Source organism: Echiichthys vipera (assembly GCF_963691815.1).
Source record: "Echiichthys vipera genome assembly, chromosome: 11".
Taxonomy (NCBI): Eukaryota; Metazoa; Chordata; class Actinopteri; order Perciformes; family Trachinidae; genus Echiichthys; species Echiichthys vipera.
The window spans coordinates 11,490,474-11,634,652 of record NC_139836.1 but is presented as its reverse complement, the minus strand read 5'-3'; the positions used below and the strand labels follow the sequence as shown (position 1 = coordinate 11,634,652).

At 40.4% G+C, this 144,179-nt stretch overlaps 2 protein-coding genes across 3 annotated transcripts; one reads left to right on the top strand and one right to left on the bottom strand.

Annotated features, from left to right (window-relative positions):
- The first annotated feature begins 86,126 nt into the window (after nucleotides 1-86,126).
- On the top strand, nucleotides 86,127-139,344 carry LOC310954094 (phosphofurin acidic cluster sorting protein 2). Its single transcript, XM_083923395.1, has 24 exons — nucleotides 86,127-86,421; nucleotides 107,711-107,798; nucleotides 115,760-115,849; nucleotides 117,352-117,477; nucleotides 119,237-119,399; nucleotides 120,532-120,623; nucleotides 121,360-121,440; nucleotides 121,796-121,855; nucleotides 123,920-124,071; nucleotides 124,880-124,973; nucleotides 125,953-126,036; nucleotides 127,235-127,362; nucleotides 127,577-127,709; nucleotides 127,809-127,913; nucleotides 128,088-128,194; nucleotides 129,490-129,644; nucleotides 129,738-129,848; nucleotides 131,246-131,348; nucleotides 134,486-134,528; nucleotides 134,631-134,673; nucleotides 134,912-135,050; nucleotides 135,176-135,399; nucleotides 136,275-136,388; nucleotides 136,578-139,344. Exons 1-24 carry the CDS (start codon nucleotides 86,210-86,212, stop codon nucleotides 136,691-136,693), a joined length of 2,763 nt encoding a protein of 920 aa, XP_083779521.1. The 5' UTR covers nucleotides 86,127-86,209; the 3' UTR covers nucleotides 136,694-139,344.
- On the bottom strand, nucleotides 139,337-143,956 carry mrpl2 (mitochondrial ribosomal protein L2). 2 transcript variants are annotated; one of them, XM_083923396.1, is made up of 8 exons: nucleotides 143,879-143,956; nucleotides 143,423-143,509; nucleotides 143,158-143,326; nucleotides 142,240-142,381; nucleotides 142,044-142,159; nucleotides 141,837-141,947; nucleotides 139,784-139,857; nucleotides 139,337-139,697 (listed from the first exon to the last, which is right to left on the bottom strand). In XM_083923396.1, the coding sequence occupies exons 2-8, from the start codon at nucleotides 143,492-143,494 to the stop codon at nucleotides 139,488-139,490; spliced, it is 894 nt and encodes a 297-aa protein (XP_083779522.1). In that variant the 5' UTR covers nucleotides 143,495-143,509; nucleotides 143,879-143,956; the 3' UTR covers nucleotides 139,337-139,487. The 2 variants fall into 2 exon arrangements, with proteins under 2 accessions (XP_083779522.1, XP_083779523.1); XM_083923397.1 differs by having other exon boundaries at nucleotides 143,423-143,535; nucleotides 143,879-143,914.
- Between the last annotated feature and the right edge of the window lie 223 nt (nucleotides 143,957-144,179).

Sequence of the window (144,179 nt, the reverse complement as noted above, 5' to 3'; positions counted from 1 at the left end):
TCTGCCTCTGTGCACCTCTCAGCCCTCTCTGCGAAGTCAGAGAGATGCGTTCAGACACTCTCCAGGGATAAGCTCTCTTGCAGCTTCCCTCCTCTTCCTTCTCCCTCTTCTGCTCAAGTAAAGGCACTTGCTGTGTGGAGGTGACGCTCAGCAGACCACAGCTGCAGAGAGAGGGAGAGAGAAAAGAGGTAGAGAGAGAGACAGAACACTTTTCCAGGGGGTGGAGAAAGGCGGGGAGAGGGGGGAGGGAGGACGAGCCAGCCTTTTGCAGCTTAGCTGAATGCACAACTTCCCTCTCACCCTTTTTCCCCCCCTCTCACATCCCTCTCTTTTTTCACATTGTGTCCTGTGCTGATATCCTATTTTCTCGGGCTGTTTCTTCTTTGGCTCCCAGAAAGAGCCCCTGTTTCCTGCTTCTTTGAGAAGCCCATTAAGACACTGTACATTTTCTCCTCTTTAACTGGTTTGAGGTGCAGATATGAAAAGTGATCCAAAGAGTTTATATGGGAGGGGAGAGAGGAGAGGAGATGCTCTTCACTATGGGATGTAAAAAGCCAGCTTCTCAGCAGGCTGTGTGTCTGCAGTCTGGGGAGACATGAAGGGGGGTGCAGTGGCTCCTCCTGACAGAGAGCCTTTCTATTGATCCACTAACAGAGTAGTGAATCAGGTGCCTGAGATGGGGCCGGACACCAAAAGAGATGAGGGGCAAGGGGAGATGGGGAGGTAGATGTCGGGGGAGCAAATGAGAAAAAAAACAGGATTAAGGTCTGAGTGACATGATGAGAAGAGAAAAAAAGAGAGCAGGTAATGTGCGTGGGGACTAAATGTCAAGGGAACATTTTTATTCCTCTGAGGTGTAATATTGCCTGGACCGGCAGACAATACATAAAAAAAATGTACTAAGGTGGGGAAAGGTTGGTGTGTTTTCTCTGTCATGCAGTATGCTAACAACACTAGCTATGTTTATCCAGCTGGGCCAATTAGCAATAATCCTTCCTCAGAGGAACTCAACGGGTTCATTACTACAGTATGAAGCCATTAACTGCTCATTTCATGAATTACAGTTGAGGAGTCAAAAGTATTGGTTTTCTATGCAGTGTGGCTGCACTTTTCATCCAATTGTGTAATGACAACTAAACATAATTGCAATAAATCATGTAGATTTTACAGTCTTGAATGGATCTGGTTACAGATTTACCAGCTGTGGATCAACTGACAGCCACCATCATGGCTGTTTGGGATTTCAATCATGTCTTTGTCATGGCAGCATATGGAGGCTTCATGTCTCTCAAGCAAAAAAAGCCATTTGCCAAGCTGCTTTCTTGTGGACTATTTCCTCTGGATTTATCAGCCACAATTGAGCCTGTAAGGAGGAGTGATGAGTTAGATCCTCTTTTGCAAAAAGTCCACAACATTTATTTTATGTTTTGTTATAAAACACATGAATACCAACTGCTGCTTAAATATTACTGCACCGCATATAACAGATTGTAAGAGAAGGTGGCCCTGGTGGTTAGAAAACTCATTGTGTAATGAAAGGTCACAGGTCTGATCCCTGTGACAGGCTGCTTACCCATTAACAGCCATGTGTCCTTGAGCAAGACTCTAAACTGCTACATGGCTGCTCACTCATTTGCTCAAAGTCACTCTAGGTAACAGTGTTAGCTAAATGGCTGAATTGTAAATGTTAATGAGTGGCTGGCTCACCTGTAACACAAGGGAACAGTCCTGTGATCTCAATAGTTTCACTCCTCCCGAAAATCAGTTTGAGAGATGATACTGTACAACACCTCTATCATCCACTTTGTTATTCCTCCTACCTCTCATCCACTAATCTATAATTTATATCTTCATTTACATGCCTTTTGTAATACACAACGGAGTCCAGAACTATGATAACCTTGCCATTAAAAATGACAGTTAATCTGGACTTTTATTCACACCTGCTGAATATCTTCATTTATACATGCTCAGCATTTCACCTTTTGTCTTCCTTCACCCTGTGTTTATTATTCATGAGTGTCGAGGAAATTACATCATCGTCTCTTATGTCTTTTTAAGATGGAGCGGATTTATGCACAGGTTTATGGTTAATTACAGTTAGTGTGTGTCAAAGTTCTCAGTCCTGAATAATGTAATTATGCTATTACACCAACACAGGACTATATTTTATGATTTATGAGATTTTAGCCAACAACAGTGCATCTAGGAGTCCTGTCTGTCCTCCTCTGTCCTCTCTGCTTCTTCAATCAGGCTGTGCTCAGAATCCCACAACGGACTGTCCTTGACTGCTGGACAACACATTGCCTCATTACGGTAACGCACCAGGCAGGCTAACACACAAAACTGATACCAGATAATTATGACACCAACTCCATTCTCTAAAAATATATAGCCATGGAGTGGCTACGCTGTGACCTTCTCATCCTGGCTTCATACGCTCACATTACAGGGCGTTCCCAAGTGATATTGTTAGTGCGGCTGTCGCAAAGATAACCAGATAGAGATCACTTTCCATTTTCCTAAGAGCTAACGTTACCAGCAACACAGGGCACACTGCATTTTTTTTTTCAAACAAACTGCACAACAGAGACGGTGATAAAATATTTTCTGTGTTTGATTTTTATATGAACAAGTGGATTGAGCTAGTCAGGCTAGCTATCCAGTCACTGGATCCATCAGTTAGTTGTTCACTGGCGCTGCCAAGTTGGCAATGGCCAGAGCCACCCACATTAAACTTAATTTTGGCTCTTCAGAAACCTATGGGTGATGTCACAGAGACTATGTCCATGTTTTATACAGTCTACAGTACCGGCACAGTGAAGTATGATGCAGAAAAACACGTGAATTCCGATATGACCATTGTCACAGCAGTCGCATGGCCAGTTATCAGATATCAGATTCAGGACCACATATGAAAGAAATCTGATGTCTGTGTCCACACAACTCAGATCTGTGTCTTGTTAGAGCAAAAAAAAATCTAATTGTTGCTTTTTAAATAAAATGTTCAGTTCATCTCTTTGCCTTTAAATTAGGTATTTGCCTTTATGCAAAAATTTGAGCATGCTTTCTCAGAGCATAACCCACTCCATTTTCAAAAATGTTCCCTTGACAACCAAGAGCAGCAGCTTGAGAAACATGGTTTCTCATCTTGCCAGAAAAGGTATCATGGAAGAAATTCAACAAAGCAAGCTGCACCTTGAACGTGATAATGTGTTAAATGTGTTTTCTCAAACATTTCCACAGGAGTAAAAACAAATGACACCTTGCCATCTTAGTAAGATTACTAGGCTTTCAACTTCAAATGCAGTTTCTTCTTTTGGCTGATTGCAACTGCTGGTTCAATCAGAAGCCTATTGTTCCTGTTCCCTTTTTACTGATGTTTACAAAGCTATGTTTGGACTATGTCTGTCTAATAAAATCACAGTATGCCCATTTGATGATTGGGGTTCTTGTGTAACCTTTAAAGACCATCACACCATTTCCCTAACACAATCCATGTTTACTGTGTTAATGTTCCACCGGAACAAAACCGTGGGGAGATATTAATGTGCACCTACGTGCTGCAGATAGTGCCATAATTGCAAGGGCATGAATCACTAAATGAATAGGCTGTTTAGAATTACTTAAAGAGATAATTTGCCGATTGCAATCCAGGTCTGTGTCACAGCAATATGGGCATTGTGTTCAGATGAAAAGTGTAGCCTGTTTGCATGTTGTATATTTTTCTGCAAATTTTAATGTAGAGTGGACAATTACTAGTATACATTTATTTCCCTTTTCTCCACAATGGGTGTCTGTTTACATATATTTTGGAGTGGTCATTTATGCTGAAAATATGTCTTGCTCAGTATCTGAACATAATGTGTGCAGATGCCATATACAGCTGAAAAAGGAAAAATAAGTTAGTCTATGAAAATATATATGTTGTTGATGAAAACAAAAAATTAAAGTTATCATCTATTTAATTGCCTTTTAAGTTACTATCTATCAAAGAATAAGTTAAAACATTGGTGACTGATCAAATGACCCTATAATGAAAGCACGAGTATTCCAATATATGTGTCTGTGGCGACATTGGATGGATGTAAATAAGCCCCCATGTTAGTGACGCTGCTGAAAGCGGTTGGTCTGTCTGCCCAGATTGTAACTAACGGTTATCCTGTGTTCACTTGTATTTGGAAATCAGGAACTTCTGAGTCAGGCTTTTAGTGTGTGTGTGTGTGTGTGTGTGTGTGTGTGTGTGTGTGTGTGTGTGTGTGTGTGTGTGTGTGTGTGTGTGTGTGTGTGTGTGTGTGTGTGTGTGTGTGTGTGTATTTAAATTAGGATCACAAAAGAACAAAATAGCCTGCAATTAAATCTTAATGCCAAAGATGCCGCTAAAAACAAGATATATCTCAATTCTTATGGAGTACAAGTTTAAGCGAAAATTTTGTAGTAAATTATTTCTTTAAGAGTTAAGAGTGAAGGCCACATGAAACCCAATAAAAATGCCTGACAAGACACAGAATGTAGGTGAAATGTTTCTTTGTCATCGTTCTGCAGAGAGATGAGTGTTAGGCGAAGAATCAGTGTCACAACATTCAACGTGTCAGGATTTGCAGGTGTTAGCAGAAAAAAAAACAACAAAGAGATTGGACACAAACATGGATTAATTGCTTGGGTTTGTCAGTTGGGATTCAATGTCAGCAAGTTGCAAAAAGATTGGGGAATTTACATCACCAAAGACAATTTGTACATGAAGCATAACAGTGGAAATAGGACACATAAATCACATTAGCTGTAACCCTGAGTCTGCCATCGATTACCTACAGGAAAACAAATGGGGGCGTTAAGGCTTCCCATCCTTAAACATCCCCATCAGGGTTATAACCACTAAATGGGAAACATGAAGTGGACAGGCTAAGCTGCTCCCAATGGGGCTATTATAACAGGGATAGGAGGGGAGGGGAGGGCATGGGGGATGCTACCCTCCACCTCTGCTAGAGGAGGGGCAGGTTATTTCAGCCCCTATAGCTATGATTAACTGTCGATAACAAGGAAGGGAAACATGTGGATGCTCCTTATATACAGTATTTAATATGACATCAGGTCAAATATGAGACAAAGGCTCACCAACAGCTTTTACAGAGGATTGATGACTTCAAAGCAGACCTGTATCTAACAGTATTTGCATTTGATTGATCTTGTTCAGAGTCCCATATGGGTGGGGTGTGAAAACAGAGGAAGAGAATGATTGCCAAATTATTACTAAAATCTGGAAATCAACGGAGAGACAACTTGATATACATTCATGCATTATGACTTAAAGATGCCCTCTTATGCTAGAGCCTCAAACTTGTACTTTAGTCCAATAATTGAGTAACCTCTGGTTAACAGGTTTGTTAATTTAATAAGGATGGTTTTTCGACAAGGTTGTTGCACTTTGTGTTGGCCTATCACTTACTTTTAGCTGTAGTGTTTTACAATACAGATTAATGGGATGCTCATATTTTTCCGGCCCCCCATTTTGGATCATTTCCAAATTAATTGAATAGCCCTGGTTAACATGATTTGAGCTTTAAAAAAAAACATTATATTTCGCAACACCCGTGCAGCACCTCTGTGTGGCAGGCTCTGTCTGAGCTTCCCCCCACCCCCGTGCTCTGATTGGTCGGCTGGTCTGCTCTGCTGTGATTGAACTGTTTATGCTGTGTACCGGGAAATGTTGTGCCCCTCACGATATACAGAATCAGTTACCTCAGCAGCTGAAAACACCGTCTATATGGAAGTTAGCCACGTTAGCTGCGCAACATGCTTTAACAGGTTACCTTCCAAAATCAACACCAAAAAAGCATATAAGTGGCCGAACTTACTGCTTACAGTTTGAGCCTGAGTGTAGCAGCATGACCTATAGGGAAGTCAGGATTCTTCTACGTAGACAAGTTCCGGAAATCCAAGAAATCACTAATGACAACCAATAACCTAGCATTCAGAGCTGAGCACAGCCGACCCAGACCGTTGGCAGGGCTCATGTCTCAATGCAAGTACTTCATTATTTGACTCTTTGGTATTATTTAACATGACTATAAAACATTATAACTACATCAATAGGTCAGAAAAGACGGAAAAGCATGATAGGTCCTCTTTAACAAACGTATTTCACAAAAGCAAACACTAAAAATCATCTGCAAAAACATATAACATTTAAAGTTTTAGTGATGTGATGTTCTTGCATCTCTCCAAATACTAAAATACTAAAAAACACAATGAGTGACAAAGCTTATGATCACTGCTCATGAGCACAGATATGTTTTTATATTGGTCTCCGCTAGGTATAAGGGGGTGGTATTATCATGGCTTATAATACAGTTTTGTCTGAAACGCAGCTTTACACATATAAATAATGTTTCCAACTGCAGCCTGTTCAGCACAAAGAACCCCAGACAAAGAAAAAGTGTGATAGGTTTTCCTTTCTTTGCAACTTCCTGAAAAGTAAACTTGAACAGTGATTGGTCTTTCTATAGAAGGTGTGGCATTGTTTAACTGAATATGAAGGCGACTTGGATAAGGTCATATGAAATCTAAATCCCCCAAGGTCTTAGACTGAAGTCTGAAGAAGAGTGTTACTTGAATCATTTAGGCCAGAAATAATATTCAACCGCATCATGGTACAGAAACATGTAGAAGAACAGGCTATAGAGATAATAAAGATGTATTTTATTATTTTATTATTGCAGTATACCCTATAACAGCTGTGCAGTGCAATGCCAAATATATATATATATATATATATATATATATATATATATATATATATATATATATATATATATATACAGTAAATATGGCCAAAAAACCAAAGGCGAGTTCTGCAGCGATCACCATGGGGGCTACATTATTGTTGTTGTCGCTCAAACGTTTCCACAGCAACAAGTGGAACAGACTGGAGGTGCATCTATCATCAGCTTATTTGCAGTCTCTCGCCCTCGCAGATTTGAGGTGATGACAGTGAACACGTCACAGTACGACTGTGGGGGCTCAGTCCGCAGGGAGGACATTCGGATTCAGCCTTAACTCTTTCCCACATTGTCGATGAACTTGAGTCCCCTGAAGGAGAGCTAATCAATCCAATTTTCATATCTCTACTGCATTTGAAAAACACTGAAAGAGAACTGAAAGCTTTTGACTTATGACCAGTTTTTATAATCTAAATATTGTATCAATTGTTGTCATTGTGCGACAATGGAACTATAGTCAGTGGATTTGATTTTCTTGTCTTTCAAATACATGAACCAGACGTGACCATGGAACAGACGGGTGGTTCCGGTACCGTGTAGTTCCGAGTGGGATCTTTGTACAAATTACATGGATAACTGGATGGATGTAATGTAGCGATACTACTATGAATTTCATGTTTCATTTCATAAGAAATTTGAATATAAGTTATCTGTTGTTGCAGTGTTGCTATATGGCAAAAAAAAATCCTCAAAAATGTAATACGTTAATTCAATGTACTCTCATCAACGGGAGGATATGGTATGAAAAGTTATATACAAAAATTCAAATGATATCTTACGAAACAACAAATGGAAGTGGGTCGCGACGGTTGCTTTTGGTGTCAGTTAAGTTTAGGAACCAAAACTACTGTTATGTGACCAGTTTTAGGCTACAAAAGGTGACGATTAGGGTTAGGCATCAAAACGACTTGGTTAGGATTAGGAAAAGGTTGTGGTTTGGCTTAGTACGTCCGGGAGATGAACAGCAACAGGAGATGAACCCCAGTCGCCCGGGTAAAAGTCCTGTGTTTTGGGACCTGTCCACCACCACAACCTTCCTCCTTTAGCAGAGATTTGCTGTCTTATACTACGTGCCCTGCTTTTAATGTAAAATACAACCAATAAATATGTGCAAATTCTTTCCAATGATGGTATAATAATGTGTGCAGTAGAAGGTTAATAATTTAGGCATTATAGAATTTATGTCTGGTTCACTGAACGTTTATTCCCTTCACACTTTATATCAGCAAATTTTATTGAAACTGATAATAATAAATGGCTTCCTTGTAATAGTAGAAGTGAGGTTCATAGAAATTCTCAAGTCTAGAACTGATATGCCAGCATGCAAAATAATATTGTTATAATGATGCTTTGTCATTTTCATTTTGAGAACAAAATGTTATATGCTGCCATTCACTGACTCATAGCAACACTATCCACTGCTGAGCAACTGAAAATGCAAGGAGGCGAGCTGGGGGGATGAGAGGATTTGGAAATCCCGATGGGTGGTGAGATCTGGGGCAAAAACAGACCAGAAAGTGGGTTTCAAAAGACAGAAATCCCTGCACTTGATGCAATAATTGTCGTAGTGTACAACCTACAGCACATACCATATTTTATGGTAAAAATGCGCCATTTTACAACCTTCTTCAAAATATGAATTTGTAGTATTTTAACTATTATTGGTGCTTTTAAACTTATGACCTTCACTCTTGTCCCAGTGGATATTTCCTTCATTTACAGTAAATACTGAGATAATAGTGGCAGTGGAGTTAGTGTCACTCTGTGATGCTGGCATGTGTTTTGATGAGCTAATTAGCAGCAAATGTTCCTAAAAGGCTTTCTGTTAACCTGTCTACTCTCCGTCATTATGTGGAATATATTTTGAAAGCCACAGTGAATGCTGTTGAGTGACTAAAAACAAAACAGATTATAACAGAAAATAGAGCGGTCGAGGTTCTTAGTCAATATTAATGACTGCGACTATTTTGATAAAAGGGGTGAGGTTACAGGTTTCCTTATAGAATATGTGTATTCTCATGAGTAAAACATTGGGTTGTGCTACATGAAAATGGGGGTGTGATTTGTTTACAGCCTTATTAGACTTGAAATCATTGAAGAATTTGTGCCTTGTGCGAGCCTCTCTGTGGTTTCCTCACTCTGATTAATTGAATGCAGAGTAACTGTGATGTGGCCATTTACCCATAAAGAATATTTGCATGCTCCCTTGAGGTTGCATGTGTACACAAAAACGCATGGTATTAATTAGACTGTCCACAATCATAACCAATAGAGAAGAAAAAATCTTCCATGTGTGTTGCCTCTTTGTCAAGGTTATTTTGCATGTTGCACTGTTGGTTAAATGTTATTTTTTATGCATGAGCTCTGAGCTAACAACCATTAAATTCAATACAAGCACTTTAGATCAAAAAAATCTAGTTAAAAAAGGATCAAGAACTTTAACAATTGACTAACACAAAACTAAAAGTCTGTGAACAATAGGACAATGCTATCGTCACAGAAAACAGCACCACAGGACATTGAAGTTACGTGTTTCTTCCCTTTCAAAGCACTGAGCTAGGTTGCCTGTGGATCCACATGTGCATTTTCAGTGTCAAGTTTCCCAGCTCTCCTCACAGGGGACCTGGCTAATTTGGGGAGGTAGTTTATAAATGGCAGAATATAGCTCCAGCTCACCTTTCTTCCTGAGGATAACTGCTTAGTTAGCTTAATGAGGCAGAGGTGTGTGTGCCTTTGTGTATGTTCGTTTGTTTGTTTGTTTGCTGAGAGTAGAGGGTTTAAACATGACGAGATAAACTTTGCTGAGTCCACTGGGTAAACTTTATCTTGCATGTTGGTATTGAAGTATTATCAACTGTTATGTGGCAGTATGGGCCTTTAAATTGAATTCCATTGCTAGGCAACAGCCTTGGTCCTTGGTAGCTTCCTGTCAGCTGATGTCATTCACATTCATTGCAACAGGAATCAAACTTATGTGTTTATGTTTACAACTTTGAAAAGGTCTATAGTCTCCACATCTGTGTAATGAGTACAATAGCCATTTAAACAACACTGGTGGTGGACTTGAACAAGCTTTTTCTAATATATGAATTTTGAGCAATAACTCACCTTATCTGGGAGCAAAACATGTTAGTAGTATGTAACGTTCTCCAGAGCTCTTACAGGACGCAGCTCTTGGTAAATGGCTGCATTAATGTTGCACCATGACTGACAGTGGCCATTAATCACTCAGTGTGTGGAGGATGGGTTTGTTTTATAATAATTGTAGCTTTTAATACATGCATTCCAAAATCCATGCACAGCAGTAATGAGCTGAGGTAGATGAGGAACATTAGCAAGGTCGTAAATCAAATCTGACTGACTGGACATAGAGAAATCTGTTGACCATCGAGGTTATCAAGTTTTATGGAGTTTCTACAAATCACAGAACAGTATTATGAAACTTTTCTGGCACCTTAGTAAGTGCTCATACACATACTTTCATGCAGGAGACATTCTGTGTCCCATTCTGTGTGAAAGTGAAAGGTCATTACATAATGATTAAAATAATAATACTTACTTTAACCCAAACCACAATATTTTCCTAAACTTAACCATGTAGTTTTGAAGCCACACTGAAGGAATAATTTTTGTTTGAATTCACACAACTGACTGAATGACTGGCAGTCAAGGCCATTTAAAAGTCAATGGCTGCACTTTGGGGTATGACACATGCACAATGGAACTGTTCTGAGGCTCTGGTTCTGTTAAGAACAGAAATGGAAAAAAACAAGAATCAGAGTGAAATCAATGAACCAGAAGAACTGCAGGAGAAGCAAAGCTTGAGACTCAAGAAGTGAAGACGAGATGCAGAAGCTATAGGGCAAATCACATGTTTGAGTCTGTCTTCCAGAGTGCTTCCAGCTGAGCCCCTGGATGAGTCAACTGACATGACAGACTTGGAAAATTAGCTTCAGGTGGACTTCCTCCAAAAAGAACTGGAGGAAGCCAGAGGTCAGCTTAAGGAGACAGCCTTCAAGAAAATGAGCAGTTTAAAATGTTGAAAGATGAAAAAAGAAGCCATTGAGCAGGAGTTGGAGAACATGAAGCTCCTGAAGCCTGCAAAGAAGGCTGACCGCATATCAGCTGGAGGACTGGATGAACAGACAACGTCGGCCTTGAGCTGGCCTCCAAAATCAAATCAGAGGAGGAGGCCAATCAGGCACTGGAGAAGACGGTGGAGATTCTCCAACAGATGATGCTCCAAACGTCCAAGGTGATCATGGAGGACAATCACCCGAGGGAGAAAGCACAGGACATCAGAGAGGCTGACGCTCAAGACACGGTTCTTGAAACTCAGAAAAATCATTCTTCTTGTAGGAGATTTAAGAAGTTAGTCACTCCAAAACACCTCTGTAAATACAAGACACAGAACCAGGAGTGAAACATTAATACAGACACACACAAGCATGCACGCACACACATATACACACACACACACACACACACACACACACACACACACACATACACACACAGTAGCTCCTGTAACAGGCAGCAGTGCAGCACAGAGGTTTAGTGTTTGATCGTCAGCAAGCTGGTTTCTGCCCGTCAGGATTGAACATTCTCACTGTGTCTGCGTGGGTTTTTTCCCGTGGTTCCGGTTTCCTCCCACTAATTAAAATATAAATAATAATCCAGATGTTGATGTAGCATATTATATGTTCAACTTATTTATAAATGTATATAGATATACAGGTCAGGTTAAGGCTCATACTAACAGATTAAAATGTGGTTTTACAGCTCATGCAAGGAAACTTTAAGGTTTAGCTCTAATATTGGTACAGAGTGTGCTGTAATGGAGAGGAATCGTGCGTTGTATTTGATGTTTTATGGCTTGCCACTGAAACTCACCCTGGTCTGCTGTGCGTGCCTTCTCAAAGTTAGAAACAATCAGTGTTGTTAGCTGGGGTCAGGCAATGGCAACCGGGAGGCCAGCTCAGAGCATCAGCAGACATCCAATGACTGTACCCACCAGGAACTGCATTTATTAAGAATTTATTATGTATTTTTTTTTAGCAGGAAAAACGTTGGTCTTGATTCAGTTAAAAACAAAATCCATGCTCATATTTATTTTGAAATTATTCATTTTATTTTTGTCTTCCTTTTATTTATTCAATACAGGAAAATAATACACATAAGGGCAATATGATGATGACCATATTACCTCACAAAAAGAATAGAAAAATATTAGAAAGACAAAGGTAAATGTACGCCCCTAACTACGCAAAACTTTAAGCTTTAATACCATTTTAAAATCCACCCCCTGTACAGTTTATCTTGAAAGGAAAATTAGTCATAGAGAAGAAGAACCAAGCTGTAAACATGTTTATTTTAAGTTGGGCATTTTAACATGGGACTCTATGGGGATTTGCTCTGTTTTGGAGCTAGCCTCAAGCAGCCACTTGATGAACGGCAGTTTTTTGCACTCCCGCATTGGGTTCATTTCTTAGACCCGGAGGTTTCCGCCTGTGTAACACATAAAGATATCTTGTACTGCAGTATAGTTAAGTATTGATAGAAATATGAGAAGCACAAAATATGATAGGATAAGACATTTAGTTTCACTTTTAATGTTGCAAGAGAGAACAGTTATATTTGGCAAACATGACCATATCTCAGGTAACATTAGCCGGAGTTGGTGGGATTGTAAACTTTCCCAAATTTATAGCTGAAGTTGGTAAATCTCTGAAAATATTCTTTTTTTTCACATTTTCAGAAATTGACACTATATCCTAACCTCAGTATGAGACAGACAATCTGTGAAGTCATACTGACTTAAGATTTAACAAAGACCATGAGAAAGCTACTGTATATTACCTTCACAAAGTATGAAAATCAACTTTTTTTTTCTTTTTTTAACATGACCATAGGCACACAAAGTAATTACAGTGACTACAGTAAAGCACAATCCATTCCTTACACATTTTCTCTTGTGGTTTTGGTTGTGTACATTATCTCTGAAGCTGAGATCAACCCACCATCTGCTGGGACATGGTAGTGTTCGCTGTTTGGAGATGAACCCTGGTTCAACAAGCAACTTGATTTAGGTGGACTAAATTGAATTTAAAGGGGCATTAGGTAACCTGTGATGGTAATCAATATTGACTGGAGTCTGTCTTATGTTTTTAATTAAAACAAAGTAGTCATATTTTCATAATAAAAAATAACATAGCTAACTAGGGCAGAAATGCAACAGAAACACAGCGATGAGATAATATACCATGCAAAATACTGTAGAAATATTTCTCTTTCATGTGCTTTTTTGGCTCAAGAATAAAATGTGCTCCCTAGCTCGTACTGTAGCACCATCCTCCATCGTTAAGCAGGGGAAGATGCAAGATGGTGGTGGTGGTGGGGTAGCAAAGAGATTGGGAGTGCTTTGAAATTCCAATGGGCAGGAAGATTTGGTTCGAAAACAGAGTAGTCAGTGAGTCTTCAAAAAATGTGTGTTCCAGCGAGGGAGGAGGGTGAGAGGGAATAAGAGAGAGAGAGGTATGTTCCAAAATGGAGTGAGGGTTAACAGCCTCAGCATCTACAATTAGCAGATCTATACGATGCTGGTCAGGTTAGCTCAGAGTTACAGATGTTACGTAACAACCTTTTCAGACCCATGTGGATGTATTATGGTCAACTGGAAATAATACTTTCACTTTGAATTTGTTTCTGTCAGTGAAATGGGATCACACTAAGATACAGCAAAAATGAGCACTGTCCCAATAGGGATTCACAAGTCAACCATCTAATTTGGCAATGACGTACTCATGTGGCATGGATCACTTTCTCAGTGAAAATGTGCCACCGCTACTCAAAACAATGTTTTTGGGTCAATCAGCACCCACAGTTCTGTGAGAGGCAGAGGGACGCCACCCAAAAGCAAGAGCAGTCGGAGGGGTCCATAAACATAACCAGTGTGTTTTTTGGCTAAGATGCCGCACCAGGGCTTATTTAAATGAATTGAAAATGAGATGGAAGCTGTGCCAATGCAGCGATTTCAACCACCCATCACAATCTCCATTGTCTCGTGCCAGAGACATTTGGTGCTGGCTCGATAAGGGGAAATGAGATAGATACACATGAAACAAAAGAGGAAGGACCAGCAGGACTGAGAGGTAGTGTTTTAGGAGAAACCTGCTTTGAGTAAGGTGTTTAAACTAAATGCTCAACATTTCGGCTTAAGATGTTTTGCTTTTTTTGCAAGGGAATGGTGCTATTGTTTCCACATTTTTGTGCATGGGAATTTGCAATAGGCATTTAGTCCTGCTTCATAAGAGGAGGGGCGGCGGAGATACAAAGGAGAAGCCAGTCACCAGAGCAGTATTTGAACACCTCGTTTTAGCCCAAAAGATGCAGAGGGGAGGGAGAGTGGAATTGTAAAGGAGGTCTGCCCTACATTTTTGAGTTTCTAATGCTTAACATGATGCCGAGGGGGAGCCCAGGCTAGTCTGCCCTGCAGTTAATACAGACACCGCTTCCTTTTTTCATGATTCCCCCAGCTCCAAAAATCATTTCAGTCTCATTTCATGAGATATCATGACTTTGCTTCAGTATTTCACTCAAAAATAGAGGCATCTAAGCGTGTCCTCAATCCAAGACTCCCGAGGACACGGCTCTTTTTCACTGACACTTTGTATTGGCTTTTTTTGTTGCATCAACTGGTCTGAAGGGAAAGATCCATGCACCCCACACTGCAGACGGTGGACTGGCTAGACTCCCCAGCTTTCAAATATTGTTCAATGACTGAGTTGTTAGAGAAGTCAGCATGAAAAGCCCTTTCCTCTGCCATCATCCAGGCTCATAGAAAGAGAGTATAGAGAGGTGTGTGTCTACTACTGATGCAGACAGGGAGAGAACTGAATACATGTATTCAGAGATTTGTTTTTCTCTGTGCACAAAGCAATGAGTCCGAAATAGCTTTGAGACACTGTATATTTTAGATTAAACTGAGTGTTTCTGAGTGTCACATATATAATCTACAACAAGAGATTTACAGGTGTCTCATATAAGATGTGCAGTTTGACATCCACTTTAGCACTTATGTTATAAATTACAGAGACAGCTCGATGTGTTAGCAGCAGCCTTAATTAGTTTGGCACTTGTGTCATTTGAAGACTAACATTCTCATTGTTCCTTGAGTGAGGGAGGAGTGATAAAGAGACTGAAATTTTGGAGTCAAAAACTTGAGAGGCCTTCTTGTTATGCATGATCTATAATGGGGCCACCTCTGCTCTAAAGAACTCCTCCTGCCAAGAGTAAATGTGCATTAAGCCTATCTAAATCATGCAACTTCAGAGTGGCTTTAAGCACTCCCTCACCATCTGCTAATTCTCTAAGTGTTGGATGAGGGGACCAACACCATTAAACCTGGTGTATGTAATATAGTAGTGTTTTATTTCACCCAATTAAACACAAAACTGATTGCGACTCTACATATCCACTCACATATTTTGATAATCTTGGGTTTTGATTTTTGGATTTTTAAAAAGGGAGATGAGCTGAGGGTAATAAGTTAAATAAGGTTCTGTCTCGTCTGCCTTCCAATGAAAGTGTGGTGCCCTATCTCCTCCCTTGCACCTTTTCAATTCATTATAACAAGCTCAGGAGTAGTTCAACAAGCACAGATCCATCCACTTCTTCAAATTAACATCCAGCGTTTGTCCTCCACAGTTCTTTGACCACCATCAGAGGAAATTATATGCTAACTTCATCAGGTTACCAACCATGGCCCACAATGAGGATATCAGTATTTACATAATGAGCTACGGTTCTGGTGCTACTGTTTGGAAGAGTGCTGCCCAAGATAAACATACGCCTTTTTCAGATGATTTTAAAATACAATACTATCCTTTTGGGGAACTGCTTCTCTGTCACATCTTAAACTGAACTGTGGTGTATCTTGAGTAACAAGAATATGATTTGCAGGGAAATTGTCTTGCTTGATAAATTACACCAACGATTTCATGTCCAACACTTAAGGTGTGGTTTAATGCCCACAAATGACCAGTGTTACATCTCTCTTAAAAAGAAATTAGGTTTTCATATTGTAATAGCAGGTGTAGTTGATACATGTTAAGCTTACTATATATATATATATATATATATATATATATATATATATATATATATATATATATATATAATAAAATCTATCCCCAGAAACACTTTTCAGCTATCATAACAGACTATGCAGGGTTTCTCCCAGGAAACTGGTTAGCAGAGGTTGTGGACAGTTCCGTCCTTATATAACCAAAGTGAGAGCTGTTTATGTATACTCAGCATAAATTCAAGCATGTTTTCAGTGGTTGTTGCCTTCCATCAGGGTTGTAGCTTGTCTCCGATACTGTTCGTGATTTTTATGGACAGGATCTCAAGGTGCAGCTGGGGGGAGGAGAGTTTCTGGTTTGGGGACCTTAGATTTGCATGTTGATCTGCTCTTTGCAGATGATTGCAGTTCTGTTGGCTTCATCAAGGTGTGACCTCCAGCTCTCACAGGGGCGTTTTGCAGTCGGGAAAAGAGTCAACAATTCAGGAGATGGGTCTCTGCCAGTTAACAGTGGATTGATCTCCCCAGGTTGGGAGTAAGTACCTGCCCCAAGCGTAATAGTTCTAGTATCTCTGGGATTTGTTCACGAGTGTGGGTAAAATGGAACGTAGTGATTTTTGTGCTACATCAGCAGTGATGCAGTCGTTGTACAGGACCGTTGTGGTGAAGAGGGAGATGAGCCAGAAGGCAAAACTCTTGATTTTCCAGTCCCTTTACATTCCGACCCTCACCTATAATCGTGACAAAAAGAACGAGATTGCGGGTACAAGTGGTTGTTGTCTGAACCAAACCACATAGTTTTGTGTGAATTTACAATGTTAACAATGTGTTTCCTGTGTTTAAAACAGTGACCGGGAGCATCATGCGTTTGACGCACAGGGCTACCGAGGGCGTTGACAAGTGACACCATAGTGTCACAAAATGGCAGTATGTGGCAATTTGGGATGAGGATAAGGTGGGTCGCCGAGGCATGTGATCAGGATGTTTTCTGGGCATCTCCTTTTAAAGGGCTTTCAGAGTTTGTTCAACATGTGGTAAGAAACCGTTAACCATGTGACCCGGCCCCGGTTAAGCAGAAAAAAATGGATAGATGGATGGAAGGTTGTGGACATTAATGTCCACTTGGTTAATATGAATATTATACATATAAATATATATGGTTGACCAAGAAAATCCTTGGTCAGGGGCTGCCCTAATGAATTTTAAAATAACTTCAGCTGGATGCTGACACCATTGAGTACAGTAGTCAGTGTCCATGTGTCCAGCAGCTGGTGATTATCAATCGTCAGCCTGGTGACTGCCAACAGAGTTTATCATCGTAGATCCCCATCTGAATGACTGATTTTGCCATTTTCCACTTAGGGCTTTCTTTTTTCATGTGACCTTCTGCTCTGATGAATCACTGAAAAGTGAGCGTATACAATGTCATCAATCATGCAATCAATTACTTGATCAGCTGAATCAGTCAGATGGTGTCTAAATCATTTCAGTTTCTAGATGACAGTTTCACTCATGAAATATATACTCATTCAAGCTCCATAGAGAAAAGCGGTGTGTTGTTATTTGATAAGAACAAACAGCTTATGTATATTAATATTAATATGAATGCTAATGCTAATACTCATCACTGTCATCACCCTTGTTTAATTAAAATGTCTTCTTTAGTGTTTGGAGGATCAGACAGTGTGGTTTCCCTTCAGAAGTCAGACATCGAGTATTTGAATGACAATAATTATGCAGCATTTATGTGAGTGGCCTGCCAGAATTAATCCTCACTTTTCCAGCGCTATAAATGCAGAGTCAGATTAAGGCCAGACACATTTCCATAGATGGGGGCTAAAATTTACTCTGTTCACTGACAATCAATGTAAGGAGGTAAGTAATTCATGGGAGTACATCCAATTTGGCGTAACTTGTAGGAAATTGCAGCATGCTCATCTGAAGTGGTCCTCCTTATCAACACTGGCAACGAATAATAGAAAATGACTTATTTGATTAACACTGCATAGATTATTGTTCAACGTGTCCCATTGAGTAGAATCTGCACTTAAGAAATATGAAAACAATTTACTGCACGTCTGACTCATGCATTAGCAATTAGATAAAAACATAAAACATAAACATCAGCAATACTTCTCAGTAAAGGGCAATTAATCAAGCAGTCATTGAGATCAGCATAACCTAAATGAATATTGATAAAAGTGCATATTTAAAAAGGAGCTGTCGAGGGGAAGGTAAGACTGAATAAAAATTCTACCTGGAATCACTGGGGCATAGCGTGAAGTCAAGATCAAGGGAAGAGCATTTATAATCCAAAGAGCATCCAGCCACTGGACAGCGAGGTCGAGGAAGGCATGGCGGGCGTCCTTCCCCCAGAGCCCCCGCAGTCTCAGGCTCTTTACTCCATCTCTGTTTTTAGCATGGAGATGTCAGCCACTGTGGAATCAATTTCTCCACTGCCGCTTCAGGTCCATCTACATTTTCCAATTCATTTATACTCATTACCAGGAAATAGCCAGAGGCAGAAGCAATTTAAGCACCTGTAATATAAGGCCCTCAAAATCATTTCTTGTCACACTATTTTGGTTTTGAATTGATGTCATCAGCAAACATCGGAAATGGAACATTTAAGATTGTTATGGTCACAAGCAAACAATGAGTAGTAGCAAGTCATGAATAATGATCCTGTATAATCCCTACTGTTATTCACCAAATTCAAGGGCTTTCATTTTGAAAAGTGCCATAATTAAAAATGCTTTTGTCCTAAACAACTACTGTAAAACTTCAAAATGCACATCTTTATCTGAACATGGAAATGACAGATATGCATATGAATGCACAGATGAATGATCAGGGTTAGGATTAGTATTCCAAGTACTGTGAGTCTATGAGTAAAGGGATTCCAGTAATCAGATTATGTTAGGAATTGTGGCACCTTTGTTTGAATAAAATAAAACAGAATTTACACAGACTGAGATGAATACCCATTGTGAGGCAGGTGATGATAATTGTGCTGCTTTCAGGAGAGTAAACCTGACAAATAACTAAAATGTCTGAAAAGTTGCCATTTGCAAGCCAAACAGCAAATATGCAGTATGTTTTCTCTGCGTATGGAAAGGCAGTCTGAGCATTGTGCTTGAATTCCTTCGAGATAAAGTGGTCTTATCTTTGACCCGGGTCTACATCATCTGAGACTGCTTAATAGAAAGCTGCTAAAACTCGCCTCTGGTAAGATGCAAGGAGAAATGTGCAGCACAATATCCTTGTTTACTACATTGTCCTTGTGGGTTGTTGCTCAAAGATGTTTATGTTTTTATGTTGAATGAATGAATGAATGATGACAGATGACATGTCCAAAAGTACAGCCCTAAAGCAAGACTATGAAACTTTTTTTAGAAACAAAAGTATGAATTCATAACCTATGACCTTTCTTATTTTTTCTATAGTTTTATACATTCAGGCATAGGCACCTGAGCCATGGAGCAAGCGGAACAATCGATCCCCGTTATTCAATTAGGGGAGCAGCGTTAAAGATTTGCTTCCCCAGTTTTTGTCTTTTTAAAAATAAACGTATCATCATACAGTCACCGCAATCGGGGGATTATATTTAAGCAGTCAATAACAAGGATCAGCAATTGACAAAAGCAATTACCAAACTACACTGGAGATCAAAATTAGAGAACAAAGTATTAATATTCGATTTATTTTGAAATACTTCAACTTCAACAAAGTTTAAAGTTCAGTTTGTTTGGGTCTGATGGGAAACATTATGTTCCGCGTCAAACTGGGGAAAGACTGAAAGAGGAGTAACCGTGCATTCACACCAAAAGCGATGGAGGCGATTAAATCGCCCAGAACGCGAGTATAGCGTTGCATGCTTACATTTGTCAGATTTTTGATCATCGCTTCATTCGCGTCTATCGCATGTAGCAGCCGAGGCGGCTAGCTTCAGCTTAAGCTAACCCCCGGCTCAGCCTACTCTGCTGTTATGCTAAATGGGAGTTATGCTAGTGCTAACCAGGGGTCTGAATGCTTCTAAAAAAGAACAGAAATGAGCTCTCAGAGGAAGTGTGTGGCTCTTAAAAGAGCCGTTGTGTTGTAGTGAGATCAGGCCGTCAGTGATTTAACCTTCGTAGCTGTACTGGCTGCGGTAGATCAGACCGGGATAGTTATATCTATTATATTATGTCCATATGAACAGTCTGGTTTGCCCCAAGGACTGCGACAATAGCGGCTTTTGGTGAGCCCGGTGAGCCCCTGGATGTTTCACGGAAAACTTTGATGACACTTACCGCAATCTCAACGCTGATTGGCTGTGGGCACAGCTTTACGCGATGTCGCTTGAAAAGTTCAAATTTTTCAACTTTCAGCGACACACGCGGTGAGGCGATAGACGCGATAGACGCGATAGACGCGATATACGCGATAGACGCTTCATCGCATCGTTCTTATCGTTCAGAATGCGTCGCCTGAAGCGACATTGCGTGTCATCGCATCCATCACTTTTGGTGTGAATGCACAGTTAGTGTCAGAGTCCAGATATAAACCTCATAGAGAATCTCTGGAAAATCCTTAGTAACAAAGTAATGGCTAAGAAACCCACTACAGTTACCGAACTATGGAAAAGAATGCAAGAAGAATGGACCAAGATCAAACCAGAGCAGTGTGAGAAACTAGTGATGTCCTGTGCGCGCAGATGTGCTGAAGTCATTCAAAGCTGTGGCCTCTACACTTCCTATTCATTTTTTAATCCTATAGCCCTAAGAAAACATTGTTTAAATCTTCTCTTCTGACAGAATGGTTACTATTCTCTAATTTTTCTCACTGTTCTTTTTTTCACAAAATAAAGGTTTTTGTTGAAGTGCCCTGGTTATTAAAAAAAACATGCAAGGACAGCAGTGGTATAGCCACAGCGGATGTTCTAACAAATTCTGAACATTAAAAAAAGAACAGTTTTGAGAATGAATCAAGCATTAATACTTTGTTAATCGTCTGCCACAGCATTGGTGGTCAGTCAGTCCGTCCATTCACACAGGTGTCTGATTGCTAAGGTAAAGGTAAAAAACATGCAATCATTGACTGAAAATAGAAAATAAATGGTACTTGCTTGGTCCACTGACTCCAGCCAACCTTTTGAGTCGGATAAGAGTAGGACTGTACTGTTGCGTAAATTCTTGTCAGCCAGCCCACCACCCATTTTTTTATTATTTTAAGTTTGCTCACCCACTTAAAAACCTAACCAGGCATCCTGTTATGGCTTTACTTGATCTGGTATGAACAGTAGCTTTCAGTGGCTAATATTAGCTCATGCTAGCAGACTTAAGTGTACCGTAACAATACTGAGTCAGTTTGTTGTTTGTTACACTATATTATATAACTTAGAATGTAAAGTCACTAGTTTCTACAGTGTCAGTTTACAAAATGTTGTTATGTTGCAAATTATACTTTTGTTCATAAAAATTTAAAATTAGTATTACTTGAATGAAACCTTAACATCTCTATCTTTTATTTTCTACCTTTGAAAAGTGCACATTACTCTACATCCCTCATTGGAAAACTTTAAATGAGCTTGGGAGACTTTTTTCAAGGGCCCATATTTAAGCTGTTTCCTGGTAAAGATAGGTAAATCTGTAAGTACTCTGGAGGAAATGAGACTAACTGCATGCCTCATGTAGCTTTGACTGCAACAATTTCTCCCTTGGCTACAGATCTATTGGAAGTGTAACACTGTGTGTCTTTCCCCCAGCTGTCTGAAATCCTTTTTTTCCTTCCAGCCACAAGCCAGCTACTCCACCAGATAATAACCTGCACTGGCTATTTCAGACAGTGCTAGGAGAGCTGTTAATGGCGACTGTCACGGCCTGTCTGCAAGAGCAGGAAATGCCTGTGTGTCACCTTATTGTGATACTGGTCAGTTGGGGCTGAAGCCATTCCCAGGCATGGTAGATAAGTTGCAGGCACACTGAATCTGAAATGACCAGCCTTTTTGTTCAAATTTACCACACAGTTCAGTTTAAAATGAATTAACCATAGGGGTAAATAAGTGCTACACTTTTTATAAATCATGCTTTTTGATGAAGAAAGTCCTACAGGGGTTGATCCATATATCTCTCGCTCTGCACAATTTTTCATTCTGGTATTTTCTCTCACATACAAACCAAAAAGAACAGCGAATTCCTTGCATGGCTTGTTCTTTTTTTTATTGTTTTCCTTGTTTATGTGCAACTTCTTGTTAGACTCTTTATTTGTGATTTTTTTTGTGTACCCACACACCAGAGAAACTACTCCGTATCAAAGGACTTTTCTTTAGTGCACAAACATCTATGTGCACTCACTCTACAATGCACATAACTACTATATTTCAACCTACTCATTAAAGCTACTGTACCTTACAGAAACAGTAGTCACACTGCAGGAGGCCAACATGCCTGCTGGCTGCCGCCTATACAGTATAGTGGCTGAATGTCAAGTGCACTGTCAATCAAGTGTCTCCTTGCACATGTTTCTGCACCAGCGCTAAGAATAAATAAAATAATCTGTGATTCCTGACTTATTCTGATTATTTTAAAATAAGAACACCAATGCTTTTGTAGCCTATAACAAAAACCTCAATAACACAGTGTTATCTCATCCTAAATCTGCACATATTAGGGGATACAGACACAGTGAAAACAGCTCCTAAGTGTAAAATCATTTTTTTTGATTGACAGCTAAATGAGCAAATCAGCGATCTTGAAGAATTAACATCCATTGGAGCATTTTCCAAGTGTTTCATTCCGTTGTTCTGAACTGCGACTTTGTTTTTGTTAAAAACGACTAGGGTTGTGTTTGCCGACTCTGTTCTGTCACTCTGCGTTTTCTTTCCCCAACAAGCAGCGGCAGCTGCGGAGCTTCTTCCACCATCACAATCACTCACACTCACAGGCGGTCACACTTCACAGTAGCCTGGTGCAGCAGCTCCAGCTGGGCCAAGGCTGTTAAAGCAGCCTAGCTCTGCTGGCCATTGAGAGGACACTGGTCAAGTCCCTGGAAAAGACGCTTAGTTGGTACGACAAGGTTACAGATAATTTTCTTGAAAAGGAACGAAGGGTAGAATTTCCATATAAATAAACAAACACATTCATGATGTAGGCCGGAAAAATTAGCTCCTTGAAAGACCAGCAGCCGCCACTGATATCAGCTTATGTTAAGTTCAGTCATTGCTTGCTTCTGTGAGAAGATCCAACGCATATGCTTCTCCAGCAACAAACCCTGTGGATGAAAAGAAATTGGTCATCAGGGACCAATTTCACAAGGTCACATGCTCAGAAATTTACAGAACATTTCAATAAAGAAACTGATTTGTATTTCATGGTGCACAATTTTGGAGTAAGACAGCTGTCAAAAAGATGTATCCCTAATTCTCGAATTCATATTCATAATGTTAACGGGGAAAAAAAGATGTTGCACACAAAATGCTGTAGTCATATCCGTGGGCACGGTAAGAAGTCCAGTGAGTGAGGGAACGGTAGAGAGAGAACCGAGAACTTTCACTGAAGCAGCAACATGGAGGCAAGGAATATTGCTTTCATGGAGAAAGGAAGCAAAGCGAGGAGTATTGCCGGCAAGGAGTATTGCCGGCAAGGAGTATTGCCGGCAAAGAGTATTGCCGGCAAGGAGTATTGCCAGCGGCGACGCCTCAGAAGATTCAGAGAAGCAAGACATTCCCCATCCATGGCCCTATTGAAAATAGTTATTCGTTGTTGTTGGCTCCAAAAAGGACTCATGGCATATGCGCTGTGTACCGTGTCAACCGAAAAACCACGAGCTACTGGCGTTCAAGAACTCAGCGTTGAATCTGAAGAAACACATAACATGACAGGTAAGGTGTTATTTCTGTTGTTATCATTAGCTTTTTTAAGGGATTATTTTGAAGTTCATTTTCAATGTTAGCAATGCTGTGTGTACACCTGTTTTGATAGTATAAAGCTAATGCTAGCTAGCTCTCATTTTAAAAAACAAAACAAGGCAGTAACCCTGAATTTACTGCTGTGCCACTGATGTGAGACGTTACTTTATTAGGGTCATCTGCCGTAAAGGTTTAGGGGTTAATGGCAGTTTGGGTTAAAATAAATACATTTTCTGGCAGAAAAAGGCTTTTATTCTGGTAGCCCTGAAGGCTATCATCGCCTGTGGGGGTAATTTCTATGCTTCCACATTTCCAACTTTTTTTTATTCACAGAAAATTAACGTTAGGCCCTATGTTCCCACCATTGGTTGGGTTTAGGCAATGAACAAAGGAGCTGGTTAAGTTTAGTAAAAAGATCAGGTAGAGTGCAGATAAGTAGAGAGTCCAGTGGAACCCCACAACCCCCTGGTGTCAGCTCCCCACAAAAGTTAAACATTTATATAACAACCATAATTCTGTCAGGCTAACCACATGTACAATTTAAAAAGTTTTGTGTTCCATAGGCCTGGACTTCATCAGAAGCCATATGAAAGAAGGACCCATGGTGCATCCAATTGACACTTACCATTCTTCAGGGGACGACTTATTTCCCCCAATCAAGCAGGGAAATGTACAGGAAAACTCCAAGCAGCTAGATTCCTACCTGGCATGCCCGTATAATACCATGGAAGTCTGTCCCAGCAGTCTGCAACTTTTCACTGAAGCTCAACACACACCCCCTCCTGCCTCAGCAGCATGCGAGAGGAACTGAAGGTCTGATTTTTAGACTCAAAAGGGCACGCCTTGATTTAAAAAACTTTGAGAGCCAGCTTCTCCTGAGGTTAATAAAATATTTTGGTAGTCTTGTAGAGACGGGTGAATTTCTCACAAAAGAAAAATAGACTTGATTAGACTTGAAGTTTCCCAGATAATGATGTTTCAAGTTATGTTGCTGAAATGGAAATCTGGGTTTGCATATTGCTGTAAAGTAAGGCCCTAGTTTTACGATATATAGTAGAAGATACACATTCTGTCAAAAGTAAATCATGGTTCAGTATGTACCTGTTACACTAGTGTTTATATACAGCTGACACCATTTCACAGTGTGATAAAAGTGTAATAAGTTCCATGGGTTCATATTCATGCCATGGTTACATCTGTTGTAGAGATATGTCACAGAAGCAGTTGATTTGTTTCATTGTGAACAACAGAGCAGAATAGGAGAACCTGATTAATCTGTAACATGTTAAACTAAAAAAATATTCACTTTGGATGCATTCATTGCCTTTTGTGTGTAATGCTTGATCCTGTTACATATGAGTAACACTGGCGTCACAGTTCAGTACGTTTTCAGTACAGAGAAAAATAAAATGGTAGAAAATAACATCTGTCTTTTGTTATTAAGAGTGTAAACATCCAATATGCCTTACTGGTCATAACTATTACTGATTACAGTTTGGTTGTGCTGCTGTGGAAAAAGAAAACAACCTATAGCATTCAGAGTACCAAAGCTCTGATCTTGATTATTCTGTCTGAACTTTTTTCATTTAACAAAATTATTAAAGGATGTATTGTGTTTCATTAACAGCATTTTTATTTTTACTTTGAAAGCACATTTCGGTTCACTTTTACTTGAGTAAAGGCATTGGATCAGTACTCCTACTTAAACCAGAGTATTTTTTGTACACATATCTGTACTTTTACTGAAGTACAAAATATGAGTATTTTTGACACCTCTGCCCCAGAGATAAACATGGAGGGAAACGGCCAACCGGAGAAACATCACAGGTGAAGTCAATAACCTGTATATCCATTATTTATTTCATAAAATCATGCTTTTTAAATAATATGCATTTACTAATTATGAGAAAAATGACCTGTGTAGTTTCCCTTTCACTTCCCTTATATGCTACTCAGAGCAGCATCCCTAGCAGGTTTAGATTTATTTTCTATCTGAAATGCCTCTACTGACACTTCCAAACAACACATTTTTGCGGTGCTTGTGCTCAACCTCCATAACGAGCGCCTCCATTTCCTTCTCAGAAAACCTTGCTTTTTCCCCCTTCTTCTGTGTCATTTTCCTCACGTCAGTCAATGCAATGTCCTCATTAAGATAGCGTCCATATTCATGATCTTCATATGCCATTTGTGGAAGATAGTAGGAGGAAAAGTGGGGTGACAGGGAGCAGAGATAATCCCCGCACAGCTCACCACAGGTGGGAATTTATCAGTATTTATAAAGGAAAGACTGGGGGCAAATGTGCAACGCACAGTTTTATGAATTTTCAAAAAAGATTCGGCAGCGCATCCATGGTTTTGTGGGAACACTATGTCTTGGGAAGGATTCTACACACAGTTTTATGAATGAGGCTCCAGATCAAACAAATCCATCTCTTCAAGTAAAGCGTTTGTGTCCAAGCCACCAGCCGTTCAGATCAATCAGCATCTTGTGAGGAGCTACTGGCAGCTACGGGCTTGGTGTTGGTGTGTGTGACGACACAGAGAGCAAATAAATATGGCAGCTCCTAAAGAGCTTAGTGTAGATGCTACTATAGCATCAGTTATATCAGAACTGGAAGGTATTTATTTATTAAAGGAGGGAACAGAACTGAAGGCTTTTCTCGATGGAAAAGGTGTTTTCACTCTTCTACTGACTGACTCTGGCAAGAGTTTGATAGACGGATGGTTTTTCCAGTTCAATTTTTGAAAGTTTTTCTAAATTGTTTCCAATGACGGCTTTTCAGATGGTTCTGTGTAACAAACCACCTGACTCATCAGGTTATAAACCTTTTTTGTGTAACCTCATCTTCTAGCCATGTCATTTTCAGATCTGTGTGAGTTAATCTCAATCCCTATGCCCACCCATCTGCCATAACCTTTTCATATTTGATACTAGTTATTCCATGCCGTGTTCACCCTCACATACAAAGCCAATTGGTTGCAGGTTAATAAATATTTTTTGTTTGTTTACTCTCAGCAGCTCTAGACAAAGACTTCGAAGATTGGGTGCATGTCCACCTCAGGAGAGACTAACTTTGCATCCTGACAGGAGGATGTTGCTGTATCTAAACACAGATGACAACAGAGCGAATGGCAGATTTAGGGTGACGTAAGAACAACATATTCTGCTCAAATAATCATACTTTTTCCCAACTAGGCCTGTTGTTCTTACACTTTCTACCTGTCTTTGAGGGTGGTCTGCTTTGGCACTATTTGAACTTTGCCAACTTTTACAATCAATTTCCCCTTTCTGGGGCTGTTATTTTGTTCCCTTGAGGGTTGCCTCTGCCAACACCAAGGCCTGCATGACCCTGTTGTTCTTGACCTACAGTATACCTCTACCTATTATCTGTTGTGCTCGCTGCACTTTAAGAGCTCCATTCACTTAAGAGTCCCTACAGTTCTAACTTATTGTTAGATTCAGTTAACATCCACTCCTGTCTCAGTTTTAAGTGTTTTGCTGCATGTGTTGGACTTTGACTCTATCTGCAGTTTTCTACACTGAGTAACTTTGTCTGTGAACTTTGTCTGTGAACGGATAAAAGCTGATCATCCCTGTGGGTGTCTAACATTACCATTATCAATGGCGACATCAGCAGATGCACCAGCCATCTTAAGCACTCTTTCTAACACAAGCGTCTTTATGCTAAAGCTCTTATCACACCAAGTCTTAAACTCTAAACTCTGCTCTTTCTCTTCCTAGTTCATGTTTCACTTTTTTTCTTTTCATTTTTATATCTTGCAAAGCAAGAACCCTTTTTTTTAATACTTTAATTGGACACTTTCCCATGTCTGTGCTAGCTGGAATTAGTACTGTTCTTTAAAAAAAAAAGAAAAAAATCTGTCTACCAGCACCTGCTGTATAAAGCTCACTAATGAACATGTTGCAACTTGTTCATATTCACTGAAGCCCACACTATGCTCTGATAGAACAACATAAATACTCTGGTTTTTAGAAGAAGAAAAAAAAACGCCTCACTAATTAACATGTTGCAACTTGTTAATTAGTGTACAATAAAAGTGTAAAACCTACCATAACCTTAGAGCTCCCAGCCAAAGAGTGGGAACTATAAGAAGTAACTGCTCCTGGCCCATAAATAGCCAAGCACATAACCCCAGTAAAACAGTAACTTGTTTCTGTAAGCATTAAACAAATAAATATTTATCATGTTAATCAAACGTGCACTGAAGCCGACTCTATGCTCCGATAGAACAACATAAATACTCAGTTTTTTAGAAAAAGAAAAAATGCCTCTAAGTGCACATAGAGCCTGTGGCTTCATGTCCAGTCAGCACGGCGCTGACTCTCAGGCACAGTTTGTGCACACACCACAGATCACGCCCCCGCTTGTGCATGTTACAATATCATAGGCCCACGCCTCAAGCTAGGCATACGCTAAATGATGTTAGCAGTTGCTATCCATGAGTAAGTTAGCCAGCCTACCTCCATGTAACATTCCATTTGTTGATGAGAGAAGACACGGGTGCGTTGACAGGAATCTGGTACACGCGCACTGACGACAGAGAGCGGAGGAGCTTGGTGGTAGAGGGGGAGGGGCCTTCAAAATCAAATCGAGTCAACTCGATCAGCCAGACTTTGTGACTGCAGCCTTAAGTAGCTTCGAAGGGGCCAGTCAGGCTACTTCCCCCTTTCTCCAGTCGTTATGCTAAGCTAAGGTAACCTGCTGCTGGCCATAGCCTTTTATTTAACAGGCAGAGATGAGAATGTTATCAATCCCCTGATCTAAACTCTCTGCAAAGAAAGAAAAGTTGAACAGTTCTTTCAAAAACTAGTTAAAATCCCCAGGGGGGTGGGGGGTTGTTTGACAACAACCACAACAACAACAGGGAGTCCACACATGCTTTGCCTCTGCCAGCACCAGGGGTCCGATCCCAGACCGCCCCCTAGTCTGACCTCAGGTCCATCCTCGAGGCCTCTCCTGCATAAACATAGCATGTGTGGACTCTGCAGGTTTTTTGTTGTTAGCAGACTCCATTAATAAGCTAACATTAGAGAATGTTGCACACTGTTGGCTGTAGGGGAGCTGAAGAAAGACAAGGGACTCAGAAGCGCCCAAAATGTCACATCATTTGGATGAGTTTCAGACAGAACCTTAAATCTGTTTATATGTGGATATGTTAGGCTACACACTTAAAAGTTCTGTCTTAACTGCAGCCCTGTTAGATGGAAAACTTCTCTAACAGAAAACTGGAGCAGATCTGACAGTATAATACTAAAAAGAAAAAGTTTTAAGATCACTAAGAAAATAGGTCTGAATGAAAGATGATCCCCTGTTTCTCTCTAACTGTCTCCTCCTCCCTTTGTGCACTTCCAGACTCTGCTTGGGTTTGATGCTTTATGCTGTGACATTCACCAGCTTCATGTGGAATCGCTGGCCAACCTAAAACTTAACTAAGATTGTTTTTGTTTGTATATTAATGCAGGCAAAATGGAAATTAGCAAAGGGCGTTTGAGCAACATATGGCTTTTCTCTTGCATAAATATATGCATGAATTAGTATGTAAATAGAGCACTTCTGCTTTATCTACTGATGTGTCAGTTACAGTATCTGGTTCATTACAGGTTGGTCAATATCTTCATTATCACAATAAACATGGGATTTTCCTCTAAATAAGGAGGCATACTTCAGTTTGGATGGGGTGTTGCTCACACCATGATTTATTGGGTATTACTCAAATTATTCTGTGCAGCTCCCAGAAGAGTTTAGAAAGTAGATACTAGCTACATATAATGATGGAGTGAATATTAATCTCTATTTATGTAACAAGTAAACAAAGAACCTCTGCGCAACAAACAACAAACTGGCTTTGAAACTTCATTTTGCAGCTGGAGGCTTAAAAGCATTTGATGGAACAGAATGGCCCTCTTTATTATCAATCGCAACAACAACGCTGGTATTGTTTTCTGTAGTGTGTGTGTTTGGCTGTGTGTGTGTGTGTCATCATGACAAAATGTGATCCTGGAGACTGTAGTGGGAACTACCACAGAGGTGGTTTTGAGTGTTTTGCTAAATGTCTGCAGCCAGATTTTCTCTCAGCCATAGCATCTCAACCAACCAATCGTCCTTAATATGAGGTATCCTCATTTAAAATCGAGATGTAAAACAAGCAACAACAATAAAACCCTTACTTTTACCTCTACCCCTGGGCAGCACGTTGGTGTGGTGGTTAACACTGTCAGCTCACAGCAAGAGGGTTCTGTGTGGAGTTTGCATGTCCTCCCCATGTCTGTGTGAGTTCTCCGGGTTCTTCAGTTTCCTCCCACAGTCCAAAGACATGCATGTGTTAGGTTAATTGATTACTCTAAATTGCCCTTAGGTGTGAATGTCCGTGTGAATGGTTGTCTGTCTCTATGTGACCTGCGATAGACTGGCGTCCTGTACAAGGTGTACCCTGCCTCATAGCCCGCCACAACCCTCTTAAGGACAAGCAGTTGAAGATGATGGATGATGGATGACCCCTAACCATTAAAGTTACAAGTTACAGAGAAACAAGTGGGTAGGGGTTGAAAATGTACCCCATTCGAAAGGGATCTGCCATCCTTTTGCACTTATCTGCAGCAAAGCAAGGTCTTCAATGCCTGGGAGTGCTGTGGTATGTAGTATAGACTCAAAGTAGGTTTTGTAGCAAGCCTAGCTACACAACGTGCTAACTAACGCATGCGTGTCATTAGTTTCTTTTGGATTCTATGTAATAACAAATATCTCATAGCCCTCCATTTGAAGTGTGGGTCTGGAAAGTCTCTGTTTGGAGGGCCATCTAGTCCTCCCCCTCAGCGGTACCCGTCAATGCCAGAGGGAATCGAGACACCGCTACCCCTACACGTGAACGCAAAAAATAGAGGGGGAGGGCTACGGGGTAGAGGCATAGGGTGAAATAGGATTGAACCTTACAACAACCAAAGCTCTTAATTGACTATTTCAACTGAGAACACAGAAATAGAAAGCAAATTTGATTCAGTAAGTCTTACTGGCAATTAATTGGTTTTGCGTTTCCACAGCTCATGAGATGACTTTGAACTAATTATTAAACTCAAGTTCAGTCAGCACACATTTTTAAGGCAGCAAGAAAACTTGTAGGTTCTTTTCGATGCTTCTAAAGTTGGATGTTTTTACCGTGTTCACAACATAGTTAAGTGTCCAAGTCTTCAAACAAAATTTACATTTCAATTCTGAAGACAAATAACTGCATATTTACTGTAAATTGAATGTGATCTTAATCATTATGAAAGTTAATTGTTAATGATGTTACCTTGTTAACAGGATTTCTTTGTTAGTTGATAACATTTGTTCCATTGTTGTAACAAAAAACAATAAACCAAAAATTTGAATATGTTATTATCCTAATTTGTGTAAAATAGCAGTAGCATGTTGAGGTTTGGAATATTACTTGAATGCTGCATCGACAATTCCATTCGGCTCATTAGGAGCACAAAACAGAAGCCGACAATTAAATAATAACTTCCTCATATTCTTTTATAGTTGACTGTTGCGTCAGTGATGCACTTGCAATGCCTGTTTGTGTGCCGATGTGTGACAAAATGTTGGTTTATGTGTATTCCTTTTGAATGGAACAGGTAAGATATTACAGAGCAGACCTGCTCTTGTGCTGTGCTTGTTTGTTCTGCCTTTCATCCATCTTGAATCCTCCTTTCGATGTCATTGCTTTTTCTCCTGGCAGGGTGATTCTTGGGACTTGTTAACTGTTATCTAGTTCTAAGTGACCTTGAAATAAGTCTGACAGATAATTGCAGTTTCACATTGAAGCTTTCCATGGAGGAACAGTCATTATTATTGACCGGCTGTACAGACGTGTGAGTCACAAAATAGACGTTCATGAGGGGGTGGATTTCCTAACAGCAGCTCAATATCTACAGGATTCTAACCCATCGTATTCCTAAGCATTAAACACCCAATCCCCAAATATCTACCAAACAAAGGACCTAAATTAATTTGGAGCCATGCTTTTTTGTTTTAACACATACTGATCGGTATGCCCCAGAATTTTCAGTGTGTTGACTGGTATCTAATGACAGTGCTTAGAGCAGATGAGAGGCATCTCTGCTGTGGAAAGGGGGGGAGGTGAGGCAGGCACACTGAGACTGGGTACTGGCCTGGAATCCAGTAGCTTCAATTTGACAGGCTTGATTTGATTTGGTGTGTGTGAGGCAGTGGTCTCCACAAAACTGCTCTGAGATGCAATTCACAGAGATGATACGGCCCAAAGTTCTGGGGAGAATATAGAAGTCTGAAAAGCCTTTGTAAAGTCTCCTCAGCTTAGCAAGACATCCTTAGGAATTTTAGACTTTTAAAACTTATATCATCACTTGTGCCCCCCAAACTTTGTAAGACACATGAGTAAAGACTGATCTGAAATGTGTCTTAAAAGGCCTGGATTCTGCTTTGCTCTTTTAAAAACAGTTTTAGGGGCACAACTTTCTGAGTATCAGACACTAAACAACTAGCTTGGAAACCAGACGAATCTGAAAAGCCGAGTCACCATTTGCTCTAGCCTCACACATACAGACAGATTTCCCGCAACCTTCGTTATATCTACTGGAATCTATGAGTACAGTAGGCAAAGCCTGATCCTTGTACTCCCTTCCGCGAGAGTGGCTCCGCCCACTGACCACACCAGCTACCGGTTTGGTACCAAGACCCAGTCACCACTTTATTAGTCTTAACCACTGTATGGAGTGATAACAGGTCCAACTTTATCCCAGCTAGCAGCACAGCACAACAGCACAACAGCGTCTAGGCTGGGTGAGGTTGTGGTCTAACCTCGCAGGGGTCTCAACCCTAGACCTCCTGCGCACCTCATTGACCGCGTCCAACAGAGCACAGTCCAATGCAGGTGTATGACACCCTGTCGGGATCAAGTATAAAACACTTGACACTTCCGTCCTTTCACAGGTCTTGTGTCCCTACAGTTCGCAGAGAAAGTAAAAGGAATGAGGGCAGCTGGCGGTGCACCTGCTTATATACCCGCAAAGGGCGGGAAAGGTAGGTGCGCCCTACTGGCCAGCTACGTACGTGCAAATTTTAGTGGGTCATCGCGTGTACAGGATTGGAGGAGAGTTGTACCTAGTTGGGGAGTCCAGTAGGTTCCGAAGCCTGTGTGAGATATAACCAGTGTTCTCCGTTCGGTGCAACTTACAGCTCACAAATCTCTGATCAGAGTGTCAAACTAGGCATCGCTGATATATATTTCTCCCATAAAGGTTTTTTTCCTGCTTCAAAATGGACCAAGCACTGCCCCCAACTTGCATGTGTCACTGCATGCTACATTGCGTTTTGATCTGCACCTGATGATGCCAGGCTACTAAACATCAGTCCTCCTGGTTTCATTTCCTGGGGATAGTGAAACTTGGCCTCTGATTTATGTTAAGCAAAATAATTTGTATGGAATTTGCAGCAGTTTCAGTGCTCAGGTGCCTTCCAGATCTGTTTGCATTTGTCACAGCATGAATTTAGTAGACATATTTCCTGGCTTTCATTCAGGCATAAATGAAGAAAAGCAGAGTGTATAAAAAATCGCACTGTGATTTGTAAATCACTCCACCTACTGCACACTTGATGATACCAGCAGGCATACACATCTACACACAATCCATGTCTACTTTTGCCACTCCATTTTCTATTTGTCCAAGTAAATCACTTTCAAGATTGCCATCTCACTGAAATGCAATTGTATTGTTGCCAGCCAACAGTCAAGCACCACTGAAGGTCCATGGAGACCTGCATTTTCTCTGTAGAAAAAAACATTCAAATACTTCCAATTTGTTTGATTAATTCTATGCCCCATTCCTATTTTAACAGTATTCATACTCCACCCTTTATCACTTTATCATTATGTTAAACCAGTTGTGATAACAGTTTTTCTTCTCACATTTCAGGTTTTTTGTTTGTTTACTGCAAATTATATTTTGCTAATGCTCGCAAATTCAACCAATTCAAAATCCTATCTGCTTTGTTTTATAGTTTTAGTGTGAAGTAACTCTAAAGAATCAACCAATTGTTTGTCACTAACTCTGAATCTAAATATTTCCACTGAGCTGCAGCGCAACCCCACACTATGGATTAGCGAGTATTGGGCAAGCTATTTGAAAAAAGGTCAGTCTACTAAATGCCCAGTTCAAAGTCAATTTAAATGAGCTGAAGTTTGGTGTTTTATGATAATAGCAAGTCACAAATTAAAAAAAAATTCCTAACTAGTGGTACTGTGTTAGGACGTACTGCAGAGGGAGAGGACTGTGGTTAGGTTCTACTGGGCAGCTGCACCGCGTTGTAGCCATAGTTGATTGTAGCCATGGTGACTCGAAAATGCTGTGATTCAGCCATGAGAAGAGATGTAGCTCTCCGTTCAGCTCTGAATGGCAGACTCATTTTTATCAAATCACTGCAGATGTGGTCGTAATCTAAAATCAGATAAATTGATTTGCTTCATATTGTTTATTAGTCATTTAAGAGGCCTAAGTGCAGTGTTTCCCACAAATAGATTCGATTTTATTTGAGGTCATAACTGACCGGGTGAGGGAGAGCTCAGTTAGCCGCACCACAGGACTCCGGACGCTGGACTAAACCAGCGGTGTAGGCTACTTGATACATCCACTTAACCACTCTGTCTCCAGGTTGCAGCCATAGACTATCCTCTCTGGTGAAGTAGCTTTTTAGCCTACCTTGTTAACCTGGTCTAGCTTGGAGCTTTGAGCCAGACTTCATTGAGCCCGCCTCAGCTCGCCGCACTTCACATCTGTGCCCATTTTTGAATAAGCCCGGGGATTTATGATGCTGCCAAAAACGGCCACAGTTTGAGCCACCAGAAGCCACTTTGAGCTTCATTTTTGCTCTTCAGAAATGTATGGGTGATGTCACAGAGACTACGTCCATATTTTATAAAGTCTATGATCCCAACAGCTCGTTCAAAGATGTAGTTTCTGAATAAGGGCTGTGTGCATGTCTCTGTGGACTGAGGGCTTTGATACTTTCACAGTACTCATATAGCACCACGACATGCTTCATAAAAAAAAAGACATGCAAATCTCACTTTCTACGATTTGGGAGCTGTTGCATTTCAATATGAGTAAATGATCGTTTGCTCTTTTTTATCCCTTGCTGATAGACTCATACATAATAATGAGATTTAAAACTGCAAACATTATATTGTCTGTTGAAACCCTGCTGAAAAAAACCCTCAAGCACAAAGCAAGTGATGTATTTAGCATTTATAACTTTTTTTGTGTAGAGTGTGAAGAGACATGGCCAGAATTTTAATTTAGAGAGGAAGAAAATCAACACCCAAAGGTTTAGCTTAATTTCACATTCAAACTGCCAATACTGATCATGCTGGCTTAAGTGATCTGTGGCAAGCACAGTGCAAAAACGACACATCAAAGATCACCTTGGTTACCTTTCACTACTGATATATCATTAAATAAAAGTGATGAAAAAAAAAAGATCTGAAGCTTACTGGTTTCAGACTGTCCAAAAAATGTAGTTGCTTAAACTTGCAGCAGAAGATAATTTTAGGAATGCACTCCAAAGGACAGTTTTGTCTCAACGGTACGAGGATGAGATATTCCCACTGTTACTAGAGGTAATGTCGCCATAGCAACATAGGCGAGGTGGCTCTGAACTGAACTCCAGTCTGTGTAAACTTGTTGAATCCTTGAAAAGTCTATTGCAGCCCAGTCATGTGAAAGTGCAGCCAAATTAACCAAAATGCATGTTTCTCAGAAACAATTCTGGAGTTGGTTCTAAGCAGTAGGAGTGAGCATCATTTGATCTGAGATAAAATTTAAAAACTAAGTCCAAGATGATGTGCCTTTTTTATAATCCATCGATGTAACAGAGTCAAAAGCTTGCAGGAAGTGAAATGTTTCTAAAAACTACTTAAAGGCAATGTGTATGATGTCAAAGTAATCGCTTTGAAGAACTTGTATGTTTTCTCAGTATCCCCACAATCCAATCAATTTCCCTCTCATCTCTTCTTAATCCTTGATTCTTTATTATTCTTATTCTCCATCTCATCTGCCTTCCCTCTTTGAAGTCGTCTTGCTGCTTTGTGGTTTCCACGCAATCAATTCCTGAATCATATCCACACAGATGTGTGTGCTGTCTCTCTCACCACTATAAACTTAGAGAAAGAAATTGCCTTTGCATTGTTTCAGTGGAGACTTCAAATACTGCCAGTCCTCCAGACAGCCAGTTTATATATAAATATTTAGATAGCATAGCATAAAGTCTGACTGAAACTCATAACTTGTTGAAAAGCATACAGCTAGGATTAGGATGAATGTGACACCAGCTATAAAACTAACCACAGGAGTGTGGCCTTAAACACAAACACTTCAGCATAAATCGTCAGAGATCTATTTCAGCGGGTTTGTCTGCTTTGTGAAATGCCAACCCCATTGTTTATCAGTTTTTATGGCTCATTTTGGTTCTCCGGGCTTCTCTTATGCTGAAATACCCTCAATCAATTCTGTTTGTCGGCCCGACATGGCAGCAAATCCCCCTCCGGCAACACAAAACCACCTGACAGCTCACATTACAGCAAAATTGTGCCAGCCACTCCTCAGACATGGAGTTTGAAGGAATCGGCAGTTGATTATCGCTTGTGAAAACGCTTTTCTTTCAGCTTTCTTATCAGTGTGGAGGATGACCTTCAGAGCTGTGCAGTGGGAGGGGGAGCCATCAGAATAAATTAAGGCTGCTGCCCTTGTCAAAGAAGTCCTGCTGGTGGTTGTGACAGGGGTGTGTGATTCTGGCTCTATCTCTCACACACACACAAGGCTTCTTATAAAATGACACAGCACCGAAGGCTGCAATTATTACTGTACGATAAGTAGGCACATACTAGATGTAAATGACTCAGAATCAAAAATTATACGTATTGATTAACTCGTAAAACAGGTTAATATATAATTCAGAAAAAGTCACTTTAATCCATGATGTGATTTATTAACATAGAGATTTGAAAAAGGCAGAATTAGTAGGGGGGAAAAGTTGAAGTGATTACGCAGTCACATTGATTCTCTCTGTGAAGTCTTATCTCTCTGTCTGCTGCTCTCAGAATGCTTCTGATCTCAGGAGTAGTTGGCCACGTTTTTAAGAGCAATAACTAAGATTTTACTGGCCCCAGAGCGCTAAATGACCACCATCTATCTGTAGGGGAGCCGACAGTGTTGTTGATCAATATCCATGACTTGAGGATCACTTCACAAGGCGCTGACATTTCTCACTTTCCAAACGTTATGGTCCATTTTGGAACCCTAATCACATTTTTCATCTGTTCTACGAGGAGCTGGCAATACAAGATGTTTCACTTACCAAGTGCTGAAAAGTTGTGAAAGAAGCCAAACATTCGAGCTTTTTTTGACATTAACATTTTTATTTAAGCCTGAGCAAACCTGAGAATAGTCATGTCCATACAAAAAAGCAGCAAGTCAACAACCCAAACGGCCACGTATGTCATTCGTTCCAGTTCTCATATAATACAACCCACATTTCCTACATTAGAGTTAACTAAATCTGTGCTTACCATAATCTGTCTGTCTGTCCTTGAAGCTACATATAATGTTGTTATCCTGGATATTCTGGATAGAGTCCTGGGATGACATATTGTTGTAGGCCGATCCTGAAATCAGCATTGCCCTGGGTTCCCTCAACAAAAAGTCAATGGGATTCTTCCATTAGATTTTGGATTATTGCAGAAAATAAACTCTTTGGCATACAAAAGTTTATAATGCTTACATGCTCTTTTCAGCAAGATAGTCTTACCTGCAAAGCGCTTTGGGTTCCTTTGGGCATGGAATGTGCCATATAAATACATTTGACTTAAGTTTCTTAATTGATTATTGTTTAAGTTGTAAATCTGAAGTTTAGATTATTTGATTATTGATTTGAGCCAAAACTGTGATGAACATGATTAATCTGTAAAAGTTGAGAAAAATGTTGTTGTTTGGTTGGTGAAATTAAAAGCCAGTATAACAACCCGTCAGTACACTGAATAACTATTTCCACTCAATGGTCAAAGCTCGCGTCCACAAGTATATACTCTGTTTATTGCATTACTTAAGGCGTCCGCATCACTATTGCTACAGAATATGACTTGGATATGAATATTAATATGAACAGTATGTGATCTGAATTTGTTGATTAAAATATGTTTTGAGAATCCTGCTGTCTCTGTCTTGTTATCAAGAAACTAATTTAATAGCCTACAACTTTACTTGTGGAGGTAAAAAGCGTAAGCAATGGTCAGATAATCTCCAGTATAATATATCACTTCACAAAAAGAGTAACTAATGATGCCTAATTAGTGAGTCGTTCCTAGTTTTGAGCTGCTCAGCGTCTGATTCACAGTTAATGAGGAATGACCCATGAAGAAAGTGGTCGGTAGATTCACAGATATTTATGAACTAATCATTATCTAATGTTTAATTAATATATCTTCCAGTCTCTTCTGTCTTAACTCACCATGGTACTCAATTCAGAGATATACAGGAACTGCTGTCTAACGCCTCATTAATTATCTGGTTGTTACCAATTCATTCCTCACTCATTTTTAGCAACTCCTCACAAATTTGTGTACCCTATAGTGAAATATTACTCCAGTGCCAATATTATAGACCAACCAAGTGAAGAAAAAAATATTACCCAGACCCTCTAAAGCATTATAATTGTCTGTCTGGTTAATTATTTTTCAGTAAGTGCAACAGCAGTGAGAAGTCACATATTTTTTATTAGAGTCAATACAGGTTAAACCAGCGGTGTAGGCTACTTGATCGGCCACTTAACCACTCTGTCTCCAGGTTGCCGCCATTGACTATCCTCTCTGGTGAATTGAAGCTTTGTAGCCCAGCTTGTTAACCTGGTCTAGCTTGGAGCTTTGAGCCAGACCTCATTGAGCTCGCCTCAGCTCCGCCGTGCTTCACATCCGTGCCCATTTTTTAATTGGTCCAGGGATTCATGATGAAATGATATATGATATAATATGATATAAGTAAAAGATTGTTTGCTTTTTGTTAACCCTTGCTGATACATTCATCTTTCATTCATCATCATTTCTGAAAAAAACCCTCAAGCACACCGCAAGTGATGTGACCTGTGGCCAGAATTTTAATGTAGAGAGGAAAAAAATCCCAAAAGTTTAGCTCAATCTAACATTCAAACTTAAGTAGAAGTCTTTTTTATATATCTTTTTACTTTTTTATTTTTCAGTAAGTGCAACAGCAGAGAGAAGTTACATATTTTTTATGAGAGTCAATACAAGAAACTAATCAAAAGGTCTGAAACGCAGTGCGAAGAAGATAGATGGGAAAGGGGAGAAACAGTTCTTTTGATGTTTAATATTTTGAAATAAATGTTATCTAGTCCAGAATGTGATCTGCCAAGCAGTGAAGTAAAAATGCAATTGAAATATTGACTATTTGCTATATCTACATTCACAGAAAGAACATAATCTGACATGTTCATTGCATCTAGAAATTTGGGTGGCAATGTCCCTGTGTGTGTGTGTGTGTGCGTGTGTGCGTGTGCGTGTGCGTGTGCGTGTGCGTGTGCGTGTGCGTGTGTGTGTGTGTGTGTGTGTGTGTGTGTGTGTGTGTGTGTGTGTGTGTGTGTGTGATTGGTAGGATTTTAGTCCTAGACTAGATTGACTATTTGATTCTTGTCTTCTCCAAGTATGTTTTGATGAATCCCTATCTAGGTAATTTCAATTCAATTCAATTCAATTAAATTCAAAAAACTTGATTTGTCCCCGGGGGGCAATTCAGGGCACACAGAGCGGCAAATAACGACAGTGCAATTATACAAAAACATTTTAACCTAACACGAGAATAAAGTGTAAGAGAAGAGTAAGTGTCAGGATGTTAGTGTGTTAGTACAGGTAGAATAAGTGTCAGGATGTTAGTGTGTTAGTACAGGTAGAATAAGTGTCAGGATGTTAGTGTGTTAGTACAGGTAGAATAAGTGTCAGGATGTTAGTGTGTTAGTACAGGTAGAATAAGTGTCAGGATGTTAGTGTGTTAGTACAGGTAGAATAAGTGTCAGGATGTTAGTGTGTTAGTACAGGTAGAACAAGTGTCAGGATGTTAGTGTGTTAGTACAGGTAGAATAAGTGTCAGGATGTTAGTGTGTTAGTACAGGTTAGATACAGAGAACATCGTTGGCATGAGATGTAGAAAGACATGTGTGTATCAGATGTAAGCAGACATGTGACGTGTATATGATGTAAACAATGTAAACATGCAGTAGACTGTTAAAACAGGTATGAACAGAACTGTAGTGCCGAAAGGATAAAAGTGGACAGTGATCGGATTCAGATGATGTCAGACATGATACATGTGTGTAATGAGCAGACGTAAACAGAACTATAGTGCAGTAATAGAGTATAAATACAATATATAACTATAAGCTAGATAATAAAGTGATAGTGGTGCATGGCAGGAAAACAGCAGTCTGAGTATATGCTAGCTCTGTGTAACAGATGAATACTGAAGAATAAAGTTACCATAGTACTGTGATGGATACAATATAAGACCTGATAGACAAAATAAAGTGGAGTAGTGCATTAATACCATAAATTAACATAACTAACAGAATCAAGTGGACCAGTAAGAACATAGTAACAGAATAAGTCTGGTGTGAACATAATAACAGAATAAATAAGTAAGTGGAGTGGAGTAGTGCAACAGACCGGAGTAACATTATAAACAGAGTAAATAAGTGGCGTATTTGACTCCTGTTCGGCATTGAATTAAAACAGAGACACCTGTTGATTAATAGAGAAGAGCAACTGTTTCATCAACATTTTAAACACAGTGTAAATAAGTAACAAGGCATGGTAACGCTTTTCATCCACAGCAGTATCAGTCTTTTTAATAACTTAAATGTGGGTGCTACAAACACCACATCAGTTAAACTTGGAGTGGTACCTAATATTCTTGACAGAATCTCATTTTGGAAAGGTCTAATAACACTAATCTGTTTTTTTATGAACTTTATCTACTGAAGCACAGTACAGATTTTGTCGGTTGAATTTAATCTGTTGGACGTCTCGGACAAAAAATCAGGTGATATGGCCTTATGTTGTTTTGTTTCCTACATGGAATGGTTGGATTTCCCCAGCAGTTACCAAGACAACTGAAAAGTAGGTTTGTAGTTTAAATGCTTGTCTGATATCAGAGAAGTAAGGTCTAGACCAGAAGTCGGCAACCTTTTTGATATGAAGTTCCATTTTTAGAGTTTCTTGTGAATTAGTGTGCCATATCAATGGAAGGTATTTTCTAAATGTCCAAACAAAGCTTCATGAAGCTATATGAAGTATTGTCTTTATTTTCTGCACCAAACTAGATGGCACTCACTGTTCAACGAAGGGTTGAAAGCACAACGAATTACCAGACATACTTGTTGCTATAGTGTGTCATTGGTGGCACCCGTGCCCAAGGTGGCTTACCTCTGACCTAGACAGTGGCATTATACCCATTTTTCACCAGAATTAGCACGTACATGCAGGTTTTTAAATGCAGGAAAACTCACCAAAAAAAAGCCATGGACTCCTTTGCCCTTGCCAGTAGACAATTTGTTTTGTTGTTGTCACGATCAACGTCATGAACGCACCAGAAAACAGGCGGACTTTGGAAAATGGCAGTTACTTTGTTATTATACAGTATCTGCTACTTATTCAGTTTCTCAAAGTCGGTGCGGACTACTCTGGAAGGAGGTTACTGACGAAGAAAATTAGTGTGTCCACCTGAGTTTCATGTTTCAATCACTGTCGATTGTAGCCGATAAATACCCTTGACCTTGAGTAATTTGTCCTGGGAATGAATGCTTTCAAACTGAAGACAAAAGTAAGATTTTGGTGTGTTGATTGTCCAGGGGGAAATGAGCTTTAGAGAGTTAGCCAGTTTTATAATATCTGTGGTTATATTCTACAGTTCCTTGTGTACTTTATCTGATTCACACAGTCAAGATTGATATACGCACCTATAATTCTAAGTTTCTATGAGCCTTCAATTCTTCTCATACTCTGTTGACAGCCGTCCAACAATTCAACTGATATTCCTTGTGGGTTTTTTATGCTATTTTTTATTTTTTCTATCTATTTCAACTGCAAAGCTGAGTCGCATGAGAATTAATTCGTAAATTATTAACCTTTTAAGATCAAGGGCCTCACTCCTTTATTCCCATATTAAGTGAGACGTCTTTCCCAGGGAGCAAACTGACATCACTGAAGAGCCACATCAACCAAGTCAGCTCACTGTCTATTCATGTACATTTTTATCTTAAATTAAAGTTTACAAGATATGCTACTGCTTCCAGAAGTAGGCGTTTTCGGAGGGGGGAAACTGCGACCGTATCAACTGGCTTTGAGGCAATGAGCCACTGTTAATTGGCTGTAAATGTTATGATTGATAGTCGTAAGGAGATGGTGACAAGCTCTTAAACTTGGACTAACAGGCCTCCTACTGCTTTATTGCAGCACATCAATAACCTCACAGTATCTCTCCAGCTCTGTCTGCACTCACACTGTTGCTCGGCTTGTCCTCTTTCTTTCACTCATCAGATAGGGGCCTCCCAGGGCTCCCTCAGTGAACAAGTTACGTGCCTGTTTTGGGCTCCTTTATGAACAGTTATCAATCTAAGCTGGCATCTTCCACATACTCATGATGAATGCACACAAAGAAAGCATCCGAGAGCGCGGAGTACGGCTTTTTCATAAGTCTAATGCTCAATACAATATATCAAAGCTTTACAGAAGAAGAGACAGTCATTCATTACAGATATTTTCCTTTTTGGATCAGCCCAGCGATGATTGTTGATTTAATGTCCCTCTATTTGACAAAGAAAGTCAATTTATTTTGCTTGGTGATGAAGATATTTTTTACAAACGTGTGTTCTATGTTGTAGATACCTTTCACAAATAAACAACTGCAAACTCTTTGTGTTCATGATGATTAAATAATAAATGGAGAGCTGTTTATTCATGCTTGCCAGAGGGGCAGTAAACGAGATTCCTGGTTGGTGGCTAAAGACGTTTTCAGGGGTTCTTGTTGATATGTGCCTGACTTACACTTTTGAATAATGAATAGAGATCTATTCTTGGATAGTGAGAGCTTCTCTTTCTGCTGTGACTGACAACTCTGTGTGACCACAACACTGAAAAACCAACAAGAAAACATACAGTATGATGTGAAGAGGGAAACTTGCAACGATTTTGTGGCAAACTTCTATTAAAAAGGTAGACAACAGGAAACATTCACATCTTTTCTTCTTTTTACACAGCAAATGTTTTCTTCCAAGACACACATTCCTGTTAAATGATCAGGAATTCCAAATGCCAAAGAGATCTATTTGAAAACACATTCACAAATCTTAAGGCACATCTTTGAAGGTTATGATAATCCTGCATTTGTCAAAGCACCAATATTAGCAGATGCTCTGCAGCCACTGACAGATAGCACAGGGACTTTCATAACCTTAAACCTTCAGATAATTGATCCCAGAAGTCAGACACTTGCCTGAGAAAAACTTCTATTACACTTATTTTCTGTTACCATGCCCATTTGCACTATTGTATATTTTATACTGTGTATTTGTAGTTGTGTTATGTGTATTGTATGCACCTTTTCGGTAAAAGATTTCCACTGAAAAATTCTGAAATTGTCCTCTATCTTGTGTTGTTTTGTATTCACCTAATGCAGACCATGCATGTTAACACACACATTCAATCCTTAAGACCTATTACATTGTGTGTGTGTGTGTGTGTGTGTGTGTGTATGTTGTAAATGTTACTTTTTGTGTGGGTGTGTGTGTGTGTGTGTGTGTGTGTGTGTGTGTGTGTGTGTGTGTGTGTGTGTGTGTGTGTGTGTACGCACATTGGCGTGAATGCTTGTTTTTGTGTTTGTGCAGGCGTGAAAAAGTGCCTTTAAAAAAAGTGATGTGAAAAAAAGATCTAAAGACAAATAGCTGTACAGGTAGCGAGTCTAGCATGACAAGTGTAGATAAGCGATTATGTGTTAGTTTCAGTGGAGCAGGTGATTCCTCAGCCCCGCAGGCAGGGGGTGAGGCATTTCATCTGCGTGAAGAGGCGGCAGAAACATCAAAAACTCGTCGAGCTGGGAGCTTCGGCTACGCCTTGAAAGATCAATGATAGGGGTTACATCTACAGCTGTTCTCACGGGAGGTTTTGTTGCTAGAAGTGTGAAAAATGAATCAGTGCACTGATGTGGTGTGTTCATTATGTCCACTCTTGATGTGAAAAAAACATGAGACAAGAGCCTGGAGGAGATTATAAGAGGTCGCTGAGAAAGCAGATCAACAAAAGTTTAAAAATGGAATTAATGACTTATCATATTCAAATAGGAATTTTAATGGGAAAGAATAATTAGAAATTATATTAGTTAACATTTAAGTGTTTTACTTGATGCAGCACATTGTTAAAGAAGCAACAAACCGGCTGTCAGCTTGTTTGTACATCCTGCATCCTCCCACTACGGCAAAATTTAAGGCTCCCATGAATCATTTGTCCATCTGAGCATTCTATTTAGGACAACTGACTCATCTATCCGGGCATGAAGCGCGGGGTCGGCGAATATTGCCACCAACACACAAGCCAACTTTAGCAAGTTTTCTGGGTGATTTTACACCGAAGATTCACAAGCTTCTGTTTTTCCACGATCACGACTACATCAAATTGTCTGTGAGGATGCCTTCCTACTGAAATATGAATGACTGATCCATGTCGAGATGAAAATAAGATGTATTGCACTCAGTAGGTTTCCATATGGCAGCAATGCTGGATAATTATTCCGTAATTACCTTGAATGTTTGCACTCTGGACCATTTGCTTCGCCAGCTGTCATTGCTGAGGCATCTGCTGGATATCGCAGTGTGCAGTGGCTCACACCTTGGTCCCCCTTTGACCACCCAGAGCCACATGCTCATTAACTAACTCATAAAAAAGTACAGGCAGCAGTGCCTCTTCTTACCTTCTAGCTTATTTGTTCCTTTATCCACTGGTCCTCTCATAAATGCCATATCTTCACGACTTAACAGGATCTACAGCTGCAATGCATCGCTGTGAATTCATACTTAATAAACAGAGGAGGCTGCTTCTTTGGTGACTGCTTGAACCGAGGCCCTGCTGCAAATCAGCCAAGACTAGGAATGCCATAAATGAACATTAGTAGAGAGATGAGTAGATTATTGATATACTGTCTTTCCTTGTCTCATAAGGACATTTACAGGTGATTTAAAAGAAATGAATGGAATTATAAACACACCATGATGTGACACATCTCTCATGTATTCAAAGCGTCTGTTATAGTCGATGTTTTGTTTCATTTTCTAAGAGGGTTTACAGCTACTGCATGCATCTCTTCACCTTGAGGCGCCTTCTTAGTTCCTCCCTCTCAGTTGGTCAAGCTCCTGCCTTAACACTTGTCACTCATCTTGACAAGTTGTCTCCTATGAATGCATCTAGCCTGCGGCTGAGGTGGCATCAATAAAGACACCACTGGTTCCGTCGGTAAACACTGATGATCTGCGGTACGTGAGGCAATTCCGATATTCACGCATGAGCTCAGATTTCCACAGAAAGCAGCCCAAAAACATCCCCAAGCAGCACAGACAACTGGAGATTTATACTTTTTAAGACATGGCTACATATTAACACTGTATTTATTGCTAGTTTTAGAGGTCCCATATTGTGAAAAGTGAGATTTCCATGTCTGTATCATTATAGTGTCAAAACACTCAATCAACAGAGAAATGCACACAGCTCGTAGGACCATATGTCCCCTGTCAGTTCTAGAAGTTCCCTTTTGCACCTACGATATATCTGTTTGAAGAATGAAAGTTTATCAGTGTCTGACAGACAAACTACTTTCTCTGCTTTTGACTGTGTGCTGTGCTGCTGGATGATTTCAGCGGCCTTTCTCGCTCATTTCTGTCAGGCATATCTGATTCGTATTTTGCAGACAGTTCAGTGGTCCAGGGACAGGTGTAATCTGTTTGGATTTCTTGGCTTGCTGTCAAGACTGCAGCTGCATTTCCACCAGTCAGTTTCTGAATAGTTTATAGATAATAGATAAGCCATGCATTAATTTTTTTTTAGAAAAGCTACTGTCACTGTTTTGTAATATTCAAGGGAGCGATTGCCAAGGTTACAGCCTTATGTTTATCTTTGAAAAATCAAAGATCAGAGATTCTGCTCCTCTTCTTATTCTAACACGCGATCAGTTTGGGAAAAGGTGGTTAAGTAAATAATTTACATGTCTGAGCCTTTTTGCAAGCATATGGACAGTGTAGAGTAAAATACGTCTTATTTTATTTTTCCCTCTGATCAATAATTCATCCAAAGGAAAGTCTCCACATGTTCATAACCATGCAACAGAAAGATGAAGCATTGTGCATCATTCCAAATAATGATGGTAAATCATCTTCTGCATCTGTTTCAGTCAATAACTCGCTTACATCAGCGCTGCAGGAATGCTTGTCAGACTTGGAGTGTGTTTTGGGGTTGAAATCTTATCAAAGAATCAGTGGGACTTAAATGACATCCAGCCTTTCTGTGATGTTTGAGAGATGACGAACTGCAAACAACATTTAGGAAAGGAAAGGTTTCACATTTGTTCTATTGATTCTCAATTTGTGAGGCTTTACATATTTATACAGCCTGTGACTACACACAGCTAATCGCTCAGGCTGGAATTCAAATTGCCAATCACATCACTTGTTATTGTCACTACATGTTGTCGCAGGAAACAGTCTATGTGCCACAGCTCAGGCAGGACACTGCTAAAGAAATGCAGACAATCTCTTCGCTGTGTCCCAATGAAACCGGGATGTGCAGAACAATACCATTTGATTTCCCCATAGTGCAGCTCGCAGGCATGCCAACCTGATTCTCCACAGTCCCTGAGGATCAACGCTCCGGGGCCCCTCCAACCATCGGACTCTATGTGAAGTTCTTATCCATTTTTAAACTGGGTTTTAGAAGTTCGGGGGGTAAAAGTTGATACTTTCCAATGTGTTCTGAAACTTAAAGGAGATATTTAAATTTTGGAGAATTATGTTGATTGATACCACTATACGCTTTCTCTGTAAGCCATATATTGTATTACCTTGTATCTGAATCTGAATTCTCACAATATCACAAGGTAATGCACAAGTTCCTGTCCAAGCCTGACCCGAGCCCGAACCACTGCAGCAGCTATGAGCCCAAGCCCGACTAAAACCAGAATGTCTACAGTTTTTTTATCCATGCGAGTAAATTGAATAGATATCCTGTAAATTTGTGCGAACCTAATCCAATTCAAGCCCCAGTGAATTTTGACAAATTATAGCCCGACAAAGAGAATCAAGAGCTCACAGAGAATTGAAGCTCTACTTCCCCAGCCCGTGATAGACAGATGGTTCATCCAATCACCTGCCAGGTATGTTTTGAAAGTGCCTGCCTTTTTCCAAACAGTTTCCAATGACGGCATCTCAGATGGTTCTGTGTAAAAAACAATCTGACAAATCAGGTTAGTTGTCGTACTTATTCGGAAAAGATTTCCAGTATGCATTGCACCAGTCTACCTCGGCTTAGTCTACTATATTCCACAATGCAAAATGGCATGGCAACACAACAGGTTACAATAACCGTGGCCAAGATGATTTTTGTATAATTTCATTGCTAAATTTTCTCTATGAAAGCAATAAAATTGATGGCGAATTTAAGATTTGCTCCATGTTTTCGGAGTTGAGAAGCGCCACAACCTGGCGTGACAGGGAGTCTGTGGGGGTAACTATCTGCCCGACCAGTCACTCTCACACATTTTATTTCCCTGTTGATTTGATTCCCACTTGCTTGTTTAAATATCACAACACACGTTAATTGAAATAAAAATTGTAAGCTGGAGGCATCTGCCTTTTTTAAGGTAAAAAGCTCCACAAACGCCTGGGGTAGCTGGCTCGTTAGCAAGCCAATCACTCTTTCACAGAGCCAAAAGATGATAAAGCAGGGCATGCTTTGGGGCATGGTTACCTTGATTGACAGGTCGCCGTGTTGGCAACAGGATAGAGGTTTAGTCCACAGCACTGTGAACTGGAAAATCTGCAGTTTCGCTCTTTAGCGTTTAGCTTAGTGCAGCGCCATTGAAAAGACAGAAAAAGTCAAGGTCACTGATAATAAGAGAAATGATTTTTGCTGCTGCTGTGAATGTAAAGAAAATTAAACACAAATAATGGACCGGAAAGAAATGCTCAAAAAGGCTACAAAATACAAAGATGTATATAAGGCCATTGTTCTTATTAGTCAGATAAGAACAGATATTTATTTCTCCCTTTCCTTCTTGGCTTCATAAGCAGCCACACAGTGCATCTGGCAGGGAGAAATTAGAGAATTAATGATTACATTTATGAAACTGAAGGTTATAATACAGAGCAGGGGTTAAAGTAAATCACACAAAGCGTGCAGGACGAAAGTGTGTGGGTTTAATGAAAAATTGTAAGCCACACCTGAATTGAGGGGCAGAAAGTGGATGAAAGGTAATTACACTTCATTAGAAAAAGTGCTTTTGGAGCAGAACTCTGACATTCCCTTTGAGGGAAATTAGATTTCAGGGGATCAGCGTAACCTGGTCTTTACATGGGTGGGTGGGGGGGGTTCTGGAGGAAGTGCTGCCTCTTACCCTTCGTATGATTCCAGTATGAAGTCTTGATTGGTTCTCAAACCTCTTCAGTGGTACAGCAATTAATGCTCTACTAAAACACTTTAGAAGTTTGCTTTGCCTCTCATTAGGATTTCATGCCCTGCTAAGCATTGGAGCAATTATTTGACTGTGGAGAGGAAAACTACTCATCCTGCATTCTCTGTAAAAAAAAGAAAAAAAACAGTATGCAGTATACAGTATGCATACAGTATCTACAAACTAACCACTCCCTGACAATTTAACCACAGGTTTGTAACTTAAATGCTCCATTCTGACTGCATTTAACCAGTGACATTATCACAGACAAATTATGTGATCGTCAAGTCAAAACTGAATGTGTCACCTACTTATAACACGGTGAATCGTGTTTCAGACTCAAACTGGTCTCAGCATTCTGCAAAGTGGCTGCACGTTAAAGACATCCATCACAGGCTGGAAACAAGGCCTTTTTTTAAATCCAAAAAACAACACAGACATTTTGAAGAGTAACATTGAGCCAGTGGCGATTGCTCTAAGACTGCAAGGGAAGCTCAGCTTCCCCTATAATGTCACCAAAAAAAAAAGTGGTGAAATATGTACTGCTGTGTACATTTCATTGACTAAATACACGCTAGAATGCCTTCATCTTTTGTTCAGAATCAGCTACTTACCACAGGTAACCGGCACAACTTCCTTCTCATTCATCCCCACAGCGTCACAGCACTTTACAGAGTCGAACGCTCAGCTTCTACTGACTTCAATGGGGAAACGTACAGCGGGTTGTCCATCGGACGTCTCTGGGGATCTATGGGACAGTGGGCTGGCCCGGACGCTCTGCCTCTGCATGATGATTGGATGAGCTTTCTGAGGCATAATCCTTTTTTGATTGACAGCTAAATGAGCAAATCAGCGATCTTGAAGAATTAACATCCATTGGAGAATTTTCCAAGTTTGTCATTCCGTTGTTCTAAACTGATCCGGAGATTTTACCGATCCCCAGAGACTTTGTTAAAAATCACCTGCGTTGTGTTTGGTGACTCTGTTCTGTCACTCTGCGGTTTCTTTCCCAAACGCGGAGCTTCTACCCCCGTCACTCACACGCCAAGGCCGTTTAAGTAGCCTAGCTCTGCTGCCATTGAGAGGACACTGGTCAAGTCCCTGGAAAAGACGCCTAGTTGGTACAACAAGGTCACAGATCATTTTCTTGAAAAGGAACGAAGGGTAGAATTTACATATAAATAAACCAACACATTCATGATGTAGGCCGGAAAAATGAGCTTCCCCTCCTTGAAAGACCAGCAGCAGCCACTGCGTTGAGCATATGGGAAATTCTTGGATAGCAGTCGAAACATAAACTAGTATTTTATATCTCCTCTTGTGAAACCCTTTCTTGGGAGCTGCAGCATCAGCAAGAAAAGGCACACTAAAAAAAAAGGATATAAAACAAATTCAAGTCCATTAAGTCAACCAGTAGTCCACTGGAAAAGAAGAAAATATCAGGTTGAAGCAGGATTTAAATATTGGAAATCATGCAGTGCATAATCTGTAGGGACAGCTTGTTTTTAAGTATCAAACACATTAAAAGCAGTAAAGACAATAAAAGGAACATGATCAGAAAAAAACAACCAAACAAACATGCTGACAAACTGACCTCATGTCTTTCTACTGTATACTGTCAGTAGACAATTATCATGGTCTGGTTTTGACTGTTATTCTTGTGTTGTGTGGTGAGCATTGTTCTGAGTGGATATATATGTGCCTCGTGACTTGTGTCTGCCACGTTTTGTATTCCACATGCATGCTAGGGAGCACACCTCAACAAAGGATTTTTGCGACCTATAATTCAAACCTTTCCACCATCAGCATCATCCTTGAATATAATGGGAGTCAGTGCAAGAAATGTTCCCTCCTTCAGGTTCCATTATTGTGTACAGTATGTGAATCAGGGGACCCCCTATTTACTTTTAAATCTTCACAATTTTGATATAGTTACAGTACTAAATTCCATTTTCCTACTGTCATTATACCAGGAGCTTTATTTACATCCAATGCCGCGCTGTCTGGTCTCCCATGGGCGAGTAGGGTTGGATCAAGTTGAGAGAGCAGGCCTTGACGGAGAGCCTACGTCCATTTTTTATACAGTCTATGAGTCAACCATGTGCCATCCTCTGTAGATTTTTCATTCTTCTTTTCTTTTTAAGTTATGCGAAAGGGGGGGGGGGGGTGAGTGTAAGAGTAGCCTTCTTATACGGTTGGAGTCACCTTAGCATACTGTGACTAGGTAAATTGCAGTGTTGCAGAATAGTTTTGAATTGGTTTGTGTGTAGTGCTGGTTTATTCTAGCCTTGGAACCAGACAAATCCGCCAAGCTCATGTTTAATTTGCTCCGGCAGGTTCATCTGGTCGAGCTGTCCTCATCCCCAATTTTGTCACAACCTTTTACTTTTAACGTCAGTACTCTGGGTAGCCATGTGCCTCAAATGCATGACGCTCCACTATAGCCACTGGTTAAAACACGGGAAACACGTTAACGTTGTGAATAGAAACTAAAAATTTAGGCAACAAAATGATTATGTTAGGGTGTGGAAAGGATTGTGGGTGGGGTTAAAATAAATGCTTCTGTGACATTACAGTGATGTGCATGACGCACAGGCCTGGTTGTTTCGTTGCTGTCATTGGTTGTAGACCCAGCTGTGACCAGATGCATTTTGCTCTTTACCATTGATAATGCCCCTTGAAAATCTAACTGAGAGGTTGCAGACTGAAACTTATTTGTGATTTAGTGGTTAGGCTTATTCATCATTTTCCTGCTTATCTTTATGTGCATAGCTCTAGACTGTCCTCCATGATAGTAGAGTCTAGCTTCATATTGTTTATTTTCTTTGTCTGTTCATTCATTTATTTGATTTATGCATTAACTATGCAATTTACTCAATCCCTGCTTTATAATGGCCTGCACGTAGGCTTTCTAGTGAAACTGCCCTGCTTTTCCAACTACAGTAGTTGAATAGGCCATTGGAAGTGATGCTGATTAAGTGCTCTGTACTGTTGGGTGGTTTAATCTAAAACCATTATTATATTTTACAAGTCAATAAATGAGGTACAATAAAAAGTACAATGTGTCCCTCTGAAAGGTAGTGAAGTAGAAGGTAAGAGACATAAAATGGAAATAGCCATGTAAAGTACAAGTATAACTCTACTTCAGCACAGTTCCCACCCCACACAGGAGATAATAAGCCTGATATGGCGTACACTTTTTAGATCCAATGTCTTGTTGTTATTTTACCTGGAGCATCTTTTACACCTATAGTTCAAATTGCAGGCACGCTGGTATCCGAAGGGCTCCTTAGCCCCAAGGCCCTGCACAGATCCCCTGCTAATTTCCTGAAGTGTTAATCAAGGGGAGAAATTCGGATGAAAAACCAACCAGCCGGCGGGTAGAAAGATCCCTGCCAAAACACCTCGAAGTCACGGCACCGTGTCTTTCTCTCCTTCTCCTCCACACATTCACTCTCCTATCTCTCATGCCAGTCCCTCCTTCATGCAAGAGTCTTGTTCCTCTGATCTCCTGCCTGCGATACGAAGCTCTGGACACACCTGGCCATGTCAGTCCCATGGGGTCCCCGTACTGTCAAAGTCTCAAGGGGGCCGTCCTGCCTCCTATCTTCCTTCAACCTGCCGCCACTTAACAAAGCTCATTTGAAGGAAGTTCATTCATTATGTAATGCTGTTAAATTATTTATCTTTGCTGAGCTTCCATTAACATCCAGGGAGCTCAGCCGTTTCCACCGTGTTCAACAGCAGTGATGCATGTGTTTGCCACCTTAAATGCTAATAGTTGTCACATTGTATGTTATACAGCTCCCTGCAGACCAGATACAAGACTTACAATTCATTCCAAGTGTTATATCTATTTGAAGTTTCCCTCTCTGATAGCCAAAAAGCTAGTGTTTACGTGCCAGTGTGTGTGTTAAAGGGCTTTAAATGAGGGAATTTTAAGGGTAGGTGTAGTTTAAATAAATGTGAGCCTTTGTATTATCATCATTAACCCTTGTGTATTAATTTCTTGTGTAATAATAAAACAGTAGTAGACTTATAAACTGGCCATCCAGTTATAGATGTTATCTGTCCATTGGTCTAAGCGTTCAGCTGTCCAAGCCAATAAGCTTCTAGTTTATAGGATGTGACCTATAGCTTTCTCTTTAGACTGCTGTCTGCTCTTAATTTTTTGTGTCAGAGTGCATTAAGTAATGTGCTTGAGTGTTGGGTTCTCTCCAAGAGTGGTCCATTTATTGATTTGAGTCTTTTATTGCACCATCAGTAGCCATCTAGGCTTTTCTATTTATATTGTACATCTTCATTAAACTGCTGCACGTATAGACGCTGCGGTTAACTTGAGTTGTTCAGCAGTGTTTAAAGTTGAATCAAGATGGTATTGTTTTTGTCTTAAACTTTATTATCTGTAAGACCCTGAATGTTCTTTTATTGGATCCATTGTATTTTTTATCATTTTAATTATTCATAGAGCGCTGTATGGCCTAATTAAGTCTGATCACTCTAACTCTGGATTTAGAAAATCAAATATCCAGAGATCTTAGTTCAGGATTTGGGGGGTGAGAGATTGAGAAAGGTTTGGGGAGTGACATTTTTTCAATTCTCATTTTGGTGTAATCAATAAAGAATTGATCGCAAAAACACTCAAAAAGAGGGGAACTTTATACACAAGAGAAAGCTTGAATGTAAAGTTCAGAGGAGAAGGTTGGATGTGGCAGATTTAAGAAATGGTTAAAGACGACTAAGTGAAAACTTTGTCCAAAGTGTCCGGCAAGTGTGTGCTTATTTATTTTAAGCTTCAACTGAGTGTGAATCTCTGAACGACACCATTGATTTTTTTGAATTTTGAGTTGTTCTTTATATCCGTTGATTGTATTAGATTATCTAGTCTGCTGTTTCTTTTCTGTAAAAAGTTTTTTTTTCTGCACCTTTGTGTCACCAAATAAAATAAAAACAATTTCACCAGTTGGCCACTACTTTGACTTCTTCCTTTCATCATGCACAGATCTTTTTTAGTCTTTGAACCTACGCACCGAAATCATCGGCTTTGAATAAAAGTGCAGACATTTTCACCTCCGCGTGTTCAACAGTTAGCATGCTGTGTGTGAAATTGCGACATTAACTTTGCAAAATGATCACAAGTCTTTCCTGTGACAGTCAAACAAAATTGGTGCTTGGATCTCTCCATCAAAAGGAATTATTTGGAGAGATCATATATACTTCCTTTAGATTAAAAAAAAGTGATTTTAAGTCATATTTCTCATATTATGTGTGCAAAAATCATTGGAATTGGATTTTTCTGCATTTGAGGAAATCAGGGCATCTTGTGGTTATCTCTGAGTGCAGGAAGCTTGTCATCCCTGGTGTTTCTGTTAAGAACAGAAAGGTCAAATGACAATCTGCAAATACGACTTGTGTCTTTGTAAAGTTGATAGTGAAAAAGTTGGGATCACCGTTTTCTATGCAAAGAGGTCAGGTGAACAGTACATTATCTGAGCCAAATCAAAATGTCACGAGAGATCAAGCATGTTCCTTTCAAGGCCTCTGGCCAAGAATACCACAGTGCAGGCCTGTCACAGGGTTACACGCCGTAGGCAGGAGGTGCTTTCAAATGCACACCCAAGGACTAGCAGGTCAACAGTTTGTGCTTCCGGCTCTTTACTTTTAACAGGGATCCAAAGGACCTTGAAGGGCTGACACACCAGCGTTTGCTTCTAGGGCTTTAGGCAGGAGAGGCATCAGAGTGACTTATAGAGTCTGACGGCAGCCTTAAGCTGTCTGTTGGCATGGGACATCCTGCTGAACACAAGAGTCCACCTGGGGCAAGGAGTTTAACATGTTGCCCTGTCGAAATATTGATTGCAATGTGTGAAAAGCCTGTCCAAACTGCCCATTGTGGGGAATCGCAGGAGTGTCCTCTGTATTTTAGGGGCACTCAGTGAGATATTGCTTGGGAGCCCTTCTACATCTCAAGACCCAGACAATCCAACTGGACATCGAAGAACTAGTTGCGAAGAGGGCTAACTGCAGGGGGCCTTATACTGTAGACTGGTGCAGACCAAAGTGCTCTGTGCGCAGTTGGATGGACCTAAAACCAATCAGAGCATCAAAACTTGACCTACAACTGCAGCGCTGATGGCACATGTAAGTTGGGGCAGTGTTTGGTCCGTTTTGAAACAGGGGCAGAAATGGCTGAATGGTCACAAACATTCTCAAATTACAGCTAAACAATACACAAAAATGTCTTTCTGAAAACATATGAGGCAGGAAATAGGCAATAGAGTAACAGAATCTTGATTTCTATTTAATTAGCACTCCACAGTTTGACTCTTTTATTCGAGTTTTGTAAGCCTGGTGCATTGTACTGGACAGACCTCCAGACTGAATGCAATCAGAATTGCATCCTTTGAATCTGTCTAAATGTGACACATCTACCAGAGCAATAGAAATATGAGCTCAGCAGATTTGGCTGGTTTCCAGGCTTACCAATACCCAGTGTTGTTGTTTTGTTGAACAAATGTTCCCCAAACTTAACCATGTGATTCCACTTTTTTTCCCAAGTTGTTTTTATTGAATTTTGCAGACAACTACACAAGAAAAAATATAACAGTTGTACAATGTGTCTGCTTTACAAAGTGATTGCATCTTTAACAACCATGACACAACATGTTATGTTAAACTAAACCACACTGTTTCTCTAACCCTAAAATAAAGTATGTGTTTTAACCTAAACCATATTTCTTTAATCCTTATTGGTAGGCACTGGCAAATGGCTGATAGATATGTCAGATCAGAGAACAATTTGTCATTCTGGAGGGCAATTACATTTGAAATATTTTATCATTTGCATTAGAACAAAGATAACAAGGAACAAATTTACTGATTCAGATATCTGGCCTTATACTTTTGAAAATATTTGACATTATGACGCTTTTTTAATCAACATCTCACCAAAGAAAGGAACACATAGCTTAGAATTAACTACATTTTTCATAGCTCTAAAATCTCTTTTAGCATTTGTTGACATAAAGATTAACACATTTTTTTAAAATATCTTCATTCCTTCAGGGTAAATGCCAGTCAGAGCTTTTGCCTGCATTGTTAATGGAAAATGCATTCATATAGCGCATGCTTTACAATTTGCCTCTTATTCACCCATACATTCATACACCAAACAAAAACCGTGGTGGAGCTGCCATGCAAAGTGCTTGCCTGCTCATTGAGAACAAGACACTGAACACCTCAGTGCAAGGACACTTAGACACACAGACAGGAGGAGCCAGGGATCAAACCTGTGATTAAAGAATGACCTGTTTTACCTCCTGAGCCACAGCCGTCCTCAAATATAATAATAATTGTATAAGAAGCAACTAGTACTCAAGAAGAAGAAAAAAGTGTTATTGTGATTAAATAATCAGTGTAATTAAATAAAGAACATGCTGCATTCTAAGCCTTGAGGTAACTGATAGTGCTGTCAAACATCTAGCCAGTTAGCATCACCACAAGCTCCATAGGGGGTCAACTGCATTTTCTGACAAATGGACAGGCTTCATAAAACAATCATCTGTCTGGAGACTTACTGTGTGCAGTGTCCAAAAGAAGTGACAACCTTACACATCTAACTGATGTCCTCAAAGCTCCCTCCATCATGTGAGGAAGAATACTAAAAGCGCTGACTCCCACAGTCAGTTCAAGCACTTAACTGCCAAGGTCACGACTTCACATCAGAACAACGATGTCTGACAGACGGTGCCAAAAGCTAAATTAATTCTGAGACCTAGCTTTGTCTATGATCTCCCATAAGAACCTTGGGCCATTACCGCACAGGGGATGCAAACTTTCAGATGGCAAGGATGGATTTGATATATAAGGAAAAAAAGTATTGAAGATTACATTTGAAAACCTGTCCCATTGATCAATTTGAGATAGGCATATGCACTTTAACAATAGCAAATCGCTCCTTTCCTTCTTTAGGAACTACACCTCCATTTTTTTGATGTGTGAGATATATCTTGGAGGGGACTTTTTGGTGCAGAGAATAGTAGTTGGAGGCTTTTTTTTGTTTTTTCTTCTGAGAAAATTGGGCAACAGTTAAGAAACTCTATCCCTTTGATATAAGCTCAGGATAGACAGCTCTGAGGTAAAGTAAGCCGCAAAGTGGTAACTCTCACAAGCAGTCACAGAGTGCCAAAGAAAGACTTTGTTGAGTTCATTGCTAAACCCTGTGGTATATGCTTCACAACAATAGATTTAGAGAAGGGGGGGGGGGCTTTACGGGTCCAACATCTACAAAATCTGAGCACACAGGAGAGAACTGCTGGTGTGCTTTAAAGTGCTAAAGATTTTGCATATCCCCATTTTCTAAACAGATGTGTTAAAGGAAAAGAAAAAATAAATCTTGGCTGTTATCCTGTCTTGCACGTATGGGCTCTTTAGTTCTGCCTCCTCTTACCTACAGTAGAAGTTGTTCAAAACTGCATTAGCTGTCCTGCAAATTGTATTTCCACTTTGCATTCTCTCTTTGCGCTTTCAACGCCCCTGCATTCAGCACTGTAATCATGGCTTATTAAATGGTAGAATGGTCTTATAGTGATTCATACAAAAATCAACTCCTGCATGTCAGTATTTGAAAGGTTAAGTCTTAGGATGTTTTCACATATAGTCCTCTTTAAAGGAACCAGACTCAGTCCTCTTTAAGTGGACCAAAAATGGACCAAGAGGAAAGGGACTCAGTTCTTCTTGCTTTCAGATTGTTACTTCATATTAAAAGAGGACTCATTTCTCTCTCTGGTCCATTCAGCTCTCATGGGGCTCCAGTCCTCTTTCTGTTCATATATAGTTCCTCTGGAGCTTTACAGCTTTGGATTATGGGTAGTTTTCACTTGGAACAAGATATACAATATACAACATATAACAAGAGATTCCATTTTACAAGATTACTAATTAATAGACATGGGGATCGACTACATTTTGAACATAAGACAATCTGTGAGAAGTGATGAAGAAGAACAATTTTAGTGGGTGAAATGTGAGAGGGGCTGGTTTGCACAGGACACAAATCACCTAATTTTAGAAAACATTTGTACCTTTAAACATTGTGACTAAGGGTATATGTTTGTCGTTTCACCCACACTAGGGGTTTCATAAGTTTCAGAGGGGACCAAGTGAGGCCTTCTTGATTGGGGTGTAAAACAGCATTTAGTTTAGTAAAAATCGGAAAACAAGGCTCTGATGCAGTAGAGAACATATTCTTCTTTCTCATCCAATTTGTTTACACAAATTTACTGCAGTTATTGCATTCACTATTTGAGTTATTTGAGAAAATTTATAGTTGTTCTGCAGTATTTATGTTATGCATTAAATATAATATGAAATATCCACTTTTTCAAAATGATAGAAATAGTCACTTTCTGAATATCTTTAAAGAGGCATCTTCAGATTAAATAGAAGATGAATTAAAAGCTGGACATATATATATTATCCACAGAGCCTTCCCTCTGCTAAACCGTCTTGTCCTCGGTACAAAACTATGAAGTTAAAACAACCAATAGATGTTTACTGACAAGTTGATATTTGCATGGCATTTCTGCCTGCTGCACCTCCACCAGTCCCAAAGTACCAGCTGCAGGGTCTTCAGCTGGGCGTCATTCTTCACCGATGTTTTGCCCCTTTATTCACTAGAACATCTCAGGATGGTGGGGCAGGGGCCAGGGATGTCTCCCTGCTGCTCCCTGCTTTGACAGTCAGGTCTACTGTGTGGTTTCTCTGCAGCCAGAGCCAAAAACGTCCTTTACCTTTTAGGAACCTCTTGACATTAGCTGCGGTAGAACAGACACAAATAAATTGTGAGATAGGAAGGTATAGATTTATGATATTTATTTACATTTACATAACAATTATCAATCAATCAATAATAGTGTGGTGTGTTGTGTAGGGTTTACCATCTTTTATTGGACTCTAGCATCATGCTTCAGGGTCTGGTGGGCATTGGTGGTGCAACCATCTATTTCTATGGGGCTGGTACATTTCGTAAAGTTTGTCTGTCCACTTATGATGCGTCTGACCATGGTCTCTGTTATTTCTTTCACAGGAGGACCCTCGTGACCTTTAGAATGGTTTGTCTTACCCAGGGTCTGTTTTCAGGCTCCAGTGTATGTTTCTCTGTCTTAGTTTGGACCCGAGTATCACACTTCGCAGTCTGCTTCAAACAGGTGGTCCAACCATCTATTTCCATGGGGCTGTTATAGGACCTGGTTGAACGAGTACCATTGCTCCTCTTACCAGGGGCCTTCTTGTTTCTAGTCCCCAGTGAATGTTTCTCTGTCTCTGATTGGACTTAAGCATCACGCTTCACAGTCTGCAGGACACTGGTGGTTGAACCATCTATTTCCATGGGGCTGGTACAGTTTGTAACGTTCATCTGTCCACTTATTGTGAGTCTGGCCATGGCCTCTGTGATTTCCTTCACAAGAGGATCCTGGTCACCTTTAGAAAACTAAAATAGAGAATATAATGTATACGTGTTAAGACCATCTGCTATTTCAACCTTAAAAAACTGCCAAACATAATGCATAAAACTCAAATAAATACAACTTAAATTAAATGTTTTTTAGTTTAATTAAAGATGAATCGAATTACCAATGAGTAGGATTAATAAACTTAAATTTAGTGTAGACATGTTACTCCCACTGATTTCAAATGAAGAAGCATCTTCCTTCATTCAGTTAAATTCCTGATCAAATCCCTGTCTGTCACACAACTTCAAGTCATTGAACATAATTAATTTTTCAGCAGACTATAAATGTGAAATGGCTGATGGGAGACAACTGTCTATTTGTCTGTCTGTTTTATCTGTTTTTTCTGCTTAGATTAAAACGTAACTTTGCTCTACATTAGATGTGAACTTCAGTGAACATTCAGATGGTTTTATATTCATATTGCAGCAGTTCATAAATACTTTGACATTTTGAGAAAAGACTTCACAATTCAATACATTTAATCAACTTACCATGCGGTTACTTGTCTTCCACAAGCTGTTGAAGCTTTTCCCAAACATGTTTGGTGATAATATTAGTGGAGACTGGATGTCTCTATGTGTCTGTCTCTCTGAGTGACAGATATTGAAAATATTTCAGGTAAAAACAGTTGAAAACTGGATTTGTTTGTGTGTCTGCACTTGAAGAAGGAAAGTATTGAAAATACTGCTGACAACAACAGTTAAAAACTTGATGTCTCTGCTTCTGCGCTGACATGAGAAGTCAGAAGGTAATGCAATAGTGAACACACCTTAGATTGAAATTCAAGTGTAAAATCATCCCAGGGTCTTTTTTTGGCAAATTCGGTCATCAAATAAGCCATTGAGATGTTTTTTTTCTGTGTTCAAATTATTTACATAGATTTTCGGAGAGTCGTTAACAGTCGCTAACAGCCTGCCGCGGCTAACACGGATAAGCTTGGGGCGGCGAGTTGGATGCATTAAAATGTCTTTTTTAACCACTAATGCTGCTCCAAATAACACCACACCTCTGCGGTAGAATGATAACATCCCTACACATTAACCGAAGCACCAACAACATAGTATGTGAACATGGAGTGTATTAAAAGAGCGTTTTGAAAGATTTACCTACTGGCCCCAGTACCAGCTGCTTCATTCAAGTCAATTACCAATGCAATCCAAAAGAAAGGAGCCCATTGATGATTTATTCCAGCAAAACACGTAAACGTTGTGACACTATTGTGACTTGAGACTTGTCTTTGACTTGCCCCCCAGAGACTTGAGACTCAACTGGGACTTGAGATTTGAGACTCGTAAATAATCTTTTTATTTATTTAACATCACAAGCAGAAAGTCATTCTCTCCCACAGAGATGTTTGAGCCGCCACACTCCACAGATGACATGGAGAGAACATCACCTGTTGCTGCTTATGACCGGGATGAAGTTAATTCTAACCTCAAACCAACTTCACCCCGTCTGCTGCTGCAGTTACATTACCTTGTTGTTTGGCTTTAATAACTTCAGGCACAGCCAAAACAAAATAATCACAGAATGCCACGTCTGTGTTAAGCTCAGCTGCATAAACTATCAATGTTAGCTTGTTAATAATGTAAGCTTTGTGAGAGGTTAGCTTTTAGATTGCCGTTTATTAAATTAAACATTTTTTTATAGTGTTTTCTGGCAGGTGCTGCCGGTGCTGTTAAACCGGTAGGAATACTCATTCATTATAAACGTCAGCTAAAGGCAAGTTTACAATACAGGTTTATTGTTGACCACGTAATGATAATGTTAATGTTACTGCATTTTTAGCTTACCATTTGACCATTACACTGCCTTTGAGAGGCTGGAAGATTTTTTATTTATTTAACAGGAAGAACTCGCTGACATTTAAAATCTATTTTTTCAGAGTGCCCTGAGACAGACAGCAGCACGACTCACAACGTTTCTGACAAGCATAATGAGCAGCCAATACAAAATACATGGTTATAATGATAAGTGAAAACAGAATATATATATCAAAATCGACCATAATCATGAATATAGCATGCAGAATATCTACAGCCAGATTTGTCTGCCACCAAATTATTTAAAACTTCTTTAAAAGAATCCAATGAGAGCAGGACCTGAAGTTTCAGGTTTGTCTGTCATTAGTTCCAGGTAAAGGGAGCAGAAAACAGTTTACAGTCGATTATAAAGTGTCATTAGTTGGTACCTTGTGTAATTATAAAATATGGTTGCACTCCAACTCTATTTTATTATTTACTCAAACCATAAGAGACTTGATTAGGACGTGCTGCTTCCCTCAGGGGAGGGGGAGTCCGAAACTTGACTCGGACTTCCCCTCAAAGGCTGGAGACTTGACTTGGACTTGCAAAAGGTGACTTGTGACCATCTCTGTCTTGTAAAGTGTATATCTTGTTCCAAGTGAAAACTACCCAACTAATCCAAAGCAGCTCCAGAGGAACTACAAATGAACAGAAAGAGGACTGAGGCCTCACCAGAGCTGAATGGACCAGAGAGAGAATTGAGTCCTCTTTTAATATGAAGTAACACTATGAAAGCAAGAAGAACTGAGTCCCTTTTCTGTTTTTCCACTTTTTGGTCCACTGAAAGAGGACTGAGTTTGGTTCGTTTAAAGAGGACTATATGTGAAAACACCCTTAATCTACACAACCATATTGTTGCAGTGAGCAGCCTGTTTGTTGGCAGCAACTTGTCAGTCAGTGTGAATTCTGCTGACTTTGTTCTCCTGGTGGGCATCAGAGGAGGCAGGAGAGCAAGACGATAGAGACCTCAGAATCTTGTACGAGCAGCCAGCCATACAAAATGGGAAAAAGCAGTCTGCAGGACCTTGAGGGAAAGCCCCGGTAAGAATTTTGTCTTATCGTAAATCCCACAACTGAATTATTCATATGAGGCAATTATATTCTATCTCTTATTTGATTCACAGTAGAATGTGAGCATGAAAACAGTTCTTTGAAGTTTGGAAATGTTGGCCGTTGGCTCAGGGAACAAGTTAACAAAAACATTTTTTGTTTTGTTTTTTTGCATTAGCAGTGGATGCTGGTGTAGCCTGCTTTGATTACAAATGACAGCTCACTCTCATTGTCTCATATCCATTCAGGACAGAACCCCCCCCCCCCCCCCGAAACAAGAGGACAACAACAGTGACAGCCACTTGGTGTAATTTAGTGATGGTAGTCACATTAAATAGTCCTCTATTATGTATGTCCAACACTGTTGGACTGTGCGATTAGGTTGAATAGGCCCTCTCGTGTAAACAATCATAAGTGATACTTATAGCATCATCCTTTTTTCAATTGCATTTAAATGATGATGCTCAGTGGAAATAACGTTTAAACTTGTAATCCTAAATGCGATGTAATATTAGCCTACAGGTCCTAGAATACTGGGGCCCCCCAACACTTCTTGAGCAGCTAGTTTGGCAGAAAAACAGCAGGGGAGCAATGTGTGTATCTCTACTCATAGGCTGCTCCTTGTTCCACTGTTCCTTGCAATATTGAAAACTGATCCTCTGTCAAAAAGGAAAGGAATCTAAAAAATGACCATTGTCTTGGTTTGTATTTTTGATGTACATCAGTTAGCTCTAAAAACAATAACAGATTTAATAGTTTGTGTTTCCTGTAGTTGATTAACAATAAAATCCATCCCGTGTTTCATCAATTGAATGCTGACCGTTTTATACTTCAGGTATTCAAGAAGCTTGTTCCACAGGTGGGGGGCATATAACTATTATCTGCTCCATCGTGTTTCTGATCCTAGGAACACTAAGAATGGATGGATGCTTCGTAACGTACAAGGAAATAAGAGATGGTTTAAGGCCTGAGTCAATTTAGCACTTTAAAGACAAGTATGAGGGTTTTTAAATCTATCCTTTGACACACAGGAAGTATGTGCAGTTATTCAAGCTCCAGTGTAATGGGCTCCACTTTCTTGATATTAGTGAGGACTCTGGCAGCAGCATTCTGGATGAGCTGCAGTTGTCTGATTGATTTTTTACTCAGAACTGTGAGGACACCCACCTGCTGCTGATGTTATCACTCCGTTGGATGGTAATCAGTGCTCATCAGCCCAAGAAGGCAATTATCAATTTGAAAGGTAATGACCATCGTTAGGACCGCTAGGACTTTTTAACAGTACTGGGAGTCCTACTGTGATTTTACAAACATTACTTGGTTAGGCAACAAAAGCGCTTAGGTTTACGAAAAGATCATGATTTGGATTAAAATATCTAAGAACCTAATGTTAGAAAGTTGGCTTAAAACCTGAGTGTGTTCGACCTGTCCACTGCCCCAGCCTTCTTCATTACACAGAATTTTCAGTCTTTTTTACTCCCTACTGTTGTCGCTCTGCAGCGCTGCAGTCAAGCAGTTGAGAGCGACGCAAATGGGCGGTCCACTTAACCAATAGAAAAGATGATAACGGCCTACTGAGCGAACAAGGAGGTAGGGTAGATCCAAACTGCTACATATCTACAGTAATGATAAGCAACTGACAGCACCCGTTCAATCGTCTAACAATGACACACCATAACAATGGTCTTGCCTGCCGAAAATAAATGCATGGAGAAATTTTTCTGCGTCTTGCTTTGACAGAAATCCTTTAATTCTTGATGTGTTTTAAGGCGGAGGTAGGCTGATTTTGTAATTGTCTTTATGTGGATGTTGAAATTTAGGACATGAAACAATTACTTCATTGTTTTTGTGTGTTCACTGACTCATATGCATTAAAGGATTTGTTTTGCACCAAAAAAGCTTTAAGTTGGGTTTTCGTCTTTTCAATGAACTTTCCTAAAAAAAAGTTTGCAGTTGCTTATTATTAAGGCGCCAAGATTACATTAAAAAAGAAGAGGTTTAATAACTGCATTCTTAAGGGCCCTTGAAAAAAGTCCTGACTGAACACAACTATTGACTATTACATCTTATGCTATGCAGTTAAAATCATCTTTTAAAAGAAGCTTGTAGGCAGTGTCAAGGCAGCAGTGAGTAGGCCTAAGGTTTCAAACAATTTCTGTCAAGGTTGCATAATCTAAGGGATGAAAATAAAGAAATGAACCAGAGTAGTCTTACGCAGAGGCACAGTCAGTTTGCCAGAGATGGATTAACAGACTGACTTATCTTCAGAACCTTATCTGTGAAAAAAGAAGCAAAGTCATTGCATGACTTGGTGGATAGCAGATCAGGAGGAACAGATGCTGAGAGGTTTGTCAGTCTGTCAGCACTAAATGAAGTGCATGCATGATTGTTATTTGTATTATTAATCTCTGCCTTGCCCCTTTTAATTCTAAATTATAGATGCAAACGCTCTCTGAAGATGTCATTATGAACCTGGAGTTTTTCCCCATCTGTATTCTGCCTTTCTAAACTCTCCCTCACTTTTTTGACCTTTTAGGACTTTAACATTCCTCCATTGTGCTTTTGTACAGGTGTTTTTGTTGATAGAGCACTTTCTGATTACCTCCTTTTAATACTGTTGGTGTCAGCAGAGATGGGCATTTTAAAGAAAACGCAGCAATGATCAGAAAGGGCAACAGTCCCCACAACCTCAAAAATGTGCTGACCTTTGGAAATTAAATCTAAAATATGTCCCTTATTATTATGTATTGAATCTCTTATGTGGAAGTTGTCCAGGATGTACAACAAAATCTTTAGCACTGCCATCTTTGGGATTACCAATATGAATATTAATAACACAACTACCACTTCCAAAAACTGTCAGTTGATTTACATTGCTGATGTGAAATCTTGTGTCAATATTTTGTTATCATTTTTAGCCATAACTGTAACATTTAAAGATATAAAGTTAAAGACATTGGTTAAGTTTCTGCTGTTCATCTTTGATAAACCAAATCTAGCATCATGAAGTGCGTCATCTCACCACTGGTCAAACTGATTGCTCGTTTTAGGATGGGGACATTTTGTGTATTCTGTGGCCCAAACGGTAAATAAGAAACCCAACCTAATGTTTGTTATGGATGAGCTATGTAATCATCAAACGTCTATTTTAGATCGATGAGAGTTTTTCCTGGCAGTTTTCCAAAGCCGGAATTTACTGTACAACAACATTGTGATTGGGTTAATAACAACACAGTCAAAATCAATACACACAGCAGACAGTAGCTGAGCAAAGTCCCCCAAAAAGTGTGTACTATATTTTAGTAGTCTTGTGATATCGAACCTTCATGAAACATTGTTTTATCATCAGGAAAGTGGAAACAGGATTTTTCTGCTATTATTTTATGTGTGTTTCAGTGCTTCAGACAGGAGGATCTCAACTGAAGCGCATCATATTCAAAACAGTCAAACCTTCCATATGACAACTGTTTGCACTGGTCGACACTGTCAAATAAAGCAGCTCCTGCATCTCCTTTCCTTAGTACTCTAGCCTCACTGATGAAATAGAAGTTTGGGAAGCTGATTCAATTAGAGTGGCTGCACTATTGTTTCCATTCAGCCAAGTTTTAAAAAAAACAGACATCCAGGGTTTTTCTTGATAATAAAATCATTAATTAATAGTGACTCGCCAGCCAGAGAACTGATTTTCAATAAAGATAAGCTTAGTGTACTAAAGGCATTTTCTGAGAAGTGGAGTCCGTTTGGATAAAATAGCTGTGTGTGCTTTGAGTACATTTTGTTCATCCTGAGCTGGTCAAAGCAGGAATGTCACACATTGGCGATGTTCCTTGTTCTCTGGAGTGGGCTGTGTCAACAACTTTAGATAGCTGCGTAAGACAAGAACTGACGGTTGAGTGGACATAGTTGTTGACAATCTTAGCCCAGATTAGTAGCTCCATAATGTCTCCTCAAAAAGTAACTTCATGTAGGCTTGTGTTTTAAATAAAGTCACCAATGGGGTCTTGCAACAAAGAGAGTGGAGTTGAGGTGGCAACACTGTAGTACGGTAGCGTGAAGGCAGTTTCATGGCAGGGGGGAATGGCGGACTCTGCCACTACCATTCAATTGACTAGACCTTTATGTAGGTAATTACAGAACGCAATATATTGCGTGTCTATTGCTGAAGAATTGGTGATTATAAATATTATCATTTTGATTTCATGAAAATCTCTCCTTACATATACATCACATTAAGATAAAGAAGCAGCTCAGACACACGCTTGTGTATTGGGTTTGAGCTTGTTGTTGTTCATTATTATAACAATAAAATTATAATCTTACGTGTTAGAAAGGATTATGTACTCAGTATCTCTGCTGTGAGTACGTACTCGATATCTGCCCTGTGGGGTTTCATGGACAGTAAACACTGTAATTTGCATCCAGATGTATTAAGCCATTATTATAAAAGGTGCATTAAGTGGGACTACATAGCCTTTGATGGGTCAAACACTTCTTATTCACCACAAAGGGATATCTTATGGGCTTGTAGGCATTCGAGATCAAAGAGAGTTTAATAAAAAGTATTTCAGGTTAGCTTTAACATAAACCACCTTTGATAGAATCCCTTTATTGCTCCATAAATGCTGCCTCTCTTTACAGAGGTGCAGTGAATTCAATTGACCAAGGTCAATGTGAGTTGTATTATGTTATGGGAGGAATGGATTTCGCTCAGCCAAACTGAGCCCCCACTCTTGACCTTGTCACCTTTGTAATAATATATGTTTTCTATCTCAAACATAAAAAATGGAAGTTATAGTGTATTGCCTTTGAAATAAACTGAGTGTTCAAGTATGCTGTAAGTCTTAATTGGCAAGATTATTATAAATTAGAATGTTCCACATTTGCACCGGCAATACGTTGTGAGTCTGGTTCTCTAAGCCTGTTCCCTTTTCTCTCCAAAGCAGAATGAGTGCTATGACATGTAATACTCATAGCACCCATTACATTGTGAGCCTTTATAGTCTGAGCCAGCATCTGTCCTCATGACAGTCAGGCTATGACTGTGTGCAGAGCCTGCGATTGCACTCCTTAATATGCAGCTCCGGTGCATTGAATTCTTGGGGATCACAAAACAAATGGAAACACAAAGCACCTGCCTCACTGGGACAGGCAAAGGTTCACAGTGCAAATGCAAGCTAACATCTAGACAGCTGGATGCAAAATCCAACCTGAGCAGATTAATTCTGCTGGAACTGTGGAAACACACTGTATTTTGTTTGTCTCTGAGAGGGAAGTTTACATCTACAGCCAGAGGGTAGAAGCTCAGACTCTCTGCAGGGGGTTGTTACAGCATTCCAATATGGTATCATGGGCTGCAATGAGAAAAAGCTGGAAAATCCACTGCATTAGGTGTGTAATGATTTCACATCGATTTCTTTGTTGTCTAGGGGGAATTATCCAATTGCTGGAAATTCCCCTAAACAACCTCCTCAAATCAAATCTTATAACAGACCATTTGTAATGATCCTGCTGTATATAGAGTTTTTGACACTGCATGTGTTTATCTGACTCCATGTGGACAACACACAGCCCCCAGAGAAACAGAAGCTAGATAGCAAGTGGCAAATTACACACTCTGTTATGCATGCAAGGCCCTGTATGAGGAAAAGATGAGCATGAGACCAAGGTTTGAGCTCAGCAAAGAGGGACAAGGATGAGATTGCTTTGCTAAGCCTTTTAATATGTCTGTGGGTGTGTTAGGGGCACACACACACACACACACACACACACACACACACACACACACACAAAGATATGCTTAAAGCCTGTGTGTTCAGCAAGCCAATTTGCATGGTCTGTGTGTCTATTACCATGATGTTTTGCTTGGCTGAAACATTGGATTTTTAGATACACAACTGCCACCCAATTATTTTTTGTTACACATGCAAATGAAGTCTGGTAAATATCAGAAGTCACTGGAAACACTGTCCACATTATAACTGGTAGTCAGTTCTACCAGTTTATCTGGCCTGTGCTGTGAGATCTTCATTCTTGTTTGATTCAGGGGAATTTGGACTACTCATGACTTTATATAAATAAAAGTTTACCCAAACTAAAATGTGGTTTTCACCGATCCGTACCCCTTTTCATTTAAGTTCTTTGCATTGTGTATGCACTAGTTATTTATTAGTAATTAGTAAGTAATGAGTTTGTGGTAACTTGATTAAAGGAGTACTCAAAAATGTAGTATTGCATTTCCATAAACTTGAGAGACTTACAAGAGACAGACTGAAGAAAGGAAAAGTCCAAATCTGTGCAGCAGAGGACAACTTTTCAGACTTTTCAGATTTCACCCATACTATAGGTCAAGCTCCTCTACAGGGACGGGCCTCTTAACATCATCTGGTAAAAGTAAAAATAAATGTATTTTGAAAAAATATTTCTTACTGTGAGAATGAACTAGAAGCTTGTTTGACTGTGCTGTCACCAAAGCCTGTCAACCCTTTATGACACTGCTTCAGTGACAAAGGTTTTAAGATCAAATAAATGCAAATGTAGACTCAAACATTTCAGACATTTGACCTCAACTCGAGTTCAAGGAATTTAAGCAGTCTATGGCTGTTCTTCAGGTGTTAAGGTTGAGGCTTTCTCTTCAATAATAAATGACAGGAGGGCTCTGCTGGCAGTGTAAAGATCAAGAGGTGATGCTGCATTTGTCAGATCTTGTGGACCGGACATGCTGTGTGTTAGATCTCATCCACACACCTCCACAGGGGTCTCCAATACAACACTAGTAAGTTTGTTAGATAAACTTTAAGGTTTCCCAATACATTTTTACTGGGTAAAAGTATTTAGTGTATGTTAGATGAACTTATGAAGCACCTTTTTAGTCTTCTGACCACTCAAGGCGCTATCGCACTACTTGTCACATTCACCCATACTGATGGCAGTGGACATCTACGTACCATCTAATCTAACGTTACCATTCACTTCCATGCGCAGCACGGGGAGCAATACAGGGTTCAGTGCCCAAGGACACTTTGACATGTGGACCGGAGGAGCCGGGGATTGAACTGCCGATCTCTCGAATGTAGGATGACCCTCTCTATCTCTGAGCCGCAGCCGCCACAGCTGCCCCACTACTTTGTAATATTGAATCACTAAGTGTGATGTATGGCATATACACAATGTTCTCTCTGTAAACTACTTAAAATCCTGTAATCTTGTTCTTTCATCAGCAGGACTCTTGCTATATTTGGTTGGGACAACAGAGCAGATTTTATCTACAGCACCTCTGACATCTTTATCTGTATCCATTGTATTGACAGAAGTGACACAGCTAACAGCTCCAAATACAAATCAAGCATGCAGCGGCAAACCATTGGTTTTTATGGCCCTTTCCCCCATCCACTCATTGGTTCCTGCTATTTTTAATGACTGGCTCAAGGGATGGAAATGTTGGTCAGTCAATGGTTCCACTGCGCTGGTTCAGACTGCAATATTTCAAACTGCCATGAAATTTTGTATAGAAATCCATGGTCTTTGGTGATCCTCTGACTTTTCCTCTAGTGCCACCATGACGTTAACACATGGTTTTAAGTAATATATCATGACAACTATTGGATGGGTTGCCATGACATTAGCGACAGATATTAATGATGCCCCCAGGATGAATTGTAATAACTTTGATGATCCTCAGGGTTTTTAACTACCATCATCAGGTAAATATTGGTTGTTGGTCCAATACTTTGGTTTATGACCAAATACCTACAAAACAAATGACTTTTGCCTCAACTCTACTTAGCGTTTAGTGCTAATTAGCAAATGTTAGCATGTTACCATGCTGATCATGTTTGCAGAACATGTCAAACATGTTGTATGAACTACTTATCCATATCAGTTTAAGTGTATGCTATATTTAGAATATTTTCAGCGCTTTACCTTTTGACGGGGAACTAAAGCCACCAGACTCCACTGTGCTTTCTTGATTGGTTGGTGTGTTTGTATAATTGCATGACTTTGTGAATCTGAACTAACCCTTTAAAACACCATAAACATTGTGAGCGTGTTAGAAAGCTGATGTTGCTATTAAGTTCAATGCACAGCTGTGCCTAATTAAATCCTCACAAAGCTGCTAGCTTTGCTATAAACCACAGAAGGCTACACATCCAGATATCCAGGACTTAATGTCCACCACATATAGGACTGACTATTCCAGAAAGCTGCATGCTTTTGTTGTTTGCTGTAGGATGATTACGTAATACCCACATTTCTGCATGATAATGTGACAGCTCACATGGGCCCACATAATATATTTTAATCCGAGGTTATTCCATCCATGTTTTCTTGGTGGCTGGAGGAGTAGGGACAGCCACAGAAAGCCAACACCAACTTAAAGTTACTTTGGTAGTTAAGCCGACAGCTGTGATAAAGTTAATTTTAAATGGAATAGTGGATCATTTAAGGTGATAATGGTTGTGAATAGGCACATATCTTTACAACACAATGCTGAACCTCTTTTTTATTTTCTTGTTTGATGTGTCGTTGTGGTTAACTGCACATTTGGGTAGATACTAGCTAAATGAACCGGACAAAATCCTGCCTCTTGGTTATGTGTCTTTGCAGATTCTTAAGTTTTGACATCTGACAGAAGCCATTACATTGTTTGATAAGTGCATCAGTCTAACTGTTCAGAATCTCCTCCTAATTCCCAAAATCCAAACAATCATTAACCATTTCTAATCCTCAAACTATGGCCAAATACAATCCCCATCTTCCCACCAGCTTTAGCACTGCAATATGAAAGTTAATAACCAGAAAGTCATTGCTGAAATTCAATGATATGTTTATGGTGATAAGGAGCTATTAAGATTGGTGTGAGAGGGTAAATGAGGTGACAGGGACTAAGCTGCTTTGTGACTATGCATCAGGCTGAGCAGAAGAAGCTGAGTCATCGAGGTGACAGTGTGTGGACAAGATAATGAAAAACTTCAATAATATCTAAGAGTGGGAGAGAAAGACAATAATTCTGTAATCTGTGCCCCGAGATGTGATAACCCATTACCCACATGAAGATAACATCTGGTCCCCACACTGCTCGCTGGCATGAGATAATAGACCGTTTTACATTTCAGTTTCTTATGCTTTTCTAATCCCTTGGCCCAGGCATTGAGAGCCATCCTAGTAATCATTCACACAGCCACATATAAACAAACACTTAATCTTCTAGAAACTTCAGAAAATTAGTAAGGGCCATTTTGTGTGGGCATGCACAGCTGTTTCCCATACAGGCTTGAAATCACCTAAATTCCAAATTGGCGTTCAGTATTTTTTATCCGTTTAATGCAAGCCATTAGATGTAAGGACCTAATGTCAGAATGTAATTTATTACTGCAACCACTGATCTTGACATTGATTTCCTTCTAGTTGGTTGATGGGTGAAAGAAACTGTTTCATCTGGTATTTTGAAATACATCTATTCTCTGTCATTTCCTTCTCGTTCCAAAAGTCAAACAATGACAGTTCTAGGAAATAAGAAAATTATTTGAAAAATGCAGTATTTTGTAAGACTCTAAAATCCCCCAAAATATGTCATTTAAATCACAAATCAAAACTCTCCATGTACCTCTCTGCTTTATTTATAAATTGCCTTCAGCAAAAACTCAATCTGAAAAAAAATTGTTTTAAGACGACAAAGTGAAATGAAATGAGTACAAAGGGAAAAAAATAAAAACATTTTGAAGGTGAACATAGAAAAAGTTTTGTTCCACATTGCAAGCTTTTGTTTGTCAGAGTTAACCACATCTGCGCAAAATAAATCAATGAAATGATTATTACCCTATGGGAACAGAATCCAACATCCAGCTGGAGAGGCAACAACCTTGCAGCTCCATTGTACCATGTTATGGATTGTGTGGGTGTCTTAACGTATAAATACTCTACCCTGCAATGTGGTTCTGATGAAGAGCTACTTCCGTTCTGCTATGTAGAATTAACAGAATATGATTTGAGAAATGTACGCTTTGAAACCAAACTTGACACAGCTTCAGATATACTGCTCACATATCTGGGTCAAACATCCCACTGAGAAGCTACCTATGTTGTGTTTTATAACACAAAGAGTGCTTTCCTTTGTCTGCTCGCTTCCTTACCTTTCAGTTGTCTGTGATAGTCAATGATGTGTTACAATCTGGGGACTTAGCACATATGATTTTGGGCTGGGTTACACCAAGGTTACACACTAAAACTTATGCTATGCACAGTCACCCATGCTGTATCCAATCACGGCTTTATGAGCATAATGCAGTTATAACATAGCTATAATCCCCATGAATGAAAGGTGATACATGTTGGTATATGCAATGAAGCACAGGGCAAGATAAGCCTATTGACCTACCCACCCCTCAGGATTAATTGTGTATGCATTTCTTTATATTATAAGGTCCTATGTTGTAAAATGGGAGATTCATGTGTTTTTTATTTTTTTATATATATATATATATATATATGTATATACTGTATATGTGTGTGTGTGTGTGTGTGTGTGTGTGTGTGTGTGTGTGTGTGTGTGTGTGTGTGTGTGTGTGTGTGTAGAGAGTGCTTCTACAGTGCCGTTACAGTCGTTTTCTGTCTGCATAACGGTGCAGTGACTGTGCCGAGAGCACAGATGCAGAAGACCTAGAGATGCTGACCAATCAGAGCCGACTGGGCTTTTCCGGGAGGGGTTCTTAAAGAGAAAGGCACTAATACTGAGTGTTTCAGACAGAGGGTGAATACGGTTATATTCACACAGACATTTTGAGAACAACAAATGTGTTTTTTGAACAGTAAAGCATATAACAATGTTCTAGTAGAAACCCAAAATATAAGTATGAACCTGATAATAAGCATCTTAAGGGAGCTTTAAAACTAGATTTGACACATGCATACAAGACAGGAAATAATGGTTAGTGGCTGATGCCTTGTATGTATATATATTGTATATATGTATTGTATATGTATATTTCCCTCAAAACAAGTTACTGTAGTGACTGTTGTATATAAATGTAATTCTTGGCAGACAGGACAGGAGACTGAGAAACTCCAGGAAGTCACTGTACCCAGCCAAGAAATAGTTCCATAACCCATAAGCTTGCATAAAAACCACCATTTATCATTCTTTGGATTTAATTAGTGAGCTTTAGAGGTGTTGCTTGGCAGAGTTGGTCACTTTTGGACAGAGCCAGACTAGCTGTTTCTCTCTTTATTTTAGTCTTTATGCTAAGCTGTAGGTTAACCAGTTGTTGGCTGTGGATACATATTTAACGGACAGCTGTAAGAGTGGCGCTGATCTTCTCATCCAACTCTCTGCAACAAAGCAAGTATATAGCATATTTCCCAAAATGTTAAACTAGATTTATTGTGCTTGAGTAGTTGTAAATCGTTGGTAGTCTGCGTTGGTAATCCACCTTTTGTGAAAATTGAATGTTTCTTTTTAAGAGTTCCAATCTGTACATCACTGAAGCAATATTGCTTAAATTATCTAAACATTTGTTGATTACTACACTTGTGTATATCATGCTGACTCAAGTGTGATAACACAACATGTAATTGGCTTCCTGTCATCTCCAGCTCACTCCTCACACCTTCCTGTGAACTGATTTAGTACATTAATTGTCCCAAAGATTTAAAGCGTGTAGTGATTTTAATGAGCCAAGAGTTATACAGATCCTATAAACTTCAATACATTCTTAAGTAGTTAGTTTTGTAAAAGAAATATAAATCTAGACAAATGTGATGACATTCAGGACTAAAAGGACATATTGTCAGGATATATTGTGCTTTACCAAGTTAAAGCTTTGTTCTGGTTGTCTGGTATGTTTTACTGTATATACGGTACTTTGACAGCTACAATAAACATTTGCAGTTTATTTCAAGCTTTATATGGCAGAAGCTACCAAACATAAGTCTTGCTTAAATATATACTGCTATTATTTTCTCTGAATCGAATGTTGAAGGTATGCAGGTCACGCACCAAAGCACTTTGACCACGTTTAGTTTTGACACGGGTCAGGAAAAAAAGCTCCTGACATTTAAAGCTCACCGACAAGATAAAGTCAGCACTGTTTTTCCGTTTCTGACCCTGAGGGCAGCGTTTGCAAAGTGATCCTTTCTCTGTTTTGCTCTGCTGGTTACATTTAGATTTGTCAGTTCCCCCTGCTGCCGTAAAGTGTCCATAAGCAGAGCAGCGAGGGCCATCTATGACATGTTATAGACAAAGGTGAGCTTGGAAGCGTGGCCTGTTTACATTCAGGATGTGCTGCATGCGTCCTGTCACAGCTCAGTGCCTGCTGAAGGTCAACTTATATCAAGGACAAGCTATATACTTTATAACAATAGCAACATGTGCCAGTTTCATCTGTTGACTCTCAGGAAACGGTGGTACATTCCCTTCATAACTGTCAGCTTTGATACATGTATCGTATCTAAAGTACAGTGTGGGTGGTAGCCTATTAGAAAAACAGCAACATCCTGTCAGACTTGATAACAGTTATGCTATTTCCTTGAAGTCCCCATTCATCCTTTTACCAAGGAAGTAAGGACAGATGAGCTGGAGGGCCTGAAGCAAGTACACTTGTTCACACATCAAAGCAAATTTGTTTAAAAATTTCATGGTCCAGTCATGCAGGTGTTCTGTTTGTTTTTTTACAGCGTGAGTCATTGATACTGTGTTGTAGCAATTAAAGCAGCATCACATTCCAGTGCATTTTTATCACAACAACCTTTCACACATACACTGCAAACCCGAAAATATCTAGACATTACTTGGAGGAGCTGTACTGTATGTGAGGGTCAAACCTGCCAGCCCGAATGCGTAATGTCTGATTGAGCCCATGTGAGCCCATGTGTGAAAAGAGCAGCTTATTGTCCGGAGAATTCACAGCAAGCGTGCGGGCGTGAGGATTACTTTTCTATCTGCACACCACGTAGCAGAGGAAGAGATAGCTTACAGCTACTGGAATTTATTTCCAGGGGACAGATGTGGAAAGTCACTGCATTGGTTTTATCTAAGCCCCACCAAAGCGACTTCCTGATTGATACAATACAGAAGTGCCAAAAATTGCTTTCAAAGCACAACTAAACAGATTTAAGGCCTGGTAGAAAAACAAATTCTAGTCTGTATGTTTAGGTCATATCTTCATGACAACACTGAGAGGGTTGAATTTTTTTGAGGTTTAAACGTATTATTAATTAGGGGTGTGGCCTCTTGAGTGACAGCTAGCCGCTGGCCCTCACTTCCCGTCTGAGGTATACGTCAGCCAGATGGACCCCAACTTCAATGCCCTTTTTTGGTAAGAGGAAATGAGGCGGAGTCAAAGTCTGACAAGATGGCGACTCCCATAGGCGAGTATAATTGGATGAAGTTGAGAGAACAGACCTCGACGTAGAGGCTACGTCCATTTTTTTATACAGTCTATGGTTTTATCATGTAGGTCAGCCAACATGAGTAGGCGTGACAGAGGCCGACTGACAGTTACAGGAGTTTTTCCTGTTGTGTGCTACATTTGTGAAAGGGAAAAGTCGTCAGACATTGTCTGGAGGTCATATGAGTAAACAGCTTTGGAATGACGAGAATGTGACACCTCACTGGCTTCCCTTCCTGTTGAAATATGAAATAAGGGTACCATTTCACCTCTGGAGATTAAGCCAGAGTCTCTGCAGTGATGGATTGTGTTCATCTCTGTAGTTTCTTTTGACAAAAGCCTGATACCTTTTCATGCAAATAAAAAAAATGACGTAGAACATCTAGCATTCCACTGTACATTTTTCCAAAGAAAAGACGACACATGATTTCATGGCCAAATGTAAATGTGGCGCTGCCTTTAAAGGAAATACTTTTCATAGGGCTAGCTGTTGCCTATCAGTGCTTTAGGAAATAAGCTGATGAGTTGACTTTTTTACTTTTAAGCCTTTCTGCCGCTCTGTGCTTTTGTTTTGAAAAGGCTTCGACAGGTTTACACGTGATAGCTCCTTTCAGAAGTGGCACTGAAATCATATGTAATTTATATTTTAAGTAATTGCAGTTGAGATGCTGACAGTGGAAAAAAACAATGAATAACCTTCAATAAACAAATCTATCTTTTTGAGTACGTGTTGTCCCAGAGTAATGATGGAAATTCCGTCTGTCATCACCGAAATTATTTCAGCTTGACAGAAGACTGAAAAGAATCTTAGATTCCCTTTGACAGCTCATGTATTTTGATATAGCCTATGCTTGGATGGTCATGACACACACACAGACTGCACTCTCTGCACCAACATGGTTGCATTATACTGTATGCATGTCTGACAGAGGGAGCTGCAGATACTGTTGCAGGCACAACCTCCAATGACTTCACAGCTCAAAGACCTATGTAGGTGACTTCAGGGAATGCTGTGATAGACAGATACCTTTTCGATTTCATGGCAAAGCTAGCTGAAGTTTGGGTTGTCTGATTGCAGTGGAGTTCAAAGGATTGCGGAAGAGCAATCAAACATACCCTGGGGCCGCCATTTTGGATATCTGGGTTAATAGTGGAGAAAACATGTACTTGCGATCCAGCAAGAACTCTAAAGCAGAAAATAATCAGCTAAGCTTAAAAGGGCTCATTAGGAAGAGCTTTCTCTGTGAGAAACATGTCGCCAGGCAGGGAGTTTCCCCCCTGTGCCTCTTTTTACTCTGGGAAATCTAAATGCAAAATGAATCCTTTCAACAAAGGTTCCCATCTGAACACATTAAGGAGAGAGGAGGCAAGACAGCAAGCTGGCAGGTGAATTTCCTGCTTCTACTTAAAGGGAATTTTAATGGCAGCAGAACATTTCCCCTAATGTTGGCTCTTGTCCAAGGTTGCCTTTTGTAAAGCTACCTGGCTTAGTGAGACCTGGACACAGGAGATGCTGTAGGTCTTTCAGTCTCCTGCACAGCTTTTGTCTTGGCTTCTTGTCTCTGTTCTCTGCGGCTGACTTTCATTGCAAATGGTTTTCATAGCTCTCCTCTCTCTTGTCTTTCTAGGCTGCATTGTCCAGAGTGGAAACACAATGAGTGTCAGGGGAATCTGCTCATACATTCTTCAGAGATCAATGGAGCTGCACTGGTAGCACTGAATGGATGAGAATTATGAACGCCCTTTATGCAGAGTTCATCTACTGTGAGATCAAAATGAGATCCGGAGCTGGCGCATGATGTCTATCATGATTTACATACTGTATGTTCTAATAGGATTTCATCAACTCGTTCCATCACTTTTTCATTTCCCTTGGCTGTCTCCTTTCTTTTATATTCTCCCACCATTCTCCGCTATTCGTGATTCTCCATTATACCACTATTAGTGCAAATCTGTAGATGTCAGAGAATATGATATGTTAATGCGATCTGCATAAGAAGAGTTTGATAAACAAGCAGCATGTTGGCTAGATTGAATAGGAATGTCAGTGTCATTCATGTGCAAATGCACATTAAATTTACAAAGTTCTTAGAAGCCTGTATTTACAGATGCATTCTTGCCATGCTTTCTGTAACGTGATAAACGACTCGTGTTGAAGAATCTCTCTCAGTTTTAACCTCCAAATTGGATTTTCACATCATTTAGGTGGTAAGTGTTAAAATGAAACTGAGTTTTCCTCTGGGCCTCAGTTTGCACAAAACTGAAATTAAAATGCATATTTGGTTTTTGTGTCATCATAAAGATTTGTTTGTTTGTTTTTTAATTAGATGGCATATGTCCTCTTCTGGGGGAAGAAAAAGGTTACGCAAAAGAAAGATCTTGCTTTTCATATATTTATTTTACATATATCATGACACCCACAGCATCCACCTGGTGCTGTGCTGCTAGGTATCTACGTCTCTGTAAACACAGTTTAAACTGTTGTTGTATAAAGTAGTAACTTCCTGTACGGAAGCAAAATAAAAAAGGTTAACCGAATGTCATTCTGCGAAATTAGATTGGTGAAATCAGACCTGAGCACCGAAGCTACAAAGGATAATCAGTTAAAGATTTCTGTCAGCTGCGATCCATGAAAGAGAAGTTCAAATGAACAACTGGGTTAGTGAATTTTCCATGTGCATTCGTGAGCACTACCTTTGAATTACCCTTTGTAGATTTCAAAGAGAAGAATTCAAACCACATAAAGTCAGACTAATGGTTACTTTGAGAAACACTTTCATCGTGTCAAAAGGTAACAACTCACGATAGATTATAAAACTGAAAAGCATCTCTTATGCTATGAAGCTGAACATACAAAATAGAATAAAAAAATAAAGCAGTGCATTAGAAACTGAATTTACAATCACAGACTATACAACAGTGGCCTAACACTGACACGCCGTCCTCATCTTATCATGTTACACAACTCTCTCTATGTTGCTGTTGAAGCTGGCTTGGAACCTGCAGGCACGTCTTCCAGCTCTGGCGTTTCATTCGCATTCACCATAGTGTTACTGACTTGCACACAGATCTGCTTGATGTGCTAACCTCATTAAATGTTGCTAACAGCGTACGGCTAATGTAAGCGTCCTGGTGTAACTAGAGCTTCTAAGCTTTGTAACTTGGGTTGGGCTCATAGACTGTATACATTTCAATAAATCATTTTCAACAGGCAGGCAAAACTTTGTCCTGGCTGTTTACAGTTGTCACTCTGAGATCTTCTTCTCTGACATATTCGGTGGGCTTCAGTTTCACCTCCCTTGCAGTATGTCACTCTCATTTATATTATCAGTATTTAATCAGCATCACAATCCAAACCAAGCAAAGAAATAATGATAATACCTGAGATTAATGAAAACGCAGGAAATTGTACATCGATTGTGGCGTAACGAAGGATATAATCCATGAGACATAATATCCTTCATTTGCCAGGCTTGCAAAACCTTAATTAGATCAGCAGCTTATCTGCAGCCCTTAGTGTTTTGAAGTGTTATTAGTAGTGAGAGGTGTAAAAAGATCTTATGAAGGAGAAAAAGAGATGTGCCTTGGATTGATCTGCTCTACTGTATCAGGACACGTGGCAATCTTTCCAGCAGATTACAAATAGACAGGACCTTTAAATTGTGTCTGACTACTCACCAGAGACCAATCATTCTGAGCCCAGACTGGAGCCAGCTGTAATATGTGTGTGAAATGAGAAACATAACAGTAACGCTGTGCACAGTTTCCCTGATGAATGAGACCCCCTTTAAACTTGCATTAAATAGGTTGGCTTGGATAGACCAGAAAGTTAACCCTTTTCTTTCACAGCAGCTAAAGAGATTGTGAACACCAACCAATTCAGTGAAAGCTGACAGCAACCTCAATGAAACCAACAGGAGAATGTGCATGCACGCTTTGGTTTAAAGTCAAAACTGAACAAAACAGTGTTGAAATATGTGTGGATGCCATTCAGAACGCAAGATGAAACCGTCTCTTCATCTGTCTCATTTAATCTTGTCCAGTAAACGTCTGTATCCTCTGTATTAAGTAGGAATGCAGGTGTTGACTGCCTCCAGAGGCACTAACTCAGATAAGCACTCAACGCTGCTGCAGCAGTACATACAACTCTCAAACATATTCATCTGCAGCACAACACCACTAAGCTCCTCAGGGGTCAGCATATGGTTGCACATAATTTCTTCAGCGCCTCTGAAGTGGCATTAAAAACGTCGCATTAACGCATCAATGTGGTCCAACTTTTTCTGAATGAAGGGACATAACTGTGAACTGACTGACAATATTAATATGTTCTCTCTGCTAGAACACAGATCACAGATTTGATTCATTAGAGCTGTGTTGCCAAATGGAAGGAAAGATCCAGCAAAAACTGAAAGGTCCCATATGATGTTAATTCTTAGGTTCATACTTGTATTTTAGGTTTCTACTAGAACATGTTAACATACTCCAATGTAAAAAAAAACAACCTACTTTTTCCCCCTCATATTGCGTGTGTGAATATACCTGTATTCATACTCTGATACACTCCTTTGTAGTACTTATCTCTCTAAGCCCCACTCCCGAAAAAGCCCATTCTGCTCTGATTGGTCAGCGTATCTGAGTTTTCTGAATCTGTGCTCTCCGGGTCTCTGTACTATCATTGCAACTGGGAAATGAGTGTGTAATGGCACTGTAGCAGCACTTTCTACCTATATATAGTGTAGTTGTGACATCACAACCATACAAAGTCCTGATGGTTCGTGTAAAGACTCAGTTTCTGAATATGGGCGTTGCACATTCATCTGTGGAGCCAAAGTTTATATACGTTCACAGAATTTATATAGCACCTCGAACTGTGTAATATTGAAAAAAAAAAAGAAATGGACACTTTAGAATATGGGGACTTCAACGTATTTCCTATTATCCCCACATTCAATGCTGGAAATATTTGGCGGCACTGACAATCCTCGGAGGGAGTTACAAAGCAGCCCCTATCCACCACTGCTGTCATTGTTCATCACACTCTGCTAAGTTTTCACAAATGTCACACAGACCTGATGCCCTTGACATTCTAAATTTAAGCAAGAACATGCGGGACTGCAATATTTAAGCCATGTGCAGTGATTCAGAGAAGTCTTGTTTTTAGCTTGTGATAAAAGGCTCGCTCATTAAATTAAATTGTCTGACTCTGATGGTGTGGAGGTGGCACAAGCCTAAAACAAAAGCTCACACCTAAAAATAAAGATCTGCTTGGAGACCACATTCGCTTGTCACCACTCTGACATTGTGATTTGTGAAAAGAATAAGACGCTGTTACCTAACTGATGATGTGGGTAATTAGGATCGTCGGCTATCCTTTCGTCAGTGAGATGCATTGCTATATTTGCTCTCCTCTGACTGTCAGCTGGCTTTAATAACAGGAAATGCCCTGCAAACTTGCCAAAACATCAACACTTGATATTAGGATGCAAGCAATTTATTTGGTTTTGTGGGCGGATGCCTGCCACTGAGCAGGTGTTCCCTGACAAACTGATGCTTGGGTATTTTATTCTCCCCTCCAGAATTCAATAAAGGTGAAAGGCAGACCTATAAAATGTCAGAATGTTGTCACATCAACGATGTCACAGTGTTACAATATATGCACCCATTCACTCACACTTATGGGATGAGGAGGTTCAATCATGACGGTAGAGCGAGCAAGTGAGAGTAGGCAGAGAAAATAAAAGACCCTACCAAAAATGCAGACATCCTGCCATCTGTTGGATGGATTACAATGTGCAAGTTAGGTTTCAATGTCCTACATTTTGTTGTAGTGCAGTTTTGCAACACAAGGTGGCGATGCACTCCACAATTGAATTGTTTAATTGTTTTTTGTTTTGAGGTGGTAGCATTACCTCAAATGGCAGAACATGATGATCAAATGATAAATACCATGAAAGAAATGTATTGATTTTCCTCTAGAAATACTTTCTAGCTTTTTCTCTGTTTTCAAGTTTCATTTAAAGCAGTTTTTCTGTATAGAAAGTAATATATATATAAAATGACCTTGCCTTATCTTTCCATAAATATATTAATAGATTATATATGAGCCAAATCTAGCTCAAATGTATTGTATGTAGAAGATGAAATGCTGTCTGGTGCACAGAGTTGCCCAGCAATGATTAATGATGAGCTCACAGCATTTTCTTTTTTTTTTTTGCAATGGCAACAATATATCCCATGGGATTGTTGCAGCAAGCAAATGCTGAGCATATTAGCATATTTCACCTTTGGATGTCTATGTGAGCCAGTAGTTGACTTTGCTATTGAAAGTCTAAAGAAACCTTTGAAAAAGCCTTGAGAAAGCAAAAGTGAATGTGCCATCAATAATGATTAGGATGGGGAATGATGAATTGCTATTACATAAGATAGGAGATAAGATAAGATAATCCTTTATTAGTCCCACAGTGGGGAAATTTGCATTGTTACATTGCACATCAGAATACTGATTGTGTAAAACAGTAATATTTGACAAATCCGGAAGGCTTTGTTCTCCCAGTCAGTTTAAACAGGCTATCACACACGTTACCCAACCCTCCTGAGCAAGTCAAGTCAAGTCAACTTTTTTGAGTCCTTAGTCACAGTTACAGTCAACAGGTTTTACAAGAGCTACACTATTAGAGCAATGACTGAATCATCTGTCATGCGATCAGAGACTGATGACGAATCATGAAAAAGGTACAGTTATTACCAAAGCAAGTCTTGTCCAAATGAAAGTTTACTGTGAAAGTTTTAAGATCTATTTTTTCAGGAATTGCCATTGAATTGTTAGTAGCAACACGGCCACGTACAATATACCATATCTATATGTTTGTTGTGTATAGGTATGTATCACCTTTTCATTTTCGTAACAAAACATCCTCAGGAAAAAATGTGTTTGTTTTTCCTTTTTCACCGAAACCGAACAATGTCAATGTACTCACTGATCTCAATAACCAGTTTGAAGAGCATATTTGCACTATAACATATATATGTTTACCTCACCGCAACAGCACTGGCTAGCCGTGTGCATGTTCACCTATATATTAAAGGTCCCATATTGGAAACAGTGAGATTTCCACGTGTTTTGGTCATTAGGTTGAGGTGCTATATAAATACTTCTGTATTGAAACACTCAATCCGCATGGAAATGCACACAGCCTGCTGTGGTTTTATTTACCTTTGTTATGAGTGGGTATTGATGAGGAGACTGACATGTCTTTAATGTGGTCTCCTACCTTTTCCTTTTGAACATTGTGCAAATAGCTTTCAGCTTTGCAATTGCTGTGCTTGTTGTTTTGTTATGCATTTGCTGGACTGCAGGATACTTTTTGAAGATAAATAAGGAATGACCTGTTGTGCTGCTCAAAAAGTTTGATTTTTTTATTCTTGGGTTGGGGTTGTTGACAGGTGAGGCAGCTTCCAATCATTCTCTAAATATCAACCAGGCCAAAACAGGAACTTTCTAACCTTTTATATAGTGTGCTGTATTATGCTACGTGCAGTCTTTGTAGTATGTCTGACCTTAGCTTTTTAGGGATAATCAGTATGACCCCTCTCATCAGGACTCCCCCATTCACTCTCGGATTGGCCGAATAGACTTCAGCTCTGTGTCCATCTGTATTTTTTTGTGTTTTTGTTTTTTGTGTTACTGCCATAAGTCACTTCTGCATCTCTTCTTCCAGAGCCTCGGTCACTTCCATTGCATAAACTACCTTTTCATCTGTATTCCTGGACTCCTCATGTCTCTTCACAGCACTGGGGGCTTTTAATAACACATCTGCTATCAACATTTCCTTTGCAGGTGTATATCGGCTGTGTAGGTCAGAACATTTAAGATGTAGCAGCATACGTTGTAGTCTCGCTAGTGCTTGTCCTGGTGGCTTTGTGACTATGTCCTCCAAAGGCTTGTGGTCTGACCATATACTGTATAAAAGATTGTGTTTGACTGGACCACTACATGTGCACATGTCATATCATCTGCTATGACATGTACGCCATCAATGTCACCAAATGCTTCACTTTTCTTCTGTTGGAAGACTTGGCTGGATGATTTTTATTCCTGATCCTTGACTCAGCTCTTTTAGTACTGCAATTCAGGAAGGGGCAGCCAGCCAGTTTAATGCTCATACCTCCATAGGCTCTACTTAACCAGGGAGTTTTCTGACCTGGAGTCCGTTTCACAAAGCAGGTTCAACAAACTCTGAGTCTAACCCTGAACTCTGAGTTGATCTACTCTGAGATAGGAAACTCTGAGTTTCCCTCATGTCAGGGTTAACAGACTCAGAGTTTTCACTAAACCTGCTTTGTGAAACAGACCCCTGTTCTACTCAGATCAGCACCTGTGTCTGAGTTCAAGTTGATGATCATTCCTCCTGACAAAGTAGCTTGCCACAGCCCGTAACCTGTCTGTTGCACACTTTTGTTTGGATTTGTTTGGATGTCATACCTCTCCTGCTTGTGATGAAAATATGCTGTTTTTTGGCTTGGATTTTTTGTTTGGTTGGCTCCTTACTGCATGCACTTGCAAGCAATCTTTGTTTTCCATTTTTGGACTCGCCCTTCATGTTGATTCGTTTCTCTGATGCTTTGCAAATTTCAATAAACTTAGTTAAAGACAGGTTGGTTTCCCTTAGCAGTTTCTCCTTCAAGCGTTACTCAGCAACACTGAAAATGATTTTGTCCCCCAGCATGTAATATTCATACTGAACAAACTCACAGCCTTTGCTCCTTTGTTTGAGCTCTGTGATATATTTATCAATGTGCACTGGTTGTATCACATAAGCAGATGCCTCTCGAACACCATGTTTTTATTGAGTGTGCAATAGTCTCTGAAAGTATGCAATGTCTTTCGGCCTTCTTCACTTAGATTTTTTCAAACATGTCTGTAATTGTTTCAAACATGCCTGTAATGGACACAAGATTCCTTGAACATATAAAAATCACAAATGGGCTTCTCTTCATCACAGGTTGATTAAGTAAAATTGGTTCTTCAAAAATGTATGGACGCATGACCAATGTTATCTATGGTTGGAGTGACGCTGAGATCGAAAAGTATCTTGTTGTATGCCACTATGGTTCAGCGCCATATGTCCATCCCACAGTTGCATGTGCTGATCTCTGAAGTGGTGTGCTGCTTGTGTTACACCGGCACATACCATTTCCTGGCAGGGGCCGACTGAAAGTGGGAGGCCCCTGTCAGTCTGTCACACCAGTAGCCTACCGCCCCCTAATACATGTTTATTCCTTTCAGTCTTTATTGACAACATAGCTCAAGATATCAGAAACAAAATGTTTTATTGCCCACTTAAACATACACTTTGCATACTCATAGCACCATAAGTAAAGGACTGTATTAATTTCCTCTTATCCATTCTGTTGTTGTGATATGTGTGATGCTTTTGAAATGTACAGTAAATTTAGTATTTATATATATCCTTGCCAGTGTAAGCTGAGCTAGCCTATGCTAACATCACTATTGTTAGCTTAGCCTACCTAGCCAATCTGACTAATCAATAACGGAAATGTAGAGCCAACTAACCTTAGAATGAGTAGCCTAAACGTCGTCTTCTATCACCATAATAACCATGTACATATACAGTAGTTTCATGACCGAAAGAACGAGGTCGCGGGTACAAGCGGCCAAAATGGGTTTTCTCAGGAGGGTGGCTGGAGTCTCCCTTAGAGATAGGGTGAGAAGTTCAGCCATCCGTGAGGAACTCGGAGTAGAGCCGCTGCTCCTTTGCGTCGAAAGGAGCCAGTTGAGGTGGTTCGGGCATCTGGTAAGGATGCCCCCTGGACGCCTCCCTAAGGAGGTGTTCCAGGCACGTCCAGCTGGGAGGAGGCCTCGGGGAAGATCCAGGACTAGGTGGAGAGTTTATATCTCCACACTGGCCTGGGAACGCCTAGGGATCCCCCAGTTAGAGCTGGTTAATGTGGCCCGGGAAAGGGAAGTTTGGGGTGCCTTGCTAAAGCTGCTGCCCCTGCGACCCCACCCCTGATAAGCGGTTGAAGATGAGATGAGAATGAGATGAGATATACAGTAGTTGCTACTGTGGCCAGACTAGCAATAGCCGTGATAGCAAACTCTAATAACATTTTGTGCATCAGCAATATATAAATTAATTAATACTAATGGGTTGATGGAGACATGCAGAAAAGGGCCACAGGTCAGAGTCGAACCCGTGGCTACTGCTTCGAAACATTCAGCCTCTTTACATGGGGCCACTGCTCTAACCACTCAGCTACTGCTTGCCCCTACGTAGTTTTTATTTTTATTTTTATGTGGTGCTGGGAGAGGCAAATTTCCCTCCTCGGGGGATCAATAAAGTAAATTCAAATAAATTCAAATGAAATGACTTAGCTGTTTGTCCCTGACATTAGCCTTCCACTTTCAAGTGTCACCTGCCAAGCTTCCCCACAGGCTCAAATCACCCCGCTCTCCCCTGCGAAAAGATGATCACTTTTTAAAAAGTGTGTATTCACCAGCAGATGTTCTTACTCTACATTGCACAGATCCCTAGGAGAAATGATGTCGTAGAGGAAATGACAAAGCTGTAAATGTTAATCACCTCGTTAGATATTTCTTGTAACATTACTACCTTTAATAGCTAAGCAGCATTACCAGCCATGTCAAGTGAGTATAGCAATATGTTTTGAGCCTGGTTGATAGTAAACATGTCCCACCCTACAAGCAGGGACGTGCTGCCCCCTATCAGTAGTGACATGCCCCGCCCCACCTATCAGCATCTCCAGTCAGTGTAGCGGAGCTGGGAGTCTGGAGGAGCAGGAGGAGCAGGCAGCATAGAGTTCAGTGGCTCCCGTGTTCGTCCCGACACTTAGCTAGAGCTGCTCCCCAGGCAGTGGAGGTGATGATGGCGGCGGCTGTAGAGCGAGGAGGCGTCCGGGCCGCTTTCCTGAACCCGAGCAGCGGTGGCGGCGGTGGACCAGCCCCGGCAACCCTCCCGACCGGAGCGCTAGCCGGGGCTGTGATCCTGGGCTCGGGATCCGGCAACATGCCTGTGCCCATGAACCTCTTTGCGACCTGGGAGATAGACCGATCATCCCCGAGCTGCGTCCCAAGGTAACGTTATCAATGTTGTCTTAAAATACCACAAACCACAATGTTTACAAATCACCATATCGTTGAATAAAAATCATGCTAACGTTGGTCTTACAACGCCCTCGTTGACTGTAACGTTAGACAGGAGAGACGAGCTGCAACACATTTCCAAAACACTGTTGGGTTGGCTGCCTGGCACGCTAACTAGCAATGTGGCTAATGCTAAAGCTACCTAGCAACTAGCACTGGTTTTCGAGTTCCTCCCATGTTTTGTGCTAAAAGCAATTGACTCAAACTCTTATTTATTTGTCTAAAGAAGAAATCGGCTGAAGTTGACAATGCTTAAGTGTCTTATGTAAATTAATAGTTAAGACGTTGTCTTAATGTGTCATTGTTTTCTTAACAGTTGGTGTATTCAGTTTTATATCGACCGTTATATTTACTAATGTTAGCTCGCGTTAACAAAAGTTTAGCTAGCTAGTTTATGTAACTAGCTTCTGCTTATCTTCTGCTTTGTGGCTACGCTGGTAAAGCTCTGTAGATATTACATTTCCTTTTATCCACACAGGCCTGTGCTTGAACTGATTTACGGAATGCATGTCATCTAATAGCAACATAACTCTATAAATAACTAGTCAGCAGATATCCTTTTAATCTTAGCGGTACTGTAAACTGATTTAAATAAAAATAATATTAACTTTCTTTCAATTAAATTCCTTGACTTTGTTATTCATCACACAGGCCCAAAACACACACAAACAGGACCTATATACATGCAATTAATGGGGAGATGTCAGATCAAGGGGGCCACCGGTCCATAGTCCATACTTGGTCCATACAGTGACTTGACCCTAAGGTTTCCAACCCAGTCCCCTATGGACAGAGCTCCTGTCGCCCCAAGTTTGAGTCCTGGCAAATGGGCAGTTTAGCAGCTGGCAATTTGAAATCGCACACACATCCATAAGATCAACACAAACACCACTCGTAGTGTTGACACAGCAGCCGGCACAAGGAGAGTAAACTGTTTGATTGTCACTTTTTGTGTATGCAAATACACTCGCAGTCATCCGCATTGTCTTGGTGTTATTCTGATGACATCGTTTGATTTCCAGCACAGCAGTAATATTCAGCAATACGCTGCATCAGTATTCATTGTCAGTGGGCAGGCACTGCTGCCACCTGACCAGAAACCTCTCGGGAGCTGTGGGCACATTAATCAGCTTTGACCTAGATCTGTTCCACTCACTGAGAGAGAGTTGGGCTTGAAAGGGGAGGGTTTCCTCCACAGTCGATGTGCCTGTGCATATGTGTGTGTTTGCCTGCTGCCACTTGAGTGCCTGCAAGAGCATGCAAGTATAGATGGAATCATCATCAACATTGATAATTGTTGATCTTTCAAATCTCTTGACTATTATTCTATTTAATCTGTGGCAACTCAGTTGATTTGAAACCAATGAGAAAGAGCGTTTGAAGTGGCAGCATTGCTCTCCCCTTTGACAACTCCCATCTCTTGTCCATACGGTCTCTTTCCCGGAAATATGATTCAATTATTTTGTATTTTAGCTCTCTAAGGGACAATAAGATTTTGTGATTTTAATCTCACACCTTCCATGACAAACACTGTAATAATGTTTTTCTGTGATGAAATGCCTATGGTTTTAGAACTTTTTTCTTGGACACAAATAGATAAAACTGACTTACTGTCAAAGCAACTACAAGCAAGAATGCTTCTGATAACTGTATCCATTAAATTTTAAGACTACCGGCTAGCAGAGAAAGCAGAAGACATGTCAGTGCATTTATAGAGCGTTCCATACATGGCACATTGATTTCCCATGTTTCTGCCTCTACACTGTGTTTTCTCTCTATAGTGAATGACATACAAGGCACTTTATTAAAGATGAATAAGGATGAGGATGGATTATTAATGAGTCATAGAGTAAAGTCACCAGTCATTGTTCAGCACCAATATGTAGTAGCTGCCTGACACAAGGCTCTTTTGATGTCTGTGGTAATTTGTTAGATCTGATATGTAATGGAGGAGGACCAATAATGATATATGACACAATTGTTTATTTAGGCTCAAAAGTCCTATTGTAGTTTTTTGTGTGACATGGTGGCCTGGAGTTGCTGTGCTCACAGTGCGTTGCTAAATAATTTGCCAAGCCTATTTCTGCATTGTGTCTTTTTAAACTAATTACCCTAGAGTGGTGTGAAAGGTCTCGCATGGAGCCCAACCCAAGGCCTTTTTTGGGGATTCTGCCTTGGCATGCTCTCATGGGCTGGGCCATTTTGTGTGCAGCTGTTTGCTCCTCTACTATCCTTTAGCAAATGTGGGTGTCCAGCTAAGTGGCACAGTTTCAAATGAGGGCATAGGGCTGTTAGCTAATGACTGTTTTTTATCATGCTACTCAAAAACATCACACACAGCTGTTGTTAATATGATGATGCATTTTTAAAAATCGATCTTTCTTAGCCCCGTAGCCCTACTGGGAGCGAGGCTTAGGGGAAAATATTTAATTCATAATGGAAAATATGTTGTCAACTCTTGTAGGCCCCTCACAGCACAGGACTTTGGTTCCTTACAGTGTTGCTGTTGACACACCTATGGCACTGGGCCACTAAAGGACTTCTTTAAAAAAATTAGGGTATATTCAAAAGTTTTTTCTTTGCCTTTTGTTGTACTTCTCGACTAGTGCTCAGGATCAAATGTTTACAAGTTTTTCATTTGCAGCCTTTTATCCTATCACTTGGAATTATTGGTTGCTTGTTATATCTAAATGTGACCATCAACTGGCAGATTATTTAATTATTGAATTATTTATTACTAGCCTTTACCTGCCAGACAAGTGTTCTTGCTTCTCCTTCTTCAACACGCCTGTTGCAACAGTTGAACAAGCATTGTTTTTATACCAGCACTTCCATGCCTGCCAGTCTGCCACCCTCCAATGTTTCTAATAACATGTGTTATAGCTTTTCAGCTTATTTCACACAAGATGAGTTTTCTTGTGTTAACCATCTTCTAAAGTAACACAAAATGTCTGGAGGGTGTGCTGGGATTAGGGTTGCGCCTATCCAACTTTTTCAGTCTTGATGCCGATACCTGGGCTTTGCATATCGGTCAATACCCGATACAGATGAATGGAAACATAACTTTTGGAAACATTTGTGGCGGGTGTGGCTCAGTGATAGGGTGGGTCGTCTTCCATTTGAGAGATCGGTGGTTGGATCCCCAGCTTCCCCGGTCCGCATGTCGAAGTGTCCTTGGGCAACACACTGAACCCCAAATTGCTCCCTGTACTGCGCGTTGGTGTGTAAATGTGGTGTGAATGGTTAGATCAGATTAAATGGTATGTAGATGTCCACTGCCATCTGTGTGAACGTCTGTGTGAATGGGTGAATGGGACAAGTAGTCCATTCCTTCACAAGACTAGAAAGGCGCTATAGAAGTACAAGTCCATTTACCATTTACCATAACTACATACTAGGAATTTCCAGCCTTCCAGGAATTCAAATGGCCTGCATATATCTATGGCAAGGCAGGCATTTTTTCAGGGAACGTTGTACTATTTGCAGGAATGACACTAATGCAGGGGTCAAGATGGTGCTATGTTTATCTACTTACAACAAAGAATGTGCAGCAGCATGCAAGGGTTGGCTTCTCACCAAGTTCAAAAATCTTTTACAAATTGGTGTCAAAAGTTGTGATCTTTACCCTCATCACCAACATGATGGGAGCAAACATGCAATTTTGTCACGTTTGCCATGCAACCTCACCAGGCTTCAATGTTTCCAAAATGGTAGGGATGTTGTTATGGTTACCAATTGACAGGCTTTCAACATAAACTGAATCAGAAATTTGAAGTTTTGAATCTCTGGAAATATTTTTGAACGACATTTTCAATCCATGGTATTTTAACTCCAATTTAACTATCTGGGTTCAGAGAGGTGAATGTATCTCAAATGTTTTCTCACAAGCTACAAAATCAACAACATCTTTCCCCTTTTCTCTTGACGTTTATCTTGGCTCAGCAGAGCATCCTTCTTTCTGTCTGCTCGATTCATGTGAATCCTGAGATGACTTTATTCTCTCACAGCCCTATCTGGATTGAGTGTGGACTACAAGCTCTGGTCAGATGTTTGTTTCTGCTGCCCCAATTCTGTATTTTGGATCAAATTGATGTGTGCTGAGCTGTGTATGTCAGCAAATAAATAAGAAAAACAAAAACAAACTCCGGCCTGGACTTGAGCAACATTATTATGTCTTCTTTGTTCTAGGTCAGTGAATATGAAGCCATTAGCCCTAAGTCTTTACGTATACCTTAGGCTGGGATGCACACAGCGAGTTATTATATCTGGAAGGTTGAATTGTTAGTGTGCAGTCTCCGGTATCATCCCTAGCCTTAATCTCTTTGATTTAATGTCTAATTCTCTGTTCGTTCATTTTTAAACCTAAGGTGAAACCATAAAATCAGGATTCAAATAAAGGAGGCTTGTCGTTCAAATAAGATGAGCTTACTGTCGCTTTTCACCTCCCAGCTAACCCCTCCACCTCAAGGCTTGGATATTGTTTCTCATAGCAGGGGAGCTGCAGTAATCTGATTTCATAACAGGAAAAGAAGAGCCAGTATTCTGATGCTGCACACAGACACTGCCTGCTTAATCCTCGGCTTCCTTTTGCAATCATAAACAAGTCCCGCCCGCCTCCTTCAGTGCCCTTCAAAATTGTGACACAGCACTCTGTGTCAGTCTGCGTCGTGTTTACAATCTTTGTTTGGCCATGCTGTCAGTATTGATATCTGATGCAGTGCGTGCAGGGATAGAAATGTCACTGTTACTGTGATGTCAAACAGCTGCAAAGTCTCCAGAACCATGTCACAATTCAATTATACTGCCCCCCTCTTACTACGAGTTTGTATTGCTGCATATCTGCATATTTTAATCCTGAATGGTTTTAGGGAGAATAATCCAGTTGCATTTCCTTAGTTGGAACACACACACACAAAATGATCCACTGATCAAAGTGTTGCTGATTAACTAAGTTCTCCTTACATTGAAGAGTTGCTTATACAGTTACTTGACATTATAATAATGCCCTAAAGTGACACTAAAATATAAGTATTTGATTGCAGTGACTGGAGTTTGGGAAGGTACTCATGCCATGGATAAATGAAAATGCCCCACTGTAGATAATTTCCCTTAAAGCAATAACACGTTGATTACATTGATTGCTGTAGCTAGAAGTTGCAAATAAATTATGTTGGTCATAAAAGCTGGAATGCAATTGCTTTTCAATGACAATTTGTCTATTACCACAGCCATTGTTGAGAATAAAAAGGTACATTTTGGGCTATTTTGTCAGTTGTCTTGTAGGTCCTTCTCAAGAGACATTAATAGGTTTGGGAAATATCAAATAATAACTGGTGTAGTTCCCCTCTGTGTTGTGATATCCTTTAATAAAATTAGTTCTAACTGTGCTACATGTTCCACAATGGTCTTCCCACACTTTGCTAACAGTAGACCAATCAGCACCTTCACCCCTCATTTTCATGCTCACTCCCACTGCCTGAAATGTGTCAAAATCCCCTGCCTTCCTGGAGGAGGAGGAATTTCCTTGGGAAACATTTCACATTCCTAATGACTAGAGAGCTGCTGTGCTCTGCCCTCAGCCCCCCCTTTGTATTCTGTTGTTGACCAACTACCTGCTCTCTGGGAGGGAGGGTAGGATTGGAGCTGTGGATTGCCCACCCTGTTGAAAAGTTTTGCTGAACTGGCTCAGAGCTTCACAGTGAACGGTGAATGTGCTGAATGCTCATGTTGAATTCCTCACAAAGGGAAGAAAGGTTTGTTTTCCCCCTGCCTGGACCTCAGAATGGGAGAAAGGCCAGATTTGTGTGTGGGTGGATACCGGGGTCTCTGCTAGTGAAGAGATCCAACTTCCTGATTCAACAAGTGAAGCCAGGGAAACTGTCCTCTGACACAGGGAGGATCCTGTCAAAATAATCACTTTGGGGACATTGTCTCTCAACTCATTTCTCTCTTGTTCTTGCTCTACTTATTTCCCACCTCTCCCATGCAGGCATTTCCTGAGCTATATGTGCCAGTAGCAACACAGATACCATTATTTCAGATACAAATGGTTTGGGTTATCTTAGGGCTAACCCTAACCCTGAGTAAAATGTTTTTTAGGGATTAAATCTCGTAATTATTGCCAGCCCTACTCATAGACCATTTCTTTAATCATTACTGTGCTCATAAATTCAATGAAAATTTTGGCTTTGTCTTGGCTAAATAATATCCTGTGAAAATAATCAACACTTTGAAGTGTGGTTGAGGACATAACAGTCCATGATGTGTCAGCTCTCAAATAGCATTGAGCTGGATGCCCTGCCCACTTGTCTAAGCACAGATTAAGGAGTCTGAACTGTCTGGAGTCCTCTATCTGTTTATGTCCCTTGGTTGTTTGGCAGACACTACGACTGTGTGACTCTTCTCATCTTCTGTGCAAAAAACTCCAAGGGTTTTGATGGTTTCCTGTATAGAAATAAGGCCCAGTACTAGACTAAAATCCAATAGAATGATCCACTGAAATAACATAACACATAGTCTAGGACTAGGCTTTAGGGCTCGGGTATTCCACCAGAGCTAGCTCCTGCAACATGCTGTCCAGCCTTGTGGTGAATCACAAGCGTTATAGTTTTCTGTGCAGGTACGCTTGAAGTGAGAGGAGCTGACCGTCAATATGATTTAATGCTGATAAACTTTTAAAACATCCGTTAGTACACTAGAATATACTGTCCCCTTAATGCTTATCCAGAAATCTAGGCTCTCAAATTCTGGTAAAGGCTGGAGTTAATTTTAGTGCTTTAAATGTGCTTCTGTCGGCTATGCAACAAAACATTGCACAAAGAGCTTTGGCTGATTGAAAATATTGGGATTACCATGCTGCTTTACATTACCCATTTGGACTGGAACCTGTCTATAAAACTAAACAAGAAAAAGGGCTCTTAAAAAAAGATCTAACATTGTCTCTTTTGTATCTCATAGTCTGTACTTCCTTAAAATGAGCTTCCTCTCTGTCTATCCAGATTAAGGAATAATGTCTGTTTATTTCAGTCTTGCTGTTCCTTTTCAACTAAAAGATGTCCATCTCTAAAGCAGCTCTATTCAAATTGTATGTTTTGTTATTTGGCAGCAGACTGTTGGCTTTGTCAGTACTCTGCCCTAATTAGCCTTGCCTTGGCACCACTGATGTTAGAATGACTACTACATGGATGAAGAGAAAACCATGATCTATACAGAAGCTCTGGAGAAACCGGAGCTTGGATACATTTGGCACATTAGTCATTTGGGCACATTAAGCCAGGGGGATGGACTGGGAGGAGCATTAAGAAAGCATTTTTGGGCTGTCATTGTTTATCTCAAGTATCAGTGCTAAAATGGTACAATTACATGCACCAGTTGTTTTATCGGCAGCAATAGACATGGAAGGCAATGGATTTTTTCCCTTTAGAAAAAAAGCAGAATTAAATTTGCGGATGCTGACTATTGTACATTTATTGATTGCACAATTCCCAGTTCACAGTGGCCCTTCATTACTCTTCCCGGAAGTGTTGTCTGCATTGCAGAAAATAGTTTTGAGTCAGAGGACAGAGTGCAGGGGCTGTTTGTCATCTCGCACCATCAGCACAGACAATACACAACCTTGCTCTATTGCTTCCTAAAGCTATATTTTTCTAATCTCCGTTCCTCATACCCCCATAGCATGTACAGTTACCTATTTACCATAGGACTAAATACAGATGGATGGCCCCTCTTTTTACACACTTTGCTTACAGGTAGATGAGGCTGAGGGTGTCAGGTCTATTTTATTAAAATCTCTGAACAATAATGAGAGCAGAGTTAAAGGGCAGACTTAATCTTTTCCTGAAGCTAATTAGAAGCACCATATGTCAGTATGAAATATTTATAGCAAAATTGAATAGATCCTTTAAATTAAATGTCAGCTATGTGTAGATTTAACTCAAAGGCAACACCTAGGTTTGCTCGGTTTCATATCTTCTAACAAGGTGAATGGGATTTAAAATAGTCTTTTTCTGGCTTTTAGATTTCTAATAATTAGTATGTTTTAATCTATTCAACTAGATTTTAGGCAACAGACACAGGTCTGGCAGGTGTTCCTCAGCTTCCTTTTCATTGCATTTTGATCCTTGCCAAATCCAGCTCATTTATCTGATACATCTATTAATTCATCTAAATATTGGACCCTGACATACTCTACACATTTTGTTTTATTTATAAGTTTATGTATATAGCAAGAAGGGGCTGCGTAACGACAGCTGAAATGACAATCACAGTTATTTTACTCAGTATTGAGCAAAATTGTCATTAATATTCATCCATCTCTGGCAACAAAGTAACTGTTATGCAATGTTTGAAATTGACAAGAAACTGTTTTCACATTTCAATAGTATCTCTAAACTTTATAACCCTATTAATAAATAAAGAAACTGTCGTGTGTCCTGTTAAACACTGCTTGGTGCTTATTTCAATGCTTGCTTTCTTCTTTCAAGTAGTTTCTTGTATTTCCCTGGTCAGTAGGCTAGACAGAGAGATTGTTTTAAACAAGGCTTTGCTCTTGAGCTTTTGATCCAGTCAAAGGAACATGACTGCCAGGCAGACCATCTACCTTAATAGGATTGTAAAGCTCATTCATAACCTTGCCAGAGGCTGTGCCTCTCACACGATTCATCTGCATACGTTGGAACATGCAACAAAGGATGACAGCCATGTACTGGGTTACTGGAAATGATTGTGAGATCAGTGATGTAATGAATGCAGCATGGGGTTGTTATTGGTATCAGAGAGGCCGAAGAGTAAAAAAGTAGTCTGATGAGCCACGGTGGAATCATGTGTAAGTCATCTTACATTAAAGAATACGTTATCTGTTGGTTTGGCGTTACACCAGTAGACCTGAGAGACGCCGTTTCTCACAGCGTGCACTTGACTTGATGATGAAACATGGGGACAGGTTCAACCCATTCTTGCGTTTCCTGGTGTCGTTGAACAGCAAGCTTTTTTGCCTTCCGCCAAACAAGCCCTTTTCTTCTGCCCCGTATTTCTCAACAGGAGGCATACACAACTTGATAGCATACCCTTCATTATCAGAGAAAAAGTCTTCTACCAAACCACCCACACAACAAGAGCATACTGGTCAAACCTCTGTTTCACATTTCACAGACAATCTCTTTTTCAAATGGGCGTTTGAGGGAAAGCACTAGCTTGAATCACTAAACAGAAATAAATTCTGGCACTAGTGCACCAACCCTGAGTAGTATTACATAAAATGTGTTGGTAATCCCGACAAGAGTCAGATTTTGCCACAGCTCTGGGGAGACATGACCACAGAGTTCACAAAGACCATATTATAGTATTATGACAGATATGAGTGCAGCTATTACGTCTTCTTCCCCCGCATTCTCTGAAACAACCGGTTCATCTGCTCCCCAGAACTATTTGTCTTTTCACAACACATCCTTCAGGGTAGCTGCATACCTGAGCGATGACACCTGTCCTACCTTCCGGTTGGACCAAATCACCCCATTGCATCTTATGTGTGTGCACCAGCTGGCCCTACAAAGCTATAATCCGCCCCATCAGTGACTTGACAGAGACCACATGTTGAATGAGGGATATTAAAATGGCTAAAGGGATGTTGTGTGGTTGCATCTTAATTACCAGAGCCAGATAGAAAGATTTGTGCCAGCCCTCCAATATTCTCTGCAGGATTAAATACAATTTACAGTTTCTTCTTCAGGCGGCACGGTGGGGTGGTGGTTAGCACTGTACCCTCACAGCAAGAGGGTTCCTGGTTCCATGTTCCCCCCGTGTCTGCGTGGGTTCTCTCTGGGTTCTCCGGCATGCCCCAGTCCAAAGACATGCACGTGTTAGGTTAATTGGTGACTCTAATTTGCCCGCAGGTGTGAATGTGAGTGTGAATGGTTGTCTGTATGCCCTGCTGGCGTCCTGTCCAGGGTGTACCCCGCCTCACGCCCAATTTCAGCTGGGATCGGCACCAGCCCCCCGACCCCGATAGGGACAAGCGGTTGAAGATGGATGGATAGATACCATTTCTTCTAAATCCTATAAAATTTAACTTTTATTTTTAAAGTTTAGTGCCATTGCTCCCTAGGTGTCCATGATAGACCTGCAAAAATATCTATATTTTTTTATTATTAGTAATTAATCATTGGTCTACATTCAACTAAACACTTGATCTTTATAGTATTTAAATTCTTAAAATTGACAGTCATGGGCACGACTGCAAGATATGAGGAAAATATCAAATTGTGATTATTTTTGGCTGATATTGCAATTGTGATATGATTCATGATATTGGAGGGAATGATCATTTTTTCATTATTATTCTCATTCTCTTCATACATTAAATCCATTAAAATCATCATGGTGTGACTTTTGCAACGATCTGAACCAAACAAAGATGTTTTTACCACCATTAAAACCTGGGCAATATTAGAATTCATAGTAACTAACAGGATGAGTAAAGCTTTATGCTGCAGGCATGGTGACACTTTTTACAGCTACCTTTCAGGGGTACAAGGGCTTAGTGTTTTGATGCTCACAGCATTTAAGTCTATGTCTACACATCATTGTGAGTGCTCTGTTTAGCTTAATCACATGACTTCTGGCCAGCTTTAAGCTGCCATCTCATTACAAAATATTTTGTGTTGCTGTTATTGAGGGCTCACCATCTGTTGTTTTGCATTATGAGAATCGATGCCTGATGTGAAATCTTCATTGTTACAACTATAGAAGATTATAGGATGTGTCATTTCTATTCCAATGCCAACCTCTGACATTCACCAATGTGTTGGCATCAGGAAGTCAAAACAGACCCACAGCATTGGTACTTTCAAGACCACGGGTATGGCCCTCCTTGGCACATCTTTTACAAGCCTTTATATAAAGTTTACTCTCTTAAACTTCTGTTTCTTTTGAGTCTTTATTTGCTTTTAACCCCTTAGTTCTGTTGTTATTCATATCATTAGGTTGTGAATCACACAAACTGAACAGTCACATAATCCTGTGTTGCCAAATTAATAGCTACTTCTTGTTCTCTGTGTACTCTTTCTCCTCCTTCACTGTGAGCTTGAGAAGATTTCATTCAGGGAATTAAAGTCCAACTAGCATATGGCCGTCTGGCACACATAACCAGATATTTGGGGGCTGAAATAGCTTTTGCATGCGAGCATAAGTGCCTGCTAAGCTCTTATTGCACATCCTACTGTGTTAACATGTTAAAACCGATCCATTCAGTCCTTTGGATTTGGATTCAAAAATGTATTATACCTCTTCGAAATAGTCATTATTCTCCTTTTTACTTCTTAGTTTCCTCTCTAGCTACAGTAAATGTGTAATTGGAACCCAAAATGTAAAGAGGAATATCTATTTGCGTGGGTGGTGTGGGTATGGATTTGAGAATGTAGGGCTTTGTTTCGTTTGTTTACATGTTATGATTGAAAGGCTATGAATAAAATATCAAAGATAAATAAAGGAAACTTGCTGCATGTGCAGATCTTTCTTGTTCCATAGGCCTCACTGTGAATAGATTTGCCCCCGTTTTTCTTGTAGGAGAATAAAATATTAAGAAGTAGCTTTTAGACCAGTGTTCCCTTTATTTTGACTAAATTATGCAACTACACACTAACATAATAGTGTTATGAAAGAACAAAGTGCTATGGCTTTTCTACACAAAGACATTAAATGGAGAACCAGTACATAAGCCAGCACCATACACCGCTTCCTTAAGAAACCATGCAGAGCATTATATTTGAGCATGCTTTAGTGAAAGAATTTCACTGCCTTCACATCTCAAGCGGGAATACGAGAAAAAGCACATTGAAAGCACTAAAAGCATTACTTGAAGTTTTTTTTTGTAGCTTGGAGGCCCCCCAGCACATGCCAAACATAGACAGTGTCTTTTTCATTCAGCCCTCTGTTACATCACTCATCCTCCATCATGTACACCCCCCCCCCCCCAACAACACACACACACACGCTTTGTGCCTCTGACAATTGCTGTGCTGTGATCCGAGGGCATGGAACTGGCAAAACATCAACTAGAATGCTGACCAGGGGGAAAAGAATTACAAAAGTGTGTTTTTGTTTAGGCAGCATATCATTCCATTCAAAGGGTTTGTTGGCCTCTCTCTTGGTGCCATGCACATTCATATGTAGAGAATGAATATCATGGCACTATTTGCATGATAAACATTTTATTTTTTAGTAGGTATACAGCAGGTCAGGGCATTATATAATTATATACTGAGAAAGTATCAAAACACTCAATCCACAAAGAAATGCACACAGCCTGTATTCAGAACTGTGACTTTTAAAAACTGCCATTAAAGTCATTTCCCAGCTACAATGATGATGCACAGATGCAAAGACTCGAAAACCCTGACCAATCAGAGCAGACTGGACTTTTATGGAAGGGGGGCTTAAAGAGACAGGCAGTATAAGGAGGTGTTTCCGACTGAGGGTAAATACAGGTATATTCAGACAGACAGTGTATGAAAAATGTGTTTTTTGAACATTAAAGCACCTAAACATGTTCTCGTAGAACCTGTATGAACCTGAGAGCCTGCCTGAGTAACTCGATCTACATATGAAAATCACCGGACAGAAATCGTTGTCTGTAAACAAATGCAGCGTGTGCTGTGTTGTTGGTACGTATTTGTCCGTTTTTTGTGACCGCAGCACCAACAATACCACTTGAGAATACCAGGGGGTAGGAAAACTGTCTGTTGGCACTTTAAGATCACTGCTACTAATACTTCAATCTTTCCAACTTAGATAAATGATAAAAACAGTGACACTCGTTTTGTGTAAACAGCCATATCTCAACATAAGGCTTTTATTAGTGTAGCTGCTCTCTCTTTGTAGGCTCTTTAACTTAAGGGTGTTTCAAGCGCAAGTTATTTGAGATGCTGCTGTCACTAAAGTGGTCCAGAAATAGCGTAGAGATAGTAGCCAAACAAACTCTCACACACCAGCATATCTTGGACTAATGGCTTTGAAGGATGTTTATGTAGACGGTTATGTGTTCTTTGTCGACACCAGTCCAAGAAACACAGTGATGCTGAGATATCCATCTAAGGGATGAAGAATTTGTTTTTAAAATGGTAAGCTGGACTATTTGAATCTTGTGGAAACATCAAATATTTATCGCTCTCTAGAAATACCTACGTGAATCATCCTCTTTTCATTTTGACTTTTTAAACACAAATAATGAACAGAGAGAAACCTCCCTTGTCTTTATGTTCTCACCCTTATCTTAAATGAGTATTCCCTCATATATTTCTAGTCACATTCTTTCAATCTGATGCAGAGTGTCTGGGAAGATTATTTCAAATTTGTGGTTTACATTTTATGAATGCCTTTTGATGCCAGTGTAATATAAGCTATGTCTGCTGACACATAAGCAGTCTTCAGACCGACATGTATCAATTTACCAAAGAGCCAAGTGCAAAGCAGCAAGTGTCGGGCCAGAAATTCTCTTTGAGATCTGACTGTGAGGCCCCCTGTATGTGTTAAAGAAAACCAGCCTGACTCAGGGGAGGGTGAGGTCAGAAAGGGGCCAACAAAAAGGATTATTCGCTGTGTGTGTCTGTGTTTTGCTCCCTCATTTCCAGCCTCATTTCCACCTTGCTGTCCACCGTTAATCCACCTCCAACAATTGATTTGGTTTCCTCTGATGTTCAAGCCTGGCTTCAATACAGGTGGGCCAAGTTATTCAGTGAGAGATGTGAAGACATGATTGTCGGCAGGAATCAGATCTGTGCAGATTACCGTAATGACAACACTGACACATCACAGACAGTATAATAATAACATCCAATGCACAAGATTCACAGTTATATCACAGGGGTTTCTGTAACATGAGGACACAAGGACTCATTCCCGTACACACTGCTTAAAGAATGACCACCTCTGAATGTGGTATGAGCGATCAGATCTCCACTGCATCCTCAGTCAGTGTGTTTACATGCACAGCATTAACCAAAGTATGGTCTTACCCTGGTTAATAAATAACCAGGTTATTGCATTTCTCCTCATATAAATGATAGGGGAAGAATGACGGGAGTAACTCTTCCAGTACAACTGGTTGGAATACCGTTTTTTTTCCAGTTGACCTTTTTCAAAATCACAAGAACTTGAAAAGCATGGAGAGAATGGATGACTTTCCAACAGCATTATGACAGAAATGGGTCTTCTTGGTAGTAATGTTACTTGCCATGGCAAAGTCCTTCAAGGTAAAGCTTGTGTTGTTGCTGGTTTTTTTTTCTTTCGCATTTTCGGCACCGTTGATTCCTATTCTATTCTATTTCCGGGTCAAAATTGACTGCAGCGGAGTGAGGAGGGGCAGTTATAAACACAGGAGCATGCACAGAGGTGTGACCCGACCTAACTCAGATTAACGCGTTTACATTCACATGATACTCCGGTTACTGGAGGAGTTATCTACAGTGCCTTGCGAAAGTATTCGGCCCCCTTGAACCTTTCAACATTTCGCCACATTTCAGGCTTCAAACATAAAGATATAAAAGTGTAATTTTTTGTCAAGAATCAACAACAAGTAGGACACAATCGTGAAGTGGAACGAAATTTATTGGATACTTTAAACTTTTTTAACAAATAAAAAACTGAAAAGTGGGGCGTGCAATATTATTCGGCCCCTTTACTTTCAGTGCAGCAAACTCACTCCAGAAGTTCAGTGAGGATCTTTGAATGATCCAATGTTGTCCTAAATGACTGATGATGATAAATAGAATGCACCTGTGTGTAATCAAGTCTCCGTATAAATGCACCTGCTCTTTGATAGTCTCAGGGTTCTGTTTAAAGCGCAGAGAGAACCATGAAGACAAAGGAACACACCAGGCAGGTCCGAGATACTGTTGTGGAGAAGTTTAAAGCCGGATTTGGATACAAAAAGATTTCCCAAGCTTTAAACATCTCTAGGAGCACTGTGCAAGCAATTATATTGAAATGGAAGGAGTATCAGACCACTGCAAATCTACCAAGACCCGGCCGTCCCTCCAAACTTTCATCTCAAACAAGGAGAAGACTGATTAGAGATGCAGCCAAGAGGCCCATGATCACTCTGGATGAACTGCAGATAACTACAGCTGAGATGGGAGAGTCTGTCCATAGGACAACAATCAGTCGTGCACTGCACAAATCTGGCCTTTATGGAAGAGTGGCAAGAAGAAAGCCATTTCTCAAAGATATCCATAAAAAGTCTTGTTTAAAGTTTGCCACAAGCCACCTGGGAGACACACCAAACATGTGGAAGAAGGTGCTCTGGTCAGATGAAACCAAAGTCGAACTTTTTGGCCACAATGCAAAACGATATGTTTGGCGTAAAAGCAACACAGCTCATCACCCTGAACACACCATCCCCACTGTCAAACATGGTGGTGGCAGCATCATGGTTTGGGCCTGCTTTTCTTCAGCACAGACAGGGAAGATGGCTACAATTGATGGGAAGATGGATGGAGCCAAATACAGGACCATTCTGGAAGAAAACCTGTTGGAGTCTGCAAAAGACCTGAGACTGGGACGGAGATTTATCTTCCAACAGGACAATGATCCAAAACATAAAGCCAAATCTACAATGGAATGGTTCACAAATAGACATATCCAGGTGTTAGAATGGCCAAGTCAAAGTCCAGACCTGAATCCAATCGAGAATCTGTGGAAAGAGCTGAAGACTGCTGTTCACAAACGCTCTCCATCCAACCTCACTGAGCTCGAGCTGTTTTGCAAGGCAGAATGGGCAAGAATTCCAGTCTCTCGGTGTGCAAAACTAATAGAGACATACCCCAAGCGACTTGCAGCTGTAATTGCAGCAAAAGGTGGCGCTACAAAGTATTAGCGCAAGGGGGCCGAATAATATTGCACGCCCCACTTTTCAGTTTTTTATTTGTTAAAAAAGTTTAAAGTATCCAATAAATTTCATTCCACTTCACGATTGTGTCCTACTTGTTGTTGATTCTTGACAAAAAATTACACTTTTATATCTTTATGTTTGAAGCCTGAAATGTGGCGAAATGTTGAAAGGTTGAAGGGGGCCGAATACTTTCGCAAGGCACTGTAGGTCTGTTAACCAGAGTATGAGAACTCCAATTTTCATCAGGGTACGGTGTTTACATGGCGTTTAAAGAACCGGAGTATTGCCTTAACCTGAATATAATTGGATTTTTAAACTGCATGTAAATCAACTGAGAGCGTCTTGTTCATTCACACCTCTACTTAGAGCGGTCCTCTTGTGATCGTATCACACGAGACACATGTAAATGTCAGGTCTGAACAGGACCTCTGAAAGATTAAATTGTAAATGTGTGATCCTTTTTTTAAATGTGTGGTGTTCTTGTTATTGCTGTAGACAAATTGAATGAGGCACCAGAGATAAGATAATGCACCATCATGGCTTATAACCCACACTCACAGGCCTCTTATCTAAAGCCAAATATTTGACCACGGTTGTTTGAGTGTACTATCTGATAAGTTGCTTTGTTTGTCCAGGACAGATACAAGTGAAAGGATTTGAGCATAGCCCCAGACCCACCATCTTTCATAACGAAGCAGAAGCTCTCCATTCCTTTACCATGTAATAAAATCTTATGATGATGTGTTTTAATGTTCAAACCAACTTAAATGGCACTATAAGGTACAGCTTTTTATGCCCAATGTCTAAAAAGGAGGGAATTAAAAGATGTGGATATTTAGTCTAATTAATAACATACTAGTTTATAGTGCCTAGGTTGGGCCATAATAAGGATTACGTTGTCATGGCGCTGTTCATGTGATAGAGCTTTCATTACAAATTTATAGGCTTTTTTTTATAGATGAGGTTGGTTGTCTAAGCCTTTTTTCCTCACACTTCACACACAATATGGAACATCTCCATAACTTTTGATTTAGGTAGTACTATGAGCAGTCTGAATCTTAAAGAGGGAAATGACCTTGTAATCTAATGGTCTTGCTTTACTTTAGTGGTCAAAAAGGTCAACAGTACAACGGTACAGCGAGTGACTTGGATGCACTAATGGGCTTAGATGGAGCAGCACTACTCCCACCGCTGTGAGCGATGCCATATAGGCTAAACCTATTAGATGTAGAGTGCTCAGGCCCCTACTGGGCACCCTCCATCAGCGCAGTCAATAACTGTTCATTTTGACATGGTATGATAATCAGTTATTTTATATGGCCATGTTAGTAATGGCAGATGTCATCTAGAAAAAGATTTACACGTTTACTGTAATTAGTCTGCAGTAGGTGTGATTCTGATTCTTCGATTTATATTCCTCACACAGTGTTGAACGTAATATTATGAGTAAGTCCTGCATTCTGAATATGGGCAACATATCAAAAGTCGGACTTTACAGTAGGGCTGAAACAATTAATCAAGCCTATCGATAACAAAATTCATCGAGGCAAAATATCTGCCCCATTTAATTCCTATCTTGTGCGTTATGTGGCCTGTTCAACGCGGGATCATTGTTTCACACAGGCTGTTGTTGTGGATGCACACCACTGCATCCGGAAAAAGCAAAGGATCATTTCACACTTAAATAAAGCCAAAAAGGTAGTAAAAGGGACAACGAGAAAAAGGGCACTGAAAGCACTAAAAGCATTACTTGAAGTTTTTTTTTCTAGCTTGGAGGCCCCCCAGCACATGCCAAACATAGACAGTGTCTTTTTCATTCAGCCCTCTGTTACATCACTCATCCTCCATCATGTACACCCCCCAACCTAGGCCCCTCCAAAGGGTCACATGATGTATCTGAAGTGTGCTGAGATGATTAACAGGAGAGGAAAGACAAAACAAAGTTCTGGTACAGAAATGTACATTTTCAGACTTTTTTTCTATTTTTTTTCTTTTTTGTAAAATATTACATAGTTTTCCATCTTTGGGCCTCAAACAGTTATTTAAATGAAATGATCTGAGATGTTTAGAGGGGAAAAGTCTCTTTGCAATGTGACAAAGAGCCCTGTCTAAACACTGCTTTTATGAGTCACAAGCCAGGTTTAATCTTGTTTTAATGTTGTTTTTGGTTGTGTTTTGTAAAATTGTATTTTCCAAAGTAATTAGTAGTGATATTAGTTAGATAAATGTAGTGTAGTAAATATAGTTCCCTCTGAAATGTAGAGGTGTTCAAGTATAAAGCAGCATAAAATCGAAAGTCTCTGGTCAAATAAAATTACTAAACATAGTGTTTTGTGCCTTCCTAATGTACTTGATAATGAATGATCAAAATAACAAAAGAGCCCATAACTAGGATAACTGTGTGCATGTGAGGATCAATAAACCCAGTCTGTAACAACGGTGACCCAATCAGAAGCGCTTGGCTGGTAATGTGCACCAGCACGGAAACTGAGAGGGATTTCCCGCATCGGCTCTTATCAACTGGGAAACAGACAGAAAATGTTTTACTTATCTCTGCTTTCCACCTTCAGTTCACAGAAATATTGAACTGGAGACTGCTGAATAGATTCTCCACCCACCCGTACTTCTCTATGGATTGATAATGCTTGAGTGTTTCGGTAGTGTTTAGCACAGAGAGGTGCGCTGTGATCCCACCCTATGCTCTCTCTGGGAATGTGGGGATGACATGCCAAAATAGAGGATTAATGCATCTTTCGAGTACCCTCTGCAAGCCCCTATTTTGATCTTGAGTGTGTGCCAGCATCTGTTATGTAGAATGGAGATCATACCACAAATTACGTGGATGCCTCTTCCAGCTATTTTAGCACAATGATTAGTGCTTATGTGTGACACCTGGTCCATCACTGCAGTCACTGATTGGGTGGCAAAGTGAACTGGCACTGTGCAGGAGCACAGGGACAGACTGGCACCAAGACAGATGGCCAGGAGTTTCACTTGGAACACAACACAACAGCAGGCAAGAGTGGAGATAACACCTCTGTCTAATAATAAAAAAAGAAATCCCTGGTTCCCTAGGTGACCCTCTCAGCACCTGCAGCCTTTTTAATTACATGTGAATCTCAGTCTAGGGAGAGAGAGAGAGAGAGAGAGAGAGAGAGAAAGCGCTGTGATGGGATAGAGATGTTGTTAAACCACCAGCCCAGCTTTCTGTCTCCCTCCCTCCTGACAGAACGCTGAGTGGTGACTCATCCTCACCATAAGGCAAGCTGGTTCCATGCTCTATCTACAAGGTTTAACATTTAATCTTTCCAGCCTCAAATAGATTTGCATTTGTTATTCTAACGCACACAAGGTAACTTAGTTTATTGTGCAGCCAAGTGGATTGGCATTTTATGCTCAAATGACTCCAGTCAAATGTTGTACAGTTATGTGGTCACTGATTTAGGCCAAAGGAAGATTCTACACAGGACCACCAATTTCCTGTTGTTGACAATTTTATGTTGCCATTGTCATTGAAGATGTATTCTGTTGGCTGCTTAGATAAAAATCTCTTGGGACCTAATGACCTGTGGCTAGCTTCCTTCCTTTTCCCCCTATGCTGTTAATGAAACAAACCCATTAATCGTTGCCCTTTTTTGCAATGATTAAAGTAAAGACTGATGAAAGGAAATGTATGTAAGCAAACACAAACTAGATCTCATCATGATATTTATGGGGAAAAGTACAGTACCCTGTATTGTTGTTCAGGTAAAAAGAGGACATGAAATGCATTGTGACATATTAAAGTCAACCTATAACTGTTGACTGACTATAATGAAATGTCATTGTATCATAATCAACCATTATTGTACCCAGGGAATGACTGAACAGCACCGTGCTGTTCAGTCATTCCCACACACATTGTGTATATATACACAATGTGTGTGTGTGTCTATATATATGTATATATGTGTGTGCGTGTGTGTATCTGAATACATGTACAAATGCATTTCTCTGTGGATTAAGCGTTTCGATATTTTCACAGTATTTATATAACATCAAAAACCTGCTTTATAATAAAAAATGAAAATCTCACTTTTTACAATATGGGACGTTTAAATCTTAGTTTTCAATATCTAATTTCCTATTCAATTCACATTGTTTACATTTTCAAGTCACCCTTTAACCCCTTAAAAATGTTAAGACTTGACAAATACATAGTGTTTATACCCCATGATATTAACTTCTATGCTACAGTTATGCTTCAGTTTCGGTTGGATGCTTGTGAATCATACTTGCCTAGCCGGGACTTCCCAAATAAAGTCAGTGAGTGTTGCATAGTGCCTCTTAAGAAAAGTGGTTGACTGGATAGCTATTTGTTTGCTTTGTCTTTCTTCTTCCCCTTTGACTCTGGCTCAGACTGATCACAATTTAATGCACCAGGACTTGGGAAAAGTGGGTCAGGAGGAAGTTTAGCAAGCTTGGCTTGTGAGTTGTTGACTTTCTGTATGTGTGTGTGTGTGTGTAGAGGGAAAGTTTTTTGTTGCGGGGGTGCTGAAAGGAAGGAGGATTTTAAAGGTCACAAATAACATTGAATCCACGAGAAAGGTGTGGAATTGAACTTGTCTGTTACTTGTATTGCTTAGTAGTTGTTGTTGTTTTTTATCTTCCTCTGTCCTCTGTGTTCTACAAGATAGGCTGAACCTGAGAGGCATCCACAGGGACCCTCTGACCTAGATGTGATTTTGTCATTAAATCCAGTATATTTTACCTTACCCATTCTGGATCCCAGTGTATAAAAAACAACCGTCTGCTGGTCAAAAATGTATGTTCACTTCTTTAGTGGCATATATGTTTCTTGTTTTATTTAATAGTGAACAGATGGCAGTGAGTCATATCAGCCTCTGTGTTCAACATGTAAATGTGTAGCGGCATGATGAAGCAGGGCTTGTCGAAGCATCTGTGCCATGTCACCTTGCATGAAGAATTTGCCCATAAAGCTGACAACAGGAATCCGGATTTAGTAGCTCCTTGGCATTCCATCCCTTCACAACAAGCTGTAGATTTTTCCTTAACGACAAAGGACACACAGCTGAGTAGAATAGGGTTTGATTACAGTGTTGCTCTCTCAGTTGGTAGTTATTGATTCCTGGATGCTGCCTGTTGTTATTATTATACCTTGTGTGGTGACTGAAGAATGACTAAAGACAAGTCAAAATAAACAGTAGGGAGTGTTGCTTTTCATCCCTAGATGTTACAGTGTGACATGAAGGTGTGCTCACATCGTGTAAGCCGTGCCACTAATCGGTTTCTTCTCCTCTCCCTTTCTCTTGTTCTTCCTTTTTTTTCCCCCAACAGGCTCTGCAGCCTCACACTGAAAAAGCTGGTCGTCCTCAAAGAACTGGATAAAGAGCTGAATTCCCTTTCTATAGCTGTCAAAATCCAGGTGGGTGTGTTAATCTCCCATGTGCGACGTGAGTAACAGGCTCAGTTGCAAAACATTTGTGTCATGCTCTGCAGTCTGTGGCTCAGTGTCTCTCAGTTCTTTGTCGTAGCTGTGCTCTGTCGGACGTGATCACAAAGGCTAGATGATGATGAGACATGCTACTAATCCTACCAATTGATAAAAACCTTACACAGGAAGCTCCGGTGAGTCACAGCCACTCGGGTGCTTTAAGTGACAGACTAGCATTACCAATCTAAGCAGGAGCATTAGCACATTTCAGAGGGATTGTGCATCTTACATTGATTGCTAATGCATTTTTGTGACTACGGCCTTACAGACCGAACATGTATTGCATATTCTCATGGTTATTATTCAAAATCTACCTTATTATGTTTAAGTCACATTGCGTATGATTTAAATGGAAAATGCCATTCTGAAATATCTTAACTGCCATTTTAACTAATACCAATATTGCAACATACGGTATAGCTATTGCAAAGTCTTTGCAATGGATAGGAAAAACCTGCAGGTGGCTGTGTAGGAGGAAGAATGTCATGTATGAACATCGTGCGTGCGTGCGTGCGTGTGTGATTTGACATGCTGTAGCTTTGCTGCTCAGTAAACAAGCTTACATATAGTTTGCTTGCTGCAGCAGAGTTACTCTTCTTATTCTACACTGCAGTGTACCGTGGAGATGAGTTGAGGTTAGTTGTGTTTCCTCCTTGCTGTCACCAGAGTAACACTTTCCCTTTCAAAGATTACCCAATCCTTTATTCCTTAATATGGAATTCAAAGTATTCCAAGAACACAGTTTTTGGAAAGTTGTGACAATGAGTTAGTATGGTTTTAAAATTTCATCTTAATGATGAAACTGTCGAGATCAAAGACTAGATACAAGTTGGGTTTTAGGGATGGAACAGTTCACAACATCCACTGTTCGGTTCATATCACGGTTTTCACGTCATGGTTTTTCAGTTCGGTGGTTTTTTCTATTTTTTTTTTAGATTCTTAAAATTCCATGTATCAGATCTTTAGCCTAAAAAATTTTAATCAGATATTCTTAAGGACATATCATGCAAAAACTGAAATAATAAGGCAGCTTGTTTAGGGATTACTGTAACAATCTTAAATGAAAGTGAAGTGAGATTTTGAAACAGTAGGAGAGACATTAATACATTTACGCATTTATAAATTAATAAAAAGGTAAACAATTGTTTGCCTTCTAGGTAAGAATATAAACACTTTTACATTATCAAATCTTAGAACAATATGATGAAAATAGGTTTTCTTTCACTAAAATATGCACAAACAGCAATCACTGAAGTGACTGAAATAGGCTAAATCAATTAATTTGGAATTGATGCCAGAAAAATGATCCAAAATGAGGGGCCGGAAAAATATGAGCATCACATTAATGGATATTGTAAAACAATGCAGCGACATAGGAGTACATACAGTATAGTGTCTTTATTTTATCAATGTAAATAGTAGTCATAGGCCTCAAAGTGCAACAAGCTTGTCAAAAAACAATCTAAATGAACAAACCTGTGAACCAGAGGGTTTCACTCAGTTATTGGACGAAAGTAAACCTTGAGGTTCTTCTCCTTTACTTGAGTATTTTATTTACATGCAACTTTATTCATCTGCTCCACTACAAATCAGTGGAAATATTCTACTTTTTACTGCACTACATTTATCTGATTACTTAAGTAACTAGTCACTTTACCAGGCTGACAAGCACATATGTAACATTAGTTTATTGATAAAAAACTGTAAAGACAAAAATTAACGTAACATAAATGCAGAGTAGCATGATTTTTATCAACTTCTCCTCTTTACACACCGATATGGCTGCAGAGTAAACTCAGGCTTCTTATTGACAGAAACAAAAACTTGTCCATTCTCTGGTGAACTGACGGTTTTCTGTGTCAACCTCTTTTTTTCAGAGTAGAAAGAGCCATTGATGTGGTGATTTAACCACTGATTTGACCAGTCTGAAACGATTTAGAACAACAACAGAGCGTAGCTTAGCAAGCTGCTGCCAAGAGGATTCAGAAACCCATGAAGAAGAGCGTAGCGGGAACTAGCGTAGCAGGAAAGTGCGTAGCGAGAGCACGCGTAGCGTTGTTGCCGCGTGCCTACAGGGAGCGTGTGGAGCAAGTCTCCCAGCACGCCGGGATTTGACGCTCTGAGACGATAGCGCTGAGACGTAGCGCTGAGATACGAGAGAGGTCAGCAGTCATGAAGGCTTACGCTACGTTGCACCTCATAAACAGAACGGTTAACATGTGTACCGAACCGTGACATGCGTACCGAACGGGACAGATTTTTTTTAAGGAACCGTTCCACGTAATAATGTCATGTAGAAAACCTGGATGCAATTATGAAATTTAAATTTAAATTCAAATAACAAATTTGTAGAAAGAATTAGCTAGCTGGCGCACCCCCCTCTCCCCCCGGCGTAGCAGCGGTATCTCCAGAGACCTAAGCAGCTGTGGTGGTTTGAATTCAGCCAGCAGAGTGCGATATTTCTGGATTTTTTTAAAAATGGCACCATTTCCATTCAGGTTTTGTGTGCGCAAATTGAAATTGTGCATTTAAAACATGCGGATGGAAACACAGCTACTGTTTGAAAACACACACTCAGCCGTAAGCCTAGTAGCGGTTGTAAAGATGATGGTCCACTGCTTCTGAAAACCTTGAGAGAGAACTAAGAGCAGCGAGTGCACCATTAAGTGTACACAAATGCACTGCCCTGAGGTGGCCATGTGGAAATAATTGTTAAAGGAAAAAAGTCATTCAAACTTTCTCGACTGCAGGCGCCCAGAAAATTCACAGAGAAGACAAGTCAGAGAACAAGCTTGTATACTGCCCACACATCAGAGAGAATCTAATATGCAGCCTCTACCCAGTGCTGTGTTTTGCAGATGCTTTAACCGCTTCTGCGCTGCACAGAAACCCGTCTTTTCTCAAATAGGAATGTGCCACCTGTGTCATGTCTGACACTGTTTGTACCCAGCATGTTTGATTCATCTACACATGGAAATATTTATACCAACAGTTGATGATGATTCCCAGCCGTAGATTATTATGCATGTGTGTTGGGCAAATGTTTAAAGAAGAGATGACAAGCGATTATCATACTGCCCAAGAAAGCCAAAACACAGTAACTACATAGGTGGTTGTAAATACTACTGTTTTCCCTTTGACCTATTGTCCAAGAGCACTTTATATTAGTGTTTTTAATGTAGCCTACTGTCTGTGATAAAATTACAGCTGCAGTCAGCAACATTTTTTGATCATATTCACTGAAACCCACACTATGCTTTGATAGAACAACATAAATCATCCAGTTTTAGAAAATAATATGCGCCTCTATGTGCATTTATAGCCTGTTGTTTGTTTTGCAAAAATCGACCGTGCCCGTATCATCCTGTCCACCCATCTTGCAATGGGTCATAACAGACACAACGCCAAATTGGGCCAGGGGCTTTCCATACTTCCTACCCCCTGGCACCAGCCGTGTCACTCGTGGTTGGTATTAACTTCTATAGCTGTTACACAGTTTGCCTTAGAGCCTTCAAACTTCAGACCCTTGTATATCCACATCTATATTTCTGTAGTTACTGCTCCATGTCTGTAATCCCCATCTTTCCCTCTCTCATAATTGTCCCCCTCATTTTGACATTTAATTGAAATTTTTAGCACAATGGGAAATTCTATTTAAAGAGAAACAAATCATCTCCCCTTTCCTGTCATCCTGAAGGAGAAAGCAAGCAACCAAGTGTGGCTTTATCCGTGAGCTACGTCGTCTTCAGAGCGTGAAATCTCCCCATTTCTGTTGAGCCGCCCGGAGGACAGCCAGGCAAAGCTCTGTTCACCGCAGCTCTGGAACTGGAGCATTAAATGCAATTTCCAGCAGGTTTGGTTAGGGAGAACAGACGCTGAGAGGATAAAGACACAGTTGGGCAAAGATGACAGAGGAATAAGAGGGTTTTGTTTTCACACAGTGAATGACAAAGCCTCATTACCGCATGTCATCACTTCTCTGTTCAGCACACAGTGGCCGTCTCTTTTCTCTCTCTGGGTCTCATCAGGTAAAGTGGCCTCCATGCGCACACACAACCTCTAATACCTAACCATTTGGATGGTCTCCCAAAGCAGCAGGGATGATGAGATTGCAATTTAGTCTGCACTGAATGAGGCTCTGTGTCCCCTTTGAGATAGTCTGATGTCTCTCACCCTGAAGACTGCTGGGTCACTTAAACAGTAGCTGAGGCCTCCCCAGACAACCCACTGCTACATTTTCTGGACAATGTGGTATATACTACTGCATGTGCACTGCATGATTATGCAGTTTGTGTCCTGTCTTTTTTATGTACAGTTGCCTCAAGGTTGTAGTCAGACATTGTTGTCAACTGGATTATGATAGGAAAGGCGTGCATGCATGCATTCGTTCGTTCGTGTGTCTATGTGTGTGTGTGTGTGTGAAGCCTCAAAACGCCTTCAGAACCTCTTTATCACTATTACACATGAAGCTCTTCTCCCATCCCTAAATTACTTCCCGTCTTTGCTGCAAACAGTTTGGAGGATTTAATATAAACATATTGAAAAGTAACCTTGAGAAGAAGTGTAAAGTTGAACTTTTCCCACAGGCTTGTGGAGTCTGGTAGAGTGGAGGGGCACTCACACATTCACGTTCTCCCCGTCTGGCCCCAGAAAGACAGTGGAGAAGCTTGTAGCAGGGTGCAGAGGGCGAGAGAAGGGGGGCAAAGGACATTCAGTACAAGCTTTCCTTGCCAAGGCTCTGTATTGTTAATGCATGTCAGGCAGTTTGAGAGTGCTCGGCTTTTGTGCCTTGATTCATTGTACCAGCCACTGAGCATGAGAAAAGAGTGCATACAGGGCCTCTTTGTGGAGCTCAAGTTAGTGACAAGGTCAGACTCAGACAGAGATTTACCCTTTTTTTTCTGTATACAAAACAAGGGTCTGCAACTACTGTCAAGGTACTGTGAGCATGTCCTTCTGTGGAACATATTGAGCCGTTAGGCTGTATACAGAAATGCAGATTACTACTGAATGCTTTGAAAGTGTCACCGAGGCTAAATATTATATATTCTTGGGTTCTCCTTAAATCTTCAAAGCTTTGGTTTAATTTCAGGCATTTAAAACTGTTAACATTGCATGAAATGTTCCTTCATTTTGCAAGGTACACTAGAGCACAGTGTTATCCGTTGCACAATTGCAGCCTATATAACACGTTTTTGGAAGTTGCCTTCATGTAAGATGCGGAGCTGAATGAGAAATGAAAGATCTGAATGATTTGATAAGGTATCAAGTGCAACACTTCTTGTTGAACAAAAAGCGGGGAAGGCATAGGAATGAATACATTTTTATTATCTCCAAATCCTTTTCAAACGTTATTCAAGTTATGTAGTTTGAGAATTTTTTTCACTGAGATTTTGTGTATAGATTTATTGTTAGTCTCATTTCATCGGTTTCTCTTGTGGTTTTATCTTTTGTAGCTTAAGTTAAATGCCTTAACTTAAGCTTAGCCGTAACAAAGTTGTCATTTTCAATGGATATGAAATGTATTTGTGTGGTGTCGATTCTGTTGTTATCGTAGAGAGTTGATAAGTGTACCCTCGTAATCCTCTTGCCTCCTGTGGCTCACAAGGGGAGAGAGCCTTTTGGTCATTTGTTGGCTTTGTTTTTCTGACTGTGACTTTCTGTGGATATTCCTTGACCTGTCATCTGCACTCTGAGTTGTGACAGATATTATAGTCAACCCAAAAAGACTATGCTTTGGAAAACAGTTAATGGAGTGAAAATGCTGTTGCTGTTCAAATCACTCATGCATGTGATGTACCTGCAGAGGCACCACTGCATTCTTGAATAACCCCCCCCGGTATCCTGTGATGATTCCTCAACACATACTCAGCCATCTTATTTGGTATCTGTTACATGATTTAGCAGCTCTGATGACATTAGGATACAATGTTCCCACTCCGTTGGACTACTAAGTTTCACCGGTATTAAGCCACATGCAGGATATCCTTACCGCTCTATGCTGCTCACCAAGTCTTACTTAATTCTATTGGCAGATTTAGCAGACACCTGACCTAAGCTAAGCTTTGACGACTTATGAAATTTTTACAGCGGTCGACGAGTTGCCAAATATATTACACAACAGATGCCTGTCGTCAGCACTCACAGCCTGACATTAAATTGTGAACCCAAGACTTGACAAGCTGTTCCTGTTCTCACGTTCACACTCGGACGTCCCTGTTTCAAGATTAGAAGAGGCAGAAAAAGAAGCATGGTTTGAGAGAATTAAACTGTAACCTGATGGGAAACATGATAGACGTTAATCCGAGGTTAAAAAGAGTAACACGCCAAGGGCTGAGACAGGTCCTCTGAGGACACACTGTGTGTCAGTGTCCTTAAATCTGGAAGAGACTTCCACAACCCATGTCATTTAAATCCCTGTGCAAGAAGTTTGTGCCAGCTCCCAGTGCCTTGTCCTAGTCAGTTGTTTCTAAAGCCCCGTTCAGACCTGACATCAACATGTGTCCTGAGTGATTTGATCGCAGGTGGATAGCTTTAAGCATGAGATTTTAACACTACACTCTAACCCTAAAATTTCAGTTTTTTCTTTACAGTGGGCCTGATTTTAGCAGAGAGCTGTGGTGGTGCTGCAGGTGTCTTTGCATAGTACGTTGTGTTGGCCGCAGTGTAGCCTACGGTTCTCACGGAGGTATAAGTATACCCCCCCCCCCCCCAAACCTGGTCCACTGCAGGGGGCCTCGCTGTCTAAAAGGGCCCTGCCTACACCCAACAGCATACGGCACTGCTCCACGAGTGAGACAGACAAGAAGCGCTGTGATGACCGTCACTCGCTCAGCTCACAGAACAGATACGTTTAAATATTATTAAGTAGATTGACTCACACTCGAGTTTTCTCCCGCTGTTTGTATTTTAAATATATGAACTGTATCTACATTGACTGATCAGATCAGTCTGTTTGTCACCTGCTGCTTCACTCGCTGCGCTGGGCGAAGAAACAAAGTCAATGAATCAGTCAAACATTGTTGAATTCTTCCCATAGAGCCGACATGAAAACTATTTTGGGTTAGTAAATTTCTGCTGTCAGTCACTCCTCCGTCAGGTGCGACACGGTGACGATAACATGTAGCCTTAATGAAACTGCGGGAGCTCACGTCTGGCTCCAAACTGCACTCCGCTTTGGCCTCTTCATCCTGTCAGTGTACCGTTTCTTGTTTGTTTTGTTGTTGTCGTCAGAGCCCTGCTTCATTTGTGTTCCTGCGTGTGCGTCAAGTACGTCTGGTGTCAAGTGCGCCCTCACGTGTACTGGCTGGGAATTACGGGTTCAATTCATTGCTTATCAACAGTTAATCGATAATCGATCATCCATCAAATTTTTGCATCCCTAGTTCAGAGCATAAGTCACTCAAGACGCGTGTGGAAACATATTCTAATGCCAGATCTAAACTGACGCACTGATGTGAGCTGTCCTCTTGTGATTGGATCACCCAAGGGGCATGTTAATACCAGGTCTGAACAGCATTGAAGCTACAGCAGGCTCGTGATTAGGTTGAATCCTCATGTCAGTTATGAAAAACTCTTGATATGTTCCTGAACAGGGTATCTGGCCCATATTTCAATTGTTCTTGTAGCACTGTTCTCTAGAAAGCAGTGAAGGAGCAGAGGACTGTTTGTGCTGGGCTGCCTCAAGGTGTGAATCAGCATAAATGTGTAAGTGTGAAGCAGGCTGGTCCTCAGTCACTGTCGTCTGATAGATATTGGCCTAAGAAACGACACAATATGAGGGATTTGTGGGTCTTTTTCTTATTCCACAGGGAGCCCCTGATGTAAAATTTTGTATATGAAGCATTTCTAAATGTGCTTACAATGAAACATTGCTTTATTTTATCTTCCAGGGTTCTAAGCGTCTGCTGAGATCAAATGAGTACGTCCTCCCACCCAGTGGACTGATGGAGACGGATCTGGAGCTCACATTCTCACTACAGGCAAGCACTCTTGACATGACACTGTGAATTCTCACACTGATACTGCAGTGACTTCACAGGGAGGATGGTGTTGAAGCCTTTATCCGCACTTTGCCCCTTCCTAACCCTGAGCAAAAGTATTATGTTCAAAATATCCATGTACATTTGTGTACATACATGTGTTCACAGTGTTTTGTTGGATTAAATCAGTCTCTGTTTCATGTTATTTTGTGGTCAGAAGAGGTATTAACTCACAGGAAGTGCTGTTTTTTCTGTTGTTGAATTTGGCGTTTTTCCAAGTGCAACCTTACTTTGTACAGAAATGAATCATTAATGAAGTCACTGAAGCGGAATTTTTGTTATGACTGTTTGATTTGAAATAATAGACATGTATGTTGACCATTTGCAGACTGGAATAGCCAGGCAACTATAGAGTTGAACTAAGTGCCAAAGAGTGCAACATCTATGCAAAAAGGCTCAGTTAAAATCACGCTGCTGTTGAGTAAATCCTAGAAAACGTGGGGGCAGATGGATATTGCAGCAGTGATGTCCGACCAACTTGTGTAACCTGATCTTTCATTCTTATTGTGTAAAATATTATAGACCAAGAAGCGACAAAAGTCAATGTAAAGAGCTGAGACAATATGACTCTAGAGGAAACATAAAAAGAGCAAATGTGAGGGTGAAATACGAAGTCTCAGAGATAAATAAAGCTCTGAAGTGATGAAGGTTTACCAACAGTTCAACCGTAGTCCAGCAGACAGGCCACAGACAGTTTTTTAATAGTTCAGTTAGTAAGACTACAGAATGTAACACCCACCATGTCGGTTCAGTGCTGGCATCTGAGTACACTGTATTTTTACAGAAACTTGAACCGGGTGTGTGTGTGGTACATCATCACTTCACTTTATTCAGTACATACAGAGTTCTGACTACAGATACATCGAGTTTGTTCCCGCTCAGATAAACTCATGTTCAAGAATTAAAATCCTGCCTGGCAGTCTAAGTTAAGCCCAAAAGGTTGTATTAAAAATCTCTGACATCATTGATATTATTATTATTATTATGACCTGGTGATGCTCTACCTTACATTTAGTGGCAATAAACCGTGGCACAGATAATCCACCAGTCAGTCACAGAGAAAATGCTTTGTCTGGAAATAAATAACATAAGAGAAGTCCTTCAAACTCAGAAAGAAAGTGCTCTGGTACAGACTTCAGAGGAAGTGGGAATTGAAGGACGGTTACATCTTGACTAAGCACTCTAAAATATTAAAAGAATCAGAATACACACAGTCTTGTTTTATTATTTCAGCTGTATGGTTGAAAGACATAGAAATAATAGAGGACAGAGGCAACATGGCAGGTCACCGCTGAAGAATTTGTTTTCTTATGGAGTAACAGAAACAATATATTGAGAAAAAAGTCTGCATGTGGGTTTCCATCAAAGGGTTGATGAATATATAATGTGGTCACTGGTCTGCATTGTTTATCTGACATTAGATTTTTTTTTTTTTTTTTCAGTACCCCCATTTTCTGAAGAGGGACGCCAACAGACTGCAGATTATGCTGCAGAGGAGGAAACGCTACAAGAATCGAACCATCCTGGGCTACAAAACTTTGGCTGTGGGAGTTATTAATATGGCTGAGGTACCGTATAGTGTTCAACTGGGGCTTTACTTTCAATCACTTCGTTTGCTGTTTCATTGTCAGCCGTTTAATTTCTCTTGAGAAACACCTCATTTTTGCACTGAGCTTGTGATTGCATTCTGCTCTGACAGTGATTGACACGACTATTAGTGTCTTCAGCATGTCTTGGTTTGCCTGAGAGAAGAGGGCCTACTGCGTTCCACATCATTTCAGATGACTCACAGTCATCACACATACTGCTCTGTGAGATTATGGGCCATCTGGAGCTGGCTTCATATGCACTTTTAGTGTATTCAGCCATGATAAGCAGTAATAATGGACTAGGAGCTGATATAATGCCACTTGTGGATGTTTGCTCAATGTAGATATATGCGATTAAGTTTCTTTTTTGACCTGATTCTAGTCATTTAATGTTGAGTACTGCCAGTACAGCTCTCAGCTGGACATTCACTGGGGACTCTGCAGTTACGTCAGACTGTATGTTTTGCCACTGGGCTGTCAAGATGCCATTTTATATACCCAAAGTGGCTCTGGTTGCTTTGCTCACTAATGCCTGTCATTGTGGATATCACACATTGAAACGGCTGGCTGCTGTTGATTGTACCACACTTGGCTTACTACTATTGATTACAGTGAACAAAGTATCGGAAATTGGAACCAGATCAATTCAAATGCCTTGTTCAGGACATAATTAGTTTGGACATTTGAGTGCGAGAGAAATCGAGATCAAGACAGATGTAGACATAGATATTGAGCGTCACACTTGTTTGGAATGGAGAGACACAGGTAGCCTTTCCTTATTTGTAATTACAGCAGCTGATGGCCCCATTCATGCTCATCCAAAGTGACTTTCCACTCGTCGCTCCAGGACAGGAATTGACTGACATCTGAAAACAAGACTAATGCTTTATTGCATTTTAAAATACCACTAGATTGCTGTGCTGCTTTGATGCTCGCTGCAGTAAAACAACCCACAGACAGCCATGAATAACGCTAGATTGGCCATTATTGGATCCTGTTATAACTATGTTGTCATCTGCTGTAGAATAAACTCCCCCGTGGCCTTATTCTGAATCTATCGGGGCATTATGTGAGAGGAAGTCGGTTATTGGACTCTGCACGCAGCTTCAGCGTGAACCCCTGCCAGTGTTCGCACAAAATTAGCCTACTCCCTGTACAGCTATTCATCAAGTGAAATATAGAAAGTACCCCCGAGGTAGAGCTTAGAGTGAAAGCTCATCCTTTCTCATCTTATTTAAAACAGTTTATACAAACTGTGTTATACTGTTTGACTCGATGATATTAGCAAATTGGCATGACTCATTTAGACAGTCAGAATGGAAAAGCAGCATTGTGCTAATAAAGATCTGTCATCTTGTAATCAGCCGGTAAATCTCTGCGAGCATAAAGCAGTGTAACAGAAGATATTTCAGTCTCTGTGTCAGTATTGGCTCAGTAAAGAGCAATGAAATTCTTCCATCCTGTCTGCCTGTCTGTTGAACAACATTATTTGTTCCATGCTGTTTCAACATGGCTCTACGGAGTGACAGGAATTGTACGACATGAATCTCAGCTAAAATTGACTTTATTTTCAGACGGATGAAATATATTATTTGAGAAAAGATAATATCAGTAATATTGAAGGAGAGGAGGACATACAACTAAAGTGTCTTTTATAAATTGGTTTCAAGCCCATTTTGTATTTGAATGTATTCTTAAAATCAATGGCTGGCTTTTATGTTAATCTTCCTATGTTCAGGTGATGCAACACCCGACAGACGGAGGACAGATTCTGGGTCTCCATAGCAACGTGAAGGATGCGCCAGTGCGTGTGGCGGAGATCAGTGTGTACTCTTTGTCCAGCCAGCCGATCGACCACGAGGACGGTAGTGGCCAGGCTGGCCGCAAGACCAAAACCTCAGGTGGGCACGACATGTCCCGTCCCCCTCCGTGGATCTGTTAGACAGGCCTGTCCCAACGCTGCCCGGTCAGATCCTCTCTGTAGTTTCAGCCTTCACCCCTGGAGCCAGCCCTCCCTGCCCAGCCCTCCCTATTCCCACTTTCCACATGGCTCCTATTTCCCGACCGGCAGAATAAACTCTATTAGTCCCCAGCCAAGGATATTTTATTCTCTTCAGCAACGGTTGTAATGTTGATTGGAGAGTTGAACAGATTTAGGGCCTATTACCTTTCACCGTTCTAATTCTGGACGGGGTGAAATATTGGGCCCTGCTTGGACTCCACGCCCTCATCCTGCTATGCTAATCCCTCGCTGTTCTGGATGCTATTAAGGAGGCTGCTCAAACATAACAGATGAGCTCATGCACCAAGTATGATACTAGTGTCACTCCGAGGGAAAGAAAGAAAGATGTTTATCTTTCGCCTTTCTCCTCTGCAGTGGTCCTTAATAACATCCATCCCATCTAACAGCATAGAACAGGATGTTTCACAGGCAAAGGGAAGTCGGAATTGGCTTTTAGGAAAAAAGGATCTTCCATCACCTGATCGCTCAGCTGTCAAACACTCTTCAGGAATGTGGCTGTTCAAACCGATAAAATCTGACATTAAACAATCGTAAAACTTCAACCACTGAAATGTCATTAAAACTTAATCAGAATGTGAGATGTGTCACAAAAGATTTACAATCTAATTTGCATATAATAAGATTTTCATTACATTTCAGCAAGCACATTCAGCATTTAATTATGTTTTTTCATTACCATATATACTGTTCATTATTCTTGCCAAGTAGCCAAAGGAATTCATTACTAGGACAGAAAATTAAGCAACTTTATCCACACAAGATGGAAATTTTGGGCTCAAACTTATACTTGTGAAAAATGCACAATGTACTGAAAGCATCATTTACATTCTAAATTTTGTATGTTTAACACTGTTTCCCTTCCAATGATAAATTGCTTCCTCTTGGCCTACTTCATTCCAAAAGAACATTTCAACAGTTTCTGTGGGAACCTTCAAATTTGAATCTTTATATATGTAATGCTGACATGCATTTCTGTATTTTGACGTTTTTCTGTGTTTTTCCTACCTCAGACCGCTCCCCAGACATGGATAACTATTCTGAGGAGGACGATGACAGCTACTCATCAGAGCAGGAAGCCAGCGATGACGCAGTTCATGGCCAGGTCAGTACCAGAAATTGCTGAGGTGCGAACATATCTGCAATACCCAGCGGAATTAAATGCATATGAGACATTCAATAAATTATATCTCACATAGCTCAAAAGCACCTTTTTGTCATACTGAACATGCTGTTGCAGTGATGGTAAACTACAGTAGTAATGCTCTATACATAGACTGTATAAAATATGGACTTAGTCTCCGGGACATCACCATAGGTTACTGAAGAGCCGAAATATATCTAAATGTGGATGGCTTTGGCCGTCCCAGTCTTGACAGTGGCTCACACCACCTAACTCCCAGCTAATCCAAAAACGGAGCTGAGAATATAATTTAGACAGGCAGGTTATAAAGGAAATTCACCCCCCATACAGTGGTCATTGATAGGAGAATTAGATACAGTATAAAGATGATAATCATTTTTTATCTTACATTGGAAACATGTTTATTTCTGCTGTATAGTTGAGTATTTTAACATGGGGGGGGTCTATGGGGATTGACTGGCTTTGGAGCCATTCTCAATTGGCCATTGGTTGGCTTCATTTTTCAGCCCCGCAGGTTGCCCCACATGGTTACATAGGGAACAATTCAATAAGAGATTTGGTCAAAAACAGTTTTCCTCTCAGTGTTAGTCTACTAATTTATTTTCTACATGTATCCTAAATATATATGCAGATAGAAATGTTGGGGCACTAGTATGTTGAGATTTTAGATATTTCATCCATCTTCCCTGTATTTTAGGACCTTTACGATGAAGACGACGAGGTCAGGAAGCCCAAGAAAGCCCGGAGGAAAATGATCCGAACCACCTCCATGACCAGGGTTAGTTAACTCCTCTTCCACCACATGGAGTTTCGTGCTTGCCAATCATTGACTATGAGAATAACTCCAGACCTGTGTTGGCTGTTGTACAAGCTTTTTAAGGAAAGCACACACTGTGTTCCATTTGTCCAAGTCATTAGGACAATGTGGATGAGCACGTAAATGAACACTGTGGGTTCACTGGACTGATTATAATGGTCTTTACATAGAGTGGCTGGGAATGAGTAATCCAGTGGACGGTTACTGGGAGATATCATAAGCCCTAGCGCAGCTGTCATGCGTATTTAATGATGAGAGTTATTCCCTTTTCAGGGAGTCCTTTGTCTCATAATTGTGTTTTTTTCCCCTGTTAAAGCAACCTAACTTCAAGCAGAAGTTTGTGGCCTTGCTGAAGAGGTTCAAGGTAACAGATGAGGTGAGTGTGGAAAGAACAATCGCCATATTTTTGATTGACACCCAGGAGAAGAGGTTCAATGTCAAAGGAAATGATTTGGGTTAGTTTAGAGGGGTACACCATCCTTCTCAGCGCACCTTCCTGGAACTTCTCAGTCCTTCTGTTATGAAGCTTTTAATAAGTCAGCTGTGAAACATATCAGTTATTAAATTGCCCTCGGGGCAGGAGGAAATAATCTTAGTATTGACCGTCTAAACAGCATATTGCTGCGACTAATGTGCTCCTGACTGGAGAAGTATCGCCTGTGAAGAAATCACTGCCACAACAGAGGTACAAGCGTCATTATGGTGCTAAGCGGCATTACCTTTGTGCTCATGGATGTGTAATTCATACATTTCCATTAGCAGCCATCCGTATGCAGAATCCATTAACTACCTTATTCTCTACCACTTAATCTAATGATAAATGTGCTCGTCCTCTTTAGAGCTGTGTTTTTCTTCTCTCAAGTCCTTTTCGAATAAATGTTTCAGGTCATCTGCAGGAAGTGGAAAGCCCCTATATGTCCATTAGTACATAATCTGTGTTTGGCCATTCTAATGTTAATGGTTCTCATTGAACTGTGAAATTCTTTGGGTTAAATGGTATATTCATTTGCCTCGTTTCTCCTCTTTCTTTGACTTTCTGATGTCAAAAACAGTCCACGGATAACACCAAGAAAGATGTATAAAAGATGAATTCTATTTTTAAGACCATTGGAGAAAATTTCCTTGAGCAAAGGTCTGGAACATCATCACTTGTATTATGATTCAGTGCCATATTGAAATAGCCTAGTAGTTTTATCAGCATCTGTATACAGTCAAGCACTGACTGTCAATGAAATAAAGAAAAGATTTCTTGTCAGTTTTCACATTGAACTAGAGGGTTTATAAATAATAACTACTCTAATAATAAATGTTCTTTTCTCATTTCAAGTAAAGGACTGATTTTGAAAATAAAATACATAACAGCTTTTGAAAAGTGTGCATCATTAAATGAAGGGCATAACTTTCGAAAAAATAAAGTTTTCGACAATCCTAGCGCAACTTATCAACTGAACAGCTTCAACACCTCTATTTCTCTTTCTTTCCCTCTTGTTTCCCACTGACTCCCCCGCTTTCTCTCATTCAGTGAGAGAAATGAGCTCAAGCTTGTCCTGCCGTGATTTTAAATCTGGGCTGGAATTGTCCAGGCTCTGTTTAGTAGCATCACCACATGAGATATCCAACGCACGCAATTGGTCTGTGAGTTTTCTGGGCCACATAACCAGTGTTGTAAACGCTAGAAAAGCTGCGTCACGCCAATGTCTTGCATAATTAATATGAAATGTATAATTTGCTCCAAATACGAAGACAGTTGTGGTTCCATCTGGACCAGATTCTGGAGGAGTACATTTTCAGACTGGATTAGGATTTGCTCACCCCTTTGAGATTTATATTTTGTACAAAAAACTACGACTTAGACACTTGTGTGAGCAGTTTAACCTATTTGCGTTCCCTATTTGAGTTGTGTTTTTACGGGATGCTTCTGCAAGCTCCAGGTGGCCGGATGATCTTTTATCACGTCCCCTGTCTCTAATCCCTTGCTTGTGGCTGGGCAGTGTTCAGGGCTGCAGCTCTATAAATACATAGCCAGGAGGAGGAGAGGGGACAGACTGTGTTTATCTGCTCCCTGCCAGCTTCTGCACTTATGGAGTGGCATTAATCACCTGATTAGTCCACAAGCCTGCCTGTGTGCAGTTCCTATGATATACATCCCCACTGTGCAGCTGGCAGATCAAGGGTCAGCACCTTAGCTCTCCTCTAGCACTCACTTACCTTTTAATTGGCCTGCTTTGGACTAAGGCAGGGATGTATTTATAGCATAGATTTTCTCATTTTACAGCCTCCTGCTCCTTCATTCTTTGGGCTCCATTAGCCCAGTTGTGAAAGTGATTAGCTAATGCTCAGCACCCGTCACTCCCTACACTTATTTAATCCATGGCCGTGATTACAAATCCCTGATTACAGTGTACTGATGTGTTGATGATGTGTCTATCCTATACGTCAGGTCCTGGACTCTGACCCAGTTGACCAGACCCAGGAAGTGGAGGAGGATCTAGACTTACTCTATGACAGTCTGGAGGTATACAACCAGAGCGATAGTGGGCCAGAGATGGAGGACAACGAGAGCGTCCTGAGCACGCCCAAGCCCAAACTCAAGTATGTCTGTACTCATCCCCTTTCTTCTAAGGCCATATTTTCAGAAATTCTGTAATATTTCTGTATTCAGAATTATTTCTGTTCATAACCTGTATATGGTTGTAGTGGGAATTGTTTTATTTTAATTGTATTTTCAACATATCTGTAGTATCAACCATAAAAATAGGATGGACATTGAGCTGTTTTCTATTGTCATTTGGCAAGGTCAAAACAAAATGGTGATTGTTGTTAGTTGTCATGGTGACACCACACATCAGTGGGGTCGCAAAGTTTGTCATAGCTGGCTGGGAGAGAGCGGATGCCGTGCGTTTTCTCTAACCAGTGAAGCATAAAAGATAGTGGAATTAGCGAAGTAGCTAGCTAGCTAACTAACTTGATGGCTGGCTAGTTAGTTAGCTAGCTAGCTGGCTAGTTCCACTATGCTTTCATGCAACACTGGTTACAGAAAAGAGCCAAAAAAGTTGTTACTGAACTGGCAATAGCAATGTGCTTTCCTACGCTGTGACAACGGGTCTGGGCGAAGCATTAGGTTGTTCGATTTGACTCATTTAGCGGCTGGCTCTCTATGCTTCGTAATAATACTGCTCCACCGCTCGTCATCGTAATGACACTTGATGCAAACCTGTTTATACAGAAAGAAGCCTTTTGCAATGGCAATGTCTGCCGCTCTGACCATCCAGCTACGTTAATTTGGATGGGAATGTCCTTTATACCAACAAATGACCCTTCAAACGGAATTGGACAGTAAAAACGCGAAGAAAATCATCTTGCAAGTTTCTCTAATTAAAAATCTTGTTTCTGTTTTCAGGCCGTTTTTTGAAGGGATGTCTCATTCCAGTTCCCAGACAGAAATTGGAAGCATACACAGCCAAAAAAGCCAGCAGAGAGAGCTGTCGTGCCCTGTAAGTTGATCACCAGGCACTCTATTAACAAACCAGTCAGATGCCTTTCAGTCCCACTGTTTACCCATAAAGGCCTTCCTCACTGTCGCTGGAGAGGTTCTTCTGGTAAACAGTGTTATGTAAAGGAATCGCCCCTGGATAGTGTTTGAATGTCTGGCAGTCCGCTATTCTTATTGAGGTTCAGGGATTCCCAGGAACCATGATACTACAGGCAAGATATTCTGAGCCTGTGCGCTATGCAGCTCCCACCCCTGCAGAAGAGGATGGGGGGGCCGCAGTCCTTAGCCTCTTAACCCCTACAGCCCTCTAGTATTTATAGGGACTGACACCAAATTACGTCTCCACCGCCATCAACGCATACACACACATATACACACAAATGGAGCAATCCCTGAACACAGAGATTTATAGCCCATTGGAATCAACAAGGATAGAGAAGTAGAGAGAGACATGTTGAGTCTGATGGTTAGAGAGGGTGTGCTGTTTATACATATCTGGGAATCCATTTCAGCCTGTAATAAAACAGCCTGGAGCATTTCAGACTGCTATAGCCCTCCATTTTAGTCAATAAATGTCTCCAGTGGAACTTCATAAACACGTCTTGTAGGCAAAATGGAAATGTGGAAAGTCTTTGAAGTAATACTGAAATTAATTAAGCTAGATGTTACAAAATGCACTTAAGCACAGGCATGTCACTAAGTCTTTGGGAGTTGATGTATTACTAAGCAGCTCTAGTGAAACTTATAGAAGCTTTTCTAGGTATTAAACAGGCCAGCTCTGCCACCGTCACCAGGCTCGAGTGAGCGGAGCTACTACTGTGAAATTGGTCAGTGGTCAGTCTTGACCTGAGCAGATGGAGCATAGCACTCCCATAAGGAGCTGTGACGCATCATCATTTGTATTCACCAGAGGAATGACCTTAAAGTGGTCTAACGTGTGTGTGTTTGTGTGTGTATGTGCTTGTGTGTTTATCCTGCAGACTGGTGACTTTCTGACCGTGGAGAGATGTAAAGCACAAGGGGCCCGGTATCAAGATGACAGCATCACAGATACAACCACTGGGGTATGTGTTTGGAATAACAGTTTTACTTTTTTTTGTTTGTTTGTTTTGTTTTTAACTAAATCTCCCTCGAGCATCTCTTTTTTTTTTTCCTACCCTCTTCACTTGAGTGCCCTTTCCTCCCGTGGGTTTTAGTTGTTTTCCAGGAAAAAGAAAAGAAGGAGGGAGTATGCAAGGGCGGGCAAACTAAACAGCACAGTCATCCATTATGGATCAGTAGAGCAGACAAGGCGGCCCCATGCTGGATAAATCCTGACTGATGAGGATCGAAAGAGGGGTGTTTGTGTTTATTGTTGTCTCTGTACTGTCAGGTCAGTCAAACCTTGTTCGGCTAACACCGGCTCCCCCTCTGAGCGCCGGGCTGCCGGCTCACCGCACCACTCCACTAACCCACTTCAAACTGAATATCTAAACTGCAGGAACAGTGTTTTTCCCCAGCCACCTGCTAGGAGACCTTTTTTTTTTATATATATCTTCTGTCATGGTGGGCTCTCATCATTATCTCCACCCTCAGCAGCTCAGCTCAGTTATTCAGCAGGCCAGCAGCTTTAACCTCCATCCTCGCCCGGAAGTCTTTCAACTCTTGCTCTTAGAATTAGAGATGCACTGGTTGTGGAATTCTGGAACGGTGCCGATTTTAAAGTTACAATTTGGCCAATAGCCAATGACGTTTTATTATTATTTAAGTGATACAGCATTTCATTAAACTCATTTAACGATCTTTGAAAGAGCACAAAGTAAACCTTACAAATTTATGAAACAACCTTCTTTTGGATGAATTTTTTTTTTTTTTTAGCATAACCAGATAGCATATTCTTTTTGTGAGATGTAAATTGAATTTAAAAGTGATTAGAAAAATGATGGAGCTGTGTTTCATCGTTTTTCATACAGAATTCAACATTCTTGTAGCTGACCTTTCTTTGAGACAGTGTAATACTCAAACAACTGACATTTTCTTGTGACTCTGTTGTCAGAGTCTGACGGCAAATAACCAACACAACATTTGGCCAGCGCAAAATGCAACCCAACAGATAAACATCAGCCACTGCTGATGGCGAATGTCATTTTACTCGCACGTGTCGAAAGCAGTCAACTCGGTGAATATCAGTCGATACAGATGTTTGATGGGACATGACAGCTGTTGTATGATAACCATCAGCATTGTCCTTCACTCAACTTTTCTCCCTCTCTTTTGGTTCAGGAGCCAGACACCGAAGACAGCGGGCCAGTGCCGGGGGAGGTGAGCAGCTGGGATGTCAACACTGAACGGGTAACCAGCACCGTTGGCAAGCTCTGCAAGACCGAGTCCCAAAACCACATGTCTCCCAGGTACACTGCTTATCACTACATCTGGAAAACATGCACACAAGATAGCGTTATGTCAACATGTATGCATACAAGTTACTTTTTTATCGTAATTTGGAGCGGGTGTTTCCTCAACAGTTTCTTTAAATGTTTTGTTTACTTCTGAGTCCAGTTGATTATGTCCCCTGCACTGTGTGACTCTGTACTTTGAGCTCTTCGTGTTTCGTGTCTTCATCAGTAAAGTGGAGAACAGGCTGCAGAGGCGTCCTCGCAGCACCTCTATGAAAGACCGACAGAACTCCAAGGCACAGAGCGACAGGACCAGCAGCATGGAGAGCGAGTGCTCCCCAGACTCGCGACTCATTGCGCAGGTTAACACCTCGCACATCGAATATCAAGCTGCAGCTTCACATGTGTTGTTAGTCCAGAGGAAATGTGCTCAAACTCTCTGCTTCACGTGTATCTCAAAGGTTCCCAGGAAGTCTGTGTATGACCAGCTGAACCAGATCCTCATCTCTGACGAACGCCTGCCTGAGAGCATCATTCTCATCAACACCATGGAGTGGCAAGGACAGGTCTGTGTACTTCCATACATAACACTTGAATGAGCTCCATTACACTCATCTCTTCATTCATATATATATACATATACATATACATACATACATACATACATGAAGCAGAAATCCCTCATTCCTCTTGCATATCCATTAACCCACCGTGTCCTTCTCCTATGTGTTTCTGTGCAGTATGTCTCTGAGCTGCTCCACGAACAGGGCCAGCCCATTGTGTCCACCTGCTCCGCTGCTGATGTTCAGGCTGCCTTCAACACCATCGTTACACGCATCCAGAGATTGTGAGTCGCAAACATAAATACACTGGTTGAACGACACGAGCGGCCAGAAAGTGTGGTCCCTCTGCCCGTTATCTCTAGAGTAAAATGTTTACGTTGGCTCGCTGCCAGAGAATTCCAGGGCGCTATCGCTCACGCTGCTCAAGTGCTCTCTGCCTGAGAACCCATTCTATCACATTGTGACTGTTTTTAGCCCTCCTCTCTCTTTCTTGGTTCCCTTGGCTCCACCACCGTCTCCTCAGGACGTCATGTCAGTGGGAGAACGGGGCTGTCTGCTGTGCTGCTTCTGTTAAACCTGTTTTCTCTTTAATCCAGCTGAACTGCGACTTTTCCACTCTTTCCACACCTGCTCCTCGGTCAACCTGTTTACTCCAGCTGAGGCCATGTCATGTGGAGCCATGAGCGTCTCTACTGTTTACAAGCTCGCCCAGTGCTATCGCTGCTTTGGCTGGCTGCAGGGTTTTTTCCTCGAATTCTGTCACTGAGCAAATACATTTTTTTTAAAACCCACATGCAGTATCTTAAGTGATAGTTCAGATAATTTAAAGTGGTATGTATGAGGTACTTATTCAGTCGGTGTATTACCTACAGTAGATGGCAGTCGGCCAGACCCCAGTCTGACAGCAAAGTAGAGCTTAAAACGGATATTTTGATTGATTGATTTTTTTAAATACTTTTAGCTGCTATCCCCATCCACAGCAGTTCACTGCTTTGCTTCTGTGTCTGCTTCTCCAAACTGTGGGCATGCTGACGGCCATCTAATATAGGTAATACAGTGATATGGATGAACCTGCTTCAAAACATCCAAACTATCCCTTCAAGGACCTGTTCTGCTATTGGACAGAATAATCTTTTAATGTCTTAAATCCTGAAACATTTAGCTACAAAGTCCTTAAGACAGTACTTAAAACTCAAGTACTTGTAAGAGGAAAATGTTGAACTCTATTAGAAACAAAAACAGCTTTGTAATTTTCCTTTAGTGTCAGGCTCTCTTTTTATTTGAAGACTCGTTTTAAAAATGCAATTAATCTTCTGTTTGTCATTGTAGGATTAGGATCAAAACGCTGTTGCAATAGTCGGTTTAAGACTTGCAGATACTTGCACTCCTTGGTATTACAAATTATAACATGACCTAATCTGGCTCTTGATGAAAGTAAGACCCGCTTTAAACCAGCAAAAAGCCCGTTCAGATATAAATATAAATCTGCAGGCAGCCATGAATTGTCACACACCCTCTCTGACCCACATCGTTTTCTCTTAATTACTCATTCCTCCTATCCTTATCTTAACACTTACAGCTGTAACTGCAATGCGCAGACACCACCGACAATGAAGGTGGCGGTGGCAGGCGACCAGAGTTACCTCAGCACCATCCTGAGGTTCTTCGTGGAGCAGCTGGCCAACAAGACCCCTGACTGGCTCAGTTACATACGCTTCCTGGTGATCCCCATAGGTAAGGATTAGCGCAAATACCAGCCTAACGTATTACATTTTTTTATATGGCATTGTTTTATACTTAAAGTTTTTCCTCCGCACTCCTGCACAGGTTCTCATCCCATGGCAAAGTATGTGGCCTCCTTTGACAGCAAGTTCAACAGCATCTTTATGGACACTGCATGGAGGGAGCTGTTCTGCAGGACGGAACGGCCCGCCTCAGGTAGGATGCATTACACTGTAGCTCTGATGGGTGGCTATAAAGCAAGTCTGCGTGTCTATTGTTTAGCCGACTTGAAAGGGAAAGAAATGGGGTCAGAGCCAGGGACTGATGGATGGGAAGAAAATATTTCCGACCAATTGCAAAGGACAGTTAAAGCCTGCTGCAGGGTATCAAATGGCTCTAGATTATGCCACTACGCCTCCTCCCTGTTGACTGTCTGCTTAACAACCTCTGGGGTGTCAGAACTCTGACTCAGATATTTACTCCAAAGATGGTCAGATTTGTATTGTGTAAGTCTTACAGTTGTTGATTGCACTCACATCCATTGTTTAAGCTTATATTCCCATCCATTTTCCTCAATTCTCACTCGTTCTGCTCGGACAACCCTGATAATCCTCACCCATCCTCACCTGTTAATTGACTTAAAGGTCCCATATTTTGCTCATTTTCAGGTTCATACTTGTATTTTAGGTTTCTACTAGAACATGTTTACATGCTTTAATGTTCAATGAACACATTATTTCTTTCTCTGTCATAATATACCTGTCTCTTTTAAGCACCTTTACCAAAAACATCCACTTTGCTCTAACTGGTCAGTGTTTCCAGGTCTCAGCTCTCAGCATCTCTCCACCATCATCACAGCCGGAGAATGACTGTATTATCACTGTAGCAGCTCTCCACCTATATGAAGTATAGTTGTGACATCACAACCGTACACAAGTCCTGACGGCTCATTTAAAGACACAGTTTCTGAATACAGACTGTGAGCATTTCTCTGTGAATTGAGCGTTCTAATACTTTCACAGAATTTATATATAGAACCTCCACCTGCTTTATAATAAAAAAAACACATGCATGCTAACCATAACCCTAATCCTAATCCTAATCCCACACACCATGTCGAATCATCTCAAAAGGGCTTCAGAGAAAAAAACAAAAGGGGTAAAAAAAAAAAGTACTTGGTACTTTTATCCTTGACATTAGCTGCCATCACACGTTTGTATCAGAGTAGCTGTGAGTGCTTTGTTTGACAAGGAGAATTAGTTTGAACTGTAGCGAGGCATTAGGTCAAAATAAATTGACATTAAAAATCACCCATTTCAAGTTGGCATGAATGTAGCAGGGGCTGCATGTATACATGCCGCAAGGCCTTCTGTTTGACGCACAATTCATCTTGTCTGTCGTATGGCTGACTTCAGCGACGTTTTTAATGACATTTTACACTCGGCACCCCCCTACTCCTCAATTCAGTGGAATGAAAATGATTGATGCACAGTCTTCCAGCGATCTGTTTTATGTAAAATATTAGCATTTGCATCATTTGTCTGAGGCTTGTTAGTCAGACATGTAATGGGAGAGGCATTGTTGTTAAGAATCTGTCTCCCTCCTCCCTGCAGACAACATAGACGTAGCAGGACGAGTCGTTCAGTATCTGGTCGGTGCCAACGTGTCCCACCAGTTCCCCATCTCAGAAGCAATGCTCACCTACAAACAGAAGAGGTATGTAACTGTGATTATTTGCGCACGGCCATATACTGTATATGTTTGTTTGTGTGTGTATGCATGTATGTTATTTGTGCTTTTATTTTTAAGCATGTTTTCTAACTTAGAGTACCGATATCAATGTTCAGTATGTCTAATTTAAATTGAGTGCTGGAACAAAATGACTGATCATCACTTTAAGTGCATGAGAATTATGCATGCAAGTAGGCACACATATTCAACACACACACACACACATAAATGTGAAAAGAACGAACCTAAGTCCAATTGTATCTCTAGTGCAGAAGCCCCAAGAGGCAAGTGAGATTTTTTTTTCTGGGGATCCGTTCTTTAAGTCTGATCTACATTGTTTTCTCTCGTGTTTGTGACTTATAGGGGATTTTACATTTCATGTAAAATTTCATTACAGATTTATTTTGGTCCAGTATTGAGCGAGAGTGCTGCAGCCCGTCGGTGGCAAAAACAAGCACTTTATCCTGTTCGATTTTGATATTTAAACTCCGGCGAAATTGGACGCCATGGTCTTTTTCAGCATGAATATATTCATCAAATAAGCCATCAAGATTTTTTTTATTTCGTTGATCACCTATTAACAGAGAAATCCCAGACAGTCGCTAGCAGCCAGACATGGCTAAAACTGAGTAGCTCGGGGCGGAGAGCCGAACACATCCCAAACGGTAGAAGTGGGCGAACCCGAGTTTATCAAAAAAGACTGTTTTACAATGCTAGAAGCCTTAGCAGCCGGCTACATCCATATTGAGAGGCAGTCCATAGAAGTCGATTACCGAATGCACTGGAGTTCAGTTCTATTGAAGTTCAATAGCTTGTCACATTGTAAAACAGTCTTTGAACAATGTTGTTGGTGCTTTGTCTTATGTGTAGGGACTGTCATCATATCATGCTACTGCAGAGGTTTGCTACTATTTTGAGCAATAATAATGTTTAAAAAAGCCGCTTTGGATGGTTTAACGCTCCAGCCCGAGCTACTCAGTGTTAGCCATTTCTCTGTTAATAGGCGATCACCCAAAAAACTTGATGTATATTCATGCAGAAAAAGACTGAGGGGTCCAGTTTCGCCGGACTTACACTTTAAGGTTCCAACTGAATTTCTGATTCCAATTTCAAAAACTATTCTTGTCAGATCATTTTTCTAAGCTTTTTTTTTTCTTCCACATCAGGGGAATTTTTTGTTTGTCAGGCTTATTTTTCTTTGTTGTTGTAATACTAATCTCAACCACAGGACTGCACCACCTCCAAGGCCCCAAGCTGTTGCCTAGCAGTGAAATTCCAGTAAAACTGTCTATTTAGGACAGGGGGCAGAGACATGATTATTACAGCAAACGAAGATGAAAACAAAAAAAACTTCTTTTCAAGTCATAAACACCGTAGTGAAAACAATTTCGATTAGACAGGGAAAAAGAGGATACAGGAATTCAGGAGACGCAGGTTCTGGCCCGTTTCACCGTTTGATAAAAGGTTTACGGCTGATTATTACATTTGATCCAGCATCGACCCAGTCTTCTCATAAACACAGGTACACTCAGAAGACAGTCTGATGCATTTCTGTGTGCATTTGTTGGTTTTCTTTCTGAGGTTTGACAAACTTTTCCCCATTTTGTAAGAACAGCTTCCTATTGGTCAGAAGGTACTAAATACAACACACAGTTTTAACACTGTTGCATTCCTTCTTCCCCCTTTCCCCTTTGATTTGCATTCAAGGAAAAGAAGTTTGTATTTTGATTTTTACATCAGGTATCTAATTCAACTCTTTGTTTTGTTTTGAACCTCCTTATTTTCTCTCTTCCATTTGGCTTGAGCTCCTTGCTGTGTCTTAACATTTCCCTTTTCACACTCGATACTCACTGTAACTCCTTCGCACTCTGTCCTGACTTGTGTCTTTGGTTTGGTGTGACGTTTGATTCCGACTCTGTCCTGTGTGTTGTTGCTGTGAAGATTTGCCTAACAACCTTTAAAACAGCCCCAGAAATCCTCTCAAGTGGAAGGGTTTTCTGGTTCTTACATTTATCAGTCAGTTACAGATTTTCTGTTCTGAATCTCAGGACACTCAGGATTTAGCGTTAGGAGCAACTACATAATTATAAACGTTCACTCAGTATTATTCAGTGCTTTGACTACTGCAAGGCAAATCAAAAATTCCAATACCAGTCAAAGAAATTATATTATTGCCCATTTCAGTGTGATATATCCCTCTCATTCTCAACTGCATGATTACTACTAAGTCCAAAACGCATATTTCTGCATAAATTCATAAGTAAATAAGTGAAATAATACATTTATTTATAAAGGATCGGCAGTTGGGATTAATATATCCTTTGCTTCCATATTATTATTTTGTGAGTTATGCAACAGCTTGTGATGCTACACATTGCTTTGCAAAATCTTTACCTTGTAATATATACTGAAATATAATGATATAACAGAGCACTGGCACCAAAGTGGTAAGATTGCTGGCGACTGCGGTGCTGTATCTGCATCCACAGGAGCCAGCAGCCTTCTACATCCTTCCGCTGTTTGCTGCAATCGATTTTGCAGGCTCATGAAGGACCGGGAGAGAATCGGCGGCTAGTTTTGGAGTTGAACCGTCGGTTACCACATGCTAGAAGACATTTTCAGAAAGATAACTGTTTCAACTCTTCCGTGCTGAATAATTTGGCGCCCTTTTGAATCGTTGAGGCCTGCTTGTGTATTCAACTTTAATTGACAATGACTGCTCTACTGTTTTTTTTCCTGTCTTTGTCTCGTATTGTTCAACCAGTGGCTCAACACATAAGGTAGTCGTGTAAAGAAGCCACACTGTTACAACCGAAATTATTTTTAGCCCCATGTATATAATAGCTCCTCATACTAGCTGATAAGAAAGAGCCCGTCTTCTTTTGGTTGTAAGGAGCGGTCCTCTCATTCGTCTCTTTGTAACATGACCCCAAGATGACCCCATTTCACCCCAAGACAGACATGTGCCATTTCTTCTGCGATGGGACATGTTAAAAGGTCATCCCACAGCCATCTTCCCTTTCAGGACCATTGAGTGTTCATGTGCACCTCTGGACTGTTGAAGTGTTAAAACCCCACCTCTGCTCATACTCACAGCCTCTACTCTCTCTCTCTGTTCACAGTCCTGATGAGGACTCCTGTCAGAAATTTGTGCCATTTATTGGGGTAAGAGTTAGTTGTTTTTCCCAGGCAAATGTGCCAGAGAGAATTGTTTCATTATTTTGCGTTTAATTTAATCTCACACGGCGACCTCTTTCAATCTTGCAGGTTGTGAAAGTTGGGATTGTGGAGCAAAGCATGTCAACTTCAGGTAAGGAAAGGAGTTGTTGTTTTTTTTTTTTTTAAAGGTGTGGTATTATTTTTCGTTTATTCAACAGAAACCTAACAAAGCACAGATTTTACTCACTTGATATTGATTCAGATGAGGGGAGAAGAAAATGACCCAGAAACCCCAATATTATTTATTTACTTCAATGATGTGATTATTTCTTAGTTTAGTTTTACTTTGAAGATTTATGTATGAGACTATCCCCCCCCCTTATTTGCAGTTGACTCAGATGATGCGATGGGGGTCAACACAAGCATCCTGTCCTCCCCAACGCCCCCATCGGCTGGTCCGTATGGGAAGGAAATTGGAGGCACCCCTCCACAGTCTCCCTCCGTGTCCACCGCCCTCTCTGGAGCTGGGTATGAAAAAACACGCATAATTATCGACAACAAAACTACATCCTTTTATGCCATAATAGCAAAGCAATTTACCAACAAAAAAAAGTTTCTTTAGTGTTTTTGACTTTGCCCATTTCCCTTTGTAGCTCTCCATGTTCGGGCAGTGAAGTGATGGGGCTCCAGGTGGACTACTGGACGTGGCAAGGCCCAGAGAAGAAGAAAGAGGGAGAGAAGAGAGACGTCGGTCTTAAGAACACCCTGAAGAGCAACTTCCGTTCACTGCAAGTCAGCCGCCTGCCTTGTGGAGGGGAGCTCACCCCTCCACCCAGCATGGCCATGACTGTAGTCACCAAGGAGAAGAACAAGAAAGGTATGCTGTGAAAAGTGGGACTGACACACCCACATTGAAAACTTAAAAACAATCATTAACATAATAAATAATAATTCAATAATATCTTTCCTTCTTTCTGGCTCTAAACTTGCCCATGCATAAGACGGATGATTTGGGAAAAGTTATTTTTGTTTCGACTGGAGAAGGGTTAAAAGAGGTCTTCGCCGATTAAGCATTAAATAAGCAGAACCACAGACACAGTCCATACAGTCTTATTCCTTGTCAAAACATTGCCCCTTCAATACCCACAATGCAACTGGGCCGCCAACAGTTTTTAAGTGTTATGCTTCTTCTAGTAGCCGCTTATGTAAACATGAACCTCTAGCCTGACGCAGATATCAGGAAAACATTTTCAACCTTGTAGTCTTCAGCCCCAGAAGGGACATCACTTGAGGACATTCATCAAACTTGCCTCAGCTCCCTCTGGAGACACAAAAGCCTTAAAAGGTCTAAGACAGTCCAAAAATCTTATTAAACATGAACAACTCTCTCCCAAATCCCAAAACTACAGTGCTAAAACTCAAATGTGTGATGTCATCAGGTATAAGGAGTGGAGCTGCTCCATCGACGATGATTTAGGAAAGATGTTCTGAGCTTATGGAGACATTTTCTGTTTCACAACGCTTTAATAGAATAAACCTTACAAATATTGATTGAACTTTACTAGGACATGGAAATGAAGAAAACAGATTGGAATTCTTAATTTAGGTGGTTCCCCTTTAATATAACTTTTAACACATACGCAGTAGGACTCCCTGGAAATGCACTTTGATGTGTAAAATTGATGGAGTTGTCAGTACAACAAGTTATGTGTAGAAAATGTTTTTTTCATGCCTACCTGTTTCTCTCGCCAGTGATTTTTCTCAGCAAGAAGCCCAAGGAGAAAGAGCTGGACTCTAAAAGCCAAGTGATCGATGGCATCAGCAGGTTGATCTGCACAGCCAAGCACCAGCACACGATGCTGAGAGGTAAGACACAGCCCCAACAGCTGAGGCTCTACTGCCCTCTGGTGTTGATGTCAGGACAGTCACGTAAACAACCAATTCTCTGCTCTGTAACAGCTGTCCGTGCAAACTCCAAGCAGCCATTATGAGATTTTTTTTTTATGTGTCGGTAATTTATTTGTGCATTTCACTATCTTCCTTTTTGGTCCTCAGTCACGATTGATGGAGTGGAGTGGAATGATGTGAAGTTTTTCCAGCTCGCTGCCCAGTGGCCAACACACGTCAAGCACTTCCCGGTGGGGATCTTTGGTTACACCAAGCCTGTGTGACCCTGGCCACCTTCCACTCAACCACCACCAGACTCTCCGCTGCACTTGTCTCACCGAGAGGCTCCAGAGAATTAGAGGCAAAGCTAACGGGCCCCCGGCAGTAATAGTTTTCCTGTGGAAATCTTACTGACTCACAACCACGTGTTCAATACACAAATTTCATGTTGTCAGTTGGATGTTTTTGATGTTGATGTTGTTGGGTGTCATTGTTTTTTTTACACACTACAAAAAGAACAAGTACTATTTTGTAAGATTTGTGCTATCGCCTCGGAGGTATTTTGAGGTTTTTGACAATTTGCCACATTTCGATAATGGCAGCTGTGTTTGCACTTTGTTTTTGTTAACATTTTATTATTTCTGTGAAATCCTACATTTATTATTGCTCTGTAGACAATGGAGGAGTTTGATGGTGACGTGCAGTGGCGTGTGTGAGATTGTTTGAGACCGTGTTTGTGTTTGTTGTTGAAAGCTGGAATATTGCTGTGAATCTAGATGGAATCCTTCTCTTCTGACTCAGTGGTCAGTTTTCCTCCTCTGTCCCTTTACTTTCTTTTTATAGAAAGAAACAGAAAGTTCTGTTTGCCTCGTTGCTTTTAAGCACTGTGTACCTAAAGCAAATTAGAAAACAACTAAAGCAACGTATATTTGAAGGTAGCTATAATGAATGTAGCTATGGAGCATTTGTAACATGTGAGCAGTTCATCAGATCAGCCCATTATTATAAGTGCTGATTTTGTATCAGTGTTAATGTACATTCAGTCTGTGCTGTAACATCTACTTAGAAGCAGGGTAACATGACACCACAAAACATTTCAACAGCTGAATGCCAAATTTAGTTGTGACTGTATGAACTGCCGTATTATTATTTCAAGGTCCTGAATAGTTTTCCAGTTTCCCAGCCCGCCCGTGTTCAGCTTGATGTACTGGCTTACCATAGAGGACATCTCACAGACCTGCAGTAACTTAGCAAATACTGGATTTCTCCAGATGTGCAGTGATGTGCCAAAGTCCAGTTCGTTTTACAGTGTAACCACCAGAGCTCTTGGCTTGGCCAAACCTCATAGTATGTTGAACTGAGAACTAAAATCGTACATTTAATGTATTTGTGGTCCCTGTGGAGATCAGTATATAGATTACTGAGGTATTCATTATGAAAAAAAATTACAAGTTAGTGTTCCACATTTGGCCACATGTAATCCCATTAAGCATTTAAAAAACATGTCCACATCCTAACCAAGCAATTACCGTTGTGTCCTTTACTATCCCCACGGCTGGACATGCACCTAACCTAAAACATACCAATAGGTTGGGCACTCAATATTGTCGGCCTGCTATTGGAAAATGACAAATGAGTGGGACTTGAAACACACTCTGACAGTAGTGTTGAGTGCAATGCAAGTATTGAATTACTTTTAAAATCTGATGAAAAGGGTATGGAGTCTTGCCAGATGTCCAAGTCACTGCCTGTGTGTCTGTGTAGGTGTGCTATGTGTTCGATGGTACTCCCTGAATAGTGTTACGTGAAACTTCTGCAATAGGAAACCTTTGGACAAAGGGCCTTCTGTATGAGTTTGTTGTTGCTTTTTTTATAAAGTGAAAACTTACAAGCTTTGATTGGCTGGCTTTTCTAGTAATGTACATAAATATAACAAGATGTGTTATTGTGACTCTCAAATACCTCCCCCTCCCCACTAAATTGAAAGCACAAATAGCTTATCCTTGACATAAATGCCAAATATATTTCCATAACTCATACGTATGAAGTTGACTTGTACAATGCAAACACTATTGTAATTTCTCATACATTTCCCTCTCTTTGTAATGCACTTTCATGTGGTTTTCTACATATTTTAGCTCAAATTGGGACACACTTGTTTTTGAGGTGTTATATTTGAACCACTACCTATAGTCAAGAGAAGGCAGGTTTTTGTTTTCAAATGGACCCTTTTTCATAGGGATGTTTGTTGATGGGTTCAAGCGCTCTATGACGACTGGAAAACCGTCATGGCCGTCTGTTACTTTGTTTTGCCACTTGATGTTGAAAAGCCTATTTTGCAGCTACCACCATACGTGTCTGCCTGCGACTATACAGTCGAGTTTTCTTGTCTACTGCTCTTCGAAGGGTTCACTATCTTCTTTGAGTTGGCAGACCAACTGGCCCTTACAGATTTATAAAGTTGGGCTGTGAAGCGTTAGCCAGGGCAGAGTTGTTTGAGGGAATTTGTCATGTGAGTTAGCCTTTTAAATACTTAACAGGCATAATGACAAGGTGTATTTCAATGTATTTGACCTTGAGGTTGTTTTTTTTGCCCTAAATCTAGAGGTAGCATGGGGGTGTTTAACAAGACTGGATCAATGAGTAGGCATGCTCACTTTACCATAATTTAGAACAGCAGCAAATTAACTCTTTAACATCAGTGTTAGTTTTTCCATTAATGGTCAAATTACAATAACATGCCATCTCATTGCTCCCGTTACTTGAAATGCCACCCAGTGTCTTTGCACAAACCCTATTTTAAATGACATGACAGTATTTTTAAATTTACCACTAAAAATATGGATTACTCTGCATGTTTTACTATAGATGTAAATATGTTTTGGATTTTTATATTGTTTTGTTTCTTTCCATGCTCTCACAAGCAGTTGTGTTTAATAAAATTTTTAATCTTCTGTACAAACGGCTCATCTTTATTCATTCTACACCAAACAATCGACTTGATTTCATCATAAAATAACGTTACAAGCGATTACAAGCGAGAGATGACAATCTCCAGTCCTGAACATGTCCAGTGGGTTATTGAGCTGAGACTGAGGGCAGGTTGACGTAATTCTTCATTGGAGGCAGCGGTTTAATCTTGCGTCCTGCCCAGCCTCCCTTTCTCTGCCACAAGCCACTCGAAGGGCGGATGCCGAGCCAGCGGTTGCGACCAGCTTTGCCGATGATCCGTTTATTGTGGTCAATGTTGGACACGCGTCCAACCGTTGCCACGCAGGTCTCCAATACCTGTGTGTGTTGAAGCAACATTCAGTTCAGAGCAGCAGAATATGGTTGAAGCACATTAGGTGGAATGTCATTCCAGATAACCGCACCTGAACCTGTTGCTTGGAAGGAAGCTGAAGGATCACCGTTCCATTTACTTTACGGAGCAAAACGCCACTTGTGCCTGAAAACCAAATGAACCACCACATTCAGTTTTAGGAATTGTTGAGTCATAATATTTTACAGCAGCTATAACCTTGTTACAAATGCCTGAGGCATTCAGATAACAGATGAAACAATCATGACACTGTCACAAGGATGCACAGAAACAGAACAGATCTCAATGTACGTGGACTGTTAAATTATGACGAGCAAAACTCAGTACTTCATGACATTTTAACAAGTCCCATATTGTAAAAAGAGAGATTTCCATGTCCTTGTTTATAATAGAGAGTTGAGGTGCTATATAAATGCTGTGAGAGTATCAAAATCCTCAATCAGAGAACAATCAGAGCAGAGTGGGCTTTTTCAGGAAGGGGGCTTAAAGAGGCTGGCACTTAATAAAGGTGTACTCGAATAGACAGCAAAAAAACACCTTGTAGCAGCCACTTTTGTACCAGTACTGAACTATGGTGATCTATTATAGATGCATTCATCTGCACAGCGTCGTCATATGGTCGACTCAGCCTACCACGCTTCTTTAAGGTTCATTACCAACTGTAAAGCTCACACTCATCACTGTGAGTTATACTCTTGGGTAGGATGGCCTGCTCTGGCCACACATATACCTACCTACCTACCTATCTATATATAAGGCAAGTCTAGGTGTGCTTTCCTCGTATGTATGTTCTTTCATTAAGCAAAAAAGTGCTGGCCATTACTCTCTGCGTCATTATGCTTTCTGTCCCACATGTCCGCACAGAACAGGGAAAAGGTGCGTTCGCTTTTTCTGCACCCTCAACATGGAATTTGCTGCAGAATGACTTAAAACTTAGTGCATTAATTCCTTTAAGTGGCTTTAATTCAAAAATGAGAGAAATGATGTCAAACTCCTTAGCATGTCATTGTTTTTAATGTTTTTAAATTGTTCTTGGTTGCAAAAATGACTCCTTTACTTTTATTTGTAATTGATTTAATGTAACTTGTCACTGTGTTGCAACTCTGCTGCTGCCCGTTTTGGCTAGGAAAAGATCATTTTAATGGAATTCTCCTGGTTAATAAAACATAAAGGTTATAATAATAATTTTAGTTTTTTGAACATTAAAGCATGTAAACATGTTCAAGTAGAAACCCAAAATGCAAGTATGAACCTGAAAATGAGCAGAATATAGGACCTTTAAACACTAATTGAAGAAAAAATCAAAGCAATCAAAAGGAGTCTAAAGATGTATTTAGAAAAGAAAAATGAAATGAAATTATGACAATTTGCCTTTTAAACCACATATCGAGAACCTGGCAACGACACTAAAAGTGAGATTGGGCTTTTATTTCAGACAAAAACATTTTTATGTTGTTTTTATTTAAAAAAAAATTTTTTTAAAAAGGCTTGTCGCTGCCACCTTAATTCCATTGGATTATGGTGATGTACTGTACATGAATGCCTGCTCTGCCTCACTGTCCTATCATTGTCCGTTAAGATTCTTAACCGGCTGTAAATCACTCGCCCATCATTGCACCCTGTATTCTAAAGTAGGCTGGCTGTCCCTGTCAGCTCGTAGGCTTCTTCACTGGGACACCTTCATTTATAAAGCGATTGCTGGACTACCCCCTTCATACCTCTGCACCTACCTCCCTTTTAAATCAAATCCATTATGCAGTTTGCGCTCTCTTGACTTTCTATCTACCTCAGTCCCCCAGAACTTGTACTGAGTTTGGGGGAAGCGCCTTCAGATATTCTGCTTCTGCTGCCTGGAACTGTCTTTAAAAAAAACACTAAAATTGCAGGAACTCATCAATATTAAAGTGTGTGTAAATGTGTCACTGCATAGTATTTTTTATCATCATCATCGTCGTCACATAATTATTATTTTAGTGCGTATTGTAGTGCACTGTTGTGTTTGTTTAACATGATGTCGTCCCCCTCGTCCTCCTTCTTCTTAAACAAAAAATAAATAAATAAATACTAGGTAGAAACACATGCAAATAATACTGTGCGTACATTACCTGCAGCACGTATATACTGGGAGCCCTTCCCCGGTTGGACCTCCAGGTTGTTCACCAGTGTCCCCACAGGAAGAGCCCCTAGTGGGTAGGCATCACCCTCATTGGCTGAGACTGAAACAAAAAGGACAGAATAATGTTGCGTTAAATAAAGATTACCTTCCTTCAAGGTAAGGTATGGAGTATGACAAACCAGGGCTGCTCTTATACCTGCCATGCGTCCAATAACTCCAGATGTTTTAATGACGTCTCCAGCCTCCATGTTCTCTGTAGCGATAATCCATCTTTTCCGATTGCCTCCAGCCACCAGTGCAATGTCAGCAGACCTTTGTAACACAGATTATGACGACTGTTTGTTTACTATACACGTTAATAAAAGTCCTGTGAGTTGAAACGCTGATCTCACCTGCATGGGTCGTATCGCACTTCAACAACCTTCTCTTCGAAGGGCTTGTCTTCTCTGCTTGGTTCGTAGCGCAGTCTCTGAAAGTCTATCCATCTGTATTTTTGTTTATGGCCACCGCCGATGCCATGTGTCCGTATCTTTCCTGTACGGCAGAAAGAAGCAACTGTTTGCACTGGGCTCTAATGAGGTCAAGTACCACAGCTGTTCTAAAAGCAAATACATCACTAAATGTAGTCAGCCTAGGTGATTCTCATACCAGTAATAAGAATAATACATTTTATTTGTATTGTACTTTAGATTCAATGATCTCAAACAGAGCAGAATAGAAACAATATACCACTGGTTGACTAACTTAACATCGAGTTTGGCTCTTGAGAAACTGACCTATATTCTTAGAAAGAAGGCTTCCGAATTTTATGACATTTGGAAGATATTTCTATTTCTATAATTGTTGAAGGGTGAAGATATGGAGGAGGCAGTGAGAGAATGAGATAATAAAAACATTTAATTTATATAAAGAATATTATTATTATCAATATTAATCGATTATTAATGTTGTTGTTGTTTTATATGATTTTTTGTTTGTGTAATTTATTTATTGCTCATAATTTGTTGACTATTTGTTGGTTTATCTGATTATTATTTGTTTACTTTACCAGGTGGTTTTGTTTCTTTGCCTTTTCTATGTTGTTGATATTTTCATTCATTTTCATTATTGTACAAATACAAAAACCAATAAAGATATGTTTCAAAAAAAGAATAGAAACAATATAAGCTTTGATTCTATTAGTGAAAGCAGAACAACGGGCAAATCCGGACTGGCACGTTAGCAGCCAGCTCCAACCTCCTTCTCCTCCAGCCTTGCTTGCAAACACACAACAATTGATCCTATTCTTCTACATTGGCCACAGCCTTTACCTGTGTGATCTCTGCCTCCTGTCTTCTTCATTCCCATAGGCCTGATGGTGTACTTCTCCTGCTGCTTCCAATAAGTCCTGTTCTGCTCCAGAGAGGCTGTGGTGAGGAAGCCCCTACACTGTCCCACTGTACTGGGCACCTGAACCCCCAGCTTACTCTGTGCAACTGCCTGTAACCCCCCCAAAAAAGAAAATATACTGTAAATTGTTTGGTGGTTGTGTTGCTTCAGACCTCCATTATGAATGACGGACAGTGGATGTTTTACCTGCGAGGAGAGCAGAGCAGGCTGGGAGAGGGTCAGGGAGCGCAGGGCTCGAGTTAGACACGACACCGCCATCACAACAACGTCCCCCTGACGGAAGGGCAGAGGACAGACAGCTGCTAGCTTTGAGGCTTCAGTTGATGTGTCTGTCAACTACCTAGTGTGCAACATTAGCTCGACTGTGTCTAATATGGTCTACACACTTCTCCTGCTTTTAATTCATCTTCTTACTTAACAAAGTCTAAAGGAAACAAAGCATTAGGGGTCCACCAAATAACACCAATACTACGTTTTTCAATTGTATCATATGCTGTATATCAGTAACATGAGCTATGGTTAGCTTAGCCAGAGGTTAACCCGGCGCAATAAATACACCTCCCTTTTACTTTCTGTTTTAATAAACTAATTGGCCACTGTTCAATTTACGATAACCAGAGTAACATTAACATAAAAACCAACCTTTATATTTGACTTATTTCATCACAAGCTTCTTTCCGGTGTCCTTCATAGGTCTGCACGCTGGGTCGCGCACTGATGACGTATATTTCAACTCTGAGCTGTAATTGGTACGTGCGTAAACCTGACATAATATATGCAGCACTCTCTTTTCCAATGCAATATTATCTTTGTTTCTATTGTAATATTTTAGTGGAATAGTCGTGTGAATAACTGTGTAATAAAACTCTGCTCCTCCTCACTTTTTCTGTGGTTAATAAGATGAAAGAAGTGTCATTTTAAATCAGTCATCGATGTTATCTGG

Bases quoted from the DNA above. Each gene is read 5' to 3' on its own strand.
- LOC310954094 (XM_083923395.1), top strand. From the start codon at position 86,210: ATGATGGCGGCGGCTGTAGAGCGAGGAGGCGTCCGGGCCGCTTTCCTG. The intron at 124,974-125,952 runs GTAAGTTGATCA...TTTATCCTGCAG, and splicing joins AGAGAGAGCTGTCGTGCCCT to ACTGGTGACTTTCTGACCGT. The intron at 127,363-127,576 runs GTACACTGCTTA...TGTCTTCATCAG, and splicing joins CAAAACCACATGTCTCCCAG to TAAAGTGGAGAACAGGCTGC.
- mrpl2 (XM_083923396.1), bottom strand. From the start codon at position 143,494: ATGGCGGTGTCGTGTCTAACTCGAGCCCTGCGCTCCCTGACCCTCTCC. The intron at 142,382-143,157 runs GTAAAGGCTGTG...TCTGCCGTACAG, and splicing joins AGGAGGCAGAGATCACACAG to GAAAGATACGGACACATGGC. The intron at 141,948-142,043 runs GTATAAGAGCAG...TTTTTGTTTCAG, and splicing joins AGTTATTGGACGCATGGCAG to TCTCAGCCAATGAGGGTGAT.